The sequence below is a fragment of the Gracilinanus agilis genome, chromosome 2 (assembly GCF_016433145.1).
Source record: "Gracilinanus agilis isolate LMUSP501 chromosome 2, AgileGrace, whole genome shotgun sequence".
NCBI lineage: Eukaryota > Metazoa > Chordata > Mammalia > Didelphimorphia > Didelphidae > Gracilinanus > Gracilinanus agilis.
Window position 1 is genome coordinate 273,364,767 of NC_058131.1, and position 118,422 is coordinate 273,483,188.

Below are 118,422 nucleotides of genomic sequence, written 5' to 3' on the forward strand. Positions count from 1 at the left end.
ATGTGCTATCTCAACACCCTTTGTAACATTTTGCACAAAGAGCACTTCTGGGCTCCTTAGTTGTGTACTTTGGGAGACTGAGATCCACATAGAAACTCCGAATCCCTGGCTTTGCATAATAAACTTCCAAGCAAGCTGTTCTAATGTCTGGAGGAATCTTTCAGGAAGGACGAATGCCCCTTTTGTCACTTTTTTTTAAACCCATACCTTCTATCTTAAAGTTGACACTATTGATTCTAAAGCAGAAGAGCAGCAAGAGCTAAGCAATAGAAGTTAATTGACTTGCCCAAGGTCACACAGCTAGGAAGTGTCTGAGGCCTGATTAGAACCCAGGTCCTCTCGATGCCAGGCCTCATGTTCTATCCACTGTGCTACCATGCTACCCTACCTGTTCTTTGTGTAAACAGTAGTTGTAACTAGGGTAGGATAGTCAGGGCTTTACTTCAGGGCACCAACATTCTGTGACTGGGGAGGAGGTCCTTCCCCCTCTTCACAGTCTCCTTCTCTTTAGACTCCTACCTCCCTCCTTACTTTACGCCTCAAGGTCTTCTGCTGGCTTGTGCCAAGTTTGTTTCAGCAGGTTCCATGACCACAGTGTTTCTTGTGGCCCAAACCAAAGTGGGCAAGATAGTATTTCCTCGGGGACAGGCCTTCCCTTCTCTCTCAGGGGCATATTGTTGCCTGAGCTGTCACTGCCACCACCTTCCCGGGGTTAGAGCATCCTTTAAGCTGACACTACCTTTAGCATTATTCCCAGGTAAGAGAATTTCTAGTCACAGCTCTGGTTAAGGAGTACAGACTATAGCCAGGTTAAAAAACAACAAAGCTACACACAGATTAAAGCCCTGATTGTGGCCTTGATCACATTTTAAGCAGCCACTGGCACATTTTTATTTTGCATTATCAATGAACCTGCCAACACCATAAGCAATAGCAGGCCCAGAGATTAGCAACCTATGGTTTACTTAGGTGCCAAAGATGGCCCATTTGCTTTTTATCAGCACTGGGTTGTGCCATTACCACCCCCTATCCTGATACCTGAAAGCGCTATGGGTAGCCACAAGTTGGCAAATGACACACATACTTTCCCCAAAGACAGAATTCCCCCTTCAGGCTCTGCTCAAAAGCTGTCAACAGCTGTATCTCTTCCCACCTGACAGGTCAGAAGGAAGAGTAAAATCCTAGGAGTATGGATGGAGTATTTAAAGGTCACCTTGTCATGTCTCTTTTACAAATGAGGAAACTGAGACCCAAAGAACTTTAAGTGACTTATCCAAGGTCACAGAGGTAATGAGTAGTATCAGTATTCAAACCTAGGTCATTTGATTTCAAAAATCTACACTTTTCCAGAGCCATAACTAGGCTGAGGCAAACACTGCCTAGGGCAAGCAGAAATAGAATGTGCTCTGAAACCAACTTTATAATAATGTAGAAATAATATCAGAAATAATGAACATAAATTCATTTGAGTGGGAAGGTGAAATTGTTGCTTTAGTGGCATAGGAGGCAGAATTTGAAAGGGGATCTGAGGTCTCTAAGCTCAACCAGCTGTCCCTACTTTTAAAGCAAGAAGGGGCAGTCAGGCAGCTCAGAAGATAGAGCCACACCTGGAACCAGAAGGTCCTGGGTTCAAATCTGGCCTCAGATACTTCCTATATGTAACCCTGGGCAAGTCACTTAACTTCAACTGCCTAGCAGTAATTCTTTTGCCTTGGAACCAATACTTAGTATTGATTCCAAGTTAAAGGTTTAAAAAAAAAAAAAAAAGCACATGGGACCTAATGGGTTCCTCTTTGAGCCAACATAATTTACGACTTTGTCCTAGACACCTTACACTGATTTGGAAGCTTTTCCTTCCCCCCCTCACCCCGCCAAACTACTTTGAATTTAACTACTTGGTATACATATGTATTTATTCACTTTATACAGGGTATACTTTTGGGAGAACTTGTAACTATGTTATATATATTTTTATAGGTATTTGTTTTCTCCCCTCTCCCCCATTCAAATATAAGTTTCTTGAGAGTAGGGATTGTTTCATTATTGGATCCATAGTACCTTACACAGTACCTGGTCCATAGTAGGGACTTACTACCTACTTGTTGACTGATTTTCTAGAAATTCTGTGGAGGTAACAGAAAAGTATTGGGGCAGCCCAAGTATGGTGTTTCCTTTATGTATCAATGGTGGACAAGGGAATTTGGGAGAGATGGGTATGCAGCATGAATGTCTACCAACTACTGGGCATCTGCAGATCAGGCTTGGATCTTAAACAAGGGAAGAGTAGGAGTCAAAACTCATTAATATTAATGTTTAGTTAATCCAGTTAAACTAAACTCCTCCTCCTAGACATTTTTCTAGGTAAAGTAAGCTGACTAGCAAGGAGGTGGATATGGGATTTGGGAGGGAGATGTGGAGACTTTTTCACCTGGCCCCACCCCCAGACAATTTTACCTCTCACCTAATTATTCTCCAATTTGTTTCCTGAGCTAGTTTCTTGGAGAAATACAATCCTTGGCTCTTGGAACTTCTGCCTGTGGGCCTTCAATTATTGCTATTAATGAGATACAGTGGAGTTACCTTCAGTTTTGAATTGTCTGCAATATCCTGGGTTTCCTCACATCCCAGCTGCTACAAATGAAAGAAGAGGAGGGAGAAGATGGTTCAAGGTGAGAGAAGACTAAAGGTAGGTAAGGATTCCTAGGGCATTTCCCTAGTTAGAGAAAATAACAGAAAGGTGACCATAGCATGAAGATTTTAAAAAATGCTAACAGTGAAGCATCAAGTGACTTTCCATCACCTCACCCCCCACTTCATCTCTCCAGCAATAGTTTATCCATTGCAAAACAAGAGTTCTTTAGACAACACCAATAATAAAATATCTGCCCTACTTACCTCACAGGAATGTGAATGAAACTTAAGAAACCAAAATAATTTTTATCAGAGGCAACAGAGTTAGAAAGATCTGAGCCCAAGTCCTGCTCAGACTGTATTAGTTGTGTAACCATGAGAACATCTTAACTTCTCAGTGGCCCAGTTAACGTTTTTTTTTTTTTTAACCCTTACCATCTGTCTTATCAGTTCTAAGACAGAAGAGTAGTAAGGGCTAGGCACTGGGGTTAAGTGACTTGCCCAGGATCACATAGTTAAGAGGTGTCTGAGGACAAATTTGAACCCAGGACCTCCCAACTCCAGGCCTGGCTCTCTCTATCCACTGTGCTACCTTAGCTGTCTTTCCTAGCTGACTCTTAAAAGTCTTTAAAAGGTCCACATGCATCAGTGAAGGGAATTTCCCTACAAGGATTAAATCACAGGACCACACAGAAAAAACAATCTACCAGGTAGTATTTTTATAAAGAAAGAGAAACCTGAAAGGTTATTTATTCTAAATTTGGCCATGAGTTTGGTCAGGTGTCCAAATAAAAGCAAACCCTATTAAAATAATAATTTAGCAAGAGGGCAAGAAAAAGAAAACGTAAGAGCTTTGAAAAACCCTTCCAGGGAGTGTGAGTATGGTATATCAGCAGCATAAGTCAACACCTGGATTGGCCCAAAGCACTTTGAATGCTGTTATTCTAGACAAAATCACACTATACCAAGGCCCAACTACCATCAGATTCTAGGAAAACAGGAATGATGTAAGACTATATTGTCTGGAGGGGAAAAAAGAATAGAGACATCTTCCTTTCTGTTATACAGTGAACGGAGGAGAAAGGCACTTGTCTGTCATCTTCCCCTCTTGAAAGGATGCCGTGATTTCATTTTCTACTCAGCCTGGTCTCATGCCTTGATTTTGTTCCAGAAGCCTCAGAGACCTACCACTGTCTCCGAAGGGCTTGGTAGTAACAGTGAGCCCTGGGAAAGGGCTTTCTGAGAAACTTCTAGCCTTAGAACTCACCAGTTTTTAAAAAATTAAAAAAATAATCAACATACTTCTCCATTTTGTCCAACAGAAAGAACTCAAAAATCCACAATGGCTAGAGTCATTATGTAAATGAAGACAAGGGCCCAGACCAAATAAAGGAGTTATAGGATTTAAAATGGAAGATACTTTTAGAAATCATCTAATCCAGGGGGCAGCTGGGTAGCTCAGTGGATTGAGAGCCAGGCCTAGAGACGGGAGGTCCTGGGTTCAAATCTGAACTCAGACACTTCCCAGCTGTGAGACCCTGGGCAAGTCACTTGACCCCCATTGCCTACCCTTACCACTCTTCTGCCTTGGAGCCAATACACAGTATTGACTCCAAGACGGAAAGTAAGGGTTTAAAAAAAAAAAAAAAAGGAATCATCTAATCCAGCCTTGGGCAGCTAGGTGGAACATGGATAGTGTCTGGCCTGTAGTTAGGAAGACTCATCTTCCTTGGTTCAAATCTGATCTCAGACTAGCTGGGCAATTCACTTAACCCTATTTGCCTCTGTTTTCTCATCTGTAAAATGAGCTGAAGAAGGAAATGCCAAAACCACTCCAGTATCCTTGCCAAGAAAACTCCAAATGGAGTCATAAAGAGTTGGACATGACTGAAAGTCCAGTGGTGTCACACTAATCTGTAAATAAAGATCCTTTAACTTAGTTTTAAAATGTAACATTACTTATGTTTTATTGTATTTTTATTTGTTTTATTAAATATTCCTAATTACATTTTAATCTAGTTCAGGTTGCACTTGGAAGTGTTGTGGGCAACATATCTGACACCTTTGATCTGGTCTAAACCTCTTTACAGATTATTAACAAATGCTATTTTATATAGTATTAAAGGTTTACAGGGTGCTTTCTCCACAAAATCCTAGTGACACAGAGACAGTGCAAGTAGTATTCTTCCCTGTTCTTTATGGATGAAAAAACTGAGGCCCAGAGTCATTAAATGTCTTGTTAAAGGACCAGAGCTATAATAAGGGTAAAGTAACCAAAGTTTTATACAGATTTCTGACAAGGGACAGAGGGGAGGCAGGATCTACTATGTATGTTCCTTTCCCAGGGCTCACTGTTACTACCAAGCCCTTCGGAGACAGTGGTAGGTCTCTGAGGGCTGAACTGTCCTCTATGCCCACATTCTACCTACCCACTGTCTGCTAGACTGTGTTCTCTGTACCACCACTACTGTCCAACCAACTCTATCAGATTGATATTCAATGGTACATTTCTCTCCCCCACCTTCCCCATCTGTCCCCACTCCTAAATGGTTTGACTAAATGAAGAAAATACCCAGTTATAGTTCTACCCAAGATTCTACAGCAAGGAAATGATGGAGCCAAGATTCAGACCTTTGCTGATTCCAGACACTCCTTCAAGGTCTCTTCTAGCTCTCATATTTAGCCATTTCACATGTAAATGACCAACTAGAAAGTATGGGAGGCCTTGAGCATCAGTCTGAGGCTTTTATGTATAGCTTCATATTGATAAGTATGGGGCTGAATGTGAGTGTGTGTATACTTACAGTACACCCTTGAGAAAATAAAGCTAGTTTTTGGGTTTTTAATGAGAAAATAGAACATCTAGCATCTATGTGCGCGCACACACACACACACACATATAAATATTTATATCTTTCCCTCCAAACACTCAGACTTGTTATTTGCATAAAAAAATAACCCCTCCAATTAAAGAAGTGTTATCACTTCAAAGCAGCCAAAGGACCATTACCAACATCAATGAAGGTGGAAGAACTGAGAATCCCAGTCACCTCTTCTGATCCAGAACCAAGTGTTCATACAAAATAGAGCTTTGACAGCAAAAATAAATAATCTTCCATTTCTCTCTTCTTCCTCCTCCCTAGCCCACAGCCCTGCTGGGGCACCTGGCCTTCTTGTGTGCTAGTGCAACAGAGCAGTGGCATGAGCCTTTTGCAGAAGAGTCCGATTTCCAGGGCTTACAGTACGAATGATAATCCAGGGTGATTAGTGTGATAATTGGTCTTCATTGAGGAGCTATGTGAGAAATGTTGACTCAATACTGTTTGTACAGAGGAAGCCTTCTTGAGGAAAAGGCCTTCTTATCCTTCATGGTTTCTTGGAATTTTTTTTTTTTAAATTTTTGCACAGTCAGTAGGTTTTAAGCAAGTTTAAGATTTTCTCAGCTCCAGAGGCAGTTTTCATGGTCAGGAATCCTGCAACAGAAGAACAAGCAGGGGCTGCCAAGGATTGCCAAATTGCTTCCATCCAACTGTTGCCTTCAGCAAAAGTCAAGATCTTTTTATGTAGAACACAAGCAAGCTGACAGAATGGATGAGGAGAAGTGTCATTAAGGACTTTGTTAAGTGGACAACTCCAGACAAACTGGTTATCCAACAAGCTTCCTAGTGGTTCTCTTAACTGTTTTTGTGTCCTGTCTCTCTCTGGTAGTCAGGTGAAGCCAGAATAACGTTTTTATTTAATTTAAATAGAATATGTAGAATTATAAAGGAATTAAATTATCTTGAAATGTCAATCAACGTATTGAAATTGTCAAAATATAAAAAACCACTTTTACAGAGCTCAGATTAAGAGCCCCTGCTGTAAGGGTTTAAGAGAGAACAGAGAACAACTTTTCTGAAGGTATCAGTGGGCAGGGCCTTAGGCCTCCTCTTCCTCATCCACATGAAAAGTACAGTGGAATTTTTTTTAAACCCTTACCTTCTGTCTTAGAATCAATATTGTAGATTGGTTCCATAGCAGAAGAGCAGTGAAGGCTAGGCAATGAGGTTTAAGTGACTTGCCCAGGGTCATACAGATAGGGAGTGGCTGAGGCCAGAATTGAACCTCCCATCTCTGGGCATGGTTCTCAATTCACTGAGCCATTTAGATGCTCCCTGCGGTAGAATTTTTTAAAGGCAGAATTTGTCTGCTCCCAAAGCAGAGTGATGGCAACAAGGTAAGAGGAGGAGGAAAAGAAAGAAGAGAGGATAGAGGAAAAAGAGAGGGAGGAGGAAGAGGAGTATACAAAATTGCTGTAGGCTATAAGATATCATGGCATTATTTATGTGTTCAGGACCCTTCGAACCCATTTACAATTGACCTACCTCCCCTGCCCCTTCTTACACCCTCCTCCGCTTCCTGGCATGTACAGCATTTCTGGTCTTCAGCACATTGAAATCAGCAGCATCAAGAGCACTGGACATGGCATGTGGGTCAGGATGGGGAGAGACCTAAAGCAAAATTCAGAAAAAAGAGTAATCAAAGATACCAGAGTGACAAAGGGGAAAGTAGAGGGAAAGGAATTAAGGAATTCTCCTTGTAAGGCTACAAGGAAGACAAGATCTGGCCCAATGGCCTGCTAGTCATCCTGCCCCAACCCGTGCTGCTCCCCACTGTGTCTCCCCCCCGACCCAAACCAGGGAATGTTTAAGGAGGTTTCTACAAATAGAATCTAGAGCTGTAGGTTTGTCTCATTTCTAGGTTTGGTGGTTGGGGATGGACAGAATACTAGAGGAGAGAAAGGTTATCTTTCTTTCTCTTATGCTCAGATATGTCATGGTCTGAAAAGGGCTCAGCAATGCCAACTTAAGGAAGTAGATTTTCAAGGTAGTCAAGTACCACTTTTTTGTTGTTGGCTTAAAAAAAAAAACTACCACTATGAACTTTTTTTTATTGCTCTTTGGGGGTTATATTACTTACATTTCACAATTTTTCCTAAACTCTTTTCCCACCCTGAGAATTATCTCTTACAACAACAAATAAAAGAAAGGAAAAAAACCTAATGAATATATATGACATTATATGCTGTGTTCTGCTCCAAAAGTCCCCTACATCTGCAAAAGAAGGCGAGGTGACTGGAGCAATACCTCTAAGAGAATTTTTTCAAACTGGTCATTGCTTCCCCCACAATATTTTAAAAACCTTTCAAAGCAGTGGATGAGGCAGGTTTCTGTTCCTGCCATCTCATTCCACAAAACCTCTGAGAGAGCATATGACCATCAAACTCCATAGTTCCTGTGAGTGGTGTTTGTCAAGGTTGTTCAGAACATCCCTGCCATAGTACAAAGAGTGTCTACTCTGACAACCCAAGAAAATGCTAAAGGAGGATGTTTCTTTCTATGGTAAAAATGGCACTTCCAAACCGATTATCTGAGAAAGAGATTATCATTCTGAGAGTGGGAACCAGGAAAGCGTGCTTAATCTCAAGGGAAAAAATATGATGGACATAACTACCAATTAATGATTAAAGAACACCAATAAATAAAGGACTAGATATTGGAAAAACACAGATTATCTATAGTTTTCTTGAAATACGAATCAAGGGAGACAGTATGTGGAGAGTAGGCATTACATAAAAATACGAACAGAATTCATAGCTGAAAAGAACTGTAGTGATCATTTAATCTAACCCTTTATTTTCCAATAGAACAGAAAGACACCATGCTCACCCACCTAGTGAGCTAATGTGTTGGCTGGTAATAGAACTCAGGTCTCTTCAGTATCATTCTAGCAACTATTACACCATAACATTGCCCCACACCGAGGTAGTGTTCCTCTATCAAAATACAAGTTATGCAACTTATGCATTCTTCTGAAGTTTAAGCATATTACCTCCTACTGACAAGAACTAACCACAATCAAGAAAGAAGGAAACTGTTTTGAACAAACAACAGCTGTCAACAGATATATAAACAAAGAAACACACACACACAATCACAAAGTTCAAAACAGCAAGAGGCAGAAGATCTTCTTGGAGCAAGGGTTCTGAATCTGGTGTTTGTGAATTCTTTTGTTAATATGGTGATAAACTGTATTTCAATATAATTGGTTTACTTTGTGATCCTATGTGATTTTATCGTATGTATTTAAAAATATTATTCCAAGAAAGGGTCTACAGGCTTCATCAAACTCAGAGAGGGATCCAGGACACAGAAAAGTTAAGAAACCTTGATCTAGAGTCATTCTGTAGATGAGGCAACTGTGGCCCAGGAGATTGACTTGTACAAGGTAATAATCAAGTCATTTGTTAAGCACACTTACCAAAAGATCCTGGGAATAAAACAAAGAAAAGAAAACCATCTTTGCCCTCAGGGAGCACACATTTTATCCTGCTTGGATACAGGGGAGTGAAAGAGAGTCAAAAATCTTGGAAAATTCTGAGGCTTCAAATCTGGATGACTAAAAGGACAATGATGCCCTTGACAGCAATAACTGAAAAAGGATAAGGTTTAGGGAATAAATATTAGTGAGCAATTATTGATGTGGGACTAGAGCTCAATAAATAGAAAAGGGATGAATATATATACATCTACATTGAGATGATAACTGAATTCCTGAAAGCCAATGAGATCACTAGAGATAGAAGAGGGCCTAGGCCAGAGATGGGGGGCATACCCAGTAAGGGGGTAGGATGTAGATGATGACCCAGTAAAGGGGACTGAGGTGTGGACATCTAAACAGGCAGAGGAACCCAAAGAGAGCAATATCAAGAAAACTAAGAGGAATAAGAGCAACAAGAGAAGAGGGTGGATCAATCATGTTAAATATTAAAGAGAGGTCAGAAGGATGAGGACTGAGAAAAGGCCATTAAATTTGGAAATTAAGAGATCATTGGTAACTTTGGAGAGAATAGTTTAGAGGTGAAATTATATGCAATTCAAGGAGTTGAGAAGAGAGGGAAAGGAGAAGTAGGCAAGGAGAGCAGACAATTTTTTTTTTGTAACAAGGAGATATATAGGGTAGTAGAATCAATGGAGGGTTTTTGTTGTTGTTGTTGTTGTTTTTAAAGATGGGAGACCCGAACATTTTTGTAAATAGCAGCAGGGAAAGAGCCAGTAGAGAGGAAGAGACAGAGGGGCTAACTGGAGGGCATTCTGCTGAAGCAGACAGAAGGGATGGAATTATAAGTACAAGTAGAAGGGTTGACCTTGGCAAGAAGGCTCACCTTTTAGTCAAAGAATCGAGTAAAGGAGGAATGGAGAGTAACACATGGAGGACCTTTATTTCAAAGACCAGTGTAATCATTTTTCTTAAAACTAAGAAATTGTGGTAAACACTATACCTAAATTATAACTTCACCTAAAAAAAAAAAGAAACAGGTCTACTATTGCTAAAGATAGAATTCAGAGGGCAATAAATAGGCATTATGAAGAAAATCTTTAACTTACCTACAGTATTTCTACTTTAGGAGAAGGGGAAAGTCCTCTCTCTAAATTTTTCAGTAGAATAAGACCAGTAGTGATTATCAAAAGACCTACTGAGGCTTTCTGTTTTGCATAGAGAGAAGCAGGAGCACTCACTCATCTTTAAAACCTAGCTGAGGGGGCAGCTGGGGAGCTCAGTGGAGTGAGAGTCAGGCCTAGAGACGGGAGGTCCTAGGTTCAAATCTGGCCTCAGACACTTCCTAGCTGTGTGACCCTGGGCAAGTCACTTAACCCCCATTGCCTACCCTTAACACTCTTCTGCCTTGGAGCCAATACACAGTACTGACTCCAAGACGGAAGGTAAGGGTTTAAAAAAAAAAAAACAAAAAACCTAGCTGAATTCTGGATGCAATGCCTACATAAACCTAGGTGGGTTTGAAACAGGGATCCCTCTTAAAAAGAAATGAGACCCCAGACACATACTAAATAAATAGAGTATTCAACTAAGGCTGTTTTCCATTCCTGGCCACCTTTAGTAGCTCTGGGCCATGACTGAGTTCTGGTCAATAAGGATGGGTAACAGAACAGCAAAGATAATGGGAAAGTATTCTTGTTCTCCCTAATCTAACCGGATTATCAGGGTGACAGCCAGAAATCCATTAAGGTTTACAGAAGTGGAATTGCTCCTCTCCAGCTTTTTATATCCTTCCTCACCTCCCTAGACAACAGATTCCCTGAGGTAGCTTCCCTGTCCACTTAGTGACCTTACCTGGATAGAAGCCTCTGGGGTAGACTGGGTCTCTCCAGCTGTGCTCACTAACTGTTCCTTTTCACCACAATCCCCATCTTTGGGCCTTGTCTTTGACTGGGAGCACTCCTCTTCTTCCCTTTCCTCCTCACTCCCACTGTTTCTGTCCAAGGTCCGTGAAAGGGTGGTTGGAACCCTAGGTGGGGGAAGAGTGGCAAGAAAAGCTGGGAGGGCAAAAGCTGCCAAAAATCTGGCTTTCAGGAGGAGATATGCAGGGTTCTCCTTAAGTTGCTGTTGTACCAGATGCCGAGCTGCTTGCACATCTTGTCTGGACACATCATTCTTGTCCTGGACACTTCCTTGTGCCACTATGGTAGCTGCTCTCTGCTCTAGAGATTTCTTTTGGAGCAGAAGCCCTGAAAGGGTCTTCAGATTACACAGAAAGGGAGGCAGGTAGGGCAGCGTGCTCTGAAGTGGGGGCAAGCAGACTCCTTGCTTTCCTTTGAGCCACTCCCGTGTGGAAGCCTCATTCTCTAATGAGAGGAGATTCAGGTCCAGAATACTTTTCCCAGGCTCCAAGGCTTTAGGCTGACTGTCTTGGGCAGCCAACCCTTCTTGTTGCTGGGTAATGGGCTTAGGTATCTCTGTTGGGATGGGAAGTGATTTTCCAGGATTACCATTCTGAACAGGAAGCTGGTCTTTTGTCTCCACTAAAAGGTTTTTCTGCATGGGATCCTGGTCTCCTATAGTCACTCCAGCTGGGTTCTCTGCCTCTGGGGTGGGTGCACAACCACAGCCATCAGGCTCTGTCCTTGGTTGGTTTATGGGGCTTTTGGTCTGGGGCTGTGTCTCAGGCCGGGGAAGGGGAGCTGACATCTCTCTAGCTGTCTTCACTTCCCTGGGAGAAGGTTTATCTTCAGGAAGACTATTTTTTCCTGAGTGATTTCCTGTATTTGATGAAGTTGTGGTGGGAAGATGTGTTGGAAGGTTTGGTCCAGCTATCCCTGAGGGCAGGTCTCCTATAAGAGGTTTACTGGCAATAAGTGGTCTTTTGGCTAAAGTGGGGCTTGATTCAGGGGTCCTAGAGCTCTGCTTAACTATTGATGAAGGCAATAGCTTCAGGGTAGCCTGATTTCTGGCTACTCCACCAAGGACAGGAAGTACAGGGGTTCCAGCTGGCTTGCCTGATCCAGGGAGGCCTACAAAGGTTGACATGGACATAGGGACAAGCCCTTGTGTAGTAACTACCCAAGTGATAGGAAAAATGTTGCTGGAGATAACCTGTGGACTGCAGGTAGGAACTGAAAGGGCAGGCACCAGGCTGATGGGCTTGGGCTGTTGCATAGAGACTTGAGATGGAGCTAGAAAAGGAGGAGCGTTGGGTAATTCCTGTTTCTTTGAGGTGATAGTGGTTTGGGAAGACAGGAGGCTAGCTGGCCCCGAGTTGGTAGAAATTTGGCTTGTTCCTAGGACTGGATTAGCTGCTGTTGCAGGGACTGGGCTCTCACTAGGAACAGAGTGTCCTTCAGCCCTCATCAAAGAAGAAGACTGACCTGAGATGAGGGCCCCACCCTGGGGAGCAGAGGTCCCCTCTGCTTCATTTACTTTCTCTTCAGCAATGACCTCATTTCCCTGGGAGGAGTCAGAGTTATTTGTGCTAGAACTTTTCTCAGGGGACTTGGTGGAAGCTATGATGGGGGAAGGTGTTTGAAATGTGGCTACTGGGCTTGAAGCCACAGCAACTGGTTTCCCAGCTGACCCTGATCCCAGTGGCTGGGTCATGGCAAGAGTAGAAGGGATAAGTGGTTGCAGAGACTGTTGAAGAATCACAGGTGGGGTGATCAGCACCTGAGGGGAAAGGATCACTGTGCTCTCCAAGGCCTTTCTAGCTCGGGATTCCCTTAGCCGCTTCTCCCTCAGAAGTTCTGAAACAGTCTTGGGCTTTGATATGGGACCAAAAGAAGTTGGTAACAGCGTTGGCCCAGGCTGGGCAGACTCTGGCAAATCTTTCATCTTAGAGATAGATTTCTTCTGTGTTTCTTTGCCCACTCCCTTCATCAGCAGGCAGCCTGTGAGAGACACAAAAATATGCAAATTGAGGGCAGACCAATCATAATCCAATCTCAGAAGCCACTGCCTAAATAAACCCTGAAACCTCTTATACTATTCACTCAATAAACCCTTATTATGTACCTACTGTATGCTCAGCCATATATGTCAGGTACTGTAGGAGAGAAAGAAGACCAAATACTTGTTCTTATGGAGTTAAGAATCTAGTTATAGGGGAGAAGGCAGCTCTTCTCTAGATACTATGCTGAGCTTGAGATCTGAGCCAGAATGGAGCAAATGTGGAAGGGACCATATTTTAACAAGTGTACGATTGTGTCTGAGAAAATGAGGCATAAATGTGATTCAGGGTCTGAAAAGAATTTAAATAGTGGATATACTTGGCAGATGTTTATTCTTTTCCCCTCCACACCAGAAACTTTAACTATTATCTTTAGGTACTAGACACACTTCAAAAACACAGTTGTCTTAGAATCAGCTCAAAGTTTTCTTTTTTTTTTTTTTCTTTTTGGGAAGGGACCAAGATGTTGGGCCAAATATGCCTATCTAGTTTCTAACATTAGCTCTTAAATATCCAAATATAAGTTGCCCAATTCAAATGTTTATTCCTAGCCTGTCTTTCCTGCATATTCAGCATGCTTCCTGAGCTTCATGTACCAGAGATAGTGTGGATTCAAAGAAGGGAAATTTATTTTAAACTTAGCCTGAGCCCACTGTAATCTAGGTAAATCTCTCTAAAAAAAGATCATACCAAACATTCCAAAGAAAAATTACTTTAAGATTACATGAAACAGAATCCTCCTTCATTATCATGGAAAAGTGAGCATCAACTCTCCCTCATTAATGATGAGCACAGCTAATGTATGAATCCAAACTCCATTCTCATCTTGTCAAATGTGGTAAAGAACCTTAGTTCCAGATATTCCTTCCTTTGGTAAGAAGGAACCCAAGAGATAATGAATGACAAGCTGTACTGAGGATTCTGCCTGGAGAGCTGCTGTTTCCATTCAAGAGAATTTAATGCAACCTTGTTGGAATCTAGCACTCAAACTTGCTGATGTGAGACAATACACTACTCTAGTTGATTGGGAGGTGGGTTTTGGGATGGGGGAAACAGGGAAAGGGATCATAATCAAGAAGGTATTAACTGGGGGGCAGCTGGGTAGCTTAGTGGAGTGAGAGCCAGGTCTAGAAACAGGAGGTCCTAGGTTCAAATCCGGCCTCAGACACTTCCCAGCTGTGTGACCCTGGGCAAGTCACTTGACCCCCATTGCCTACCCTTACCAATCTTCCACCAAGGAACTAATACACAGAAGTTAAGGGTTAAAAAAAAAAACAAAAAACAAAAAACAAAAACAAAACAAGAAGGTATTAACTGCTGGGAAAGTTGGAAAATAGTATGGCAAAAATTAGGTTTAGATCAATATCTCACACCCTATATCAAGATAGTCAAAATAGCTATGATTTAGCCATAAATAGTGGTATTTTAAGTAAATTAGGGGAACACAGAATAGTTTACCTGTCAGATACATGGAGAAGGGAAGAATTTATGAACAAACAAGAGACAGAGAACATTACAAGATATAAAATGAATAATTTTGATTATATTAAAATAAAAAGGGTTTGTACAAACAAAACCAATGCAAGATTAGAAGGAAGACAACAAACTGGAAAAATATTTTTTGAAAAATTTCTCTGAAGGTCTCAATTCTCAAATATATAAAGAACTAAGTCAAATTTATAAGAATCCAAATCATTCCCTAATTCATAAAAGGTCAAAGGATATGAATAGGCAGTTTTCAGATGAAGAAATCAAAGCTATCAATAATCACATGAAAAAATGTTCTAAATCTCTCAATTAGAGAAATGCAAATTAAAACAATTCTGAAGTACCACCTCTCACCTATCATATTGGCCAATATAACCATAAAGGAAAATGATAAATGTTGGAGAGAATGTGGCAAAATTGGAACACTAATGCATTGCTGGTGGAACTGTGAACTAATCCAACCATTCTGGAACACAATTTGGAATTATGCCCAAAGGGCTATAAAAGAATACAAACCTTTTGATCCAGTAATACTACTACTAGGTCTGTATCCAGATTTTTAAAAATGAGAAAGGACCTGTTTGTTCAAAAATATTTATAGCTGCTCTTTTTGTGGTAGCAAAGAATGAGAAACTAAAGGGATGTCCCTCAATTGGGGAATGGCTGAACAAATTGTGGTATATGATGGTGATGGAATACTATTGTGTTATAAGGAATGTTGAACAGGATGATTTCAGAAAGACCTATGTGAACTGATGCATAGTGAAATAAGCAGAACCAGAAGATCATAATACAAAGTATCTGAAATATTGCGGAACCATCAAATGTGATGAGACTTTACTACTAACAGCAATATAATGATCCAGGACAATTATGCGGACTTACAAAAAAAGAAAGCTATCCACCTCCAGAGAAAGAACAGTTGGAGTAGAAATGCAGATGAAAATATATATCACTTTTTTATTTGGATATGTTTTGGTGATTTGGCTCTATGAGATTGTTTGCTTACAAAAATAAATAATATGGAAATATGTTTTGCATGATAATAAAATCAACCCAAATTGAATTGCTTGTCAGGTCTGGGAGTGGGGAGGGAGGAAGGGAGAGAGACAGTATGGATCATATGACTTTGGAAAACTTATGTGGAAATGTAATAAAAGTCTAAAAAAATTTATGAATTTTAAAAAGGTATTAAAATTAAACCACAATGCTCAGGAACAAACCCAGTCTCCAGCTCTGGAAATTCCTTTGCAAAATGTGAATGACAAAAGCAAGGAGAAAACACAACTGTACCTGAAGATTTCTGTAAACTGGAAGATGCCTAGAAAAACAGAAAAGATGCAAACTAATTAACAATATGTTATTTGTTGAGGTGTTTCTAGGCTTGATGCTTGCAGAAAAATTCTTTCAAGTTACACGCTGACAAGAAAAGTGTGAATGTCTATGAGATAATCTGGTCTGGCCACCTGCTTACAGACAACAAGGTAAAGAGTCTCTTATTTCACTAATAAGGCATTTGATACCCAGAGATTCACTGACTTGTCCAAGGTCCATTCTATACAGCTCATGTCTGATTCACTCAGTTGTTTACAGTCTTGCCTATTTTGGAGGGACATAATAGGTAAGAAGTGCAAATCAAATGACTTAGCCTCTAGTTTTAAAAAATAGGATTCAAGTGTTCCATTCCCCACCTCCTACCTGTTGAGGTTGTTGTGGATTTCCAGTAATAGCCCAGAGCAGCTCTGACTGCTTGGTCTTCCTCTCTCCAATCACCTTCATGCAGCCATCAGTATCAATTTGCAACAGCTAATGGCAAAACACATTAGTTAGTCTTTAAAAGAAAGGAGAAGATATTCTTCTGATTTCCTGTGGACCTAGTAACCCAGGCCTGTCAAAACCTAACCTGCCAAATGGCTAAGATAATGATGTATGCTAGGGTTTACACAACAATCACGATGCTCAAAGTGGGCAGGATGTCAGTGAATGGGCATTTGGGTTTTAGATCCTTCTGAAATGCTTAAAGAACCAGGGATTTAGATGTAAGTTCAAGTGACACTAAATAAGGTCCTTAAGAATGCCGCAAAAGTAGGGAGATTAATCAGGAAGATTAGGAATCGAGAGGAGGAGGAAGCAGCATAACTCAGCTATTCCAACAAAGATCTGAAAATGCCAGCTGAGTAGTAATAGGAAATCTTAGAGAAACTAGTGGGTCATTTTTCCAGCACATCAGAAATGTTAGCATGGGGAAGTAAATAGGGCAGGCATCATGAAGAGGGGTGGGCCATAATTACAGAGCAAAACCCAGGGAGGTCCCAACACCATCTCTCTGACCATAGAGTGGACCGAGATCTCACTCTCAGCTCTGGGTACAGGGGACTGAGGTGCTGCTTCTAGTTAGACTCTGGGTGAAGAAGAAGCCCAGGGCATAGCCTTCTGAATGACTTTATGAAACAACATGAAACACGAAAATGAAGTGGAAAGAAAGGAGAAAGTATCTATGATGAGAAGAACCTGAAGCCACCAGGAGACCTTCAGTAGAATACACCTACATTTCACAGATGCTCCCCTCTATCCAACTTGGACTTAAGTCCCTGAGTTCATGGGATGGACTCAATTATTCAACTTTGCTTTCATTTGCATTTGCGTGGCATGAGGAAGTGTGTCCTAGGGACATCACTTCTGACAATCTCTGGCAGTCATTTTCCACTAGTACAAGATTTATGAACTACTATCCCTTACCCCTTCCTTTATTTTCCTCTACTCCAACAGAGCCAAGCCAACCTCTGCTTACCTGAATAAACAATGTAAACACAGGTGTACTTGTTAGATGGACAGTCTGCAACTTTGTCATGATGGCTTCTGCTGTGGAGAGGAAAAAGTCCAATGTAAAAAAAATTGCAGCCACAAAAACCTCTCTCTTTTAACAATCTCTGGGGGCTCCCTGGCTTGTAAACTAAGATGGGAAGTTCAAGTGGAGAATCAGCTTCAGAAGGAGTGAGAAGGAACAAGGCTGGAACCCAGATACTTTGTTTGTTTGTTTTTTATTTTTAAACCCTTACCTTCTGTCTTAAAAGTTAAATCTAAGACAGGAGAGCAGCAAAGGCTAGGCAACTGGGGTTAAGTGACTTGCCCAGGGTCCCACAGCTAAGTTTCTGAGGCAGGATTTGAACCCAGGTCCTCCCACCCCTGACGCTCTATCTACTATACTATCTAGCTGCCCCAAACCCAGATACTTTGAAATCAAGAAATTACCAAACTGTGGACCTGTCCCAACTCCTGCAGACTTCCAAATCTGACTGCCCTACTGAGTTGAGAACAGCAAGGAAGGCAGATCATCATTAACCTTCCTCTAATATTAAAGTGCTGTTGGAAAAGATGACATGGAAATATCCCTCTTTGAGGACTCTTTTCCTCACAAACATTTATTATGCAAAGGAACAGTATGTCAAGTATGGAGAAAAGAATGATAAGGTTTCTACCCTTGAGGAACTTAATTCCAGGTAAAACAATCACCAACAGACCCTAAATTCAACTCTTCTGAGATATTTATTTTATATATTAAAAAAAAAATAAATTGGCTACTACATTAAGCAGCACCCTCAGGACACTGGGTCCATTTCCATTCCAGTCCCTGCAGCCAGGGGAATTGACCCTTTTGGAAAGGGGACTTGGCAATGACTTCTGTAGGGGCTGTAACCCCTGCTTTGTCAGCAGCTACAGTGAGAAGACCTGGAAAAGAAAAGTTCTCATGCCTTGACCTTGTCAAAAGTTCAACATCAGAAAGGAAGAAGGTTTTATCAGTGGAAAGATAATATGAAAGAAGAGGCCTTATGACATGCCTTGCTAAGTTCTAAGGAACACATGGCCTTTCCATCAGACTGGTAGCTGAAGTTTCCTTTGTTTGTTGTGTCTCCTTCCTGTCCCAATCAGAATGTCCAAGAATGACTGATCATGCTTTCCTACTTATACCCCAGGGCTCTGCACTCAGTAATTATGAGATGTTTCTTTTATTCTTTTAGGAATGCATATAGGCTAGAATAGGATCAGAGGCTTCAGAGACAACAGGGATATTCAAATATTTGAAAAACTGTCCTATGTCTTCTCCCATATGTCTCCCATTCCAGTGAAATAGGATCCCAAAGAATTGGTCTTTTAGTCTAAGGATACTTCAGAAGTCATCAAGTCCACCTCCCACTTAGTATATAAAAATCCCCTCTTAGAGCATACTTGGTAGTAGTTAATCTACCTAGGCTCTTTTTCCAACTCTTCCAGTATCTGGAATTTTTACTTTATAGTCATTACTTTGCAAGGGAGTTGTTCCATTTTTGGACAGTTAAATTTCTTCCTTATATTAAGTCAAATTCTGCTTCCCTGGATCTTCTACCCACTGGTTCCATTCTGTTCTCTGAAACTAACCCGTCTTCCAAGTTCTCTCTTCACATTTTTAAAAAAGGCAACTATAAGCATTTTCTACACCACCACCCAACTGTTTTCCCTTGTTTAATGTCCTGTTTTACCTACTTACTAGCTATTTCATGTTAGGCCAGCCACTCAACATCTCTGAGACTCATTTTCCTATCTCTAAAATGAAGAGATTGGACTAGATCAGCAGTTCTCCAACTCCAAGCAGGTCTCAGGATCCCTTCACACTTAAAAATTACTAAGGAAATTCCTCCCCCCCCACCACTCCCAAGCTTTAGTTTAGTTACGTGGATTATAGCTATCAATATTCACTGAATTAGAAATGAAAAAAATCTTCATACTATTATTAAAATAGTTTTTACTTTATGGATCTCCTGAAATGGTTTTGGGGATGACACTCTAAGACCTACTGGACCAGATATTCTCTATATCCTCCTTCCTACTCCAAATCCTAGGATCCTATGAACCATTCTACACATGATAAGATTCCATGTATATTCACTACTCTGGTCACCTAGGAATTTAATTTGTTTTTTCCTCTTTCATGTTTTGGGGCTTTCCCCTGGAATTTTAATTTTCTTAAAACATTTTTGTATTCTCTTAAAAACAGTTATCTCCCCATGTCACCTAATTCACTAATCCTTTGATTTCTGAAAGCACTAGTCCAACTGACCTAACTTCTCTTGCCTAGGACAAAAGGCCTAGAAGGAAACCCTTGACTATCCCCTGCTCCCTTATCCCTATGTGGTACCTCGAGTCTGCACTGTTACAGCCTTCCTGGAACTCCAACAAGGGATGACGATATCACCCACCCAAGGAGTCACAGCCATCAAGAGCTTGCGGTCCAGCCTCTTCCTCTGTATGCCAACCTTCTGTTGCCGCTGTCTACTCAGAAAAGTTTTGTGCCACACCTGCACCACTTTTTCTATAGCCATTCCATTGTCCATTTTGGATGCCAGAGATGAAGTGAATAGGTGGGTCTTCTTTAGCCTTTCTTTCTATGAAGCAGAAACAGGGGAGGGGTGCTCAAGATTATCTTACAACACTACAGCACTCCTTGGAAGCACTTTTTGGACACAAGCAATAGAAGACATTTTCCCCAAACCTCCAATATTTTATTTGGGGCAAGTTCCAAACATGAACTTGAGTCAAAATCAGGAGAATCACAGTTCATATTTACTCTGGCCACCCCAAATTTTCTCTGTAGCCATCTACTTTTAGGTGCCAGAAAGATACTTGGCTAGAATAAAGGTAATGGTATTAAATATTGGGGCTGGAGGAGAGACAGCAGCCTGTGGTGAACCATTTGCCTCTAGGTCCAGATGATAGTGATGGTATTTGTTATCCAAAAGACACCTTCCACTCCTAAGTCCTGCTCCCCCCATCCCTTTCCTTATTGCATCACAAAGTGGTCTTCCTGCCTATTCCATCCTTCTTATACAAATAGGAAAGCCCAGAAAAAAATTTATCCAAGCAAAGGATATATCCAAAACGAGAGTGAGTCCTTGAAGGACGCTCAAAATGTGAACAAAAGCAAAGAAACTAACATTTGATTTGTCATGGTTATGGATGGAAAGAAGAGTGAAACTGCCAAAACCAAGCAACATGAAGACTAGATATTCTTAGTCAAAGCAAAAAAAAAAATTTTTTAAATCAAACACATAAAGGTTCTTACTAGTTTCTGGTATTCCAAACAGGTATTGATCCTTATCACCTTTTTCACATCATTCAGGGGAACTTTTAAGACACGCTTCCCAGTTTTGGAGGCCTGCTTGAAAAAGCAAATGAACATAATCAAGAGGAAAAAAAAGAGTAGCTGGCTCTACTTACCAACTGTAGAAAAACCCTCCATTTACCATATTGCAATGAGTACTTTTTTCCTCTCAGAAAGCTAAGCCTTTTCAAGGCACGATTATACTGTGTACATAAAAGTTGCATTTTATTTCTAAAGTTTGTACTCCATTCTTGGGAGGACACACTGGCTGCATTCTCCACTAAGTGACAAGAAGAATATCAGATTCAGCAAGTACTGAATCTAAACTCAAGGGTCAGTAACTATCAAAGAATATGAAAAGCCCCTCTTCACTTCTACACACATTGAAATGTCTTCTTCTAGACAGAATGTACTGAGACATCTCAAGGCTAAGGCTAGTCAAATGGCTTACCTCTTCTAATCCTTCCTGTGGCTTCTCCAGACCAATGTCAGCTGAATGTGTTGTGTATTCCATGTCCATAGTGGGGGCCAAAGTGTCTTTGTTCTGGCTAAAATCCCTTCTTGTTGCCACTGCTACACTTGGAATTGCCTCGCTGCCATCTTTGGAGGTCCCAGATGCTTTGGAAAGGCAAGGGGAAATAGTGGAGGGCCTGGAATAGCTCCACCCTGGATCTTTGCATGGCTCAGAATGACTGTGTCTGGTAGGCATCCATAAGTCTATGCTGGGCACTGTGTACTGGTGTTCATCTAGTGCTCCTCCTTCAGCATCTTTCTCCTTCTCCAGGTCATTGTGCCACTCCAGCTGATCATCCTCACTGCTGCTGCTGCTGCTGGAGGAGCAAGAACTACATTTCTTCCGAGACTTCTGCCGTTTTCTGGGTCTTTTCTTTTTCTGTGGGAAAGGAAAGGTTTTGCTTCTACCTTTTTCAGTCTCTATTCCTCCCTCTTTTGCTAAGAAATAACAGTAAAGCCCAATCCTACAAATGGCTCTGAATAACAAAAGGGGACTTCAAGAAATGAAGGATTTCCTCCAAGAAATCAGGTGTGGTTCTGGACAGACTGCCCCCTTACAAAGCAGTAATATCAGTACTAAGCTACTTAGAGGCTCATTAAGCAGAGGCTTGACAGCACATCCCAGCTCCAAGTCAAGTTAAAAACCTCAACAAGGCAGAGCTGTTGGAAACCTAGGCAAAGTTCTTTTGCTTATGAATCAGAAGGGTTAAGAAGCCTTTTCTCTGGAAGGAAATGCTCCCTGACTAAAGACTCCACCATGTTTTCCAGGATGTCATCTAAGGTCCCTTCTAGCTCTAAAGACATTAATAGCCTTCTCTGTCAGATGCTGTGCTCCTAGGTCTTGGCAAAGGAAGAAATTAATTAAAAAACAAAAACAAAAAAACCAACTCCCACACCTTACCCTAATCAAGGCTTTCCATTTGCTCAGACATTGGGAGCCTGTTCGATGAGGCAATTCAGAGGCTATCTTTGCCCAGTGACCTAGCAACATCAAAGAAAACAACATAGAGAATCTTTAAGAGACTGGGGCTTACAGACCAGAGCAAAAGAATCCATACTTGAAGGGCAACTTTCTAGTATGAGTCTTTATGCTTTCCAAAACATTAGGAAGTGGTAATTTTAGAGCCTCCTATGGCACAGCTATGCCATGCTCCATCAGTTACATGTACAACAATGTGATCAGAGAAACCTAAGTGAAATGGAGACCAGATTTAGTGACCATTCTGCTGGGGGACAGCAAGGATATCTTCTGACTTATAAATTCTACCTTTCACCCAAGTTGTGGCAATTACAGAATTAGGGAGAGGAAAACAACTCCCTAGATCACAATGAATTTCATTTGTTGCCTAGAAGTGGCTTTTGTACACCTGCTGCAACCAGTATTTCAGATCTAAAACTCCCCACCTCTTTCCTTTGACAGGAGATAAAGCAGGAGAGCAGGGACTGTGTTCATCTCTGCAACCCTAGTGCCTAACACAAAGCAGAAGTTGCTGAATTTAATTGAATTTATTAAAAATAACACATCTACTAGTTGAACTTTGATCTACTACTAGGAAATGAGAACTGTAGTATGTAAAATCACTAACAAGACATGCTACACATTATGATCTATTTTTCAAGTCAAAGCGGTGTCATTTACTTCATTTTTTATCAACCTTTTAAGATAAATGGAAATTAATTCAAACTTGTTAGATAGTGAAAGAAAATACATGAGCACTAACTTACCAGCACCATATTTTTCTATTAATTCAATTAATTTTTCTTCTTCCTTTGCATTCCACCTCCCTTTCTTTAAGCTGAAATGTAATCTTCTTAGATATCTAAAAATCAAAGACAGATAATGGACATTTTAGAAGTTGTCTGCTCCTACTCCTCTTTTTCTACAGTCTGGCTATGCCTTAAAGTCAAAGGATTACAAGTACTATTTTCTTCTAAAAGTAGATTAGGATTAGATTTTCTTTGGTACATTATTCTTAGTTATAATTTCTTCACTAAGAATCTAGATATCAGGAAATAAGATCTATCTGACGTGACATGCATCACCACCATCAACAATTCTTTGAAAGTGCTGCCATAGCAGAGGGAATGAATCTCAAAGACACATCTACATTCTCTCACCTTTCATATGATCAGCATCAAATGGGAGAATGTTTGACAAGGTCAAGCAGTCAACTCTGAAGCTAGGCCTTAACACTACAACATGAAGCTAGGGGAAAAAAATGAACTAGAACATAAACTTTACCATGACTATTGCTAGCACAATGTTCCAAGCAACTGTGATAGAAAGCCTAAAAAGAGACTAATCTATAAGAGAAAAAAAATGCATTCTGCCCTCAGAAATAAGCTTATTTCCTTTTAAATACAGTAACAGAAGGTAGTCAGAAGGCGGCTTAAAAATTCAATTGGGCCATCTGAGGTATTCTGATTTCCTTTATTCATTCTACAGCACTTACGTCGGCTAATAAATATTAAACTACTACTATGTGCCAGGCATTATGTTAAGCCCTAGGGATAGAAAAAAAGGTAAAAGATAGTCCCTGCCCTCAAGGAGTTTACAATCTAATGAAGGAGATAACAAAGAAACCAATCTATGAAGGGTATATATAGCTATGTACAGAGTATAGAGGAAATAACTAAAAGGGGGGGAAAGAGAGAGAAACAGAGAGAGAGAGAGAGAGAGAAAGAGAGAGAGCTGAACTTTAAGAAAATAATTTGGGGGGGACAGCTGGGTAGCTCAGTGGGTTGAGAGCCAGACCTAGAGAGGGGAGGTCCTAGGTTCAAATCTGGCCTCAGGCACTTCCTAGCTGTGTGACCCTGAGCAAGTCACTTAACCCCCATTGCCTAGCCCTTACCACTCTTCTGCCTTGGAGCCAATACACAGTATTGGCTCCAAGACAGAAGGTAAGGGTTTAAAAAGAAAAAAAATAATAATTTTGGCAGCGGAGTGGAAGAGGAATTGGAGTAGAACAGGCTGATTGCAACAGTCCAGGCATGAAGGAGGACCTGCACTAGGATGGTGACAGTGCCATAGGAGAGATAGGGAAATGGTGCAAAGAGGTTACAAAGGTGAAATCTACAGGTCTTAGCAATAGCTGGGATATGGAGGGTGAAAGTAAGTGATGAGTCTAGGATACACCTAGGTTGTGAATCTGGGAGACTAGGAGGATGATGCTGCCCCTCTGGAGAAAAAGGAAAGGAAAGAGGAGGGAGAATTTAGGAGAAAAGATAATGAGGTCTTTTGGACACACTGAGATTAAGATGTCTACTGGACATCCAATTTGACTCGTCTGAAGGAAGTTGGAGATGCAAAACTAGAGTTCAGCACAATGGTCATAAAATGATAAGGGGTCAGGAACTCAAGGAAAGAGGACAGTGCAGAGCTGAACTAGTTCACCAAGGGATTAATAGGGGGAAAAGATGAGAGTAGCTAGTTAGGGGAGAAATCCCAGAAGAGAAATAAAGGGTCAGGTCATGAATGAGGAGTAGCAATTGATAAATTAAAATAAGGCAGTGAGAAAAGTGAAAAGCCAACAAATTATGGCCTGATAAGGAAATTTTTTGAATTCTTGAACACAGAGGTAGTTAGCATACTTGTGGGTGATGGCAAGATTAAGAGTATGATCCTCTTTGCATATGGCTGAAGCAGGGGAGAAAATCATAGGAAGTGAATAAGCTGAGTAACCAAGTAGTCAGAGTTAGAAGGAAAGTAAATACAGATGCTGAAGTCTCAAGGTAAGAGGGCAAATGTTAGGAGGAAAGAGAAATTGTAAGTTAAATACCAAACTTGATGAAGAAGGAAGGAGAATGATCTGGGGGGTCTGTAGATGACAGTACCTACTATGTGCCAGGTAGCTGAGGATACTCCAAGTGCCATCTCAAGCCAAGGATACTAAGACAAACAAAGAACAATCCCTGCCTTATTCTGGGTGGGAAGGATCACCACTATACATTGTCGAGCCTACTACTCTAAGTCTGCTCTGAAGAAATATAGCTCATTCCCCCAAAAACCTCCAATCTCCAGCCAGGAATGGATACATGTCATACCAAATTTCCAAGGTTTGATGAAAGGAAAAGCTATCCCATGACCAACTTTAAAAAGTAGTTCCTAGAGCAACTAGGTGGCTCAGTGGATAGAGAGCCAGACATAGGGATGGGAGGTCCTGACTTCAAATCTGGCCTCAGATGCTTCCCAGCTGTGTGACTCTGGATAGGTTATTTAACCTCCATTGCCTAGCCCTTACCACTCTTCTGCTATAGAACTAATATACAGTATTGATTCTAAGATGGAATATAAGGGTTAAAAAGAAGAATAGTTTCTTTGGAGAAATTAAAGCAGTTTCAGATAAATCATTCATTTGCCTTGACAAAGGAGAGAGCAAGGGAAGATTACCTAATTTTTACATAGGAAAATGTATGGGAGATAGCTGTTTCAGGGTCATTGTACTCAAAGCTGAGACTATGCTACCAAGTTAGTTTGAAACGCTATTCTCAATCCAAATAGGAATACTGCATCTTGCCCAAAAGACATCCCATCAAGAAATGAATTCTAAGGACATCTCTCCAGTCAGTCTGTGACCTTTAGGCAAATATGAGGTTACCAAAAGCCAAACATCCTCAACACTGTCAAGAAATCACTTGGCTACAAAAACCTCAGGCCTTCTTTCATATTGGATAAAAGCCTCCTATACTCCAGAAACATTTTAATATAAAACAACAAAAGGGAGACTTCATTTCCACAAAGCTCAGTCCAACTCACCGATCTCGACACTGGGCATCACTCCTACCTGGCACCTCTTCCCGAATTTTAAACCAATCACGTTCTCCATATTTGGCAACAGCTTGGAGTAATTTCTGTGGGCAGGAATACACAAATCAAAAGGAAATTTACAAATTGCCTATACCCAGTTTTCAGATGAATGGAAGGTGATTTAAAAAAAGGTCTTGAAATTCAGAAACGGCAGCAAAGACAGAACTGACTACTTAGATCAGTGGTGTCAAACTCAAATATACAAGGATTCTTGCAGACACATATTGATTAAGAAAACCACATATTAACATGATCTGTTATATTGTGTTGCTACTTATTTTGTTAAATATGTCCCAATTACATTTTAATTTGGTTTGGGCTGCCCTCGAGAGTGTTGTGAGCTGAATGTGGCCTGTAAGCCATGTATGTGGCACCTCTGATTTAGACAATAAGCATAACTTTATGGAGGGCAATCAAGCTTTGCCACAAAAAGTCCCTTGGCCTCGTAGATGGAGCCAGAATACTGGCCTAGAAAAATAATCTTTTTGACATAAAATGCATACAGATATAGGCTGATACATGAGAAGGTGATTGGTATACAACGATAGAGAATAGGGGGTAGGCAAGCTTACAGCGTCTTCTTCTGGTGTCCAGAATCCTTTTTTCAAATTGGGATTTAGGCTCTTGGTCCAACGATAGATCAACTGCATTGAATCTCTACCCTCCATGTAGTAGACAACTAGGAAACAGGATTCTTTTGAAACAAATTCTGAAAAGCATATTTCTAGATTGATAGCTAAATGCAATTGTCATGACTTATTAAAATCTATATATAATCTGTGCCCACAGACATTTTTCATTTATTTATTATATGATGAACGTCTCAAATGTATGCCATTTATATACTTCTCATGAGAATCCCATTGTCATGAACAATGTTCGATAGGAATATTTTATGTCAAATAAAGAGGACAACTAGGTGGACAGTGGGTAGAGTGCTACACCAGAAGTTAGGAAGACTCACCATCTTGAGTTCAAATCTGGCCTCAGACACTTACTAAGCTGTATGAACCTGGGCAAGCCACTTAACCCTGTTTGCCTCAGTTTTCTCAACCATAAAATGGGCTGGAGAAGGAAATAGCAAACCATTCTAGTATCTTCGTTAAGAAAACCCCAAATGCGGGCATAAAGAGTTGGACACAACTAAAAATGACTGAGCAACAACAACAAAAAAGTAGGTATTAGACTACATCAGGATGCAACATCTAAGATTTAAACCCAATGCTTCTCAATCACAGACATTCTAAAGTAGAGCACTACCTTGAGAGAGAAGTAGAATGAGAGGACTGAAGAAGTAACGGACTTACTTTTACGATAAGGGATATGGTTTCCAACTCTCATTTCCTCAACTAATTGTGTGAGCATATTGTCTTCTTCTTTTGTCCATTCCTTCCGCTTCAAGTCTTTGTTATACTGTTGGTACATTTGTAGACACTGGAAGGCACTTCGGTTGGTCTTTTGAAAAAACCCAAATAGAAAGTAAAGAGAAAATTACTCCACTCTCTGAGTTTGAAAAGACAGAATATAAAGCATCTCCCCCTTAAATTCCCTCCACCAATTCTCAAGAGCCCTTAACACTGTTTGGTATAACTGACAAGGTATGAGGAGGCAGGGCTAAGTGGAGGAACAATGATTAAACAGATATAGTTGCAGAAAAATAGTGAACAACTTCCTAAGAAGTCATATAATGGCTTCTGTACATCAAATCATATTTTCTTAGCAACTACCATTTTAAAATTGGAAATGTATTCCCAGGTGGGAAAATGCATACCCAAGAATTGAAAAAAAGAACCACTTAAGAATGTAGCAAATTTTAAATTGCAGCTATGAAAAGCTCTTTCATGCTCCCTTCAGTGTAGAAATGACTCTGGGTTCCTGAGGGCTCATGAGCAGAGGAGACAAGATCTGATAGCTTCAATCAAGCTTTGAGCATGGTCCTAGTGACAGACTATTGTCTACTATCCAAGATTTAGTCCAAGTTCAGAGCTTCATCACCAGAAGGTTGGTGACTACTTTGACTATGTTATCTTTGAAATTTCTATTAAAATAGTAATATTCAATAGGTCACAAAAGAGCACTACCAAACCACAAATTAAAATCAGAGAAACTTTTAATACTTTCAGGCCAAAACTATAGATGAAGTATCCATGATGTATGTCATATGACTCTTTAAAAGCAATCTAAAATTTAATTTCTTTCTCAGGGAAATAATCTCAAATTTTTACCTGATACCAGGAGCTCCTTTATAAGAATCTGATTTAACAGTCTTAGTGTCTCATACCTAACAGCTATAGACACCTCCATGGAGGGTTTGTTTGATACCCCTTTGTACATTATTTGTGCCCTATCTTTTGAGGTTGGACCTCTCTGGAATGGTTTGGTTGCAGAAGAGAAATAATAAGTCTAATATTCATAAATTTGTGATTTTCCATTTTTACAGTCTATTAGCATCAGAATGCAATTATGATTTATTTTTAACAAACCTGATAACAATGCAAAAACTATTTATATCCATCAGATGCCAATAAAAAGATGTTTCCCAAAATTTGTTATTTCTTCACTGTGTACACTTTTCCTTTCAGTGAATAAACCTTCAAGGTAAAGAGTTTTTCTACTTCCACAATACCTTTATGCAGATCTTCAAAGATTTTTTAAAAAACCTTTACCTTTCACCACCTAAGGCAAAAGACCAGTGAAGGCTAGGCAATGGGGGGTAAGTGACTTGCCCAGAGTCACATATCTATGGCCAGATCTAAACCCAAGTCTTCCTGTCTCCAGGCCTGGTTCCTCCCTATCTCTACTGAGCTGTCTTGCTGCCCCAAATCTGGAAGAAAAAAAATTTAAGAAATCTCTAACATTATTTGAATCTATACCTTTTTGCAAGCTTTCTAATACAGAGAACAATGTGTGTATCTAAGTTTTTGCAATTTTAAAAGGTAAATCACTCATAGTTCTCTTTATGAACTTCATGTCACAGTGTTGAAAACAGATTTTCTAACTTCTTTGAGTAACAGAAATTAACAATCCATTCCTTTATACTGGGCTATTATTTGCCTTACTGTAAGCTTTTACTAATCTCTAATACCTAACAGCATTCTGAGTCTGGTACGTACTCACATGCTTAATATAAACTCCTCTACTTGGTATTTGCAACCCTTTCCAAGCTCTATTATTCTCTAAACTGATCACAAAGAATTATACCACCCAAGTATTCTCTGCTTTCACCAAACTGGTTAGATGATATTTCTTTTACATGATATTTCATCATCGACAGTATCTGCATGCTGGGAATGCTCTTTCTCATTTTCATCTCCTGGAATCTCCAGTTCCATTCAATAAGTCCTTCTTGGTTCTTTTTAATATTACCCTTTATCCCTCTGTCAAAATTAATACATATTTCTTCCTCTATTTATTTGTATGTATTTATGTTTATATATGCATTTATATCCTGCTGTATCTCTACCATAGCATGTAAGCTTCTTGAGGGCGGGACATTTTTGTATTTGTATCCTCACTTGGCCTAATAATAAATACAATTTCTCCATCTAGAAGTGTTTCACTTTTCTCTAAACCCTTACCTTCTGTCTTAAAATCAATACTGTGTGACTCCAGGGCATTAGAGTGGTAAGAGTTAGGCAAAGGGGGTTAAGTGACTTGTCCAGGGTCACACAGCTAGGAAGTGTCTGAGGCCAGATTTGAACCTAAGACCTCCCATCTCTAGGCCTGGCTCTCAATCCACTGAGCCACCCAGCTGCCCCCTTGTTTCACTTCTAAATGTAAAGAACTCCTAGACTAAAAGAGAAAAAGATTATATCTACTCACCAAGTTTAAACCTACTGGTTCAGAAACATCCGCTGAATACTCCATAACTAAACGCCCTTAACCCAAATCATATGTGTGGCCTGCCCTCCAGCGGTAAAAATGTAAACTGCTAGAGTAAAAAAATTTCTCAGAAGAAATCCATCTCTTTTCATTAAAATGAGAATTTATGGAGCAGAAGAGGGAAGAGCAATTTGCAAAGGGGAAATGACCCTGCCCCCAACTCCCTAGCAAAACCTTGGGAAAAAAACACAAGCAATTTGGGCCCTTTCAGGTTAGACAAAGAAAATAAATTTTTCTCCTGCTTTTTTGAATAGATTTACAGAATTTAATTTCATTCATCTTGACTTTAAATAATTCTCAAGGTAACAAATGCAAAGCTCTACCTTCTCTGCAGACCACAGCTATGATGACCAAAGTGAGATCTTCCAGGTAAGAGAACAGTTTTCAAGGAATCAGGACCATAAGGTCTTTGAATTTACTCTTTTTTTCCTGTAACTGAACAGCATTGTGGCTCTAACCCAGTAATGAGTGTTTCCCTGAGGCTCACAAATATTTAAGGTGGTAAAGTCATTATAACCTCCCTCCACAATACTGCATTTTGTGTTCTATGCAATTCTTAGCATGAATATCTTCCTAATGTTTAATACAGTGATTCCCAAAGTGGGCACTACCACCCCCTGGTGGGTGCTGCAGCGATCCAGGAAGGCAGTGATGGCCACAGGTGCATTTATCTTTCCTATTAATTGCTATTAAAATTTACAAGAAATTAATTTCCAGGGCGCTAAGTAATTTTTTTTCTGGAAAGGGGGCGGTAGGCCAAAAAAGTTTGGGAACCACTGGTTTAATATAAATTATCTTGGTACAATTAAAGCCATTGCTGCTTCTTCTGTCCTATCTGAATGAGAGATTCTCCCTTCTGGGCCACTGTATTTTAATCACAGAAGAAATAACTAACTAAGGCAGGGTGGCTTCTCTCTGTCATTGCAACCCTGGCTATGTTGGAATTACAGAGAAAATCATGGTGAAATTTTGGAGTTGTATTAAAGAAAATAAGAGTTAAATTCTGTATCCCTGACAACTGATTGGCTCATTTTTTAGGGCAATGAAGTTAAGCTAGTTTGGAAGTAATCCAAGAATGGGAAAAAAGATAGGTATCCAGAGTGAAAGGAAAAAAAAAAAGAACAGCTTACAGTTTAAATTTAACTTAGTACTTAACCCTTCCTTGATCATGGAAAGTATAGTTACCTTAAAAACTGTAAGAATGTATAAAGTGGTTTAAAGATATAACTTCAATATGTTAACATGAGCCAACTATTGCTGCATTTGCTGCAATATCAAAATGTGTTTAGTTTTAATTAAAAGTATGAAACTGAAGTCTGTCTTACTCGCCCTACTCCACCACAGGCCACTCAAACATGTACCCCCATTCCATCTTTTCCTGTTATTAAAAGGGGGGGATGCACTGTGAGTCTTGGCATCCCAAATCTTGGCATAAAAGCATGGAGACAATTTCCACCTATTAAGATCCTCTAGCTATAATTTGGATGTGGTTGTGAGAGGTAACACTCTCAGGTCACACTCCTTACACTGTGGAGGCCCTCCTTAACTCACATCAAACACAGCATTTTTGAGCTAACATGCTAACTAAATTTGAGCCATCACTTCTGTTTCATGATTGGTGAAATTTTGTCATTTGAAGTAAAAACTCTTCAGACTGCAACTAATATTTTGAGTTTTGAATTCAGGCATAGTAGTCTGATGGATCATTAAGTCAGTAATCCACCACAAGAGGAAAAAATTACAAGTTACTCAGAATAAATGTGATCCTGAATGATGAAAGGTGAAGTTTTTATCTGAAAAAAGTTGAGAAGATAGCTGAGATGGGATCCTCAATCCTATGTGAACAGGAAAGTTCCCACCTGATTGATTAATCCTGAGTCTGCTGTGAGGCAGAATTGTTAATACATGATTGCCTGTCAACTGCAACTCTTATCTGAACTCAGAGTTAAAGGTGCTAGTTTACATGGATGAACTGCTGTGCCTTTCTATCTTATACCTAAAGGGACTAGATTTTTATGTTGGGTAAATAGCAAATGGTATGTAAAACTGAAATTCTCTTTAGTTTCAGGGTTAGAGAAATATATTTAAGAGATTGTACTAAATTGCACTGTCTTGTTACTGGCAGATTTTAATCTAGGAACCTCTACAAGTGATTTGGAACCAGAGAAGCAAAGACTCCTTCAAAGCTGTCTGGAAAATGAAGTCAATTCCAGAATGCTCAAGAGAAGATATATAAGAACCACACTCTCAAGAGAATTCCGACTATCAGATGTCTTTCCCTTGGTTAGTGCATTTGGTTCCCCCTTCTCTTATTTGCATCAATACAGACTGTTGGAATACCACAATGGACCCAAAATGCAATCTTCCAGCTCTCTAGGACTGACTGTGGCCCATGTAGAGAATCTTACCAAATGTTTAATACCCTAAGATCCCTTTGGGACCCCTTAAGTCCTTCCTCTCCTTGGGCACCTGGTGGTATCCCACATATCCTCTTCGTTCTTACTATTTCTTCCTTTGCTATCTTGTCCTTATTTGTTTAGTTGCTTTGTTAAATTTGTTTCCTCTTGACTTTCCCAGTTCTGGTTCCTGATGGTAGTTACTGAGCAACAAGTACCCACTGGCCACTGTTGCTGCTACTTTCTTGTGATGATCTCTCTTGTGATCACTTGTGATGATCTCTGCTCCACCAAGTAATACAGGATTCTGTGCCCTTATTCAGCAAAAGTAGTTCCAGATGACTGACTGACCTTAGCCCTATCCTGGTTCTGGGCCTTTTGTTATTTGGAGTAGGGAATGATGTGATCTGAAATGTCCCACAAACCCTGCCAAATAGCTGTAAATAATTAAAAGAACATGGAAAATAACTAGTCAATTAGAATGTGGCTACCTCTCAAATAAAACATATGGGTTGCTTAGTTTCACAATTATGAGAAAATTCCTCACATTAATCTTTAGACATAACCTAGATCCTTCATTAGGGGGTCTCTGGACAGTTTTCCAGTCACACAGGACTAAGTTCAGACAACGCTTAATTTCTACAATCACTGCCTTCCTTAGAGTCTGCACAGAAAAGAGCAGAATTTGGCTGAAAGTAGCCCTGGGGTGTTTAACATATCATTAGCAACCCATTTACATTGTAGTTTGCTCTCCCACCCTCATTCCTCCTCCCCCCAAAGAGAGTGAACCATGATACTGCAAAGACCAAAGTAGACCAAGAATAAAGTGACATCAGTCCCTTGGAAACATAGGACAACAACTGCCCAAACAAATGACCCCTTCCTTAGTAACAAATCAAGATAAAAAGCATTCCCCAAAACCTCTTGGGGCCCTTTCCATTGCTCTGACCTTTCCATAGCTACACCTTTCCCTTGCCCAACCCTTTCCATCACCAGGGCCATTTTACTGCCTTCCTCCCTCTCTCAATAAAGCTTGATCCCTCACCATGGAGAATGCCTGAGTGATTAATTCTTATTGATACTACTTGTATCCCATAGAGATCAAAGAAAAAGAAAAGGACCCAGATTTACAAAAATATCTACAAATAGCTTTTTTTTGTAATAACAAAAATAGTTGTATTCTGGTGCACAGACTACAAAAATAGAAAATTGCAAATATATAATACATTAGACTTATTATTCCTCTTCTGCAACTGAACCATTCCAGAGAGATCCAAAACCAAAAGATAGGGCATAAATAATGTATGAAAGGATATCCAACCCTCCACAGAGGTGCCTACAGCTGCTAGGTATCAGACACTAAGGTTGTTAAACAAATCAGAAAAAGGAGCTCATGGTATCAGCTAAAAAATCTGAGAGTATTTACCTGAGAAAGAAATAAAGTTTTAGATTATTTTTAAATAGTTATATGACCTACATCATGAGTATCTCATCTCCTACTGTTCTAGCCTCCATAAAAGGAAAACTGCTCAATAAATTATGACATACAAAAGACCATACAATGGCATGATTTTAGAGAACTGATGATGAAATATGCTATGTACTTCCCACCAGACAGGTGATAGATTCAGGATCAGTAGAATATGAAATTTTAAAAAATTAATATATTTATGTTGTATATGCTTTTTTACATGATTTTGGAGGTCCTTTTACTGTATCCCCAGAATTTAGCATAGTGCCACGCACACAGTAAGTGTTTAATTTCTCTCTAATAATCAGCCTTCTGAATTCCCCAGAGAAGCAGCAATGAAAGCCTAGTCTACTTGTATCAAGATGAAAAGAGCCTTACCCCCAGCTCTGCTGCGATTTTCTGCCACTCCAAGTAATTGTGCTTTGCGGCAATCTCTTTCAGACGCTTGGTCTCTTCCTCAACCCATGCTTGCTTGTTGATGCTTGGGTGCTCACAGTTCTGCCAAAATTTCCGAATCTCATCAGCGCTTCGGCTGCCTTCAAACTGCACCAAAGGAGAAAGACTCTTTGTATAGACATGGCCAAATTAATCTTTGTCACCAGCATTTGTGTACATGGTATTTGAAATTCAAAAAGGAGGTTAATATAGACATGGTTTTTATCTTTTGGAGGACTGTAATCCCAATCTTCTGCACAGTAAAAATAAAGGCAGGTATATTTTGCAAAGTAATCACTATATTTGTTGTTTAATTCTGCACAGAAAAAAAATCCCTACTGCATTCCAACAATACAAGGAGAAAATAAACCTCTATATCAGTGATTCTCAAAGTGGGCGCTACTGCCCCCGGTGGGTGCTGCAGCGATCCAGGAAGGTAGTGATGGCCACAGGTGCATTTATCTTTCCTAGTAATTGCTATTAAAATTTAAAAAAAAATTAATTTCTAGGGGGCTAAGTAATAGTTTTTCTGGAAATGAGGCAGTAGGCCCAAAAAGTTTGGGAACCACTGCTCTATATAGTTATTTAATAAATGTTGAGGGTCAAGAAAGAGACTAAGCAAAAGACTAGAAATGAATAGAAAATCTGACTTTCAAATACAAGACTCAAGAGAAGCATAAAAAGGTTAACGTGTCAGAGAAATCATAAGGGAAGAAGAAATCAAAGCTCTCTATAATAATGAAAAAAACTGCTTTAAATCACTACTGATTAAGAGAAAGACAAATTAAAACAACTATAAATTACCATCTCATACCTATCATACTGGCTAATGTGACAGAAAAGAAAAATGACAAATGCTGAGGGAAATGTGGAAAAATTGGGATACTAATGTGCTGCTGGTGGAGCTATGAACTTGTCCAACCATTTTGGAGAGCAATTTGGAATTATACCCAAAAGGTTATAAATCTTTGACCCAGAAATACTAATATGAGCTTGTATCCCAAAAAGATTAAAGAAAAAGGGAAAGGCTCTATTAGTACAAAAAAATTTATAATAGCTCTTTTAGTGTTAGCAAAGAATTAGAAACTGAGGGGATGTTCATCAACTGGAGAAAGGCTGAATAAGTTGTGGTGTAAGATTGTGATAGAATACTATTGTGCTTTAAGAAATGACTAGCAGAATGATTAGAAAAACCTGGGAAATTTTATATGAACTAAAGAAAAGTGAAGTGAGCAGAAATAGGAGAGTGTTATAAACAGTAACGGCAACAGTGTACAATGATCAATTGTGAAAGACTTAGCTACTTTGATCAAGATTAATGATCTAAGACAATTCTGAAAGAGTTGGGATGAAAAATGATATCCACCTCCAGAGAAGGAACTGATAAACTCTAAAAATATTGAGGTATATTAAAATTTTTTTCTTTAATATTATTATATTTTGTTTGCATTTTCTTTTGCAACATGGTTAATAAGGTAATTTTGACCCTTGGCAAATAACTTAGCCCTGCTTACCTCATTTTCCTCATCTGGAGGAAGCTGGAGAAGGAAATAAGCCATTCCAGTAAATTTGCCAAGAAAACTCCAAATGAGGTCACAGAAAATTTGGGCACAACTTAAAACAGACTAAACAATATGGAAATGTGTTTTACATGACCTCATATATATAAATAAAATCAAACTGCTTGTCTTCTGATGAAGTGAAGAGGGATGGGAAAGGAAGAATTTAGAACTCAAAATTTTTAAAAATGATTGTTAAAAAGTTTTTACATGAAATTGGAAGTATTTAATGAAATAAAAATAATTTTAAAAAGAAAGAGACTAAGCAAAGGAAGGTCATCCCCACTACTGTAGACAAAATTAAAAGTTCAGAACCTAGTGAAAGTGTGTCAGGAGTATCACACATGCAACAAAAAGCAGCATATTTTCAAAGTCTGACACCAACAATAGCAACACTGCCAAATTTCCCTATTTCTCCATGACACAATGCTCTGTTTGGTCCTAGGGTAATTTAAATTTCATCATATCTACTCACATTAATGTTGGAGATCTTCTCCCAATCCCTTTCATCCAGTCTGTCCCCCAACAAAGACTCTTCTGGTAGCTGACTAAAATAGGAGACAAGACAAATATCATTAATGCTGCCATATCTATTACTATTTACAGGCAAAGAACTTAAGGTACAGGCAACAGTAAAGTCTCATCTCACTTGATATCTTCAATTTCCTTCTCAGTGTTTTTAACTTGCTTCTCCAAAATCTGCTTCTCCACTGAGTCACTGACTTTGTCAAGTTTTTGATTTAAGTATTCAAGCCTGTTGAAGAATCAGAAACATGATGAAGTAGGATTAAAATGAAGGAGATGGCAAGCTATGTTGTAATCTCTTTGGTAAAGGTTACTTCTCCATGCCATCACATCATGCAATCATGTGATATACAAGTTGGAAAGGATTTCACACATCATCTAATCCAGCTACTTCCAAAGTATGATCCCCATAGTATTTGCTTATTAAATACTCTTCCTTTTTCTAACAGATATTTGTGTGAGGACAGATTTTCTTCATATTTGTCGACCAAAATATATTTTAACAGATTGAATGTGAAATCCAGCTGTTTTCTGTTAGGTCAGACTTTAGAGATATTTGTGAAAATATAAAACAATGTCATTCTTTTTCACTAAAATGTTTTGGTTTTGAAAAATAGTTATTTTTAATAAAAAGTTATTTTTGTAGTATTTTTAAAAGAATAATGGAGTCCTGAAATCAAAAGGTTTGAGAACCAATAATCCAGTCTAACATATATCTGAAGCAGGAATTCCCCCATACATCCACTAGCCTCAGTGCCCAATGATTAAACAAAGTCATAGAATCCTTCCAAGGCAAGGCAAGACAGGGAAAGGGCTACTTTTAAAAAATCTGCAGCTGCCTGTTTAAGTAAACTATAATTTTCAATTCAAAACAAATAAAAGATGGCAAAATCAAGTCCTCTCCACCATATTTCAACAGCCAAATTTTGACTATTTTAAGCCACAAATACTGACAGATATAAATTTGACCTTAGGTATATAATTGAAGGTACCTTTAAGATATGATTCAAACTAGATTGAAAAGATAACCATTAACCATTTTATTTTTCTGATCCTAAATTTCAAACAAAGGTTACAAAGAGTAAAAATCAACACTTACAACAATTATTCAAATGCTACAGAGTACGCAGTCTTTAATAGTTGGCTAGTGCTGTGTACACAGGAGTAAAGTGTCAATATAGTCATTTTAGCTAGTTAAAAACATGGGCTTTATGGAGTCTAAGTCTATGATGTAACATGAGAGATTTTTTACTCTTTTCCAATTACTATGTTTATCTTTCACTCCACTAATTTTCCATATTTACAATTGATCACAAGCATTTACTCAAAGATTAGTTATTTTGAGTCATCCAAAACCTCTATGGGAAAAGAAGTATGAATACCCCATACCAACAATTTCCCTTGTGTCTTTTGGAGACCAGCAAAGGAAACAGATATGGGAATTTAAACTGTGTAATCTAGAACTAGCTGGAAATTAAACATTTAAATAAATACCTTACTTTAATAACTTGGGTTGAAGCAAACGCTGCAGATGGTCACTTATCACCGACTTCCTAAGTAAAGTCTTTTCCCAAGTTTTCCCTGGAATAAAATAGCATTATGTATTTGGGAAATGACCTTGAAAAAGGAGAGCTGATGAGGGATAAATAAGAAGGTCCACTCCTACCCATTACTATTTCATCTCATTAGGCTAGAATCTTAACAAAATTATGCTTCTACTAAAGCATGAAACTTCCACATCAAACCAGGAAGAAACTAACTGAAAATAAAAAGGGAGAGCAGTAACAATACTAGCACTACACTACTTTATTTCTCCAGATCTATAAATCCATTATGACAAAGCTTTATTAATTATAGGAAAGGCAGGAAGAGAATTTAGAGGCTAGTAAAAATGTACATAATAGATATAGTGCTGGACCTGAAGTCAGGAAGATTCAGCTTTCTGAGTTCAAATCTGGCTTCAGACACTTAATAGTTGTATGACCTTCGACAAGTCACTTAACTCTGTAGGCCTCAGTTGCCTCATTTGTAAAATGAGTTGGAGAAGGAAATGGCAAATCACTCCATATCTTTGCCCCCCTCCAAAAAAAAGGGGTCATGAAGAGTTGGCAAGATTGAAACAGCTAAATAACAAAAATGTGATTGGGCTGAGAGTACCTACACAGTTATAAGTAAATGTATGTCTACAATTGCCTTATCTCCCATAAGGGTCACAACACTGATCAGATTCCATCTATTGGTAAAAGTAAAGGTTCTTGTAAACCTGGTATAGTCATCAAGTGACCCCAAATTCTTACATTTGGTCACAATCAGTTCTTCAAAAGACTTGATGCCCTGTGTAGCCTTTTCCCGAGTATCTTCATTGGCTGGAGGTCCCTGTTGGAAAATATCATGTAGGTCAGTGCTTACCTAAGCAAAGCAGTCAATACTAGTACATCTCAGAATCCCATGCTAATGGTTAGTTTCCCTTCATTTGAGATGTCATAGAGCAGTGATGGGGAACTTTTTATAACTTTTTAGGGACTCAGTGCCTTGCCCTCCGCCATTGCATGCCATGCTCCATCCACCCCCTGCATTCAAGGGCGGGGCCAAGCCAGGGCTGAGCTCCTCCTTTAGAATCAAAGGATATCCACATACAATAGTCATTCTAAAAGAAAGTATTTACAAAATCCACATTTTTTTCACAACCAAGGAAGAGGCACAAGTTACTCACAATTCCTGTGACCTTATCCTTGAAGTATGGTTTCATAAAATGACCCACAAATACATTTGAAGGGAGGCTCTTTCCATCTTTTGTCTTTGGGGCTTTGGAACCAGCAAGATCCCACATGACTTCTTCCTGTGATGAAGACACAGATAGATGGAAATTCCTCAAAGTAATTAATATAACTCACTGGGACCAATCAAAACTGGCCCTGGGATCAGAAAGAAATTCAATCAATCAACAAGTATTTATTTAGCACTAAATTCCATGCCAGGTATGGGAGAGAGAGAGAAATACAATGAAACAATCTCTGCTCTCTTGAGGAGCTTACATTCTAACAGGGGAGGTAACAATACATAAAAAAGTACACAGAAAAGAAGCTTAAGGAGAACTAGAAAGTAGCTCATTATAAAGTGATTTGGGGGAAAGGTAAGCAGTAGCTGTTAAAGTAAGGTAGAGATGAGAAGGGAGTGCATTCCTGGAATGAATATAGGAGATGGAATAGTATGAAAGACAGAGAAGAGGCCATTCTGGCTGGATTGCAGAGTGGAGATAACAAGGCTGGAAATAATGACATAATGAGCTTGGGGTCAAGTTGTGAAGAGGATTTTACAGTTGCTCCTAGAGAAAATAGGAAGCCTCTGGAGGTTTTTGAACAAGGGGATGATACAGTCATACTGCTAAAGGAGAAACATTTTGGCAGCTTGGAGGAAGAGGAATTAAAATGGAGAGACTTGCAGCAGGGTGACCAATTAGACAGCAGTTACAATAACCTAGGCAAGAAGTAGTAATAAGGACCCTCAACTAAGTTGTATGAGTTTAGAGAAGGGGTCAGAATTGAAACAGGTTATGGAAGCAGAAACAACAAGATTGATGACCAATTGGATATAAAGAGGGGGAATAAAGAATCAAAGAAAATGTCAAGATTATGAACTGCGAAATAGGAAGAAGCACGGTATCTCTGAAAGAAACAGGGAACTCTAATAAAAAAGAGCAGTGGGTTTGGGCAGAAAAGTAATACATTCTATTTTGGACATAGTGAGTTTCAGAGGTCAACAGGACATCTAGTTAAAAGTCCACTAGGCAACTAACTGGTGATGCTAGACTAAAACTTGAAGGACAGCCTGGGGTTGGACCAGGCTGGGCATCACTGGCACAGACATCTCATTTAAGCCAGATAATTGGTACTATCACACACAACTGCACTCAAGCATGGAAAAGGCTGGAGGTTTCCCTTTGTTTAACCCTATCTGCAAAGTCAGGAATGTATCCACTCCCATCATCCATCACACCTGTTGTTCTTTATTCTGAGCCAGCAGTAAGTCAATTTCTGCTATCTTCTCCTGAAGGACTTCTTGATATACCATGTTCAACTGTAAACAGGTCTCTGGGTCTTTGGGAAGGGCTTGGTCCTTTGAGTCATCTTCATCACTTTCTCCCCAACTTTCTTCCTCCTGATTAAAAGCAGAAAATCATGTGCAGGAAAATGAAACATATTCTCCCTATGAACTCTCTACTTCCAGCTTCTGACAAGCTCCTCTTCCTGAATCAATGTAATATCCTCTCTTTCCTCTTGTGTTGACTTTCTATGATTGTTTGACAGACCAGTGCCTTTCAGATATACCTAATACTGGAAGTTTTCAACACACTCTCATGGAATCAAAGAATCTCAGAACTGGAAGTGATCTTAGATGTCATCTGATTCAATCCCCACCCAAAGCATGAATCCCTGTTATAATGTAGCTTACAAGTGGCCATCTAATACCTATCTGAACATCTTCAAGATACTTTCTCCTCCCAAGGAAGTTACTATATTAGTATCCCAGTAGATGTCACAACAAAACAAGCTTTCCTTACTGTTCCAGTTCTGGGTCCTTTACTACATGAAAGCTTTCTTTAATCAAGGGCCTATCCCCAGGAGTAAGATTAGAAAGCAGATTCCAGATGGAAATAAGGATCCTGAGAGATTTCAATATTCTCTCACCACAGGTTATCTAGTCTAAGCCCTAACAGGTATACCAACCCAAATTTTAAATGGGCTAGAAGCCAGGGATCTTAGTGTAGCATTCTCTACGGACAATAGCTATATTTTTTGGTTAAGCCATGCTTGCCATCATCTATACCACAAGTTGCCAAATACAAACTTGGAGTTAGTTCACATACTACTCAACTTTTAAAGTGCAGCTTAATAAGTTGCTGTATGCATCTTTGTATCTGTAAATTGATCTTGGTTTCACAATAAACTAAATGAAAGATAACATAAATATGGAAGTTAGAAAAGTACTGCTCATTTCAGGAATGAATGGATATTTATGGTGAAACATAAGATAATCTGGCCATCCTAGGAAAATACAAAAGTCTTATGTATTTTAAAGATGCAATCTTATTGAAACCTGAAGACTCTTTCTCCTATTTCACTCATCCTATCACCTCTCAGAAACATTTACAACTGCACAAATTCTCCCTCCCTGAAGATTTCTGACAAGTCCAAACTGAACCCAGAACATTCTGCCTCCTTCCTCTCTAATGACACAGAGGACATCATCAGATAGTGATGGGTAAGGTAGTTAGGTTACCATAGGAATGTGTTCATCCCAATCATCATCTTCCAGGGAATCTGTTAGGAATGCAAGTAAAGAGTTTAGGTGAATGAATGGAGAAAACATGATATACTGCAAAGTCATACGCCATACTTGGGTAATGTGTTTTTCTACACCCTCTGCTCATGCATGGGTTTTTGTTTTTTTAATTTATGCATATGACTGGAATCACATTAAGATGACAGATATAGTCACTTCATTGAGGGCAGAGACTGTGTCTAATTTCTGTTATAAATCCTCACAGCCTAGCAAGTGCTCTGTATATAATAGGTATCTAAATACAAGTTTAAATAAGCAATAAATAAAATAAGCATTTATAATATTCCAGAAACTATGCAAAATGCTGGAGATACAAAAAAAACAGTTCCCGCCTTCAAAAAGCTTACATTCCTTTGGGGAAATATATAAAACGAATACAAAGTAGTTTGGGTAGTACACTATCAGAAAGCTGGGCAGGGAGGAAAGGGGAAAAATCAGGAAAGTCTTCAAGAACTGGGTGGCTGAGCTGAGTCTTGAATGAAACCAGGGATTCTAAGAGGCAGAGATGAGGAGGAAATGCTTTCCAGACCTGGGGGAAAGTCAGTGCAAAGCTATAGAGACAGGAAATGGAGCAATGTGGGAGGCCAATAAGAGAAATGGAGTCTTAAAGAGATGAAAATCTGAGACTCCTCTTTTGACTCTTTTTCAGATCCATACCTTTTCTTAATAACGTTATAAGTCCCATTGGAAAGCTTTAAACAAACCAGCAGTTACTAGGTTAACAATTTCTCTACAAGAAAACTAAGATCCCTAAACTCTAAGAATATTCCTAAGTCAGCCAAGGTCAGAGCTAGACAAAACTTTATCCAACCAGGTGCAGTCCTCCCGATAAAAAATACAAGACTCAATTAATTTGTGATATCTATAGAATATAGTTACGATTCTTGGAATTTGCTTGCTGATATCCAGGCGGCTAGAATTCAGCCTTGGACCCTGTTCTATCTTTACTTTGAAGCCTCCAAGGATTTTCTTTTGTATGATTTGTAACCTCTATCAGTTGTAAGTTTTTCTTTGGGTTCTTTGTGTGAAATTAATATATAATAAACTCCATGCTCCTGGAGCCAAAGCTGGAAGCATGAGGTAAAAGACAACTCCAGTGTTATTTCCTTATCAACTAACCTGTCCTTATCAGATTATCAGAGATGATAAAAAGATCTCGACAGAGCATCATGAGTACAAAAGAGTTAGTAAACATTATAGTTGATCCCAAAGGTAAAAGGGAAACTGGAATTAATTGTGTAGAAGAAGTGACAGGATTAGACTTGTGCTGACTGGGGAGAAGAAAAATGAGGCAAGAAGACCAATCAGAAAACTAGTATAAAAGTCCAGGCATGATGTGAGAAAGGTTTGAACTGAAGTGGTAGCTTGGGAGTAGAAAAAATGGTACATATTCAAGGAATGCTGTGACAAGAAAATGATATGGTTTAGTAACTGACTGGATATGTCTGATAAGTGAGAGTAGGCTAGAATTTATTTATATAGAGCTTCAAGAATTTGCAAAGCACTTTACACATGTTATCTTATTATCTCATTAGATCCACACAATAACCATGTGAGGTAGGTGCATTATTATCCCAATTTTACAGAGGGGGGAAACTGAAGCTGAGAGACATTAAGTGAACAATTTGCCTAAGGTTACACAGTTAGTAAGCATGTGAGGCAGGATTTGAACTCAGGTCTTCCTGCCTCTCAAGTCCAACAATTCTACCTACTGTACCATCTAGGTTGCAAACACAATAAATCAAATTATAAATTCCTGGAATCAGGAAAGGTCTTATTTTTTAGAGCTCATTCCTATGACATGTGATTTAACCTAGGTTGAACCTAGGTTCAATCCTTAAAGCCTTTTGGGTACAAACAGCATGATCAATAATCTCATTTCTAAGAAAAGAGGAATAGTTTCTTTTTTCTTCTTTCCCTTTGATTAAAGGATGTAATGACAGTAAAAAATTGTAGTGATAGTAAAAAAAAAAAAATACCCTCTACTCCAGGAGTAGCTAGGTAGCATAGTGGATAGAGCACCTGGTCTGGAGTTGGGAGGAGCTGGGTTCAAATCTGACCTCAGGCACTTCCTAGCTACATGACCTTGGGCAAGTCATTTAACTCCCACTGCTTAGCCCTTACCACTCTTCTGTCCTAGAACTAATACTAAGACAGAAAATAAGGGTTAAAAAAAAAAAGAAAAGAAAATGGCTACTAAATCTTAAAATATTTGAATCCTGAAATACATGCTTATTACCAGGACCCTCTTAGCCGAAAGCATTTAACTTTTTTTTAAAGTAAAAAATGATCAAAAATTCCAAATAGTTAAAAAGAAATCTATACAAAAGTAATGATAAAGACAGATTCATTTGGAAGCCCAAAAGAACTTCTTCAACCATGTACCTTCAAGGAGAATAACATAGTGAGGCATGGCAGAAAAAATTTAGTCAGAAGACCTTGGGTTCAAATCCCAGATCTGCCACTTACTACCTGTGTGACCTTAGGCAAGTATGTCATTTAACCCCTCTGCCTCAGTTTCTTTAACTGTAACATGATAGAATTGGTATAGATTGGTCTTTAAGGTTCTTGAAAGTTCTACACCTATATTTTTGAGAGGCAACCAGGTAGCACAGGAGATGGAGTGCTGGGCCTGAAGTCAGAAAGACTCATCTTCCTGAGTTCAAATTTGGTTTCAGCCTTACTAGCCTGTATGACCATGGGCAAGTCACTTAATCCTGTTTGCCTCAGTTTCCTTATCTGTAAAATAAACTAGAGAAAGAAATGACAAACCATTCCAGTATCTTTGCCAAGAAAACTCCAAATGGGGTCACAAAGAGCTAGACATAACTGAAATGACTAAACAACCACAAGTGATCTATGACAAGAAGAAAGTCAGATATAAACTCACCTGCTTCTGAAGTAGAATCAAGATTCGAATCAGAGACAACCACTTCAATTGTTGCAATGTTAGGATCCAAAATTCTTTCCAGATTCTTGATTTGTTTTGTGATCTTCTCTCTTTCTGCAACTAAATCCATGTCTGACATAACTTTGGCCTGTTCCCAAAATACAATTAGCATTAATATTAACATAAGGTCCAATTAATTTCTTAATTTTGGAGATGAATGTGGCTAAAGTACATTTTAAATAGAACAACTTTTACTTTAACAATGACTCTCCATTATATTTCATAAAAAGGTAAAAATTAACTTAGTACATTATTCCCAATAAACTGTAACAATGTGGTCCTTCCCTTCTTAATTCAATACTTCAAGAATTTTCTTATTTCAGTATGGGTACTCTTTCTAGCCACACATCACAACCCTTCTGGGACAGCAAATAATCTTTGAAAATTCCTGTGGACCACTACTGCACTGTAGAGCTTTGAATTGATCTAACCATTGTGGAAAGCAAATTGGAACTATGTGCCCAATATGCATGGGTACATTTGACCCAGTGATACCACTACTAGACCTGTGCTCCCAAGAGATCAAAGAAAGAAAAAGATTCATGTCTATAAAAAATATATCTAGAGTAGCTCTTTTTGCGGTAGCAAAATCTGGAAAGTAAGGGGATTCCCATCACTAGAAAATGGCTAAGCAAATTATGGGGCACTTTCTGAGAAAAGTAAAAAGACCTAAGTGAACTGAGCAGAAAGAGAATAACAATCTATATACAATATCCACACAACCCTGAAAGACCTGAGAACACTGATCAATATAATGACAAACCATGATTCCAGATGTCTGAAGATGAGGCTTTCTCTCCACTTTCTTTCTACAAGAGAGCTCAAGATATAGAATGAGACATACATTTTTGGACTTGGCCAACTTGGGAATTGGCTTTGTTTGAGTATGGATATTTGTTATAAGGATTTTCTTTTCCTTCCTCTAAAAAAAGTTTGTTAAAAAGGGGGACAGCACTTAGGAGGGTGAAAAATCAAATGCTTGTGAAATGAACAAAATAGTAAAATTAATTTTTAAAAAATTCTGAAAGTGAACTAATCCAAGCATTCTGGAAAGCAATCTGGAATTACGCCCCAACAACTATAAAACAATGCATATCCTTTGATCCAGTAACACTTCTACTAGGTTTATCCCAAAGAAGAAAAAAAATGGGAAAATACTTGTTTGTACAAAAATATTTATAACTGCTCTTTCTGTGATAGCAAAGAATTGGAAACTAAAGGATATTCCTGAACTGGGGAATGGCTGAACAAATTGTGGTATATGATGATGATGGAATACTATTGTGCTATAAGGAATGATGAACAGGATGATTTCAGAAAGAAATGGAAAGACCTACATAAACTGATTCAGTCAAATAAAGTAGAATCAGGAAAAATACTGCATAGTAACAATATTGTGGAATGATTAAATGTGATAAACTTTGCTACTAACAGCAATACAATGATCCAGAACAATTCTAAGGGACTGAAGAAAAAGAATGCTATCCACCTCCAGAGAAAGAACTGTTGGGGTAGGAATGCAGATGAAAGCATCTTATTTATAATTTTATTTAGGTATATGTTTTGGAGTTTTGGTTTCATAAGATTATTCACTTTCAAAAATGGATAACAGGGAAATATATTTTGCATGATAATACATAAATATCCCACACCGAATTGCTTGCCAGCTCCAGAAGGAGGAAGGGAAGAAGAGAGGGAGGCAATTTGGATCATATAGCTTCAAAAAACTTATATGGAAATTTGTTATTAAATAAAAATAACTAAAACATTAAAAATTATTAAGGGTAAGAAATGTCAAGTGGCCAACTTGACAATGAACCACTCCTAATTTAACAAGGTTAGACCTTGGACAATAGATATAGTCTTTTTTGCCAGACTTGTACTCTAAACCTTTGGAGCTTTCCCCAAATGTCACATATGCTGTCAATCTCAAATACACACATATATATTTTTAAACCCTTACCTTCTGTCTTGGAATCAATATTGTATTGGTTCCAAGGCAGAAGAGCAGTAAGGGCTAGACAAAGGGGGTGAAGTGACTTGCCCAGAGTCACACCGGTAGGAAGGGTCTAAGGCCAAATTTCAAACTAGGACCTCCCATTTCTAGGCCTGGCTCTCAATCCACTCAATGCCCCCTCAAAATACATATTTTTAAAATGAACCTTTCAATTTTCTTTTCAGATCTAGACCTATAATCTATATGGGAAGCTCTCAGTATAGAAATTTCACTCACTGATATAACTATACAACTAATAAGATCAGAGAGATGTCTGGGACACTAAGCAATTAAATGACTTGCTACTAGTATGTATCAGTGGTCTTCCCAACTCCAAAGCTGGCTGTCTATCTACTCACTGGGCCTCTGTGAACATAGGTAAAAGCAAATTGTATGTAATTTCTTATAGGCAAATAAAAAAAGAATTTTTTTTGAACCATGCATATTTAACACCTGAAGAAAAAGACCAAGTTATCAAAATATCCATACATTTTCCACTCCTCCTTCCTCACTAACTCAGAAGAGTTACTTAGCACAGTACTAAGTTAACAGTTCAAGTAATAGGTAAGTAGGCTTTATTTTGTTCCTTGCCTAGACTGAACCCTTAACTCTGGCCACCAACTACACTTAACCTTAGTCCACAGACCAAGCCCCTAAGTGCAGCCACAGTCTGATTCTCGCCTAACTCTGGTAATCGAATATACCCTTAATAGTCATCCTACAAATGGAGAATCAAGAGAACTGATTCAGAGTTTAGAGCAGCCTTCCTCTACCCTGAAGTCACGACTCCAAATATGTGTCTTGATAACAAAGTAGTAATATTGTTTTTCCAGGCTCCATTCTGTATCTGGTTCCCTGCCTAGTTTCAACTCCAGGGAATAAATTGTTCCTCTCTGGTTAAGCTTATTACTTTTTTTTTATTTAAAGGATTTATTTTCAATGTATTTATTTAATTAATTTAAAATATTTTTCCATGGTTATATGATTCATGTTCTTTCCCTCCCTTCCCCTCCTCCCGTAGCCAAGAGCAATTCCACTGGGTTTTACATGTATCACTGATCAAGACCTATTTCCATATCATTAATGTTTACAATAGAGTTTATGTCTCCAATCATATCCCCATCAAACCATGTGATCAAGGAAATGTTTTTCTTCTGTGTTTCTACTCCCACAGTTCTTTCTCTGGATGTGAATAAGCTTATCACTTCTAATGTCACCACCAACCTGCTAACTCCAGCCTTGACTGATACCACCCTCAGACTCCTCTCCCCTCTGATTAGAGGGCTGGAAGGTAGAATATCAAACTCATACCAAAGTCTTCCTTTATTGAGGGTAGAAATTGAACTTCTGGACTCACTCCATTCTTCAATTGCTACTCTCTCTGGTTTAGGCAACATGATGCCTCCAAGCTGGGTACCATTTGTTATGACCTCCTGCTCCATCTCCTTCTGTGTATTTTAACTCCTCAGTTAGAGTATAAGTTCTTTGAGAGCAGGGGCTGCTTTAAAAATTGTTATTGTAACCCCAATATTTAGCACAATGTTTGGCACGTAGTAGGAGCTTAATAAATGTTTAATGAATTGGACTAGGAAAGAGACGAGCAACTGAATTCAAGTCATAAATTTTGTCACAAAAAAGCAACTTCTCTTAATGAGAAGTTTGGTCTCTCTCCAAATTCTTCTTTCAAATCAAAAGGATGAAACCATAGACTTTAAACTCCTTTAAAGTAAGGATTACAAGAGAGGGGAGGGAAGAGGGGAGAGAGACAACATGAATCATGTAACCATGGAAAAAATTTCTAAATAAAATTTAAAATAAAAAATAAAGGGGCAACTGGGTGGCTCAGTGGATTGAGAGCCAGACCTAGACATGGGAGGTCCTAGGTTCAAATCTGACCTCAGCCACTTCCTAGCTGTGTGACCCTGGGCAAGTCACTTGACCCCCATTGCCTAGCCCTTACCACTCTTCTGCCTTGGAGCCAATACATAGTATTGACTCCAAGACGGAAGGTAAGGGTTCAAAAAAAAAAAAAAAGAAATACTAAAATAAAAAATAAAGTAAGAATTATATCTCATTTCATTTTTATATTTTCCAATGTCACATGCACAGAAAGGATTTTTTAAAGTTCTACTGAATGGACCCATCCTTAGTTTTCCCAAGGAATAGAAAACCAACACTGTGTAAGGGGTAAAAGGGGGTTTCTTGGTTGAATATATTAAAGATTGGTCACCAGGGGGAAAAATTCCCCAATTAAGGAATAACCTCAAGTCAAAATTGACTTTTATGGAAATTTATCTACAAAATATAGGGGAGAATGGAAGTAGAGAGATGAAAAGGAGGTAAGAGTAAGAAATTGTATTTAAGTCTAAGTTTTACTCCGGCAGGACTCCAGAGGCCCAGCCAGAGAGGCTAAAAGTCAATTAACAAGGGTTTTAGCCACAAGGGCTTCTCCTAATCAAGGGAGCCTCCCAGAGGCTAGTACCTCCTGGGAGGTTAAAGGAGTCAACTTTCTTCACTCACCACATGTAGTTCTAAGAGAGAGATTTAACAGCAGTCTCACCAAGGTCTCAGGGTCCCAGCTGGCACTCCTCCACAAACCAGAAGAGCTCCTTCACCCGAAGACCTCCTTCTCCAGAAGCCCCTCTCACTCACTCCACTCTTTTTTTTTTTTAAACCCTTGTACTTCGGTGTATTGTCTCATAGGTGGAAGATTGGTACGGGTGGGCAATGGGGGTCAAGTGACTTGCCCAGGGTCACACAGCTGGGAAGTGGCTGAGGCCGGGTTTGAACCTAGGACCTCCTGTCTCTAGGCCTGACTCACTCCACTGAGCTACCCAGCTGCCCCCTTCACTCTCTCTTTTTAAAAGGGTTCACTTATGCAGCACTTCCTGTGCCTTCCTCCTAGTTTGCATGTCCAATCACAACAGATGCTTCTCTTAGGACTGCCTAGGGGGCAGTTAGTTGATTCTGATTGGTCACCCACTCTAGCACATGTGGATTACAGACCTCCCAAAATTGGAGATGTTTTCACCTTTGGTGATTAAATCTAAAGATGGGCATTGTAGATTTAATCTAATTATCACAAATGTCAAAAGTAATCAGTGCTACCAGCAATGAACTCACTGGCTTGGAACTGTTGTTGTCCCGAGATTTCACATAGTGCTTTTTTGTTCCTTTTCTAAGGGCTGGGTATTTTTGGACTAGGCTTGTGTTTTCATTGATTCGGGAAACTCCAAATGAAAAAACTCACTCTACCAATGCAGACGCATACCTGGTCTGCAATTTAGTCTTTAAAAGATACCTGGGGCACAGAGAAGTTAAGTGATTTACCCAGTATCACACAGTTAGTGTATGATAGAGACGGAGGTCAGCTCTCTATTCACCATGCCATGGTGCCTTCCAAGGATTTATCTTATTCTGTCCAATTTTATATTATGTGAATTTGCAGGTGTAAACTACCCAGCTCCATGAGTAAAGGACATTAAGGGAAAAAACAAAGTCTAGTACTGCCCTTATAAGGATAACAATGTAATAGAGAACATCAACAAATGACTTGATCATCATACTAGAGCTAAAGGATTTAGGAATCAGGTGTGCATTCCAGTGCCAACCCTAACACCTACTTGTTGTGTGACCTCAGACTTTGGTGGGAGGGCAGAGAAGGGGAGGAGATAAGAGGCACCCCCTGCTTGCTCTGTCCCCCTTTCTTACTCCTTCCTTTATGTGTTCTTTTCTTTCCATCCCCTGGAACCCAGTTTAGTTGGAGGACTGAGTTGGGCTTTCACAGCTGGCAAGTTCCTATTTAGAAGGGATGCCCTACTAGAACCTAGTATTTAGGGTGTTGGCAGAGTTGTCTCTGGTGCAGCACCTGGGGCCAGAGCTGACAACTGCTGCAACTGTTTGAGACCTGGCAGGACTTAAGACTGCTACTGCACCTTGGTTTTCTCTCTCTCTCTCTGTCTCTCTCTCTCCAGTTCTGTCTCCTTTCGTGTCTCCTTTCGTCTCTCTGTCTTTCTCTAACTCTCTTCTCTGTCTCTCTCTCCCCTATTTCCCAAACTTCTTTGGGACTCAGTCAGGAAAGAAAATCAAACCATTCAAATGATTGCCTTTTAACAAATGGCAATTAGAAAAACCTTAAAAAGAGAAGCCACAAATAATCTGGCTTTGGTTAAAAGAATACTTTTGAAAGTAGATAGCTGCAAGGTAAAGGACCAGCTCCACTCCTTACAGTTAAACTTGATTCTGGTCTTTAATAAATTCAGTTGATAATTTATCTTAGCTAAATTTGGTTCCTTTTATTATTGCAAACTGAAAAAGTTAAGGCTAGCAAGTATGTGTTAATTTGTTTTGATTAATTTGACTATATTCTTTTGTAGGAAAATCTTTGTTTTATGTCCTATTTAGTGTTATTTGTATATTTTGTTCCTTGAAAGATTTCTAGAAAGTGAAAATGTAGTTAGATAGACTGCTAAACAGCTGCAGTTAAAGAGCTAATATACTGGGAAAGGTTAATGAACTTTCATACTTAAGAAAGTATTGTCCCTACATTTATAACCCAGCGGAATTGCTTGTCAGCTTCAAGAGGGGGGAAGGAAGAAGGGAGGGAAAGAACATGAATTATGTAACCATGGGAAAATATTCTTAATTAATTAATTAAAAAAAAAGAAAGTATTATCCCGGTGAACAGAACTGAGTCCCACCTTAGTGGAAAATTAGGTTATAAAAATCCTGCAAGTTTCTCTTTGTCATTATAACCTGGCCACCTTGGAATCTCAGAGAGAACATGACAGTGAAGTTTTGGAGTACTACCCTGAAGAAGTTGTATTAGGGAAATTAAAAGTTAAATTCTGTACCCTTGAAGATTGTCCACTGTTTTAGTGCAATAAAGGAAAGCTAGTTTGGAAGTAATCCCAAAATTGAAAAAAAAAAATCCCTAGATATCTAGAGTGAAGGGGAAAATATAAAAGCAGTTTGCAGTTTAAATTTACTTGTTACTTCAGGAAAACATTGTACACAGTAACAGCAATATTGCGGAACAATTGAATGTGATAGATTTCACTATTAACAGCAATACAATGATCCGGGACAATTCTAAGGACTTATGAAAAAGAAATGCTACCCACCTCCAGAGAAAGAACTGTTGGAATAACAATGCAAATGAAAGCATATGATTTATCACTTGTTTGTTTGGGTATATATTTTAGGGTTTTGGTTTTATAAGATTATTCACTTATAAAAATGAATAATATGGAAACACGTTTTGAGTGATGTTAGTTTTAATTTATTAGCATGGAACTAAAGTCTACCTTGCTCTCCCTGCCCTGCCATAGATCACTCAATCATGCACCCCCAATTCCACCTTTTTCTAGTATTTAAATGGGGGAATGCACTGAAGCCTTGGCATCCCAAGTCTTGGCATAAAAGCATGGAGACAATTTCCACCTGTTAAGATCCTCTAGCTATAATCTGGATGTGGTTGTGAGAGGGCTCTCAGGTCATACTCCCCACACTGTGGAGGCCCTCCTTACCTCACATAAAACACAGTATTTTTGAGCTAACATGCTGGATTTGATTTGTCACTTCTATTTTATGATTAATGAGATTTTGCTATTTGAAGTAAAAATTCTTGGGACTACAACTAATAATATTTTGAGTCCTGAATTCAGGTTCAGTTGTCTGACAGATCATTAAGTCAGTAATCCACCATAAGAGAAAAAACCAGAAGCTACTCAGAAGTGGGATCCTGAATGGTGATAGATGAAAGCCCTTCTCTGGAAAAATTTGAGAGGACAATCTCAGCATAGCTAAAATGGGATCCTCCTAACTTACAGGATGTTCCTGGAGGGGACGTGTTCCTACCTAATTATTCTTGAGTCTGACTGTGAGGTGGAATTGCTAATGAATGACTGTTTGTCAACCATGACTCTAACTGGACTCAAACAGACTTGTGTTGATGCTGCTATAATCCTGTCCCTGCTTTTTCCTTTTACAGCAAATTTCTATAATCAAAATAAGTGGATAATAGAAGATATGAGCCAATGCAAATATGTAAGCTATTTTCAATCTGAATGTGTAGTGAACAACTAGAGTAAATTAGTATTTGGACTTGACATCTGCCTATTAATACATAGTCCATCAGAGTCAGTACATTTGAATAGATGTTTTACTATAGGCAACCCATTTGTTATACACTATTCTCTATATACAATTGAGAGATACTTACTTAAGTGTATCTCTACCCAATCCCAAGGTTTTGTTTCAACTGTAGTACAAACAATCTTTTGTAAGTTAATTCATTTGTGTAATAATTGAACCTAGGGAAGAAGAAACTTATTTGCAAAAAACTTGTTGCTTATATTTTCATCCTTAGGACTAGATCTCAAGTAGCATCTGATCCTCCTAAAGGAACTGGAATGAGGGAGATTTTCCTCTGTTATGATATATAACATTGTTACAACTATATCTCTCTTTTTCCTTTCATAGAAAATTTCTATCTTCAAGATAGATAAGTAGAAGTTTTTTAAGTACTGGAATATCTCTGAGTTACTATAATAGGGTGCAAGTATGAAAAAATCTTGGAATTTAATCGGTGGTGAAACTATAAGACAGGAATGATATTCTCCAAATGCATTTAGTTCATTTTACAAATCAGGCCCTCATAAACTTTTAAAGATTTTTATGTCAAGTAAATAGCAAATGGTATGTAAAACTGAAATTCTCTGAAGTTTCAGAGTTACAGAAACATATTTAAGAGATTGTACTAAATTGTGTTGTCTTGTTACTGGCAGATTTTGACAGATTTTAATCTAGGAACCTCTAAAGGTGATTTGGAACCAGAGAAGCAAAGCTTCCTTCAAAGCTGTCTGGATGATCATCAAAACAATCTGGTATAGGTTAAGAGGGTGGATGATAGAATAGACTGGGAATAAATGACCTTAGCAATCTAGTGTTTGATAAACTCAAAGATCCCAGCTTTTGGGATAAGAATTCACTCTTTGACAAAAACTGCTGGGAAAATTAGAAAACAGTATGGCAAAAATTAGGTTTAGCTCAACATCTCACACCCTATACCAAGATAAGTTCAAAATGGGTATATGACTTAAACATAAAGAGTGATATTATCAGTAAATTAGGTAAATGTAGAATAGTTTTCTTGTCAGATTTATGGAAAAGGGAAGAATTTTAGACAAAAGAGATAGAGAACATTACAAGATATAAAATGAATAATTTTGATTATATTAAATCAAAGCTGTCAGGAGAATGAAGCCTATTCTAGAATGCCCAAGAGAAGATATCTAAGAACCACACTCTCAAGAGAATTCCTACCATTGGATTAACTTTTATTTCTCTAGACTAAGTATACAGTGCATTTGGTTCCCCTTTCTCTTATGTGCATCCATACGGACTGTTGGAATACCATAATGGATCAGAAATGCCACCTTCCAGCTCTCCTGGAATGTGGATCATGGAGAGAACTTTACTGGTAACCCAGTATCCCTTTGGGATTCCCTCAAGTCCTTCCTCTTCTTGGGCATCTGGTGGTATTCCCTCATATCCTTTTTGTTCTTACTATTGTTTCCCTTGCTTTTTGGCCCTTACCTGTTTAACTGTTTTCTTAAATTTGTGGCCCCTCATTTTTCCCAATTCCAATTACAGATGATAGCGATTGAGCAACAAGTACACCTCCAACCACTGGATACTGCTGCTTGCTACCTTCCATTCCCAAGGGTCTTATGATGAACCCTACCCCAACAAATAATACGGGACTCTATGCTCATCTCTGATCTTGCATTTCTATTCAGCAGGAAGTAGTTCCAGAAGACTGACTTTCACCTCTATCCCTGTTCTGGGCTTGTATTATTTGGAGTGGGAAATGATGTGGGCTGAAATGTCCCACTAATCCTGCCAAGTAGCTGTAAACAATCAAAAGAACATGGAAACAATAGCTGGGCCACCTTTCAGATCAGACCTATGGGTTGGTTAGATTTACAAATATGAAAAAACTACTTACATCATAGAATCTAAGTCCTTGGTGAAGGGGGTTCAAATTCCCAGTCACAGAGGGCTAGATTCAAGCAATGCTCAATTTCCACAATCACTGCTTTCCTTAAGGTCTGTTCAGAAAAAGAGCAAAATTTGACTGAAAGTTGCCCTGAGGTGCTTAACATATTATTAGCATCCCATTTACATTGCAGTTTGTTCTCTCCCCACCACTACTACCACTGCATGGGCAAACAGAGTGAACCATGGGTAAGGCCATGCAGACCAAAGTGGACCATGGGTAAAGTGGCATCAAACAGGAGGGAACAACCACCCAAATGACTGACTCCTTCCTTAGTCATTAATCAAGATAAAAAGCATTCCTGAAAACTTGTCAGGTCCAGCCTACCACCAGGTGTTTCCATTACCAAGGCCACTCCATCACCATGGGGGCCAAACTACTCAAATCACTGCCATTATTCCCTAAAAACAATAAAGCTTGCTTGAAATGGAGATTTCCTGAGCTATCAATTATTTGGACAAGACCTTGATCTCACCCCACCCTTCCAATCATGATCTCTCTTTTTTACTTCCCATAACCACTCTATTGCCAAGGCCTGTTTACATTAGTGCCTTCTCTTCCCATGCAATGCTGCCACCCTTGCAAAAGCTTTCATTATCTCAAAACTGGCATTAAAATAGCCTTCAGCGTTATTAGCCTATCCTGAGTTTCTACTCACTCCAGTCCATCTGCCACTTAGCTGTCAAAATGATCTTCCTCTCTCCTCTCCATTCAATAAACTACAGTGGCTCCCAATGGCAGGTTCAAATATGAAATCTTGTTTTGCTTTTAAAGCCCTTCATAATCTGGCCTCTTCTTATCTTTTCCAGTCTTCTTACTCCTTTTACTTTAGTACTTAATGACATTGGCCTTGTTATTCCTCAAATATGACACTCCATCTTCCTAATCCAGGAATTTTCTCTGTTATGTCAACCAAAATTCTACTTCCTGCAAGAAGCCCTTGCTGATCCCCATTAATGCTAGTGGCTTTCTTCTGTTGATTATCTCCAAATTATCCTGTATATCTCATTTATACAGTGTTTTCTGCCCAATTAGACTGAGCTTCTTGAAGGCAGTGCAGAGAAAGCTTTTGTCTTTCTTTGCTTGGCACAGAGTAGGTGTTTATAAATTACTGTTAATTTTACTTTGTTAAATTAAATCCAGGTAGTGTCACGCCACATTTCTTTATATTCCTTGCCCATGAAAATTACAACGTAACTCACTCGCAGTTGTCTAGCACTTGAAAGTTTTTTAAATGCTTTCCTCTCAGTCCTGAAAGGTATCTGCAGATGAGTAAGCAGGCTCAGAGATAAATGACTGGCCTACGGTTACATTAGGAAATGAGCAATTGGGTTCGAGTTATGGCTCCGTTACTTGCATGTGGTTTTGAGCAAACCCCTCCCCTTGCAGCATTTTATTCTGCCCCAAGTTGTCCTCAACTTCCATCTCGGGCCTCCTTCCACCTCTCCGCCTGGGCGTCCCTCTCCTCTTCATTTCGCATCCTCCCCACCTCAATCCGCTTCAGGGGTCTTCCCATCTCCCCCGCGGATCCCCTTCCCATCTCACCCCCCCCATACAGTCCCCGCTACCTTGGAGCGCTGCTGCTCACCTTTCAGCGTCAGAAAAGCCCGGGGAGAGACCCAGGTCAACGGTCTTCCGGATTTGAGCGGAAGGTGCTCCACGCCCCCTCTTACGTACCGGAAGGCCCGGCCCGGCTGGAATAAAGTCTGCGCAGTTCTGGGTCGCTGGCGTGGAGGAGGCGGAAAAAGCCTTAATGCTGGGAAGCGATAGGAACCCAAGGCGCCCCTCTCCCAAAGAAGAATCTCTTCCCTTCCTTTCTTTTCCGGGTGGGAGGCCCCATCACCGGGCAGTAGGCTCTCCGGCCGTAAGGTCTGTGGCTTCCCATCGCCACGGCGCATGCGCCAAATGACTGGCCAGTGCCCGAGAGGCTACTAGTCCCCGTGACTGCTACAGCTACACACTGGTCACTAGAAGAGACCGTGCGGGGCGGAAGTCGGTGAGACTTCAGTTACTGTCCTCTCAGTGACAGCCCCTGGATGTGTGGCTCTGGGCCCGGCACCTCCCGTTTGCTTGCTTGGGTTTCCAAGGTCGGGTGCAGAAATCGATTCAGTTGGTCCGGAGCGTTTCCTCCCCTAGGAGCTCTCCTCGCACCAGAGAAATCCAGACCTTATCCCTTGAACGTGAGAGGCGCACCTCCTCACCACCCCGTGAGGTCGGGAAACCTCGCTTCCTTTAATACGGATGAAGAAAAGCACCCAGAGCCACACAGCCAACGGTGGAGTCAGATCATAGGTTTTCGCTCACGGAGGCCAAAGCTCTTGTTACAACACCCGCCTGGCATCCGAGTCCTGTGGTATTGAAAGGACGAAGGGAGAGGGTACGGGAAAGGCTAACGACACTTAAATGCTTCAAGAACTATAATTTCATTAGTTTGGGTACTTCTATCAACAGAATGTAAAGCCATTCTACAATTTAGTATTCGTGGGGAGCTGCTTTGGCTGAAAAATTATTCATCCTGCGGTCATTCTGTCGATGAGCCTCTCCAAACCGAACTGGACTGGTGCTGGAACAAGACACCTGTAGTCCATCACTGGGCCCATGTCCCCAACACTTTCCAGCTTGATAAAACTGCTGTCACAGATGCCACAGCCTTCAAGAACTCAGGATCACCTCCATGCCATCCATGATGAGCCATTAGAGTAGGACTTTAGTGGAGAGAAAGGAAAAGGTGAGAAGGTTAACAAATAAAATGTAGGTAGGCTTGGGGTGTTGAAGAAAAAATATTAATACCAATACTGTACTAAGATTTAGGCTTACGGCTTATAGAAATAATTTAATTCAACATTAATCTGTAACTGAGCCATTTCTAGTTTGGAGAGATGTCTAATCTGGCATATTCCCCACACTTTCAAACATAACTGTCACAAGATTTCAAATATAATAATCTTGTATTAGGAAAATATATCTTAAAATATAGCTTAACATTCTAAAATTGAGCAAACATGTTTACCATTGCATTCCTCCTGGACTACTACCCTTACTCCTGGAATTAAATCGTGACCTCTTAAATAGTTATCGAAATCCTTTCCAAATAGAGACAAGTTGAGGCTAGCTAGCATATCACTGCAATGGTAAAGGGCTATAGATGAGTCAATAACCAAAATACTTCAGAGGCAGGGACAGTAATGATTCTAAAGATTAGTTATTCTTTGTTTAAAGGATTTGGTACCGTTTTTAATTCATTTCCCTAAGAAACGCTAGTTTGTCATGACCTATCAGCCACCTTTCCAACAGGTAGGAAATAGTACTTTTTGACATTTTCAATTTGTTAGATTATAAATATGCTTCTACAAGGGTGGAGACTGGAATGGTGATGCTCCTAGGTGAGGAGGGAAGTTTTCCCAGAAGCAAAAAATGTCAAAGCTAAAAGTGACCCTAAGGAGGTAGCTTAGCATAGTAGTTAGACTATATCCATATATTCTTGGGAACCAGAAGACCTGGTTTCAGATCTCAACTCTTGACACATTGGTAACAGCTAGACATATAGTGTTTTGTTAGCTGTGACATTGAACAAATCACTTAACTAGTTAGTAGAGCTGGATTGGAACCCAGGTCTTCTGACTCCAAATCAAGTACTTCCTTCTGTGAGTTTCCTTTGTTGATCTCCCCAAGTTTTCTAAAGGTCTTTTTTGGGTTTTTCTTAAGGGATGTGACCAGAAACAATCTTACCAGGGTTCAAATGGGGCTTAATAAATATTTGTTGATTGACTAACAGTGATGGTAATTTGTCCCTGAAATCTGCTGACCTGGCAAACTTTGGCTGACTGCATTGTGGGGAAGAGTAGAGGAGATTAGTACTTGGTGTTGATGGGGCCTGTTAGAAAACTATTCTATATTTACCATTACTACTTATCTCTTGCTAACTGTAGCCCTGTAATTCCTGTCTACTCCTATATAGAAGTCTGTGAGCCTGAAGGTATCTCCAGTGTAAGATAACTGAAGAAACATCCCATTACCACCATAATGCAGGACATTCTTAGAAAAACACCAAACATTATCTGAATACAAGCAGTATATGGCAACCATATAATAAAAGGTTGCATTATAACTTTCACATCATCTCATTCTATCAATAAGAAGTCAATGTAAATAGCAGAAGTACTATCCCTTTTTACAAATGGGGAATAAGAATCCAAAAAGTTAAAGCTAATATCTAAGATTGTACTTTTTAGTACCCCAAGAACTCAAGTCTCCTAGTCTCTGGTTCAGTGCTTTCCCCACTAAACCATACTGTCAAGAGACAGAAGTCTATTTTGATAAAAGCAGCAGCAGATTATATTTTAACAGTTGTATCCATCAGATTAGGTGGTCTGTACTCTGTATTCAAGCAGTCAGGGTACTTTGCCTGGCATGTCTGTAAACCAAAATTATAATGCCTAGCGGTAGTGTGCATTTTACACATTTCTTGTTTGAAACCCAATTTTTTTTATCCTCAGGAAGATCAATATGATCTGTAAGAATCAAATTGCAAAAAGTTGGCTACATGGTACTAAGGAGGACACCATCAAAGCTTAGGCATCCACAGGTGGGCCAGTTGGTTTCACTATTTAATCATTGCAGATTATATCCCCTTAATATCTGGCCAGTTGTCTAGCAGATTCACCCTCCTGGTCCCAAGCATCAGGCACTGCCAACAAATAAATGTATACCCGATTTGACTTTTTTTAAAAATCAACTGAAAGGGAATACCCTGCTGGTGATGAAATAGTAATATGTTTTGGACATGAAGGGCTGCTGATTTTGCAAGAAATAAAGTTGCAAACACATCCTATTTTAGCAAACACAAAAGCTGTCACATTATACAGGTCAAAAAAACTACAATTTATTTAAAAAAAACAACACTTAACAATAAACAGCAAAAGACCTATAGAAATTCAGTGCCCATATCCAAATCACAGAAAAATTCTGGAAAGGCACAGGATAGTGTTCCCATGCCAACCTGAAAATATCTTAAAACCTTTGCATCCTAAATTTTGCTGTATAAAAGTGATTTGAAAAGCTAAGCAATACACTACAGCAGGAGAGTTGGTATTTAAATATTAAGAAAGCCAGGAAAAATATACTTCATGAGTTTAACACTATGGATATTAACAATTCCTGCAACAAACTTAGTGAATCTGAAAGAACTTGTAGCACTTTAATTAGTTCTTATTACCTGCATATGTATGTGTGTATGTGTGTGTGTGTGCATATACATATATATATATATATTTTTTTAAACTATATTTCTTAAAGGCACAAGTGTGAACCTTCAAGTCTTTAGGAACACCAGGAGATATTTAAGAGGCACAGATTCTCTAGGCAAAAGTCAATAGTCTCTATTATGTACATTTTGTGTTATAATTTTTATTCTTTTTTTCTTTAAAGGAGTGCTAACAAATGACACTCAAATTGGGCTCATCTTGCAATTAATATCCAGGAAATACTATAACAGACAGTAGAAAGCAATACTTATTCCAGAACTCATTTCCATGTTTAGAAAATTCCCTAAAAACATTAATTTCCCCCTTTCTTCTTCAACTGTTGGCAAGAGAATCTCTGTTTATTAGAATTAGTGAAAAATGACACTTCACCTAAAAGAGTTAATGTAAACCAAAGACGCACCTCAAGTCCAACAGTTACCACCCAACTGTGTTTTAAGGCTAATAACCATATTTTAGGTCATGAAATTTGTATTTCATGATAAGTACTGAGGAAGACAACTGCATATTTAAAGACACAATTGTATTCCCCAAGTAAAGCAAGAAGTGATTTCAGCACTTAAGCAGAGCTTTAAGCCAGAAGACATTTCAGCGGTTTGTCAAGGCTCTTCTTTAATTTCAGAAATTCTGTCTATGGATTTAAGGATTTCAGCAACAAGATTCAATGTTTCAGCTCCAGAAAGCAACTGCCTAGAATGAAAACATAAACAAACATAAAATGTACAATTTTTCTCTCTTTACTTGATTGTAAGCTCCTTGAGGATAAATCTCATTCATCTTTAATTCTTCCATCATGGCAGAGCCCTGTATATAGTAGGCATGCAATAAATATTTGCAAAATTAATCAGCATGTCATTTACAATGCCCAACTGTAATCATAAAGCTATTAAAAGAAAGGCAGAGAATTCTAGAATCCAAGAAAAAAGATCAAGTAAAATAGAAAAAAATTTAGATTAGCTCAGATTTGTTTTAAATAAAACCAGAAAGATAGAATGGGCTCACTCAAAAAGATGATTTAGAAAAAAAAATTCCATCTATTGAATACATCACAAGTGACAGGAAGAACAGTATCCTTCTTATTCCCATTAAGCTTGCACATCATACCAAGCTGTCCTAGGAAGATTTTTTTTTAAATAACTGGATGCCTCCCACCTGTAGCAATATTCCACATACTATATACAAAACTTACTTTATCGAACTATGTGCATTGTTCATGACAGCTCGGAGATTTTGCAAGGCAACATCTGTGTTTTGTTTAACTACTGTCAAATTGGAACATTGACCAGATCGCAGGGCTTCATTCTCTCTCTTATGATTAGTAAGCTGAGCCTTTAGAAGAAAAAATATGTTCTAATTAAGATTAGTTAGGACTCATAAGACATATGATACAAAGTAAAACACTGGGCAAAAGGGCAGTCCTATGATAGTTTTCTCATTAGAAATATCAAAATAGAGTGATCAGATGATAAAAGTATGTCCCTACCTCTTGCATTCTCCCTTTGAGAATGTTCCTTTGGAACTCTTAGGCACATCCACATTCTACCTGTGTACACATTTTATTACTCTACTAATTTGTAAGTTTTTTGAGGATGGGGACTGTCTTAGTCATCTTTAAAGTAGCACAGTATAGTGACAAGAGCACTGATTTTATTCAGAAGAAAATCTGAATCTCAATCCTGTAACTTATTGTCTGTGTGACCTTTTGCAAGTTATTTGCACTTAAATATCTGTTGCCTTGAACCTCTCCAGATGTTTCTTCCTCTGCAAAATAAGAATTATACCTAGTCTATTAACCTCAAAGGACTGATGAAAGAATGAAAAAAAGATGTACGTGAAAGTGATCTGTAAACTGTACATTTGTTGTACATTTGTCATACAACTGTACATCTATAAATTGTAAATGATACAACAAATGTGAGTATTAGTGTTATTTGTATCCCCTTCCCTATCTATACATTAGGTGCTTGATAAGTGTTGGTAGAACTGAATTTATTTAAGTAAAAATTCCAGTTATGGAATCATAAATTGTAGGACTTATCCCCAATTCCTCTGAATTTAGTCCAAAAGAGAAGGAAAGGAATGAGGAAAATGTTACTAAAGGTTCATTTCCATGTTTTCTTTCTTGCATTGTTTTGTGGCATAACATAATGACACACAATATGCCTCCAGGGTTGAAGTAAAAATGTAATTTACCTGGAGCATGTTTATTTCCTGCTTCAGTTTTGTAACTTGATTTTCTGCCTTCACAGCCCGCTTCTGTTACAAGAAAACCACTGATATTAAAACAGGAAATTCTAAAAGCCATTTAAAACAATATGGGTATTAACTTATTCATTCAACAAGCATTTATTGTCTACTATATGCCAAGTACTAGAGATAAAAACAACATGGTTGCCACTCTCAGGGAATTTATTCTATTGAGGGAAGTAAAATATATATTTAAAAAGCTAAACACAAAATACATAAAAGCAATTTCCAAGGGGAGTCATTAACAACTGGGGAATGGAAGGTTAGGTTTCTAGAGGTAGCATTTAAGCTGAGCTTTGAAGGAAGTCAAGGATTTCTATAGGCAGGGATGGTAGAGGGAAGTACAGGTGGGGGGGTGCAGAGTCTACAAAGGCACAAAAAGGGGAGATGTATGAGGAACAGCAAGCAGTCTGAGTAGCTAGAATGCTGAGAGTATGAAGGCCGGCTGACACCAGATCGTGAAAGCTTTAAAAGTCTAACTGAAGGGGCAGCTGGGTAGCTCAGTGGATTGAGAGTCAGGCCTGGAGACAGGAGGTCCTAGGTTCAAAGCCAGCCTCACACACTTCCCAGCTGTATGACCCTGGGCAAGTCACTTGACCCCCATTGCCCACTCTTACCACACTTCCACCTAGGAGCCAATACACAGAAGTTAAGGGTTTAAAAAGAAAAAGTAATTGAAGAGTTTGTATTTTAACATAGACATGAGAGGGGGCAGGCCCTGGAGCTTTTTGAGCAGAAAAAGTGATATGGTCAGTCCCACACCTTGGGAATTCCGCTTTACTATCTATGTAAAGGATAGACTAGAAAAAGAGGCTGAAGGCAGGTGGACCAATTAGGAGACTTATTGTAATAGCATAAGCCAAGAAGTTATAAAGGCCTGAACAAGAGTAGTGACTATATGACTGGAGAGAAGGGGTGGATGGAAAATATACTAGAGATACAATCAACAAGACTTGACCAATGATTAGATGTGAGGAGTGAAAGAAAGAAGAATAGATGTGGTTAATTTGAAAAAAAGATGGGGCAGTGAGGTAGCACGGTAGAAAGAACACCAGGCCTGGAGTAGGGAGAACCTGAGTTCAAATCTTGCCTCAGACACATTTTAGTTGGGGGGGTCCTGGGCAAGACACTTAACTCTGACTAAGCCCTTGCCACTCTTCTGTCTTAGAATTGATACTAAGATAGAAGGTAAGTGTTTAAAAAAATGAAAAAAAGTTTCGATAATGCTAGTTATGAGCAAATTTGGTAAAGTTTCCTGAACAATTTAATATGGTTTCTCCTTATATACCCACACAATTGGTTATATCTGTAAGGAAATGGAAGCCTATTGTTTTATTACTGGTTACTAGAGCACCTGGATATTCTTAGCAACCAAATTTTGGGAAAGGTTACATTTGTAAGCTCTTTACCCAGGAAATTAATTGCCTATGAAATAATCAACTGTCAAAAAAAGATATTATAGGTCTTTGAAAGCAAAGGCCTTAGCTTTAATGTGTTTTCCAGTCCCTGATGCTTAAAAAATGCTTATGGAATTGAATCATGTTCAATTGCCATGAGCATCTATCATAATAGAAGTAATTAAGCATCAAAATAATATATGTTGCAGGTTAATACCAACTGCAGGTTTACTAATTTTCAAACTAAAATAGTAAAGTTAAGTAAAATTGATATTCTGCCCAAGAAACCCACCAAAAGAAGTTTATACACTTAAAATCTGGACAGTCCATACAATTTTCTAGTCATTAACTTTTAAAAGACCTTAGTGTTCCTTTCCAAATTGCCTACCCATAGAAGGAACTATTTTTACAACATTCCCAAAAGGCATTTATCACTGTCTGAGAATTTCTCATAACAAGATATTCATTTCCTGTTCATTCCATTCTGGAATAGCTTGGATTGTGAGAAAATTCTAACTTCTATCAAGCTGCAATTTTGAAACTTTTAGCAATTGATCCTACTCCTGCCCTGCTGAGCTTGGAAAAGAAAAGCCAACTCTTGTATTCTACAGCCATCTTGAATGGTCAAACATAGTTCTCTTATACCCTTTCCCCAAAAATGTGATTTACAAGATGCTGTTTTTAATCCTATTTTACATATGAATATTGTAAGTCAAGTGGACTACAAAAAGTTACGTAAAATTTAGGGGAGTACCTGGCACTTTTTGCTATAATTTCATTGACAGGGAGAACTTCCAATAAGGAAACTCCCACAGTCTGTGCAAATAAGGTACCCACTCAGCAACTCTTGGGCATTAAGACAGAAAGTGTTTTGCCAAGTACTACTAGTAACACAAGCAATAGCAGGGTTGAACAAAAGTCACAAAATATTGAGATAATGCTAGATCCATCTTCTACTTGACAGATAATTCATTCCTCCAAAGGAATTTTCTTAGCATACCCAGCTACTTTACAGAATCCAAAAAAATAAATTCAAAGAAAATCTTTAAAAATTGTTTACAGTCATCAACTCGAGATTCTTTTCCACTTGTTGTACCACCGATTCAAGATCATGATAGTCGCTTTCCTCTTTTATCATTTTTGCTTCTAATTTCCGTTCAAGTGTTCTTACCCTTATTGGGACAAGGAAAAGATGGGTTATTTTATTGACTATTGTTCATTCAAAAAAGATTCTTCAATAAAACGGAACTGTTTTTCAAAAAGTATTTAACATAATAGGATAATTGTAGCATAACTATTAGGGGAATTGCTGGATCACAAATAATTTATTAGCATCTTTCAGTTAATTAAAAGTAGCTGATTACTGTTTTAAGAGTGCCAAGCTCTTTACATATGTTATCTCATAACTTCTCATACCAACCTTGTGATCCCCACTTTAGAAATGAGAAAATAGAGCCTCAGAGAGTTTAAGTGACTTGCTCAGGGTGACATTGTGCTCCAGAGAGGATTTAGAAAAAGATGAAGTATATCTAGTCAAAGAACAGGAGTTCGAATACTTGTTCTGCCACTTACACTTTCTATGTAAAATTGGGCAAGCCATGTAACCTTTGGGGTCTCAGTTTCTTCATCTGTAAAATGAAGGACTTAAAACTAGATGCACTCTAAAATACCATATTATTCTAACTTGGAAGTCCCTCACATCACCCTGAATCCAAATCCATTGTCTCTCCACTCTGCATAATGCCTCTTGTTTAGTCGGTTTGTCCCGATAATTTATTATTCAAGGAGTGAAATATTTATTTCTAATAGTTGACATTTATGTACTGTTTTAAAGTTTGTAACACACTACATACATTCTCATTTGGGCAAAATAGATATTGCAGGTTTATTAAATATTCCCATTTTACAGAAGAGAAAATTAGGGGTCTACAAGGGCTCCTAGGTAGTAGCAGAAATGGGACTGGAATTCTTGTGTTCCTAACTCCAAGCCTAGCACTTTATCTATTTTGCCATGCTGCCTCTCATACAGTACCTCTATTAAATAATTCAACAAAAAACTGGATAAAGAATTCCTCAGGAAATCTTATAAATGAAAGGAAATTTATCATGTTATCCCTTAGAATGTGTACTGTAACAGCTTTGCTGGTTACATAAATCAATTTACATAAATTATTCCTTTAGAAAGATATGAAACTCATATTTCTGAATATAAATGTACATACATTTCTGTCTGAGATTCAGAGAAGTTCTGAATCTCACTAATTTTTCTTCTTAGCTTAGAGTTTTCTTCTTTAAGCTGCAGAAAAAGAAAACTGAAATTAAAAACTCAAGGTTATAAATTGGTAAATAACCTGCACACAATTAGCCAAGAAATTTCTTATTTATAAAGGCAAAGAAATCTAAGAATGTATCAAGATGGTTAGGTTTCTAAGATGTTTTATCCAAACATGACACAAGTGTTCTACTGTACTCACATCTCCTGTACTTGCATTCATAACACAGTATTGTTTAAAGCAGCCGTATTCATATATGTGAACAACACCAAAATAACTAGCCATAGTAACTATCAACAAGCTATAGCAGCACATTAGGGCTGACTTTGTCCTTTACTCCAAAGACATAGAGGCCATTAGGAAAGCAAGATCGTTAGTTTTTCTCCATGAGAAACTTCCCAAGATAATCTGAGATTTATCAGGTAGGTGAAGAACATTCCATGCACACTTACTGCTTCATAGTTTATCTGCATCGACCGAAAATGCCTATCTCCCAAGAATTCCCCATGAGCAGCAAATTCTTTGTTTGTGTTGTTCACTTGAGATGAAGGAGAAACACATGGGTCACTTTCACTTAAGGTCCATGGAGCTAGAGACTCGATGCCTGACAGATCAGATGGATTGGAAAAAAAGGAAATATATGAACTACGTGGTGATGTGCTAGTAGCAAGTCTAGAAGCATGAGTTTGTTCCATGGCAGATGGCAGATAAGTTCCACTCCAGTTATCATCATCTTCATCTTCTTCCAACAAATCTCCAGCACCAGATGGATCTTGAAAAAAAGGTTCCTCATAGTCTAAACTATACTTAGAAGTTAGGCAATTATTTTCAAGTCCTAAAGTATGTCTTGTAGATTCCTAAAGAAGAAGAAAATCAAAAGTTACAATGAAGAGTTTCTTTATTAGTCTAGATTCATAATATTAGGTTAGTAATTTTTATAGTCTTGTTCAATGTGGTTTTGATTTCAGAATTATAACAAAATGCCTCACTTCCTTTAAAAAAAAGTTAAGTTGAGAAGATAGATGGAACACTAGAAGAACATATCATCTGTATGTGGCATTACTGTAAAACTTATCTAAAATGAGTTATATGAATCAGTTTTATGGTAACACTGCCGCCAAACTATTCCATGATTAACATCCTCAGGGAAAACATAAGCCAGTCCTGAAAATTGAGATATTTTTCTCCTTATTGATCTTAAATACAATTCCTTTAATTTACCTTACTGTAAATTCTAGCATTGGTTGCCTCCTCTTTGGACAGGCCAAGGTTCTTGGTTTTCAGAAATTCTTTAAAGGAAAATGGATTTGCCTCATCCAGATCTTCAAGATTATCATCTAAAATAAGAAAATAGTATTTCATAAATACTTAAGTCATTTAGTGATATCAAAAGGAAACCTTCCTTTTAGTTGTAATAAGCAATGTCATATCTAATCCAAACTTAAGAACACCACACTCCATACTAACCCAGGATAACTGATTTTATCAAGTGTTGAACTGAAGTGAACTAAGGTGCCATTAAAACATAAGAAACTTAAAACTTAGTAGCAAGAAGATACCTCTACGAGTAACTCCATTCTGAATTCTTTCACATTCTTTTTCCTTTACCTTAAAGGACTTTACCTGACAACAGTCTCAAATTTCCATATCTACTTTTTGTTTCACTTTTCTACCTCCAGACTTCTTTCACTCTCCTTTATATAAACAGTACTATCTTGATTTCCAGAACCTCCTAAGCCCTGTTGCCTTTTCAAACTTTCCCTCTAGTTTTTCTATGCATTTTTGTCAACTGACATATCTCCAATCATCTTGTTTTCCTTATCCCTCACATCTTTCCTTCCTCAATCCAAGATCTAATCTTCAACTCTTTTTTGTTAAGAGTCTAGTTTAGTGATGGGCAAACTTTTTAAAGAGGGGGCCAAAGGAAAGGAAATGCTCATCTGTCAGTCTGTTTCTAAGGCAACTCTTTTGAAGTTTCATTGTATTATATCCTATTCCTTATATTCATCAGATTAGGAATAATGTCACATGGCCGGATAGAACATTCAGGGCCCACATCTGGCCTGCTGGCCATAGTTTGCCCATCACTGGTATCCCACTCCTGACTTGGGATACTCTGCCCTCCCTCCCCAACTGTAGAAGACTCATTTATTCATCATCCACACCTGCTTTTTCATTTTCCCACCTTTATACTTTTGCCCATGCCTTTCTCCTCCCACTTGTCTGGGTCTATCCACATCCTATCCATAATTCAAGGCCTAATTCAAATCTCCCTTTATCCTTCCCAGATCTCACCACCTTACAGCAATCTCTCCCTGATCTGAATCCCATGCACATATACTTCTGAGTTTCAGAATTCTGAATCTCATTAATTTTTCTTCTTAGTGTTTTACTGAGTATCTATCTACAAAGTACTAGGTGAAGAGGATAAAAATGGAAAAGACACAGTCCCAAGAGTTTAGCTGGGGGAACAAGACATGTCCAAGTAAAAAGGTAAAAAATGTAACATGTCACAAAAATGCTTTAGGATTAGTGCTATAGAATAAGTTCCTTGATAGCAGAGACAGCATGTCACCCAGAGTAGCCTCTGCTAAGGTAAATGTTTGAGTCACAGCTGCAATTACATGGTATACATTAAAGATTAAACAATACAAGAGATGTCCTAAAGCAATACCTGATAAGCCAAATAGGAAGTTTAAGTGCTCTATTCCTTCTTAAGCTCCATGTAGCATAGGGCACACAACAGGAACTCAAATGACAACATGTCACAATTCAATTTGAACATTTATTGAGTACACCTATTTGAAAGACCCCAATGCATAAGTGTGATGGGGATTAAAAGGAACAGTACTAGACTAGAAAGCTTGAGTTTAAATCATAGTTCTGTCACCAACTACTTATGTGATCTTTTTCTCCTGATTTTCCCATCCTATCAAAGAAAGGGATTGGGTCAAGATTTTTCTAAGTCCCTTTCCTTAAAGGGTAATTCTGTGGCCCAATATGGACTATTAGAGGGCAATGAACTGAGTACAATCAATTACAAAGCCCAGAAGGTTAGGCTAGTGGAAGGCTATATATTATGGCTTCAGACGGGTGCCTCTAATTAATACTAACAGCAATCTGGCCAAGTCCTTTGCCCGTTCTGGCCCTCAATTTCCCCATTTGTACAATGGTTGGGACTTTAGAGTCTCTTCCATGCTAAATGATTCTGTGATTCAATACTCAGATGCAAAATTAAGGGGCAAAGGGAAAGCGTAGTTAGGACTTAAGAGAAATGCCTTTTAAATTAGGCAAGCCCGTTCCACTCACCAGCTGTTTCCTCTTACATAAAATGGGCTTTCTCCAACCCAGGGTCTATAAAATAACTTGCAATCCAGGTGAGCCCCCGCCCCCTCCCCGTGGATAACTTCTCACTCACATAATCAGACGACAAAGTTGGGTTAGGCCTTGAGCTGTTAGGAACCAAGCCAGCTCCCTGACTCCCCTACCCCCGGAGGAGGGGCGTCCCAGTTTGGGCCAATCTTGAACCTCAATTTCCATGTCTTTACTAGGCGGGGATTGGCTAGACGATCTCTTAAGCACCCTTTCTTACAGCGCTAGTTCCTAAGGCAAAGCATTCATCGCCACAGTCGGGAGGAGGCTCTGCCAGTCTCGGTCGCTAGGTCTCACCGTCCTGAATGACGAGGGTCCGGGCTCGGGAAAGCGGAGTGAGCCCCGTGCGGCGGGTGTAGCCGGACATCCCGAACGGCCTCGCTTCTGCCCGCGGAAGGGGCCAGACCTCCACTACCTGGGCAGCGACGGTTCCATGTCTCAGCTCAGCCCGTTTCGGCTCAGCTCAGCTCAGCTCGTCTTGGCTCCGCCCGGTTCAGGTCCCCTCGGCTCCTGCCCAGGGCCTAGCCCTCCTCCTCCCTCCTCCTCCCTCCTCCCTCTTTCCCCTCCGCGGTTCCCCGCGCGCGCGCGGCCGCTTCCGCTCCGCCCACCGGGCGCCGGAAGCGCGTTCTTGACCCGCGCAGCGGCGGCGGCGAAGGCCGCCGCGGTCAGATCTTGGGGGCGTGGCCAGAGGGGGGCGTGGAAGCGGAAGTGACCGCAGAAGCGCTGGGCGGAGGCTCAAGATGGCGGCGGCGGTGGGGTCTGTAACCGGAGCTGCTGGAGGGGTCGTGTTGCGTGGACGGAGCGTCTGGGGCCGCTCTCGCTTAAGGTGAGAGGGGTGAGGCTGGAGGACTGACAGACAGGCAGACAGATGGAGAGGCCAGGGCCAAGTGTGGAGGAAGGTCAGGGCTACCTGGCCCAGTCTCAGGCCCCTTGGGTAGGACTCTTGATAGAGCCTCCTATAGGTCCGACACCACGCTCCCTTCTAGGGACTCGGCCAGTACCCACAGCCTCAACTCCTGGCGCTCGTGGCGCCGCCCTGTGGAATCTCCATCCTTTTCTGCCTGCCTGTGGTCGTTTCGTCCATCCCCCTTCTCTGTTGGCCATTGGACCAATCAGAGCCGTTTCCACAGGAAGTGGGCACATGGGATACCTAGACTTAGCTGTATGACCATGTGCAAATCTTAGATGTGGGACTGGGCGAACTGTAAAAGACGCCCTTATTTAACGACGGAGGAAACTTGAGGCACGTGTGGCTAACGCGACTTACCAAAGTTGCTATTTGATAAATTTTAGTTCTTCCTTAGGTGCCCTTAAGATTAAGCTTCCGTGTAAACATGGCAGTTTTCTGGCAGTATGTTGCTAGTCTTTTCACATTGAAAGCCTCTGTGAGTCCATAAGGATCGGATTCAGATAACAAAAATGAGACACTATGCACCTACTCAAGTATTTCCTTAACATGCCCAGTACCTTCTCATTTTCTTGTCATTATTTGGTTCTTTCTGCCTAGAATGCATTTCCTATCGTTATCCATACCCCTTTCAGAAGAGCTGGTAATATTGTATATTGCTTGCAACCCCCTGTAAACGATGTCAGCTCCCCTGCCTACATGCTTTTACTTAAAATTCTCTAAACTTGAAATATTCTTTTTTCCCCCTCCTCCTTGGGCTGGAGCCCATTTTCCTAAAGTCCAGCTTAAAAGTTATCTCCTCCTTGGAGATTTCCTTTATTCTCCCTCAGGTGGTTATAGTGTCACCCACTTTTTTTTTTAGTACTTTTCCAGATTTTTTCCAGGTACTGTGCATTATTATTAATGAATGTGACTTATTTCAGTAATAGATTGTAAACGAATCTATATGTGATATAGACCATGTGATGTTTAAACTTTGTATCTCCCAGCACCCAGTTTAGTATTGTACACACAATAGGTGGTTAATAAATGTTTGTTGAATTAAATTGGACTAAAAAGAGTGTGGACTAGATGATTTGCCAGGTTCCTTCCAGCTGTAAAAGGCTCTGATTCATTCTTCCTTGATTTCTACTGCTTGTCTTGAAAATGAGGCAGGGTACAAATATTTTTGTCATAAAATCCTTCCTATTTCTTTCTTGTATTAGTATCTTTCCTTAGTTGGGTTCACAGATGATATTCCTACTGTTATTACTCCCGAGGATTTTGTCCTCATGACTGGACATAGGCTGTGCAATCTCTTCTTTAAATGAGTTGTTCACTCTTTTATGACCTGAGTCAAGAACTGTGTGGCTTGATAAGCCCTGTAGGCCTTCTCTGATGCCCATATGCCAGAAATTCTCAGAGGCAGTCAGCTTTTCTTATAAGAATCTACAGGCAACTAAGATAAAAAGATTTTATCTAGCCATCATCACACTCCTTCTGAAAAGTGTAAAAGTCACAGGTCTATAGGCAAACCCATGGGTCATAAGAGTGTTAGAACGAGAAACAAGCTAGAGAATTCCTTGCCCAATGCCCTCACTTTTAAACAGGAAAAAAACTGAGGCATTAATGAGTAAAGTGATGACAAAATGTAACACAGCAAATTAGTACCAGAGCTATGACTTGAATCTAAGTTTTTTGGTGTCTAAACTATTACCCTTTTCACTATGCTACTTTTCCTATTTCTCTCAGGGATGCCAGTCTCAGATATTAGAGAATTCTCACCCACCATATGTTGCTGGAGGGGACTGTTAACATAATTTGGTTCCCATATGCCTTTGATTTTTCATTGTATGTCATCACAGGACATGGTCAAAAGTTCTATTTGAAATCATAGTATCATAGCTCTGGAACTGGAAATGACATCACAGGCTATCTAGTCTTAATTCTTTACAAATGAAGAAAAATAGATCTGGGGAAGTTAGTGACTTACATATTCTCTTTATAACCAATATAGTAACCAATATAGAAGTATGTTTTGTATGTAATATATGTATAATCCAGATCGAATTGCTTACCTTTTCTGAGGAAGGAGGTAACGGATGGAGGAAGACAATTTGGATCTCATAATTTTGGGAAATGTTAAAAATTGTTATTACATCTAATCGGGAAAATAAAAAGAGTAATATGAAATAAAGCTCACCAGAGCCAGGTTATACAGGACTTTAAAAGCCAAAAAGAACCAAATTCCACTGGAGCTTCAATAGGGGAGTGACATGGGCACAGAGCATCTAGGTGGTGCAGTGGATAGATATAGTGGTGCCGCCTCATTTCAGGAAGATTCTTCCAGAGTTCAAATATGTCCTCAGACACTAGCCGTGTGACCCTGGGCAAGTCTCACTTAACTACATTAGCCTCAGTTTCCTCGTCTGTAAAATGAATTGGAGAAGGAAATGGCAAGCCACTCTAGTAACTTTGCCAAGAAAACCCCAAATAGGGCCCTAAAGAGTTGGATGTGACTCAAAAACAACTGAACAAGAGGTGTGGTCACAACTCTTTTAGAATTGTCATTTTGGCAGTTCTGTAGAATATGAATTGTAGTGAAGAGACGGACCGAGTGGTCATCCAGCTTTTGTTTGAAGACCTTCCATGAGGTAGAATCTACTTCCTCTCTATACAGCCCAATTCAATTTTGGAGAGCTCTGTTGTCTTTCTTTATGTCAAGCCCAAATGTGTCCTTTTGCAACTTCACCCATTGCTTCTGCCCTATAGGGCCAAGTAGAACAAATCTAATCCTTTTTCTTGTCCTACTCTTCAGATACTTGAAGGCAACTATTATCTTCCCTTAAGTATTCGCTTCGGCCTGCTAAGTACCTTTGGTGTTTTTTTTTTATATTGATCTTCATATAGCATGAACACAGCACCCTTGTTTTGGTTTGCCCTCCTCTGAACATACTCCTGCTTATCAAGTGTCTTTCCTAAAGCATGGCATCAAGGACACAGTACTCCAGATATGTTCTTCTGACTCCAAATCCATTGTTATTTGCCCTATTAATACACTGCCTCAAAAAAAAGCATCAATTTAATTTATATTATGCATTACAGCTTATAGAGCATTTCCCCCATAATGACTGGAGTAGTTCTGCAAGTACCATCCCATTTCATGGGTGAAGAAACTGAGAAGAAACTCTCTAGAGGTGGACTGACTTGCTAATGGTGATATTCTTAAGTGCCAGAGCTGGGATTTAAACTTAGGTTTCCTGATTCCTAAGCTAGTAATCTTTCCATTAAGATACAAATATGTGTGTGATACTCTAGAAAGGAAGATCTCAGTCATGCATATATCATAACCATCTGTATCAAGGTTGTCTATAATATCAAGAGTGACTATTTTAATTGAGCATGCATCACTGCTTTAGGTTTGGACTGACTACATACAGACGGTTTAGTAGTGGCAGTGCGTACCCCAACATTCCTCTCTCTTCTCCTCTACCTGGAGTGCCCAAACCTGTTTTTGCAACAGTAGATGGACAGGAAAAATTTGAAACCAAAGTCACAACTCTGGAGAATGGACTTCGTGTGGCATCCCAAAATAAATTTGGACAATTTTGTACAGTAGGAAGTAAGTACGTTGGCTGTTCAATGGCCAATTGTTTGTCTCATCTAATTTATATATAAATGCCTTTTACTAGTAAACAATTAATTGTATAGAGTATATGCCTTATTTAATGGACATTATAAAGATGAAAAGGTTTGTTTTATGTAGACATACTTAAAGTCATTAGTTATTTTAGAAAATAGGTTACATGTTAGCACTCTAATTTGTTCAATCTAGAATCTCTCATTTAACGTGTTAATTTTTCTTTTTCTGTTATCAGTTCTAATTAATTCGGGATCAAGATATGAAGCAAAATATGTTGGTGGAATCGCTCACTTTTTGGAAAAACTGGCATTTTCGGTCAGTATCTGGCTTGTAATTGGAAGAATGTGCTTATAGAGGGTTTTTGAGTAGATAGTCTGCTTATCAAACCCTCCTCGCCTCATATTTTGATCATTGCAATTGCCTCCTAACTGGTCTTCCTCCCTTAAGTCTCTTCTCTATCCAATTCCTCCTAAACCAAGCTGCCAAAATGATTTTCCCTAAAGTATAAGTCTGACTGTATCCTACTCAAATTCCAGTGGTCCCCTGTTGCCTCCTATAGAAGCTTATCTGTTTGGCTTTTAACTCTTTACAACATGGGCCCTGGCCTACTTTTGTAATCTTGCTATATATATTCTTCTCACATTCTATAGGTCAACCAAGATTTACTAATCCCTCACATATCACATATTATCTCTTGTGTCTGTGCCTCTGCACTGGCTGTCCCCTTTTCCTTTTTACATCAGCCTCTTAGAATTCCTGGTTTCCTTCAAAACTGCTAATGTACTACATTCTTCTTAAAGCCTTCCTTGATTCTTCCCCAACTCCTAGTTCTCTTCCCACTACACCCCCTGCTCTTAAAATTATCTAACATTCATTTTGTGCATAGTCTGTATATACTCATGTATGTTTGTGTTGTCTTCTTCAGAATATAAGGGAAACGGGGCAGCTGGTGGCTCAATGGATTGAGAGCCAGGCCTAGAGACAGGAGGTCCTAGGTTCAAAACTGACCTCAGACACTTCCCAGCTGTGTGACCCTGGGCAAGTCACTTGACCCCCATGCCTAGCCCTTACCACTCTTCTGCCTTGGAGTCAATAACTCCAAGACAGAAGGTAAGGGTTAAAAAAAATTTTTTTTTTTAATTAAAAAAAAAAAAAGAATATAAGGGAAACACCTTGAGGGCAGAGACCATTTCATTTATGCCTTTGTGTCCCCAGGCCTGGCATAGAGCTTTACTGTAGAGTAGGGACCTCCTAAATGCTTGCCATTTGTTGGATTATCAAACCAGATTTCATGGTTATTGTAGTAACAGTAAAGAAGCAGTATTGATGACTAAAAACAACCTTGGTGAAATAGGAAAGCTATATTTCAACAGAATTTTTACCTCAGCAAAGAAAGCCAAAGGAAATCAATAAAGAAACCAAATTAACACAAAAAAGAGGACATTTGTAGCAGTTTAACTAGAGATGCTTATTTTTGTTTCTGGAGGTTTCATTATTTTTAGGTGCTTTGAAATTAAAAGTAGATTTTTTTTTTAAAGTTTGAACTCACAAGGAATGTTTTTTTTACCCTAGTCTACTGCCAGATTTGGCAGCAAAGATGAAATTCTCCTTACCTTGGAAAAGCATGGGGGCATTTGTGATTGCCAGACATCAAGGTATGTCAGTTGTTTACCTAAAATACTTTTTTAAAAGGAATTACTTTTTAATACAGTTCGTTTTTAGCATAAAAGGTACTTCCCAATAATTTCCCAGACAAACATTCCCTTCAAAGTACTTTCCTTTAGAGAAACACAGAAGAAAAACAACTGCTTGAACACATGAGCTGATGGGGATATTATTGGGGATGTAGACACTAGACAATAACTCTGGTCCAACTATCAATAATATGGAATTAGGTCTTTATCAACAATACATGTAAAACCCAGTGGAATTGTGCATTGCCTAAGGGGGGTTAAAAGAGGCTTGGGGGAGAGGAAAAGAACATGAAATATGTAACTAGGGGAAAATATTCAAAATAAAAAATTTTTTAAAAGTACTTTCCTGGGGGCAGTTGGGTAGCTCAGTGGTTTGAGAACCAGGCCTAGAGACGGGAGGTCCTAGGTTCAAATCCGGCCTCAGACACTTCCCAGCTGTGCGACCCTGGACAAGTCACTTGACCCCCATTGCCTATCCTTACCACTCTTCTGCCTTGGAGCCAGTACACGGTATTGACTCCCAAGATGGAAGGTAGGGGTTTTAAAAAAAAAAAAAAAAAAAAGTACTTTCCTTTAAAACAATTACGCAATATTGCCTAATAGCATGAGATATTGATATACCATATTTTTTTAACTTTTATAGTTTATTGATTATTAGTAGGAAGATTAGCTGCTTTAAATAATGCTTTTGTTTCATCTTTGACAATGATAAGAGCATCATAGATTTAGAGCTAGATGAAACTGCAAAGGTCATAATTATGGTCAACATTCAAAATCCTATACAAGGAACTTCTTTGTATAGTACTCTGGAAGATGCCACAAGGTTTTTACAAAGTAAGATGAAGTTACTGCCTAAATTACAAATTTTGTGCGTTAGGAGAGACAAAATAGTAATACCATATCTCTATGGAAAAATGGATTTGTAGAATGCTATATATTATTGAGCTCAGATAGATAAAGCAAGAGAGAAAATTATAAGGTGATTAACAGTGTATCAAAATCAGTTTTTTCCTGGTTTGAACCTTCAGTGACTCCACTACCTATGTGATAAAATTTATACTCAAACTGAGCATTTGTTCTTTTAAAAATTTGGTTTCTTCCATTCTATCTTTACCTATCCTTGCTCTGTGGCAAGAACTTTACACTCAACCAGATTTTTCAGTTCACTGTCTCCTCAGTTGCTCTAGGATCCTTCAGTTCTGTGACTTACATTTCTCTTTCTCTCTTCCTCTTAGCACCTAGTACATGGATGAAGCATATCTTCCATAAATGTTTAGCAGTAAAATTTTAAGGTACAGAATAAAAATGCCTGGCTTAATGAGAAGGAAAAAGAAAGTTCCAATGTTCATAAAAAGATCATCAGTATTTACTGACTCTGTTTTGACCCAATAAATAATAACTTTATTGCTGAGAATGAGGCTGTTTCTGCAGAAATAGTCGCTTCCCTTTAGGATATTTCAACCTAAGTGACAGAACTTTTAAAAAGCAAACATAACCATCCAGATCCAAGTCATTTTCTGATCACAAATTATATAAGAATCATTTGTTGGTTTTTTTTTTTCAGGGATACTACCATGTATGCTGTATCTGCTGATACAAAAGGACTGGATACTGTGGTTGGCTTATTAGCTGATGTAGTATTGCAACCAAAATTATCAGGTATGAATTGCTCATACTTTTTTTTTAACCCCTTGCTTACTGTCTTAGAGTATTGGTTCCCATTAACCCCCATTGCCTATAGCCCTCACCTCTCTTCCATCTCAGAATACAAAGTATTGATTCCAAGACAGATAGTAAGGATTTAAAAAAAAATTTAATTACGAAAAAACTATCTTGTACTTTTCTTCCTAGTTATAGAGCCTGGTTTTCTCTTTCTCGCTCTCTCTTTCTCTTTCTCTCTCTTTTTCTTTTTCTTTTTCTTTTTCTTTTTTTTTTTTTTTGTGGAAAGGTTTCCATAGCACTGAAATCATAGGTCCTTGATATATTGACAAGATTGATCCTTTTCTGCCATTGTTACTTAATTATGCACAACACTTTAAAAGATTTTCCCATTCTTTATTTCACTTAAGCCTTCAATAATCCCATGAAAGAGACTGAAAGGTAATATCCCAAATTCCAGATGAGGAAAGTGAGGCAAAGAGAAGTTGACTTACTTGTGGTCATTTAGGTGGATAGGGACAGAGCTAGAAGTAGAATATGTTCCAGGTCCCTCCTTTTCACCTGATACCACATGAATTATTTTCTGCTAGTCTGTGTCTGGGGCACATAGAAACATAGTTAGAGGAGGCAGACACTAAATAATATGTTATCTTGACTATTCTTAATACTATGTTCCTTTGTGCCTTGGGTCAAATGAGTCAGCTTCACACTTTTTTGTCTTTTCTTGGCTATAAGATAGTGACTCTTATTCTTTGAATTTTTTGATGTTTTTGTAGATGAAGAAATTGAAATGACTCGAATGGCTGTCCAGTTTGAATTAGAGGACCTAAATATGAGGCCTGATCCAGAGCCACTACTCACAGAAATGATTCATGAAGTAAGATAAGCCATGTTTGGTTAGACCTGTCATCAGTTTCTGTTGTTAGCACCAAAAGACAAATTTTCCCCCCACAGTTTTTTGCCTGTGAATTCATGCACATAAATTAACCCATTACAAATCTGTTATCTGTATATGAAAGCAAAACTTCCTTAGAATTAGTTATACAACTTAATATATCTTGTGTAAATTTATATATCTAATATCTATCTTATATAAAAAGGTTAAAGACTCCCTATATTTGTCTTTTAAAATACCTCCTTCAAGAATGTGTAGTTTTGACATTTTCACCTAAAGAGGTAGATTTAATCATTATATTGAAAACACATGCCAAAAACCCTCTAGATGCCTCATCCTGATATGAAATGGAATTCTCAGAAGTTATTGCAATAGAATACAAGCTTTGACTGATACTGAGTGAAAAGGGTTTCATATACAGGCCTTCCAATAGAATATTTATGTGCTTCTCTGTAAGGACCAAACCAGCTAAGTTTAGAGACAGTTCTATCCCCTGAAGGTTGTTCACTAAGCAATCAATATTTTTTGGCCCCAACAACCCATGAAGACTGTCTCCTAAGACATGGAAAAAGAGTAAAATCTGAACTTTGCATGGGTGAAAGGAGTCTTATGCCATCCTGGATTCTTGAAATATTAGCTGTACATAAGTAGGTAATTACACTTTGTTAGTTAGACACTTCTAAATATAGCTTATATACTAGAAATGGGTAGGTAACGATAAATATGTAATGTTTTCTCAAATTCATTGTAATGATAAAAGTCAGAGCAAGGGTAATGCTTATTTTGACATTTGGGCAAACACAAAACTCTTTCCTATTCAGTTCTTCATGCTTTTCTTATCAGGCTGCATACAGGGAAAATACAGTGGGCTTGCACCGTTTTTGTCCAGCAGAAAATATTCCCAAAATTGATCAAAAAGTACTTCATTCTTACCTGAGAAACTACTACACTCCTGACCGCATGGTACTGGCTGGTGTAGGGATAGAACATGAGCAATTGGTGGAGTGTGCCAGAAAATATCTCCTTGGAACAGATCCAGTTTGGAGTAGTGGGCAGGCCAAGGATGTTGACAGATCTATTGCACAGTATACCGGAGGGATTATTAAGGTAATGCCAAAATGAACTATTAAATTAAAGCCCTTTGAAAAAAACCACTTTCAGTGACATCATAAAGCCTTTTAATTGTATTCTGATTCCGATTACTTTTTTAAAAAGTTTTAAAAACCTTTACCTTCCATCTTGGAATCAATACTATGTATTGGTTCCAAGGCAGAAGAGCAGTAGGGGCTAGGCAATGGGGGTTAAGTGACTTGCCCAGGGTCACACAACTAGGAAGTGTCTGAGGCCAGATTTGAACCTAGGACCTCCCATCTCTAGGCCTGGCTCTCAATCCACCAAGCCACCCTAGATTACTTTTAAATGTTTATTACTAATGGGTTGAAAATTAAGGTAGTGAAATATAAGAACAGAATGTTGCATGCATTCTTAGACTCAGTCACTGCACTGAATATTAAAACTTCTTTTGCCAAAACTGTTTTTCTTGGTTATAGTGGATGGTTTAATTCTGGGAAAGGATGTAGGAGAAAATAGCTAGAAATAGCTATAATATAAAAACAAAAGGCATCAGTAAAACTTAAGAAATTTTATAAAAAGAATTAAAAATTAGATACCACCTTTGGAAGTTAATTCAATAGATTTAATTGACATTTTGCTCAGGATTAAAATTTGTTACAGACACTTAGAAAAGTGTTTCCATGCAGTATTAATAATGAAGCTACTATCGCTGCTTACATATGTACAATCCTTTAATTTTTAAAGGACTTTCACATTTGTCATAAACCCTATGATGTGAATAGGCTTTTACAAATGAGGAAACTGAGGCTAGACAGCTATTCAGAATTCTAGGTGACCCTAGAAATTAGGTCTCCTGACTTCTAATCCAGGATTCTTTATATTATACTATTATACAGCTTCCTTATATATATATGCATATATATATATATATCTTTTACCTTTTGTCTTAGAATCAATACTAAATATTGGTTCCAATGCAGAAGAGTGGTACGGCTTAGGCAACTGGTGTTAAATGACTTGCCTTGAGTCACATAGCTAGGAAGTGTCTGAGTTCAGATTTGAACCTAGGACCTTCAGGCTCAACTGTATCCTCTGAGCCACCTATCTGCCTCTTGATAAGTTTTTTGTTTTTTTTTTTTAAATAGAGACTTTAAAAGTTTTAAAGCTTAATTTGAGTGTATTTACTGAAATTTGCTCATGTCTAAAAAAAATTATTTCAATGTGTATCTATTTAAACTGGCTCAGATGATGAGCATTGTGTTTGCTACCTCTTATTTTTAAGACCCAGGTGTGCTGGGCTCATTTATACTTCTGTTCATTGCAGATAGAAAGAGACATGTCAGATGTGAGTCTGGGGCCCACACCAATTCCTGAACTCACACATATCATGATAGGCCTGGAGAGCTGTTCTTTTTTGGTAAGTGTTAAGTAGAACCATGCCTGATTTTATGCTGCTTAATGTTTAATTCACTCAATAACAGTTCTTTTTTTCTGTGATCTGCAGGAGGAAGATTTCATCCCCTTTGCAGTGCTAAACATGATGATGGGAGGAGGAGGTTCTTTTTCAGCTGGTGGACCAGGAAAGGGAATGTTTACCAGACTCTATCTCAATGTGCTAAACAGGTTGGTGGGAATCTTAGAAACAGTTTTTTTCAAGGTCCTTAAGCCAAAGTAAACTATTGCATTTTAGGATACCCATGTTACCTTGGAGATTTTGTTTTTCTTATACCCACATTTTATGTTTGGCAAGAAAAGCCATCTACTCACATTAAAATTTGAGTTTTTGTTTTTAGGCACCATTGGATGTATAATGCAACTTCCTATCACCACAGTTATGAAGATACAGGTCTCTTGTGTATTCATGCCAGTGCTGATCCTAGACAGGTAAATGGGGTAGTTCATTTGTTGTTTCTAAAATAAAGCCTTTAGTAAAGCCTCTGAGGTTTACCTTATTAATTAGTTAATTTTTTAATTAATTTTATTTATTCTTATTCATTTATCTTCATTAAATTCACTAATTTAATTTAGGCAGCCAAATTCATTATAATGTTAAAGTATATTATTCAATTATATGTGATCTACTGTCAGCTTTCCTAGGGAGTCCCTTAGAAATACAGCAAAGCAACTGTGCTATAAGAGAAAGAACACTGAACTTGGGAGTATAAAGACCTAGATTTGATTGCCAGCTCCATCATTTATTAGCTTTGTGACCTTAGACAAATTATTTAACTCCATTGTGTCTTAACATCTTCATATGTTAGATAAGGCTGTTAATATATGGAAAGAATATGTATATGTACATGCACACAAATCATGTAGAGTAGTTTGATTATTATATGAAATTATATATTTTGACAAAGTGCTTTATAAACTGGAATATTATACAAATGTTAGTTATGAGAGGCTAAACATTTAGTTTGCATTTAAGAATATTATTGATATGGTTCAGCTACTTAAAGAACAAATCATTGCTTTTTTTTTTTTTTTTAACCCTTGTACTTCGGTGTATTGTCTCATAGATGGAAGAGTGGTAAGGGTGGGCAATAGGGGTCAAGTGACTTGCCCAGGGTCACACAGCTGGGAAGTGGCTGAGGCCGGGTTTGAACCTAGGACCTCCTGTCTCTAGGCCTGACTCTCACTCCACTGAGCTACCCAGCTGCCCCCTCATTGCTTTTTAATGAGTATCTCCAACATATTCTTTTTTTTAGGTTCGAGAAATGGTAGAGATCATTACAAGAGAATTTATTTTAATGGGTGGAGCTGTGGGTGAGGTAAGCTAATGCTTTTCTCTATATCTTGCAGTTGGAAGAGTCAGATACAATACAACATATTAGCTACTTTCAACACTGAAGGCAAAACATTGTTCTTACTCTATCAAACACATTGCTCAATTTGAGTATTAAATGGAAATAAGGGGTAGGTAGCAGAGGGATTGAAGTACAATTGGAATTTGAGATTCAGAGTTCAGGATTATGGAGGCATTTTGGTACGTGCAATGAGAATTAAGATATAACCATATTTGATGTGGAATAAAGTTAAAGGTCATAGGAATTGAAGCCAAGATATTTGAGGAAATATCAATGTAAATAGAAAGATATTACCAAAATTTGTTAAAAGAGAAAAAAAAAATCCTATCCTGGTTTTGTAAACATTGACATTGGTGAAATCAGTCTCACCTTTTCCTGATTTTCAACTTAGAAAAACATTCCCATCTTCTGAGGACTTTGCTGTCTTGCTTATTCTCAATTGTGACATAAATGAATAGAAAAAGTTGATCGTATTCAGTATTGTTTATAAACTTTAACATAGCTTATATTCTTGTAAAATGGTTATTTAAACATCCAGGTGGAGCTTGAGAGAGCCAAGACACAACTTATGTCCATGCTCATGATGAACTTAGAATCCAGACCTGTAATTTTTGAGGATGTAGGAAGGCAGGTGCTGGCAACAAACTCCAGAAAACTACCTCATGAACTGTGTGCTCTCATTCGTGAGTATTACATCTATATATATGCTACATTCAACGATTATACTGACCCAGAGGATTATAACAGAGTCATTGTTGTCATACTAATTATTTCTTTTTTTTTTAAACCCTTACCTTCCATCTTAGAATCAATACTGTGTAATGGTACTAAGGCAGAAGAGTGGTAAGGGTAGGCAATGGGGGTTAAGTGACTTGCCCAGGATCACATAGCTGGGAAGTGTCTGAGGCCAGATTTAAATTCAGAACCTCCCAACCCCAGACCAGGTTCTCTGTCCACTGGGCCACCCAACTGCCCCTCTTAGCTGCTTCTTAACCCATGGGAATTCTCATCTGTCTCCTCTTAGTCGTGTCTTCATGAATTCTCTCTTTGTTGTCCTCAAAATGAATTTAATCTCAAAAATAGCAGCTCTAGTTTTTAAAGCAAATGTATACTCAGATCAAAGTAGTTTTCAGAATTCCTTGTTTTCCTCTCTCCTAGGTAACGTGAAGTCAGATGATATCAGACGAGTAGCTGCTAAGATGCTTCGGGGTAAACCTGCAGTAGCTGCCTTGGGGGATTTGACAGATCTGCCCACATATGAACATATTCAAGCAGCACTAGCCAGTAAAGATGGAAGACTGCCAAGAATGTATAGGCTTTTCCGATAAGGAACTAATGAAGCTTAAGCCAGCCCAAGAATCCAGAGGAGCATGGTTTTTACGTATTATTTGTGGAAATGTTGTAATTTAGTATGAAAAAAATTTAATTATTCAGAATAAAACAAATGAAACTGTCCTTCAGAATTAAATGAACTCCTAACTTAAACCTTTCCAGACCACACAACTCAAGTTTAACTCCCTCAAGATTGTGATGGCCATTGGAATAAATGTTTGTTTAATAACCTAAATGCATAATGCTTTCTTTCTGTAAGGCAAAGAAGCGGTTGCTAACAGCTAAAAGCAATCTCTGATGGTAGAGATGGATCAGTATTTATTTAGCTTTAATCTTGTTCTTTTAAATGATTGATGTCTTGAATCAGGTAAGAAGAGTGTGGCTTTTCCAATCTAATGGATCTTGGTGATAATAATGAGACACAGTTCTTCCACTTCATCAAAAATCACAAAGCATACAAACAAATCCCTTGACTAAGGAAGTATAGCTAAAATTAGTCTACCTTGTTGGGAGCTGACCTCAGAAAAGAATATAGCTTTTCTAGGACTTCATAGGCAGTGGATAAGTGAAGATTTTCTTCTTGCTTTCCTTGAAACTGCCTTGTTTGACCCAAACATTAGGATCTGTTCAGGATAATTTAAGGCTGGATAGAATATTATGTTATTAAATATATGCAATTAGTAAATCTACTCTGGATATTTTAAGCCTGGATAGTTGCAAGATATGTAAAAAAAAATGAATTTTTAATTAAAAGACTTAGGGCAGCTGTAGGAATCATTAGTAATATATTATCAGGGAAAGAAAGTTGTAGCAAATGTTTGTGCAACTTTCACATTTGAAATATATTAAGAAGCAGAATGGCTGATTGAAATAGTAAACTGTTCTAAACTCTGATGGTGTACATGGCCTTCAAAATGAAATGACGATCAAGGAGAAGTATTTTGTTCTGTAAAACAGAATGGACCCTCAAATATTTTTACTAATAGTTAGAAAGCCTACCTCTTTGAAAGCTTTCTGAATTGGTACAGCCATAAATGCTAATTTGTCTAATCTGTGGTTGACATTTCAAGGAAATAAAGATTTTTTAAGATGACTAATGCTAAGTAATCCATATTTCGCTCGAAATTATCCTTTTGGCCACGTATTCTGTTTATAACCCACTTACCCCAGAGAAGAAGGAGGCAAGGGGGCAGCTGGGTAGCTCAGTGGATTGAGAGCCAAGTCTAGAGATGGCAGGTCCTAAGTTCAAATCTGGCTTCAGACACTTCCCAGCTGTGTGACCCTGGGCAAGTCACTTAACCCTCATTGCCTAGCCCTTGCCACTCTTCTGCCTTGGAACCAATTCACAGTATTGATTCCAAGACGGTTAAAAAAAAAAAAAGGTGGGGGGCAGATTGGTTATATCTATATAAAATTTTAATTTTGTGGTATTCTTTCAACATCAGGTCTTATGCCACAAAATAGGAATCAAAACTTTAAATCAAATAGTAGATACATACAATGTGTGGATTTCACAGTTGCTAGAAATGTTTGTGTATTATTTTAATTCTGAACTTAAGCACATGAGAGCATTTCCATATACACAAAGAACATCAAAAGGATTTTATTTTTTTCCCCTCTTAAGTGTAAAAATAGTTTCTAATATTTTTCGATTTCAAATTCCTCACTCCCCCATCCTTGTTGAAATAAGCACTCTCTTAGATTTTACATGTGCAATCATGTAGAACATTTTTCCACATTAATAATTAATTTTCTATATTCCATATTAAGAAAGTGAAAATTTGTTTTGGTCTGTATTTAAGGTCTATTGGTTCTTTGGAAGTGGATGGCATTTTTTATCATGAGTCCTTTGGGATGGTTTTAGATCATTTTATTGCTGAAAATAGCTAAGTTTTTCGCAGTTAATTGTACAATATTCTTGTCACTGTGCACAATGTTCTCCTGTTTCTGCTTCAGTCCATGTAAGTATTTCCAGGTTTTTCTGAGTTCTTCCTGCTTGTCATTTCTTAGAGCACAATAGTATTTCATTATAAACATATACTATAATTTATTCAGCCATTCCCCAATTGATGGGGAATTGAACTTTCCAATTCTTTACCCCCACAAAAAAATATTTTTGTACGTAGAGGTCCTTTTTGTGCTTTGTCTCTGGGGTACAAATCTAGAAATGGTATTGCAGGGTCAATGGATATATACTATTTTATAGCCCTTTGGGCATAGATACAAATTGCTCTCCAGAATGCTTGAATCATTTCACAACTCTCCTAACAGTACATTAGCATCTTAGTTTTCCTAGATCACCTCCAAGTTTTGTCATTTTCCTTTTCTGACATAATAGCCAGTCTGATAGGTGTGGAGTAGTACCTTAGAATTGGTTTAATGTGCATTTCTCTAATTAATAGCAATTTAGAACATTTCTGCATGACTATAAGAGAGCTTTAATTACTTTGAGAACTGCCTATTCATGTCCTTTGACCATTTATCAATTGGGGAATGACTTATATTCTTATACATTTGACTCATTCCTCTATGAGACTTGTAAAAAAAATTGTACTATTATAATTATTATGTATTACTCTCTGTCCTATTTACCCTTGTTTAGTTTCTGACCATCATCTCCACCAATTTGCCCTCTTTTCTATTAGCCCTATCCTCATTCTCTTATACTCTTCTCCTCCTACTTACTTGTAGGGTAAGATAGATTTCTCCCTCATTGATCCAGTTCCAATGAGAGTAAGGTTCACATGATTCCCTTCTCATCTCTTCCATCTTCCTCTCCACTGTAAATATTCTTTCCTGTCTCTTTTATGTGAAATAATTTACCCAGTTCTATTTTTTCCTTTCCCCCTCTTCCCACTGCATTCCTTTTTCTCATGCCTTAAATTTTTTTTATATCATCCTATCATATTTAACTCACACCCCTGACCTCTTGTCTACAAATATTTTTATAATACAACATTTCTATAGAGTTATAAGAATAATTTCTCCATGTAGGGATATACACATTTTATTGAATGTCTTGATCTCTTTTTCCTTTTTACCTTTTTATGATTCTCTTGAGTCTCATATTTGAGAATCAAATTTCCATTCACCTCTGGTCTTTTCATCAGGAATGGTTGAAAATGTTCCACTTCGTTGAATACCTATTTCTCCCCCTAAAGTATTATGCTCAATTTTGCTGGGTAGTTCAGATACTAGCTCTTTTGCTCTCTAGAACATCATATTCCAGGCCCTCTGATCCTTTAATGTAGAAGCTGCTAAATCTTGTGTTAACCTGACCATGGCTCCACAATATATGAATTGTTTCTTTTGGCTGCTTATAATATTTTCTCCTTGATATGGGAGTTCTAGAATTTGGCTATAATATTTCTGGGGATTATACTTTGGGGATCCCTTTCAAGAGGTGATTCTTTCAATTTCTATTTTGCCCTCTGGTTCTAGAATAGGGCAGTTTTCATTGATTATGTCTTTTAAGCTTTTGGTTTTATCTTTATTTTATTTTAAATTCTTACCTTCTGTCTTAGAATCAATACTGTTTTGGTTCCAAGGCAGAAGAATGGTAAGGGCTAGGCAATGGGGATTAAGTGACTTGCCCAGGGTCACCCAACTAGGAAGAGTCTGAGGTCAGGTTTGAACCTAGGACTTCCCATCTCTAGGCCTGGCTCTCAATCCACTGAGCCACCCAGCTGCCCCTTTATTTTATTTTAATAAATTTCCACATAAGTTTTCCAAAGTTACATGATTCATGTTGTCTCCTTCATTTCTTCCCCTCTCCTAGACTTGACAAGCAATTCAATCTGGGTTATACATATATTATCATGCAAACCATTTCCATATTATCCATTTTTGAAAGTGAATAATCATAAAACCAAAACCCCAAGTCATATATCCAAATAAACAAGTGATGAATCATGTTTTCATCTGCATTTACACTCTTAATTCTTTCAATGTGGTTAGCATTCTTTTCATAAGCCCCTCAGAATTGTCCTGGATCATTGCATTGCCATTAGTAGCAAAATCTATTACATTTGGTCATCCCATAATGTTTCAGTTATTGTGTACACTGTTCTCCTGGTTCTGCTTATTTCACTCAGCATCAGTTCATGTAGCTCTTTCCAGCTCTATCTGAAATCATTCTGTTTATCATTCCTTATAACACAATATTTTCCCATCACCATTATATACCACAATTTGTTCTGCCATTCCCCAACTGAGGGACATTCCTTTAGTTTCTAATCCTTTGCCACCACAAATAGAGTAGCTACAAATATTTTTGTACAAACAGGTCCTTTCCCAATTTTTTTTTTTAATCTCTGAGATATAGACCCAGTAAAGGTATTGCTAGTTCAAAAGGTTTTCATTCTTTTATAGCCCTTTGGGCACAATTCCAAATTGCCCTTGTAAGGATTAAAATTGGAGTATTTGCTTCAATAAGAGAATTATAAAGTAACATTGTGGTTGCCAATTTTAAAATACAGCTTAAGGCAAAATGACTTTTAGCAGCTTTTATTTACAGAGGTAAAAAGTGAAAATGGGAAATGTAAATAGAGACAGATTCTTAACAAGCCTACCAGCCCTAAGAGCTTTTCCAGTGAAGTGAAGTCCAGTTCAGCATGCTAGCAGGAAGTTTCCTCAGGTCTCGATCCCCCAGTGGAGCCTTCAGCCAGAAGTCCACCAGCACAGCCTCCTCTACAGCCTGAGCCACTCACCCAGCAAGCTGATGCAGGATCCAGAGAAAGAGTCTCCTCCAAAGCTAAGACAGGAATCTCAACCACTCAGTTCAGGAAAGGAATGGTGTCCTAGATTATGTTGGACTCTTTATACCCCCTTTTCCACGTCATTTCCTGTCTCTTCCCCCTCTTCACAGAAACCAATTGCAGTTTTTCAATTTGCCTAGTACTGCCCAAGGTGGGGGCAGTGCTTGTGGTCTTTGGGGACTTGAACTAATAAGTGACTTGTGAGCTCCCTTATCTAATGGTTAGGTGGGGAACTTTTAAGTTCTTGATATGATTAGCTAAAAATAGACAAGGGGAGAGTTAATCTCTCACGCCCTCCAGAATGATCCAATCAATTCACAACTTCACCAATAATGCATTAGTGTCCCAATTTTGCCATATCCCCTCCAACATTATTTTCCTTTACTGTCATGTTGGCCAATATAATAGTACCTTAGTTGTTTTAATTTGCATTTCTCTAATCAAGAGGGATTTAGAATACTTTTTCATGTAATTATTGGTAGCTTTGACTTCTTCATCTGAAAGCTACGTATTCATATCTTTTGACCATTTATCAATTGGAGAATGACTTGGATTCTGATCAAATTGACTTAGTTCTTTATATATGTGAGAAATGAGAACTTTATCAGAGAAATTTTGTATAAAAAATTTCCCAGTTTGTGGCTTCTCTTTTGATCTTGGTTGCTTTGGTTTTGTTTATTCAAAAACTTAAATTTTTTAAAATGTAAAATCCAGTTGAATTGCTCATTGGCTATGGAAGGGGGGAGGGAAGAAGGGCGGAAAAGAATATGAATCATGGAAAAATATTCTAAATTAATCTTTTAAAATAAAAATAAATTAAAAAATTTAAAACTTTTAAATTTGATATATTCAAAATTATCTATTTTACATCTTATAACATCCTATGTTTCTTCTTTGGTCATAAATTCTTCCCTTTTCCATAGATCTGATAGGTAAACTATACTATGTTCTTTTAATTTACATACCCATTTTCACCTTATTTTGGTACAGAATGTGAGATATTGATCTAAACCTAACCAATTTTCCCAGCAGTTTTTTTAAAATAGTGAGTTGTTATCCCAAAACGTGGATCTTTAGGTTTACTAAACACTAGATTGCTGATATAATGTACCCCTAGTCTATTCCATTGATCCACCCTTTTATTTCTTAGCCAGTAACAGATTGTTTTGTTATTTGTTTGTTTTTTTAAACCCTTACCCTCTGTCTTAGAATCAATACTGTGTATTGGTTCTAAGGCAAAAGAAGAGTGGTAAGGGCTAGGCAATGGGGCTTAAGTGACTCAATTCACTGAGCCACTCAGCTGCCCCCTAACAGATTGTTTTGATGATCACTGCTTGATAGTAGAGCTTAAGATCTGTTACTGTTAGGCCACCATCCTTCATATTTTTTTATTAGTTCCCTTGATATTCTTGACCTTTTGTTCCTTGAGATGAATTTTATTATTTTTTCTGGTTCTTTAAAATAGTTTTTTTGTAGTTCGTTAGGTATGGCATTGAAGAAGTAAATTAATTTAGGTAGGATTTTCATTTTTATTATATTAGCTCAGCCTACTCATGAGCAATTTGTGTTTTTCCAATTGTTTAGATAGATTCCCAAATATTCTCTATTGTCTAGAGTGATTTTAAGTGGAGTTTCTCTTTCTAACTCTTGCTGATGGACTTTGTTGGAAATATATAGAAATGCTGTTAATTTATATTGGTTTATTTTATATCCTGCCACTTTGCTAAAGTTATTAGTTATTTCAACTAGTTTTTTGGTTGATTTTTTGGAATTCTCTAAGTATACCATTGTGAAGATAGGGTTAACTCTTCCCCCTGCCTATTTTTAAATTAATCAACAAAAACTCAAAAAAAACCTACTTAGCACCAAGTAGGAGAGGTCCACAAGACACTTACTAAATAAAGTAGGTGACAAGTCCAGAAGCAACAGACCACCCCAAAGCAGTGCTAAGCAAATTTAAAGACTGCAATTGGTCCCTGTAAAATGGAGGAAGAGACAGGAAGTGACTTGGAAAAAGGATTATAAAAAGGCCTGAACTTCCTATCCAAGGAGTCTTCGGCCTGAATCTTGGGCTTGGAAGATCTTGGACTGGGACTGGGACTTGGAGCTACCACTTGGAACTTTGACATGGGACTCTGGCTCTTGGACTGCTTCTGGTAAGACTGCTCCTGGATCTTCTCCTTTGGAGCTTCACTTGGGTGAGTGAGAAGTTGACCCTCCTTTCCTAGTTTCTGGAGAGATTAGTTCTGGAGAGGCCTTCCCCTTGTGAAAATGAGATTGACTCTCCCCTTGCCTACTTTTAAATTTAATCAACCAAAAGCGAAGACACCCCTACTTAATGTTAAGTAGGGGAGGTCCACAAGCCACTTACTAAAGTGGGTGACAACTCCAGAAGCGACTGACCACCTTCTGGGCAGTGCTAAGTAAATTTAAAGACTGCAATTGGTCCCCATAAAGTGGAGGAAGGGACAGGAAGGGACATAAAAAAGACTATAAAAGATGATGAATTTCCTGTTCAAGAGTCTTTGGCCTGAATCTTGTGCTTGGAGGATCTTGGACTGGGACTGCAGCTTGGAGCTATGACTGGGGTCTTCTTCCTGAATTTTCAGGTTGGAGGATCTTCTCCTTCAAGACTTTCTTTGCCTTAGGACTTAGGTCTTCAGCTTCACTTGGAACTAGGACTCTGGCATTCGAACTGCTTCTAGTAAGACTTCTCTTGGATCTTCTCCCTTTGGACTTCAGATTGGATGAGTGAAAAAAGCTTACCCTCCTTTCCTGGCTTCTGGAGAGTTTAGTTCCTGAAAGACCTCCCCTTCTTGGAGGAATGCGCATGGGTTGAACCCTTCCTTGATTCAATACCAATCCCTCTGGCTGAGGGGTTAATGAGCCCTGTGTGAGGTGAGCCAGAGACCAGAACAACATTTAGGGTAAGAAGCTAGACACCTTATTCTATTCTAGCCTCTGTCACATTTTTTTCTACTTTTGCTCTTTCTCTCTTTTTGTAAATAAAGCTGCTAAAAAGTAATTTTGACTTAAGCTGTATTAATTTTTAAAATTGGTGACCACATTCTCTTATATTTAGTCCAACCATAAATTTAATCCCTACACCCACTTGGAGGAGGCCACGTGGGTGAAACCCCTGTTTAATTCACCACTGGGTCCTTGGGCTAAGGATTAATAAGCCTTTCCAGGCTGACCTGGGGACCTGAGCAACATTTATGGTGATAGGCTAGACACCTTCTCCACCCTCTTTTATATTTCTCTACTTTCACTCCTTCCACCTTTTTGTAAATAAAACTACTAAAAGTCATTTTGGCTTGAGATATGTTTCTAAATTGGTGACCACAGTATTGTCTAAAAATTCTCATATATTTAGTCATACCCTTAATTTTAATTCTCTAATTGCTAAAGCTAGCATTTCTAGTACAATATTAAATAAAAGTGATGATAATGGGCATCCTTGCTTCACTCCTGATTTTATTGGGAAGACTTCTAACTTATCTCCATTGCAGATGATACTTGCTCATGGTTTTAAATAAATATTACTTATTATTTTAAGGAAAGTCCCTTTTATTCCTACACTTTTTAGTGATTTCAATAGGAATGGGTGTTGTATTTTGTTGAAGGCTTTTTCAGCATCTATTGAAATAATCATGATTTCTGTTAGTTTGATTATTAATATGGTCAAATATGCTGAAAATATGCTGAAAAATTAGGTTTTCCTAATATCAAACCAGTCTTGCATTCCTCCTTTAAATCCCACCTGGTCAAAGTGAATAATCCTTGTGATATGTTGCTGTAGTCTCTTTGCTTGTATTTTATTTAAGATTTTTGTATCAATGTTCATTAAGGTAATTGGTTGGTAATTTTCTTTCTCTGTTTTTGGTCTTCTGGGCTTTTTAGGTGTCAGCACCATATTTGTTTCATGAAAAGAATTTTATAGGACTCCTTCTTTGCTTATTTTTCTAAATAGTTTGTATAGTATTGGGAATAATTGTTCTTTAAATGTTTGATAGAATCCATCTGACCCAACGGATTTTTTCTTAGGGAGTTCATTGATGGCTTGTTCAATTTCTTTTTTTTGTAAAGGGATTATTTAAGTATTCTAATTCCTCTTTTTTCAATCTAGGCAATTTATATTTTTTGTAAATATTGTTGGAAGTGAATTTCTCTCTCCAGTGTCACTTTTTTTTTTAATGTCATCTCTCAGTGACCTAGAGGTCAAATACCACTAAGTAAATTGAGGTATAGAGGAGCCTCAGAAAAAAGGAAGTTAAAGAACCAATGAACCAATGTGACAGGAAACAATGATTCCACAGGCACTGTCCTCCAGGTGGCCCAGGCAAATTAAGAAACTATGACTGATTCCTGAGGTGTGAGAATTAGTGGGTGGAGAAAAAAAAGCTTACAAGTTGAGACCAGGAGCAGGTGGGGATCTTGGGCACGCACATGGAGGAGCAGAGTGGACCCATGATAGAGATGATAGAGTATTGCTAGTAGCCCACAATGGCTGCAATAGATTAGAAAGGTTAAGTACCTCTCTATCTCTCTCCTACTTTTTCCTCTCTTTACTACTACTACTAGTACTTTGATTTAATAAAGTTATTAAGCTACTACCAGCCTCATAATTTTATATATTACAGTATTGATCCATTTTACCTAGTTTATCAGATTTATTGTCATATAATTGGGCAAAATAGCTCCTAATAATTGCTTTAATTTCCCCTTCATTAGAAGTGATCACCCTTTTCATATTTGATCCTGGTAATTTGATTCTCTTCTTTTTTTTAAATCAAATTTACCAATGTTCTATTTTTTTTTATAGAACCAGCTCCTAGTCTTATTCCTTATTGTTCTTTTACTTTCAATTTTATTAATTTCTCCTCTGATTTTTATTATTTCCAATTTAGTCTAACTAGGGATGTTAATTTGTTCTTTCTAGATTTTTTAGTTGCATGCCCAATTCATTGATTTGCTTTTTCTCTATTTTATTGATATAAGACCTCAGAGATATAAATTTTCCCCAAAGTGCTGCTTTGGCTATATCCCATAAATTTTGATATGTTGTCTTCTCATTGTCATCAGCGAAATCAGTGAATGTTTTTATGATTTGGTCTTTGATTCACCAGCTTTGAAGAATTAGATTATTTAGTTTCCAATTAATTTTTATTTGCCTCTCCATAAACCCTTATTGATTATAATTCTTATTACATTATGATCTGAAAAAGTGGCATTTATTATTTCTGTTTTTCTGCATTTGGTTGTGAAGTTTTTATGCCCTAGGGCAGTGATGGCAAACCCTTTAGAGACTAAGTGCCCAAACTGCAACCTTCATACTGCATGTGAGCTGTGCCTTGATCCCAGTCATTGGAGGGAGGAAACACTCCCATTGGGCTGCTGGGCAAAGGGGCAGGTGATGTGGAAAATGTCCTCAGGTGTAGTGGAGAGGGGAGGGGAGCAACCCCCTCTGGCATATGTGTTATAGGCCCACCAACACGGCCCTAGTACACAGTCAATCTTTGTGTATGTACCATGTGCTGCTGAAAAGAAGACATATTCTTTTTTTATCCCTATTCAGTTTTCTCTATTAAACCTAATTTTTCTAAAATTTCATTCGTTTCCTTTACTTCTGTCTCATTTGTTTTTTTGGGTAGATTTATTTAGTTCTAAGAGGGGAAGGTTGAGGTCCCACACTAGTATAGTTTTTTCTTTTTGTTTGTTTTTTTTAAACCCTTAACTTCTGTATATTGGCTCATAGGTGGAAGAGTGGTAAGGGTGGGCAATGGGGGTCAAGTGACTTGCCCAGGGTCACACAGCTGGGAAGTGTCTGAAGCCGGCTTTGAACCTAGGACCTCCCGTCTCTAGGCCTGACTCTCAATCCACTGAGCTACCCAGCTGCCCTTAGTATAGTTTTACTATCTATTTCCTTCTTAAGCCTCTTTAGTTTCTCCTTTAGAAATCTGGATTCTATACCATTTGGTACATATTTGTTAATTACTGATATTTCTTCTTTATGTATACCACCTTTTATTAAGATGTAATTACCTTCCTTATCTCTTTTAATCAGATCTATTTTTGCTTTAGTTTTTTCTGAGATCATGATTGCTACTCCTGCTTTTTTTATCTCAGCTAAAACCCAATAGATTCTGCTCCTGCCTCTTACCTTTACACTATATGTCTACCTGCCTCAAATGTGTTTCTTATAAATAAGATATGGTAGGATTCTGGTTTTTAATCCATTCTGTTATCTACTTCCATTTTATGGGTGAGTTCAGTGTGTTTAGATTCACGGTTATGATTACCATCTGTGTACTCCCCTCCATCTTGATTTCCTCTTTTAATTCTTTCTTTATCATTTGTTCCCTCCACACCAGTGTTTTGCTTTTAGTCACTTCCCCACTTCACCCTCCCTTATATTACCCCCCTTCCCATCACCTCCCTTTTTGTTCCCCTCCTACTTCTCTATAGAGCCTTTTAATCACCCCCAACTTCTCCCTCCCTTATTTTACTCCCCTCCCCACCACCCTCTTCCTTATTCCCCTTCTACTTCTCTCAAGGGTAAGATAGGCTTCCATACCCCAATGAATCTGGCTGTTCTTCCCTCTCTGAGCCAATTCTAATCAGTAAAGTTTAAATATTTCCCATTACCCTTCATCCTCTCCTTCTTGTAATAGTATTGTCCCCCACACACACACACCTCTTTAGTTGATTTAATTTACCCATTTTACGTCTCCCCATTTCTCTTAGTACAATCCCCTTTTTCAGCACTAGGTTTGTTTTTTTTTACATATCCTAAATAGCTTTCTACTACACTCTCTGTCTATGTATATTTCTCCTAGCTACTATGATAATGATAACAATTTTTTTTTTTATTTTTAAATCCTTAACTTCTGTGTTTTGGCTCCTTGGTGGAAGAGTGATAAGGGTGGGCAATGGGGGTCAAGTGACCTGCCCAGGGTCACACAGCTGGGAAGTGGCTGAGGCCGGGTTTGAACCTAGGACTTCCTGTCTCTAGGCCTGACTCTCACTCCACTGAGCTACCCAGCTGCCCCCTCCAATAATTCTTAAATTGTCTCTCCTGAATCTATTTTCCAGATCAGTTGTTTTTTTTCAATGAGATAGTTCATATTTTCTTTTATTTTTTTCATTCTTTTTTTTTTCTTTTATTGTTTCTTGATGTCTCTTGAAGTCATTAGCTTCTATTTGCCCAATTCTAGTTTTTAAAGACTGAATTTCTTCCATGACTTTTGGATTCTCCTTTTCTATTTGGTCCACTCTTCTTTTCATTGCACTCTTTTCTTCACTGAATTTTTTGCCTCTTTTTCCAGTAAGTCAAATCTATCTTTTAGACAATATTTTCTTCATTGGATTTTTGTGCCTCTTTCCCCAGTTGACCAATTTTGCTTTTTAAGTTGTTATTTTCTTTTTGCTTTATTTTTATTTCTTTTCCCCATTTCTCTTCAAACTGTTTTATTTGATTTTGGAATTCTTCCAGAACTTAAGGCCAAATTCCCCCCTTTTAAAAAGTTTTATGTATGTGGTTGCTTAGATCTCACCATACTCTTTGCTGTTTGTCCCCATAGAAATTTTTGAGTGTTAAATGTTTCTTTTGTGGTTTGCTCGCTTTCCCACCTTTTTTTGCCTATAGATTGGGAATTCTGAAAGCTGTTGCTGAATCTGTCTCCTCTGCTGCTGGCTTACTGGGTTCAGCAGTGTGAGCTATTTTGCCCTGTAGCCTCTGGTTAAGTCTTCACTACAGCAGTGCAGGCTTGAAAGGACCCAGTGCTATGGACTTTTGGGCCTCACTATGGGCTGGTGTGGATCTGAGGTGCTTTTTTGCTAGTGTAGTCTCTTTCCTGGAGTAATTATAGTTATTCTACGCCCAATTGCAGAACCTAGCACAGTAGGAAGGAGGGTGGGTGTTGGCTAGTACTCCTCTGCAGTTTTCTTTCTGATTCCCCTTATCCCATGAAAATCAACACTCTCTGCCTACCTTTCAAGTTGTGTTTAGCAGGAGAGCCTTCTTACTCCTTCTTGGTGTTGGTTCTTGACTCCTGTCATTTTGAGGTTCTTTTTATTTTTATTTTATTTTATTGAGGTGCTTTTTTTTGCAGTGCTAAATGACTTTCCCAAAGTTATACCATTATTTTATTTTTTTTTTAATTTTTATTTTGAACCTTTTCCCCTAGTTACATATTTCATGTTCTTTTTTTAAAATAATTTTTATTTTTTAGAAAAGTTATCATAGTTACATGATTCATGTTCTTACTTTCCCCTTAACCCCTGAAATTCCCCCTCAATAGTCGATGCTCATTTCCCCTGTTTTTTGTTTTTTTTTTTAAACCCTTGTACTTTGGTGTATTGTCTCATAGGTGGAAGATTGGTAAGGGTGGGCAATGGGGGTCAAGTGACTTGCCCAGGGTCACACAGCTGGGAAGTGGCTGAGGCCGGGTTTGAACCTAGGACCTCCTGTCTCTAGGCCTGACTCTCACCCCACTGAGCTACCCAGCTGCCCCCTCCCCTGGTTTTAACATGTGTCATCAATCAAGACTTATTTCCAAATTGTTGATAGTTGCATTGGTGTGGTAGTTTTGGGTCTACATCCCCAATCATGTCCGCCTCAACCCATGTGTTCAAGCAGTTATTCTTCTGTTTCCACTCCTGTAGTACTTCCTCTGAATGTGGGTAGTGTTCTTTATCATATATCCCTCATGTCCTGGGTCATTGCATTGCTGCTAGTACAGAAGTCCGTTACATTCTATTTTACCACAGTGTATTGGTCTCTGTACAATGTTCTTCTGGCTCTGCTCCTTTCATTCTGCATCAGTTCCTGAATGTCTTTCCAGTTCACATGGAATTTCTCCAGTTTATTATTCCTTTGAGCACAATAGTATTCCATCACCAGCATATACCACAATTTGTTCAGTCATTCCCCAATTGAAGGGCATTCCCTCAATTTCCAGTTTTTTGCCACCACAAAAAGCACGGCTATAAATATTTTTGTACAAGTCTGTTTATCTATGATCTCTTTGGGGTACAAACCCAGCAATGCTATGGCTAGATTGAAGGGCAGGCATTCTTTTATCGCTCTTTGGGCATAGTTCCAAATTGCCATCCAGAATGGTTGGATCAGTTCACAACTCCACCAGCAATGCATTAATGTCCCAATTTTGCTGCATCCCCTCCAACATTCATTACTCTCCCCTACTATCATTTTAGCCAATCTGCTAGGTGTGAGGTGGTATCTCAGAGTTGTTTTGATTTGCATTTCTCTAATTATTAGAGATTTAGAACACTTTCTCATGTACTTATTGATACTTTTGATTTCTTTATCTGAAAATTGCCTATTCATGTCCCTTACCCATTTATCAATTGGGGAATGGCTTGATTTTTTATACAATTGATTTAACTCCTTGTATATTTGAGTAATTAGACCCCTGTCAGAGTTTTTTGTTATAAAGATTTTTTCCCAATTTGCTGTTTCCTTTCTGATTTTGGTTGCATTGTTTTTGTTTGTACAAAAGCTTTTTAATTTAGTATAATCAATCATCCCATTCACATTCAGAGTTATAATTATCAGGTGTATATTCCCCAACATTTTGCTATCCTCTCTTAGTTCTACCCCTTCTTCTTAGGCTATTTCCTTTTAAACCAGTGATTTGTTTTAAACCAGTAACCCTTGTCCCCTCCCTTGATTTACTCTCTTTTCTACCCCCTCCCTTGTTATTCCCCTCTTTTTATTTTTAAGGCCTAATGAATTCCCTCTCCCTTCTCCTCCCCTTCCTTTTTTGACCTCCCCACTCCTCTGCTCCCCTTAGTTTATCCCTTCTGACTTTCTCAGTAGGGTTAGATAGAGTTCTATATCTCAATAGATATAGCTACTCTTCCCTCTCAGGGTTAATTCCACTGAGAGTAAGATTTAAATATTACCTCTTAATGCTCTCTTCCTCTCCTTCTTATAATAGTATTCATCCCCTCCCCTTCCTATGCCCTCTTTCTGTGTAAGAGAATATCCTGTTTTTCTTATTCATTCAAGTTTCTCTTTTTCTTAATTGCCCAATTCTAGCCTTTAGAGACTGGTTTTAATCTATAATCTTTTGGTTTTCCTTTTGAATCTGGTCTGTTTGGTTCTTCAAGGCTTCCAGCTGGTCATTTCTCCTCTTCAATTTGCTTATCAATTCATTTGATTTCTGAGCCTCACTTTCTAATTGCGAAATTCTGCCTTTTAAACTGTTATTTTCTTGCCAGTTCTCTACCATCTTTCTCATCATCTCAGATTTGAACTCTTCAATAGCTTGTGACCAGTTTTCATTTTTTTGGGAAGGTTTGGATATGATTACTTATTTGTTGTCCTCTGCTGTTTGCTCTGTTGTCTGGATTTTTTCTGTGTAAAAGTTGTCAAGTGTTAAAGATTTCTTCTTGATCTTTCTCTTCTGGGGTTCTTGTCTCTGGCTTGCCATTGTGAGCCGTGTGCCCTCTCAGCTTTATCCTCACACTCAGGGTCTGTCTGCACTCTTTAGGCTCCTGAGGTCTCAGGTCTAGTTCTTCTTAGGGTCAAGCCTCCTGGTGGTCCCTTTGCTTGTTCCTCTGCTCCTTTAACAGTCTCAGGGCACTGCTTCCACAGTCATACACCCCTCTGTACTGGGTCCCCACCAGACCTTTCTCCCCCTAGACCATGTGCCTGATTTTCTCCTGTGCCAAAAAGGGCAGCTCACCAAAGACACAGGAAACAAAAGAGAGCCAGTGTCAAGCCGGACCTCCCAATTTAAGCTACGTTTTAAATTCATTCACATCAAGACCGGAAACCTGTTGAGTCATGGAAAATGTAGTGTCAAAGTCCCCTAAATGTCCACAGGAAGTTTGTCATATATCTAAATATCTTAAGGCTCAAATGAGCCCCAAATACCTCTCAGTGGAACCCCCAACATTCCAAATAACACAGGCATTATATCAGTTTTTTGGAGGGTAGTTTGATAGAGATCAGTTGAATCTGTGTACTTTCTCTTCTATCTTGCTCTCCCTTGATTATCCATCAAGACAATTTTATATAAAACTGATATTTCTATTTCATACCACTTGATTTTTTTGTCTTAAAGTATATGATCTATATCTTACTTTCAGAATTGTCCTGTTTATCTTTTGAATTTCTCTTCAGAATTGTTTAAATGGCTCTTTTTGGGGCATTGTTATTTTTATTTATTTTTTGTATCATAGCACTTTTACAAAATAGTATTTTCCCCCCTCAATTACATGTAAAAGTGATTTTTAACCTTGAGGGGTTGTTTTTTTGGTAGTTTATATTTTTTAGGCAATTTTATTTTAAAAAATGTTTTTAAAAATATTTTTCTATGTTACATGATTTGTTTTTTCTTCCTCTACCCTCTTCCTTCCCCCTCCCAGAGCTAACAAGCAATTCCACTGGGTTATATGTGTTATCTATAATATGATACCTATTTCCATATTATTGATTTTTGTAATAGAGTAATCTTTTAAAACCAAAACTCAAAATTGTATACCCATATAAACAAGTGATAAATCATATGTTTTTCTTTTGCATTTATACTCTCAGTTTTCTCTCAATGTAGCATTCTTTCTCCTAGGTCCCTCAGGATTGTCCTAGATCATTGCATTGCTATTAGTAGCAAAATTGATTACATTTGATGGTTCCACACTGGTTCTGCTTATTTCACTCCATAACAGTCTATATAGGTCTTTCCAGTTCTTATATAAATCAAGTAGTTCATCATTCCTTCTAGCATAATAGTATTCTATCACCATCATATCACCACAATTTTTTCGGCCATTCCCCAATTGAGGGACATCCCTTGAGGTTTTTTTTTTTTTTTAATTGAGCCAAATTCTCTCCATCTCTCCCTTTTTCCTCTTCCTCTTTCCTGAGACAGCAAACAATCTGATATAGATTTTGCATGTGCAATAATGTAAAGCATTCTTCCATATTAGTCATTTGATAGAATGTAAATTGAACAAAAAATGAAGATATAAAATGAAATCTAGCATGTTTTAGTCTATTCAGACTCCATCAGTTATTTCTCTGGAGGTGAATGGCATTTCTCATCATAAGTCCTTGGGGATTCTCTTGGATCATTGTATTGCTAAGAATAGTGAAATCATTTGTAACTGTTCATCATAAAATATTGCTGTTACTGTGTACAATGTTCCCCTAATTCTGCTCACTTTACTTTGCATCTGTTCTTGTAGGTCTTACCAGGTTTTTCTGAAATCATAGCATTTCATTATAATCATACACTACAACTAACTGCCACAACTAGTTCAGCCATTCCCTAATTAATGGACATCTTCTCAATTTCCAATTCTTTGCTACCCCAGAAAGAGCTGCTTTAAATATTTTTAAACAAATACGTCTTTCCCCTTTTATTTTTTTGTCTCTTTGGAATAGTAATCTATTAGTGGTATTGCTGGATCAAAGGGTATGAGCAGTTTTTAGGCCCTTTGGGGCAGAGATCCAAATTGATCTCTAGAATGATGAGATCAGTTCACAACTCACCAACAGTACATTCATGTCCCAATTTTCCAACACCCCCTGCAACATGTATCATTTTACTTTTCTGTCATATTATCCAATCTGATAGGTATAAGGTGGTACCTCCTCCGCCCCCCAAACTGATATAAAAGGAGGGAAAATTCTCGTAATAAGCATAGTCAAGTAAAATTTATGTAGTGGTCCTATCCAAAAATGTCTCTTTCTGCACCTCAAGACCATCGTTTGTTATATTTATACACCTTGGTTTGTTCAGCCATTTTCCAGTTGTCTGGGAAAACATCTAAGACACCCTATCCCTCTTCAGATTTTATCTCTAAATCCCCACCCCTATTTCTAATTGTTTAGGATCAGTTCGTTTTGGTTCTATTTCCTCTCTAGTATTATCCTCCCTCTTAATTCAACCCCTACTCCCTACTCCTCTTCTTTCCCTCTTGAGTTGGATGTATTTCTACCCCAAACTTTGTGTGTTCAATCTTTCTTTGACTCAAAATTCCACACCTTGTTTATCCTTTATGCGCCTCAATTATGAAAAATCCTTTCTATGGTAATGTATTCCTTCTCCTATTATCTTCCCTTTCCCCTCTTCAAATCCTTAAAATAGAACCAGTCTGCCCTTAAGATCCATTACTACTTCAATCATTACATTGAAGGCATTGAGGTTCTTCCCCATTTGAATGTTAGCATCACATTTTATAGCTCTTCCTAATTGGATCTGTAGGGCCCACTCTGGTGGTACCTTAGGCCAGATTATTAGGGATCACAAAAACTCCTTAGGCTGAACTGTCCCTGTTCTATCACCAGGCAATTGCATTGGTCTGTACATTCAATCCCTGCCTGCTGCCCTTGGAATTAAGAGCCACCTTGGAGCTTTCTCAAGGAAGACTTCCACTCTTGGTGCCTCTGAACACAGCCTTGCAGGCTACATATGTTCCTGGCTGTCTCTGCTCACCCTGTTTGGTGCACACACTGGCTTTTCAGGAGCAGGGGAATATGTTTTTCTGTGGCCTATGGGCTTCTGGACAAATTTTTATGCATTGCTTGGGTGGAAGAAGTTGTTACTTAATTTGGATTTTCATTGGATTCCTCAATTATTCAGTAGAAAGTGAACTTGGGGGTTTGCTGGAGTATATATTACAATTAAAGTAAAACTGGGTTGCCTCAGGCAGGCATCTTGGCAGGAAATCCAAATTATGTCTTCTTCCTTTCATAAGCAAATGTTTAAGAAAAGGGATACAGCCATTTTGCTGTCATCTTTTCACCTTCAATTCATTTCTCAACAACACGGTTTCCAACCCCCACTACTGGAATGGAATTTATACATGATCTCAGCTGCTAAATCTGATGGCCTTTTCTTAGGTTCTCTTTCCCTCTTGATCTCTTGGTAACTTTTGACACTATTCACCACCTCTTGCTCCTAAATACCCTCTCCTTCCTTGGTATCTGCCACTGGTTTTATCCTCCTACTTGTGGCAATAAGCCTTCCTTGGATCATCATTCACCTGCCCTCTTATCATGGATGTCTCTAAGACTGTCCTAGTCCCTCTTTTTCTTACTCTTATTGATCTCAACAGCACCCATGGCTTTAATTATCATCTGGCTACAGATAATACCCAGATGGCTCCTCGGTAGAACATGAGTTCCTTAATAGCAAAGATTTTATATCCTCATTCTCAGCACATGGTAGGTATTTGATCAACCTCAACATATATTGAGTATCCAGTGTGTACAAAGAACATACTAATGCCCCATAAATATTGAGTTTAGAAAGACGAGTTCAGAAGCTTAAGCATTTAATGTATCTCTTCATAATATTCTAATGTTAAGATGGAATATTTCATAAAAAAACAATGTCCTTAGCTATGCATAGACACTTTTTGCCTCATTCACACGTCAGTTTTTGATTTCATAGAAACAGACATGCTAGCTTAATTAGTAGCAACCTTTCTGAAAATTTCTTTTGAAAATTATAGTATCATACTGGAAATTAAATTGAAAAACTAAGAGAAGCAATTGATGAATAGTGAAAACATATAATAGGCAACTTTCAAAGGAAGAAATATAAGTCATCAATAGTGTGAAGATGGGATTAACTCTACCCTACCGATTTTTAGATTTAATTACCAGGAGCATATACACCCCACTTACACTCGAGTGGGGGAGGTCTGTGACCCACATATGCAAAAGTGGGTGACAAATGAGAAACCCCCTAGGCAGTTCTAAGCAAAACTATAGACTGTAATTGATCCATGTAAAAAGAGAGGAAGGCACAGGAAGTGATGCAAAAGAAGCATCTTTAAAAAGGAGTTACAACTTCCTGTGAGATGTTCTTCGTTCTTCGCAGTTCCAAGTTCATGTTGGAGACTGATAAAGAATCTGTTTCATGGACCTAAGACCCTGGACTTGGTGAGACTGCTCGTAAATCTCTCCCTTTGAACTACCATGTGGGTGAGTGAAAAAGACTGACTCCTTTCCTGGATTTTCTGAAGGGACTAGCCTCAGGAAATGCCTCTCTTCTTGAGAGAGGCTTCATGACTGAAGCCCTTAGATGAGCTCGAGGCTCCTCTGGCTGAGGACTAATTAGCCCTGCCTGGGTTGAGCCTGGGGCCGGAGCAAAATACTTAGCATGTTAGGTTAGATATCTTACCCTATCCTCTCTCTGATTTTCTTACTTTCACTCTCTCTCCTTTTGTAAATAAATTACCATAAAAATCATTTGGAATTGAGTAATTAATTCCTGGCAACCATACTCTTAAATAATTTAGTCCAACCCTTTAATTTTAACCCCTTACATTATTGCCCCCCCTTTACAATAGTGAAATGAAAAAATGTTCCAAACATTAATAATTATAGAAATGCACATTGAAAGAACTCTGAAATTTCACCTCATACCCAACAAATTGACAAACTTGACAGAAAATAAAAAGACCTATGTTGGGAAAGGCTGCAGGAAAATGGGCACACTAATATACCATAGGTGGAGCTGTGAATTGGCCCAGCCATTCTGAAAGCAATTGGGCACTATGCCCCCAAAAAGGTATTAAATTGTGTGTACCCACTGATCCAGGGATGGTACCACTAGGCACTCCTAAGAGATCAAAGGAGGAGGAAAAGGACCAATATATACACAAGTATTTATAGCAGCTTTTTTTGTAGTAGTAAAGAATTGGAAACTGAGAGAGGGTGTCCATCTAGGTAGGGAATGGGTGAACATATTATGAATTGAATGAAATACTGTAAGAAATGAAAAATGGTTTCAGTGAATCCTATATAAATTGTTACAGAGTAAAATAGGTTAATTCAATAACAGTACTGGAAAGACAAATAACTTTGAAATACTTAATAAATCTGATCAATACAGTGGCCAACCACAATTCCAGAGGATTCATGATGAAACATGCTATCTGCCTCACAACAGAGAAGTGATAAACTCAAGATGCAGAATCAGACTTACTTTTTTTGTATATGCTCAATATGGGAATTGCTTGCTTGACTACAAATACTTTTTACCCATGTTATAAGGAAGGGTGGGTAAGGAAGACAACTTAAGAGATAGCTTTTTGTTCATCGAAAAAGAAATACGAGGGAAGATTACGAAACCACAGACCACATTTTGGGTTTGTTTCTTGGCAACTCAGTTTTAATTCTGTAAGTACAAAAAAATGTGTAGCTTAAGTAAAAAAAAAAATCAAGATGAAAACAATTTATCAGAGATCTGAAACACAAAATTCTTTTAAATAAGCAACTCAGACTAATCAAAATATTAAACATTTGATTATTGCTTGGGAAATTGGCAAATAACTTTCTTTTCAGGGAGAATATGTACAACTGTAATTTTTGCTCAAAATTACTTTAACTATAATTTTCCAGGAGTGGTTTATTTCACAAAGAATCTGAATGTTCATGGTTAAGTAATTTACTCAACATAAAACTAGTGATTTTAAAAAACAGGTTTATATAGTGCTTTTCCTCCCAAGTTCTTAATCACAAACTACTATATAAATGAATTCATGTATTAATTACACTTGAAAGTTGAAGAAGTAAAATTTATTCCTCCTCTACATTATTTGGGGAAGAAAAACATTTTTCTGATTGACCCTGCAAAAATATGCCCAGGTCAAATCTTTACAACAAAAACCAATATAACAAAGCTTTTTAAGTGAAATGTACGGTCCCCTTATTCAAGCAATATTTTAAACAACATTCCAGTAAAATAAATTGAACAGCTTCTTAGAATTCTTCCTAATAGGATCTTACCTATAAAATAGGATTTCTCCCAATGTCTTAAATGTTGTATTTTGTTTTTTAAAAGTTCTTTGTTGACTCAAACACAAGTTTATATCTAGAAATTCAAATACTGTAATCTATTCCTATGGCAGAAACTGGGAGTCTTACTTAAATATGCTTTATTTTCTGATGTATTTACATTAAACTTTACTTATGGATTAGTGAATAAAAATTATTTAATTGAAATACAGAAAGATTCTGGTCAGTTGTTTTTTAATCGTAACTTTTCAACTTTTAATATTACATCTATTTTTCTGTGAGCGTTCTAAGATCACTAAGGAAACATACCTACATGTAAGACCCAGGTTCACTTAAAAAAACTGTAATATATATATATATTTATTTTAATATATAAATATGAAAAATAAATATTAATTTAGAAGACTAGATTGAATCCACCTTGATTGCCACATATTCAAGGCATAACATTTTTTTGAATATAAGACAAGAAAACAACAGTAATAATTATAAACCCTCTTAAAAATCTCTAGTTGATTCTCCAGGATTAATGCAAAATGATGACACTCCAAATATCCAAACCATCAGACAAATAACTGAAAAGGATTTAAAATAATGCTATACTATGGCTGATTCTATGAAGAAAAAAAGGCAAATGACAAGAACAGTGCAAACAACAAGAGCATCTGCTTTTGCAAGCATGTCCTTTCTAAAATGTTCCCACTGCCCAAAAATGTTGAAGTAGTTCCATAAAATGGCACTTGGAGGTAACTTTCACAGGAATCTTTGCAACTGATAAAATTCTTAAGGATAAACAATGAAGTTCTGTGACAACACTGCCTGTACTGTACTAATCTTGGAGAATAATCACACCACGTACTCTCCTTCTCTGGAGTCAAATTGGCTTTCAGTCATTTCCATGGTTTGGTAAGGGCAACCAGATTGTCGCTTCTTGTCCTCTTAATGTCTCTTGGATTTGGGGACAATCCTAGGTGGTCTTAAGCCACAAGTTTAGCCTCTAAAACTTCCTCAAGGCACAACTGCCAAATGGCCCCCATAATCTGATGCCCCGGGTAAGGGAGAAATGGGCCATTAAAGCAAATAGCTTGCTATCCTGTGGCATTCTATTGAATAATAACAAGAAGAATGATGTTTATAGGAAAGGATATATATCAGGGTTTGGAGGCTAAATGTGAGAACACAGATGGACCTACAAGAGTTAAGATTCACTAACTATGGGGCATATGGCAAAAATATAGATATTATTTAAGAGAGGGAAATTTAGTCAGGTATTAAAGAGTTCTTTGGCAGAAAACATTAAGAAAATAAGGTATTGCCATATAAGCTGTTCAGGACAAATTAAAATTCAGGTGCCTGCCAGTGCAGAGTGCCACTGATATGCTATTGAAGGAATATAATGTTTAGAACCCTGAAAAAGGCTAGAATTACCTGAAATGTCAATAAGGATAATTTGCCTTGCCCATAATGGAAGGTACTACAAATAGAGGAGCGATCTGTTTATTTACAAGAAATGCAAATTGTTCTCAGGATACTTGTCCTTCCTCGGACACTGATAAATTAAGTACCACACCATTACAGAGTTTTCACGGCCAGTGTGTTACAGTTTTTTTTTATAAGATAGAGAGAACAGAACAACATTTAAGATAGTCTTCATGGTTCATTAATGCTGGAATAGGTGATCACACACAAAAATACTTCAGTCTTTTACAGTAAGTTCTCTTCACACAGAGACTGAAGTATTCATTTGGCCTGCCAGGCGATCTTCCCTTATTGTCAGCTTATTAAGTTCTTGCAAGGCTGGGCTGGTCCTTCAGGAAACAGTACAAATCATACTGGATTTTTGATCTTTAAGTGATTGCTGTTTCTGAATTTCCCTTGAAATGCGTCTTTTAATTCCTAATAAGTACAGGTCTCGATCGAATTTGCCTGCAGATAGAGGAATGCTGAAAAGGAAAAAAGAAACTTATGACATGGTTATCGCTTCTTATCTGCAAAACCAAGCAACAAGTTGGAATGTGTAAGAACTAGAACAAAATAAGATTCCTTTACCTTTTGCACATGTATACATTTTCTGGGTACCTTTATAAAGGTATCTTTGTGGTTGAAGACAAGAATGCCTTGGGCAGTGGTCTCTAAACCTCTCCAACTAGGTACGTACATTTGCTTATTTATTATACGTACTGCTATACTAATGATTATGTGTACTATAAAACTTATGCAAAAATAGACATTTCTAAAAGGATAAGATAAACATGAAATGACATTTGATCCTTTGTGTAATTGGGAGCCTCTGGAGTTTACTGGGTATAGAGGTGACTTCCACTTGTGGAAGCTATGGGGAAGAGAAGAGAGCTGAGGGAGGATAACAAAGTTTTCAAGGGAGGTTTCAAAATGCCTTGACCAGAGCTGTGGCAGTGTAAGTAGAGAAAAAAGGGGCCAGATATGAAAAATGGATAGGTAGAAATAAGATTCAGGAAATAACTGGTTCTGTTTGTGAGAAAAGCGAAAGTGAGGAGTCTTCTGAACCTGCATGACTAGAAGACTGGTAGTGCCCTTAACAGAAATAGGGAAGTGGATTACGTTTCAGGGAGGTGGGAAAGAAGATAATGTAACGAAAATTGTGATGCAGCTTTCAATCCACTTATGTCTATTCATCCTGTGCAACTATGTCTAACTCAAAATACAAAGTAAACTCATTGATCACTGCCCTGGAATGCAGAGCCTGCTCTCCAATGAGGAACTTAGAGCCACAAGGTAATGTTGGGATAGAGGATGGATGCACTGAAACAAGATTAGTTATCACGTTCCTCAAAGGGGTCCCACTTTGGAGATCAGTGGTCTAGACCAGTGATGGGCAAACTTTTTAAAGAGGGGCCAAAGGAGAGGAAATGCTCATCTGTCAGTCTGTTTCTAAGGCAACTCTTTCAAAGTTTCATTGTATTGTATCCTACTCATTGTATTCATCAGATTAGGAATAATGTCCTGCGGCTGAATATAGAACATTTCAGGGGGCCGTAGTTTGCCCATCACTGGTCTAGGGAATATATCAATAGATATTCTCTCCAGTCCTAGTTACCCTTATTTTCTAATGTTCAAGATAAGCTTGATTTATCAAATGTTTAAAGTATATGTTGTGGTCAAGGTGCTGGACATACAAAAACAAAAAAAAAATAGCCTTTGCTCTAAAGAAGATTATTCTCCTGGCTGCAGAGCCAGTTTGCCATCCATCTTTGATTGTTCCATTCAGTTCTATATCATAAAACTTCATGACTCAATAGAAAATAGGAAAAACAATATGAAAGTAAGCTTTAAATTGGGCCTGTTTTCAATGAATTACTTTAGAAATGATTTTAAACTAACCTCTTTCTCATGTGAGATAAAAATTAAAATCACATACAAATATGTATGTACACATATATACATACATACACATTTATTTCCTTAGAAAATCATAATCTATGAGATTCAAATTCAACTTAATTTTTTTTTAATCACAAAGACTTCTGGGTGGGAGGAAAAAAGGAATTCTGTATTTTTTTTGTGGGGTATTACACAAATACAGTTCAAACAAAACAATATGAAATAATCACTTTAACATGGGCTACCAGCCTATGCTATTGGTATCCCTGATTTACATAGCTCCTACATTAGGTTAAATCCCAGATTCAAACATCACCACCTGAAGACCTGACAAGAATCAGTGAACACTGGGAATCCTAACCCTAAGATTAGCTGACCCCTTGTAAAAAGAGATGTGTGAATGGGACACTGACTTGTCTCTCCCAGGTCTCACTTTAACTCGGAATAGACCATACACTGGGCGGTGATCAGAAGTCTTGATTCCAGGACAGGAAGAATACTTGACTGGGAAGATGTCATCTTTTTGACGGCTTTTATAAATAACTCGGTCCTATAGGGAGAGATTACAAAAGGCAGGGAAACTAAGCCGAATTCTATAGAAACACATGATCTGCTCACCTTTCATATTTCTTTAAAAATTTTTATTGACATATTTTGTTTTTACTTTGCCTACACATTTGCCAATATACCATTCTTCCTCGCCCTCCCAGAGAGCTATACTTGGACAAAATAAGAAGAAAAGACCAATTCAGCAAAACTAACCAACATATCAACCAAATGTGAGATATGCAAAATTACACACCTATGGTATCCAAACCTTGAGAAAGGAGGTATATTCTCCTATTTTTTCTTTGAGACACAGCATTCAATTTTTATTATTTGTGGTGGTTGTTCTTCTTTACATGTACATTGTTGTAGTCAGTATGTTGGCTTCCTGGTTTTTTTTTATTTCACTTTACATCAATTCATATAAGTATTCCTATGATTCTTTATATTCATCATTTCTTAGACTAAACTAACATATTCATGGATTTCAACATGGCTAGCAATTATCTAATCAATGGACACTAATAATATTTCTAATTCTTTGTTACTATAAAAAGTGCTAAAAGTCATTTTGATAATTGTAGGAATATTTTTTAAGATTTATTTTCTAAATTATAGTTTTCCCAGGTACATGGAGATACAATTTTTAATAATAATTTTTTGACATTTTGCAGTACATGTTCTCTCTCTCCTTGAGATGGCAGATAAAATGATATAGGAAATGATATAGGTTATACATGTGTTATCTTGCAAAACATATTTCCATGGAACTTTTTTTTTAATTTCCTTGGGGTATATGCCTAGAAATGGCATCTGCCATTCAAAAGCTATGGCCATTTTAGTTATTTTTTAGCATAATCCCAAATTGCTTTCCAGAATGATTGGACCCCTTTGCAGTTCTATTAATGGTGCATCAACATGCTTATCTTTCCACAACTTTCTCCCATACTATATTCTCATCTTTTATCATCTTTGTCAGTTTGCTAGGTTTGAGGTGAAAAGGCAGAGTTTTTCTGATTTGCAGTTCTTTTCCTATTATTGCTTTTGGAGCAATCTTTGCTATGACTGTTAACATTTTAACAATTCTTTCAAATATTTATGTCCTTTGATCACTTAAACAAAGGAAATGGATTCTGGTTATATAATAAATTTGTGTTAGTTCTTTATATGCTCTATATACCTTTATTATATAAAATGGCTGCAAAGATTTTTTTGCCCAATCACTTCCCTTCTTTATCCTAGTTAAGATGATTTTGTTTGGGCAAAAGCATCCAATTTTATTTAATTGAAATTATCTATTTTATCTTTTGTGATCTTTTTTTTTTGCTTGCTTGTTTGGTTAAAAAAATTTTCTTTCTAACCATAGAAGTGAGAGAAAGGGATCTGATTTGGTTCTTTTCTAATTTTGTTTTCCCCCTTTCATTTCTAATGTTCTATGATTTAAAACAAACACCACTCATCTTAACCCATTTCAGGATTCACTTCAATTTCCCAGAATATAATGCACTTGAAAGTTACCTATGCTCACAATCTGGGGATTTGAGGAGGTTACATTCAAATGTTAGAATACAAAGCCATCTCAAAGTGTACCTTAGAATAAAAATCCATTTCTTTACTAATGTTTATGGGTGATTCTATTCAATAAATTCTTGATAAGCAAGATGCATGCTTTCTCATGCGTTATGAAAGAATAAGAAGATAGCTACATGCACAGAATCTTTGTGTTCTACCAGCAGAGCTTTAATAGTTATATAACAAATCTAATGGTTTTTTTAACCTCTGACCTTTCAGGAAGTATTGCCATTATAGGGGAGAGTTTCACAGCAAATTACAGCACAGGAAGTTTCTAAAGTCCTAAAGTCAACTTGTACCCAAGGACATGGGCAATTCATATATTTAAACGTTAGTCCTGTTAGTTCCTTTATGCAAAGGAATCTATCTTTTCTATCAATTTATTTTGTAGAAACATGAGCCTGAGAAAATATGTGGAGTTCTCTTTTAGTGTTTAAAGCTAATAGTTATAATTAATCGATGATAAATTCTTGCCAATTATATTATCCCACTACAGTCTGCTGAAATCAAGTCTGATTCTAGGGAATCAATAAAAAAGTATCATTGGCTAAAAATTCTAAGCAGTTTCTACATAGAGGCATTTTTATTCTTATACTCATTGTGACAATCAAGAATCCACATGTACAGGGGACAACTGGGTAGCTCAGTGGATTGAGAGTCAGGCCTAGAGATGGGAGGTCCTAGATTCAAATCTGGCCTTAGACACTTCCCAGCTGTGTGACCCTGGACAAGTCACTTGACCCCCATTGCCTACCCTTACCACTCTTCTGCCTTGGAGCCAATACACAGTATTGACTCCAAGATGGAAGGTAAGGGTTAAAAAAAAAAAAAAAAAGAATCCACATGTATAGATTTTCCAGTTGGATATCAATCTTGGAATTAAATAGATTAAGTAAGGTCCTGGTTTCTGTAGACAATAAAGATTTGTTTTGGAAGATGGCCATAGATGGTGCTATCCAAGCATCACACTCAGAAAGAAGATTAAGTCAATGAAGATGCGTAAATAGCCACATAGAACTGAAACATCATGAACTGTAGCCACACTCTCAGGAATATGTGAACCTACAGTTCAACAGTGAGAAAAAGGTACTGCCTCCCTATTGGGAAGAGTAAGGAAAGAAGACTTCTTACTGTATAAGAAGGTGTCCTCTGCTTGGAAGTGCTATCATAACTGTCCTTTCCAACATCAAATTTATATGAAGGGAAAAAGTGAATGTCTGCTTCCCTGAACCCCTTGAAGATGGATCCTGCAAGGTAGAAAGGAAGTGCAAGGATGGTAAGACTGTATGTCCTGAGGTTCTGTCTTTATTTTCACAAAGTCCAGCAGTCCAAAATAACTCAGTCTTCCAAAATTTAAAAATGCCTAGAAAAAAATACAATACTGTTTTTACCTTTCTTCATTTCTTTTAGAAGTTGGTCATGTTGAAGCAGCTCTGACATGTTTAACTCCAGATTCTGTTTCAGGATTGACTCTACTGCCATCCGTCCACCATTCAGTCGAAAATTGAAGTCTCCAAACCAGAACACTTCATCAAATCGAGTTGTGACATCCACTGAAGCAAATGTTAGAGAGTTTATTGGTGCCATATTTTCTAGTTGAGCACTACAACATAAGCAGTTTTCGGTTATGACTTTTAGCCATGAATTAAAAACAAAACTAGTAGGGGTACTTACTGTACAAAAAGCCCTGAACGGCCCAACAAATACTCTCAACAGGTACTCATTAAATGCTGAGGACTGGCTATCTAGAGAAAAAGGAGACCAGTTCTGGAATAGACAGAGAAGCTAGTCTAGATCTATGGCAGGAACATTTGCTTAGCTATGCAAATGACTCATTATTTGTTAGAATTCTCAAGTTGAAATTCAAATGCATAAAAAATTGACATTAATAAAAAGACAAGGATTATAAAAAGAAAGTTTCAAAATAAAAAATATAAGTTTCTAATAATCAAGTAAAAAACATTTTAAACAAATATTTTAAAAGATGCAAATTAAAACAATTTTGAGATATCACACTTCACATCTGTTAAGTTAGCAAAAAGAAATGCTGGCAGGGTTGTGAAGGAACAAGCATTAACATTCATTCCAGTGGGATTTCAAGTTTGTAGAATATTTTCTTAGAGCAATCCGATCACACACATTAAAAGTTACAAAACTAATCATACCCCTTGACTCAATAAATTCATTGCTAGTAACAAAATTTTTTAAAGCGATCTGTTCAAAGATTTTCCTAATAGCATTATTCATAAGTGAAAAAAGTGAGAAATATTCAATAATGGAACACAGTTAAATAAATTATGGTACATAACGGTATTGGAATTCTAAAATGTAATTAGAGTCAATAAGTATAAGGAATATAAAGAACATGGAAAGATCTTTATGAAATAATAATGGAAAGTGAAAAAAGTATTACCCAAAGAACAGATTATATTCTAATTATAATCAAATAAGAGGAAAAGTAAATGAGGGTGAATGGGCAAAAAATCTTCATGAGAACTTTTAGAGAATTATTGGAAAACTGTAATACTTTATATATTGAAATAAACTTAAATGTAAATAGTTCCTTGAATGTTTTTAATAAAATATATAAACTTTAACATTTAAATAAAATACTGAAATTTTAAAATTTCCAGATTTTTAAAATTTCCATTTAAGATAACTACGGTTCATCTAATGACAAGGCATAGTACTAATAGCCAAATTAGAATAATAAAAGAAATCTTCCTGTTTTAAATGAACAAGTTACTTTTTCTTTATCTCAAATTTTCTTCTGCCAAATGGAGCCAATAAGCATGAGTGTGGCCCTTATAGATAGTTGTGGCTAAGGAGATTTAAAATTATGTCCTTTTATACTTTGTAATGAGGAGGCTAAATAAACATTATTTTAGAGTGGCAATTTTATCTGTGACTAGTTTGCTATCAGTTATTTCTGGCTTTGTTGATCTTGAAATTACCTCAGGAGCAGCTGGGTGGCTCAGTGGACTGAAAGCCAGGCCTGGAGACAGGAGATCCTAGGTTCAAATCAGGCCTCAGATACTTCCTAGCTGTGTGATCCTGGGCAAGTCATTTAACCCCCATTGCCTAGCCCTTACCACTCTTCTGCCTTAGAACATAGTATTAATATATAGTATTAATTCTAAGATGGAAGGTAAGGGTTAAAAAAACAAACAAACAAACAAACAACCTCCCTATCTGCCCCTCCTTGTTTTGTCCCTCTTTATATATCATATTATGTAGAAAAATAGCTATCTCCATTACCCCTTGTGCCCATAGTAGACTCTTAAGGGTATGAACAATGACTTATCTAAACTTTGTATCACTTAAAAAAAAAAAACTCTTACCTCCTATCTCAGAATCGTGATACTAAGTATAGGTTCCAAGGTGGAAGAGTGGTTAGGGCTAGGCAACTGAGATTAAGTGACTCACCCAGGGTCAAAATGCTAGGAAGTATCTAAGGCCAGATATGAACCTAGGATCTCCTGTCTTCACGCCTGGCTCTCAATCCAATGAACCACTGAGTTGCTCCCTTTGTATCACTTCTAGAACTCTGCAAAGGAGTCTGCATCCAATAGGCACTTAATAAATGCTTACCGTATTATATTTTAATTAAAATTAAAAAAAATTTTCTATCAAATAACTCCCTAAGGCACAGCAAAAAGAATGCTTTCTGTTTAAGCGACTAAGCAATTTATTACAAATTACCCAGAGAAAAATAATTGAAGTGGGTTACTTCAAAAAGTGAGTCCGGACACTCAGGAGTTTAAATTGGTGGAACCAATATTTAATTATTAATCTACTGAATAATAATAATACATACCTACTGGCCAGGGCAACTTTCCTAGTGAAAGTGCCCTGAGGTAAAGTTGCGGGCAGTTTTTATAGGGTTACATATGTGAGAGAGGTAAAAAGGTAAAATGAGCTCATACAAAGCTAAGAAGGATATATGGCTTTAAAGTTTACAATAAGTGAAATGTGGCCTTAATAACTGGGGCAGAATGACTATAGCAATCAAGCCTTATTGGACATAAGCCAGATGTACCATAAACTGGGGAGGATGGACATTCCTTTGTATATCTTATCCTATACCTGATTTATCCCTTCCTCGAGGGGCCATCCTCTTGTTCCACTGGCCATCTGTTGCTACAGCCTGAGAAAGCATATTCCTTAAGCCTGCTTTCTATAAGGAAAAGTATACTGTATTGATTACTACCTTTACCAATGGATCAGGGACTTTGTTTTACTCTATTTCAATACCTATGTCGTACCTTTTGTAAAAAATACATTTTGCAAAAAAAAATGCATATAGATACTCACAGGAACTAGATCGATATGGGTTTGTATCTGGAACATTCTTAGGAAGTGTAAGTGCCTGAATAGTTTTACTGTAGTCTAACAGTCGATCAGATACTTTCCCATCACCAGCTGCAAGAAGACAAAGTCGTGCGACACATAAATTCAAATGGGTCTAGATACTGTTTGGGCATTTAATGTATAATGGATTTAAAGAAGACATAAACTCCTAAATCACAATGATTCCATTTTCCGAACTTGATCTAATATGGCCAAATGTATAAAGCTTAGGGATTTAAATCAGAATATATTCCCTGCTTCCACCTGAAAAAGTTAATTACCCTTTGTACAGACTTGACCACTAAGTTTAACTAACAGGTATCTACAAATTTGGGGACCAGTCTTTGGCTCTTGTTTTATAAATGTCTTGCTACAACAGTTATAAAATCTTGGAATGTCAAATTTCCGGAAATTAAAGACATCATTTAGCCTAAACACCTCATTTAACATATAAAGAAACTGAGGCCAAAAGAACTCTTGAATGAATCAAGTAATTCATCTAAGGTCCTAAGTGGCAGAGTTGAGAACACAATGCAAGTCATGTGATTCTCATACTTGGGTGCCCTACCCTTTCTGCCCTGTGTCAGTCAACTATATTGAGGAGAAAACTGGCCTCACTAAAGTTACAGTCTCATCTTCAAGATCACTGCCAAACAAAACTCCACACTTGCCCTTATGCAAGAGGTAACTTAAACCGAGTGATGCTGAAGGAGAATGGGAAGGAGATTGAGGAAGAGGATTCTGAAGGCCTGAGCCATGCTGGTTTACACAACCCAATTACTTAACCTTTTGAAAAACAGACAATTTCTCTAAGGTCTCAAGAAGTCAAAATGCTTATTTAGCTTTCTGACTGGTTAAAAGAAAAATGGTGCTACAAGGAAGTCTCAACAAAGATCCTTACTTTAGTGTGCTATAGTAAATTAGGTAACCACCCAGAAAATTTAGTCCTTATTATTCTGGTCCCTAAAGAACTAGTTCCCCAAATGTGGAGATAACCGATAGCTTAAATTCAACGGCCAACTCTACACAAAGGTTAATTTGATTTTTGGGTGTAGAGTGAAGGGGAAGGAGAAAGGGTAATGTTTTTTCTAAAATGCTAAAGTGCATAATAGATACAGAGTGCCAGACCTAGAGTCAGGAAGATCTAAGTTCAAATCCTACCTTAGACACTAGCTGTGTGGCCCTGTACAAGTCACTTAAGCTCTGTTTCAGTTTCCTCATGTGTAAAATGGAGTTAATAACAGCACCTACCTCACAGTGTTGCTGTGAGGATAAAATAAGAAAATATTTGTAAAGTGCTTTATATAATGCTATATAAATGCTAGCTATTGTTAAATGATCAAACTTTGTAAATTTAGCTATATTAGATCTAATATTGAAGATGAAATCATTAGTGTGATACAGGGATTCACATCCACTTTAAGCTCATCATACTTTACTCTTAAAAGTATCCAGAACTGGTTTGATTAAGAATGCTAAGGTTTCTTCTCATTTTCCCTACCATAGGGCCCTCTAAGCATTATATATTTTTGGCAATAGGAGTAGAAGGAAAGTCTTAGTTCTCCTCCTCACATTAAAAAAAATTGGCTATATCTGAAAGAACCTTGAACACGGTGTCTGGAACAATTATAACATGTCGTACAAATTAGGTTTATGTGCTTTTATATATTTGGAGTTAGGCATTTTTGAATTCATAAGCTATATTTATTCAATATAATTCAACTCAAATATTTATAAAGTTTCTACTATGTCTGAGGCATAATTAAGCTCTGAGGATACAAAAAACAAAACATGGTCAACCCTCAAAGAGACAACAAATAACTACGTAGTCAGACAAGTAGATACCATGTCTCTGTAGGGTAAGGAGATCATCAATGACTGAGGAGGGATCAGTAATGGTCCTATAATATAGAGAAGGTGGCCATAGGCCAATCCTTGAAGGATTTATGGATTCCAAAGAACGGAGGTCAGGAGGGCTCTGTGTATTACAGAGTAAAGAATTCATTGATTAATAGAAAAACATCTAGTAGTTTTATGAATATTAAGCATTAGTAACTAAGTGGTACTTTACATAAGGTATTCAAGTACAGAGATGAAAGCAGAAGTTTTAAAAATAGAACATTTTAATTAAGAAAATAAATGACTTACAAGTGAAGTGAGATGTGATAAAGAGAAAGGAGGTGCCAAAAAAAGTGAAGCTGACTCCCAGTGACCCTTTGGTTTTTATCTGAGACACAATTCGAGTTGTTACTGTTGAATATTCCACCTCTGATTGTGGGAAAGAGAGAAAAAGAACACAGAATTACTTTCCTACTAATACTCTTTATTTATTTGATAATACTGTTGCCTTTTCAACCTTTCCCAAAGAGGAGTGTCTAACAAATTAATCAGATTAGGTTTACTCTTTCTTTATGGTGGACAGGAGTTATCTCCCCCAACACTAAATTACCCTAGATGCGATGTTTTGATAATTGTACTTACTTTTTAGAATTCTCTTGTCTCTACTCTCACCAGCAGGCTATCTATCAGTTCTTGGGATTTTCCTACCTCTAACCTGCCATTCCCCCCCCCCCGCCTCAACACCCTCTGGTCCCCATGCTATGTTTAGCTAAGCAATAAGAATATTGAGCTAGGACAGATTTTTTTGTGAAATAAACTTAGTGGTTTCAACAAATAGACTGAGTGAGGGTCCCAGGATTTTTCATTAAGAATAAAGGATGTTGACTTTAGTCATAGCCATTTTGGCAACTCAGGGCCTTTTTTGTCTTAAGTTCCACAGCTATGTTTCCAAATGGCTGAAGCTCCTCCAAATTTGACCCCTAAAGAAGCAGAATATTTTTGTGTAATCAACATATAGTCAAGTATTTAAGGGCCTCTAGTAGAATTCTTTGGTGAAGAGCTATAAGAAGTATTGACTTTCTTATATGGCCTTGTTTTTCGAAATTAAAAACTCTCCTGGAACCTACTAGTTTTGTTATACTCCTGCATTTTTATTATCACAGAAAGATGTGCTGTAACAAGAATATGTATGTAAATGTCATTCTTTATTTTTAACAAAAGGCCAATTTTTTTTAGAGGCACTGTTGTATTTCTAATTACAATGATAATAATATTCTACTCCTACCAGAAATAATTTATATTTTCTTTCACTACCTGTTTCATACCTGAACAGAACCAGATGAGGTCCCTTCTTATAAATACTGACATATATAGTACTCCATGGGCTGCTGAGTACAACATTACATAGTGGGGTCCCAATGTTTCCTGTAGCCGGATATCCCACTCCCGCCTGTGGGAAAGAGAACAAAAGCAGCAAATCTATGCTTCAGTTCTGAGATGGCATAGACAAAACAACTACCTATAACTTTTCATTCTCTTTCCAAAATTAGAATAGCAAACTGGCAAAATACTGGTATAGTTGGGAATAATCAAACTACTGAGTTTCTTAATTAAGTCATTGTGGGGGAAAAAGACAAACCTAAGAAAAACAACAATGACAAATCTAAGTTATTTTTAACCAAAGGAAAACACTGCAACTAAAATCTTAGCAATAAGCATAGTGATGAATTTATTATCCATTTTCAGTCTTGTGAAATGGTTAAAACAGCTTTCTATCCCAAAAGGAAAAGAATTAAGCTGCTTTGAAAAGCATGGCCCATGATAAAAGGAAGTGTCTCTGTTCTAAGGTCTTCTATGTACAAAGATTACTGATTTCTAAGTTCTTCCTTGATGACATGATAACCTGCCAAAAAAGTCAACAATCAGAAAAACATGATAAATTCTAAGAGTCTACCCCAAACCAATAATGATCTCAGTAGATCTTAAAATGAATGAATGTATCAGGATCTATATATCCATGACAAAGTATTTAATCTAAAAATACATGAAAACTTCCATCTAGGAACATGAGAGATGTATCTGAATATCATATGGGAAAATTAAGAGTAAAATTCAGAAATCAAAGTCAAAAGCTAAAAAATTATAGGCTGGGGCTTCTAATTAAATATTCAATAGGTTTTCCTTTTAGTCCTTAGTAAT

At 37.9% G+C, this 118,422-nt stretch overlaps 4 protein-coding genes across 6 annotated transcripts in view; 1 reads left to right on the forward strand and 3 right to left on the reverse strand.

The window, feature by feature from the left end:
- Window positions 1-4,611: 4,611 nt before the first annotated feature.
- SNAPC4 (small nuclear RNA activating complex polypeptide 4) lies at window positions 4,612-54,491 on the reverse strand. Its single transcript, XM_044663936.1, has 24 exons — window positions 54,423-54,491; window positions 44,356-44,503; window positions 41,403-41,443; window positions 40,119-40,280; window positions 38,836-38,961; window positions 38,420-38,498; window positions 37,622-37,703; window positions 36,247-36,351; window positions 36,073-36,145; window positions 33,982-34,146; window positions 27,162-27,309; window positions 26,427-26,533; window positions 25,804-25,898; window positions 22,773-22,867; window positions 21,949-22,028; window positions 20,986-21,426; window positions 20,496-20,591; window positions 19,572-19,818; window positions 17,190-17,260; window positions 16,097-16,204; window positions 15,692-15,719; window positions 10,804-12,851; window positions 6,996-7,121; window positions 4,612-6,104 (listed from the first exon to the last, which is right to left on the reverse strand). Exons 2-23 carry the CDS (start codon window positions 44,492-44,494, stop codon window positions 7,011-7,013), a joined length of 4,647 nt encoding a protein of 1,548 aa, XP_044519871.1. The 5' UTR covers window positions 44,495-44,503; window positions 54,423-54,491; the 3' UTR covers window positions 4,612-6,104; window positions 6,996-7,010.
- Window positions 54,492-57,108: 2,617 nt separating this feature from the next.
- ENTR1 (endosome associated trafficking regulator 1) lies at window positions 57,109-69,553 on the reverse strand. 2 transcript variants are annotated; one of them, XM_044661268.1, is made up of 9 exons: window positions 69,321-69,553; window positions 66,873-66,988; window positions 66,104-66,508; window positions 65,601-65,674; window positions 64,439-64,550; window positions 61,928-61,990; window positions 60,924-61,063; window positions 60,294-60,424; window positions 57,109-57,178 (listed from the first exon to the last, which is right to left on the reverse strand). In XM_044661268.1, exons 1-8 carry the CDS (start codon window positions 69,388-69,390, stop codon window positions 60,334-60,336), a joined length of 1,071 nt encoding a protein of 356 aa, XP_044517203.1. In that variant the 5' UTR covers window positions 69,391-69,553; the 3' UTR covers window positions 57,109-57,178; window positions 60,294-60,333. The 2 variants fall into 2 exon arrangements, with proteins under 2 accessions (XP_044517203.1, XP_044517202.1); XM_044661267.1 differs by lacking the exon at window positions 57,109-57,178 and having other exon boundaries at window positions 59,334-60,424.
- Window positions 69,554-69,763: 210 nt separating this feature from the next.
- On the forward strand, window positions 69,764-84,106 carry PMPCA (peptidase, mitochondrial processing subunit alpha). Of its 2 annotated transcripts, XM_044661270.1 has the most exons (13): window positions 69,764-69,849; window positions 73,329-73,531; window positions 73,788-73,867; window positions 75,125-75,207; window positions 76,811-76,905; window positions 77,682-77,782; window positions 78,644-78,907; window positions 80,199-80,291; window positions 80,379-80,497; window positions 80,668-80,758; window positions 81,583-81,645; window positions 82,220-82,364; window positions 82,840-84,106. In XM_044661270.1, exons 1-13 carry the CDS (start codon window positions 69,764-69,766, stop codon window positions 83,007-83,009), a joined length of 1,593 nt encoding a protein of 530 aa, XP_044517205.1. In that variant the 3' UTR covers window positions 83,010-84,106. The 2 variants fall into 2 exon arrangements, with proteins under 2 accessions (XP_044517205.1, XP_044517206.1); XM_044661271.1 differs by lacking the exon at window positions 69,764-69,849 and having other exon boundaries at window positions 73,445-73,531; window positions 75,125-75,211.
- Window positions 84,107-106,048: 21,942 nt separating this feature from the next.
- The window catches only part of INPP5E (inositol polyphosphate-5-phosphatase E), a 21,320-nt gene continuing 8,946 nt past the window's right edge, over window positions 106,049-118,422 (reverse strand). Inside the window, exons 5-10 of the mRNA XM_044659680.1 lie at window positions 116,533-116,652; window positions 114,349-114,456; window positions 111,426-111,587; window positions 111,166-111,281; window positions 108,330-108,466; window positions 106,049-106,499 (exon numbers count right to left, since the gene is read on the reverse strand). Coding sequence (XP_044515615.1) covers window positions 106,367-106,499; window positions 108,330-108,466; window positions 111,166-111,281; window positions 111,426-111,587; window positions 114,349-114,456; window positions 116,533-116,652 — 776 coding nt within the window. The 3' untranslated portion in view covers window positions 106,049-106,366. The remainder of the gene's footprint in view (window positions 106,500-108,329; window positions 108,467-111,165; window positions 111,282-111,425; window positions 111,588-114,348; window positions 114,457-116,532; window positions 116,653-118,422) is intronic.

What these genes read in the sequence shown, in the direction of transcription:
- SNAPC4 (XM_044663936.1), bottom strand. Translation starts at nt 44,494, where the DNA reads ATGTCAGACATGGATTTAGTTGCAGAAAGAGAGAAGATCACAAAACAA. An exon ending in GTTTGGAATACCAGAAACTA is followed by an intron (nt 19,819 to 20,495) that starts GTAAGAACCTTT and finishes TCTGCTTCATAG; the next exon opens with AAAGAAAGGCTAAAGAAGAC. An exon ending in TGTTTACATTGTTTATTCAG is followed by an intron (nt 16,205 to 17,189) that starts GTAAGCAGAGGT and finishes TTTTGCCATTAG; the next exon opens with CTGTTGCAAATTGATACTGA.
- ENTR1 (XM_044661268.1), bottom strand. Translation starts at nt 69,390, where the DNA reads ATGTCCGGCTACACCCGCCGCACGGGGCTCACTCCGCTTTCCCGAGCC. An exon ending in GACCCTCGTCATTCAGGACG is followed by an intron (nt 66,989 to 69,320) that starts GTGAGACCTAGC and finishes TTCTTATTTTAG; the next exon opens with ATGATAATCTTGAAGATCTG. An exon ending in TGCAGATAAACTATGAAGCA is followed by an intron (nt 65,675 to 66,103) that starts GTAAGTGTGCAT and finishes CTTTTTCTGCAG; the next exon opens with CTTAAAGAAGAAAACTCTAA.
- PMPCA (XM_044661270.1), top strand. Translation starts at nt 69,764, where the DNA reads ATGGCGGCGGCGGTGGGGTCTGTAACCGGAGCTGCTGGAGGGGTCGTG. An exon ending in TATCTCAATGTGCTAAACAG is followed by an intron (nt 80,498 to 80,667) that starts GTTGGTGGGAAT and finishes TTTTGTTTTTAG; the next exon opens with GCACCATTGGATGTATAATG. An exon ending in TGAACTGTGTGCTCTCATTC is followed by an intron (nt 82,365 to 82,839) that starts GTGAGTATTACA and finishes CCTCTCTCCTAG; the next exon opens with GTAACGTGAAGTCAGATGAT.